The 133012-nt window shown below is 35.1% G+C and overlaps 15 protein-coding genes and 2 long non-coding RNA genes across 28 annotated transcripts; 5 read left to right on the top strand and 12 right to left on the bottom strand.

Annotated features, from left to right (window-relative positions):
• Positions 1-5539: 5539 nt before the first annotated feature.
• On the top strand, positions 5540-8667 carry LOC126686527 (probable polygalacturonase). The gene is made up of 6 exons (XM_050380623.2): positions 5540-5760; positions 5888-6223; positions 6892-7012; positions 7100-7274; positions 7639-7709; positions 7807-8667. Exons 1-6 carry the CDS (start codon positions 5731-5733, stop codon positions 8514-8516), a joined length of 1443 nt encoding a protein of 480 aa, XP_050236580.1. The 5' UTR covers positions 5540-5730; the 3' UTR covers positions 8517-8667.
• A 225-nt stretch (positions 8668-8892) lies between these two features.
• Positions 8893-12491, bottom strand: LOC126686528 (mitogen-activated protein kinase homolog MMK2). The gene is made up of 6 exons (XM_050380624.2): positions 12096-12491; positions 11461-11590; positions 10876-11013; positions 10133-10465; positions 9674-9857; positions 8893-9545 (listed from the first exon to the last, which is right to left on the bottom strand). The coding sequence occupies exons 1-6, from the start codon at positions 12254-12256 to the stop codon at positions 9379-9381; spliced, it is 1113 nt and encodes a 370-aa protein (XP_050236581.1). The 5' UTR covers positions 12257-12491; the 3' UTR covers positions 8893-9378.
• Positions 12492-12748: 257 nt separating this feature from the next.
• LOC126653902 (zinc finger BED domain-containing protein RICESLEEPER 2-like) lies at positions 12749-16412 on the top strand. The gene is made up of 5 exons (XM_050347900.2): positions 12749-13326; positions 13455-13481; positions 13595-13707; positions 13812-16017; positions 16121-16412. The coding sequence occupies exons 4-5, from the start codon at positions 13812-13814 to the stop codon at positions 16132-16134; spliced, it is 2220 nt and encodes a 739-aa protein (XP_050203857.2). The 5' UTR covers positions 12749-13326; positions 13455-13481; positions 13595-13707; the 3' UTR covers positions 16135-16412.
• Positions 16413-18089: 1677 nt separating this feature from the next.
• LOC126686957 (protein BPS1, chloroplastic-like) lies at positions 18090-20413 on the bottom strand. Of its 2 annotated transcripts, none has more exons than XM_050381275.2 (3): positions 20256-20413; positions 19953-20001; positions 18090-19344 (listed from the first exon to the last, which is right to left on the bottom strand). In XM_050381275.2, exon 3 carries the CDS (start codon positions 19330-19332, stop codon positions 18271-18273), a length of 1062 nt encoding a protein of 353 aa, XP_050237232.1. In that variant the 5' UTR covers positions 19333-19344; positions 19953-20001; positions 20256-20413; the 3' UTR covers positions 18090-18270. The 2 variants fall into 2 exon arrangements, with proteins under 2 accessions (XP_050237232.1, XP_050237231.1); XM_050381274.2 differs by having other exon boundaries at positions 20272-20412.
• Positions 20414-25922: 5509 nt separating this feature from the next.
• LOC126687985 (probable serine/threonine-protein kinase At1g01540) lies at positions 25923-28860 on the bottom strand. The gene is made up of 7 exons (XM_050382540.2): positions 28058-28860; positions 27572-27676; positions 27356-27478; positions 27067-27237; positions 26752-26881; positions 26429-26638; positions 25923-26329 (listed from the first exon to the last, which is right to left on the bottom strand). Exons 1-7 carry the CDS (start codon positions 28633-28635, stop codon positions 26165-26167), a joined length of 1482 nt encoding a protein of 493 aa, XP_050238497.1. The 5' UTR covers positions 28636-28860; the 3' UTR covers positions 25923-26164.
• Positions 28861-30844: 1984 nt separating this feature from the next.
• LOC126653577 (CAAX prenyl protease 1 homolog) lies at positions 30845-35952 on the bottom strand. The gene is made up of 14 exons (XM_050347502.2): positions 35805-35952; positions 35015-35162; positions 34825-34909; positions 34644-34739; positions 34501-34566; positions 34225-34323; positions 33930-34043; positions 33723-33833; positions 33333-33395; positions 32866-32958; positions 32111-32224; positions 31865-31936; positions 31716-31781; positions 30845-31251 (listed from the first exon to the last, which is right to left on the bottom strand). The coding sequence occupies exons 1-14, from the start codon at positions 35833-35835 to the stop codon at positions 31135-31137; spliced, it is 1275 nt and encodes a 424-aa protein (XP_050203459.1). The 5' UTR covers positions 35836-35952; the 3' UTR covers positions 30845-31134.
• A 4452-nt stretch (positions 35953-40404) lies between these two features.
• Positions 40405-47430, bottom strand: LOC126686542 (uncharacterized). Of its 3 annotated transcripts, none has more exons than XM_050380647.2 (6): positions 47082-47430; positions 46633-46787; positions 46477-46543; positions 46058-46109; positions 45874-45975; positions 40405-40666 (listed from the first exon to the last, which is right to left on the bottom strand). In XM_050380647.2, exons 1-5 carry the CDS (start codon positions 47428-47430, stop codon positions 45891-45893), a joined length of 708 nt encoding a protein of 235 aa, XP_050236604.1. In that variant the 3' UTR covers positions 40405-40666; positions 45874-45890. The 3 variants fall into 3 exon arrangements, with proteins under 3 accessions (XP_050236604.1, XP_050236603.1, XP_050236602.1); XM_050380646.2 differs by lacking the exon at positions 40405-40666 and adding an exon at positions 44086-44215; XM_050380645.2 differs by lacking the exon at positions 40405-40666 and having other exon boundaries at positions 45744-45975.
• Positions 41169-45627, top strand: LOC126686541 (probable WRKY transcription factor 53). The gene is made up of 3 exons (XM_050380643.2): positions 41169-41758; positions 41843-41971; positions 44800-45627. The coding sequence occupies exons 1-3, from the start codon at positions 41454-41456 to the stop codon at positions 45344-45346; spliced, it is 981 nt and encodes a 326-aa protein (XP_050236600.1). The 5' UTR covers positions 41169-41453; the 3' UTR covers positions 45347-45627.
• A 77-nt stretch (positions 47431-47507) lies between the features above and the next one.
• On the bottom strand, positions 47508-51343 carry LOC126686540 (sphingoid long-chain bases kinase 2, mitochondrial). 2 transcript variants are annotated; one of them, XM_050380641.2, is made up of 12 exons: positions 51069-51343; positions 50899-50975; positions 49892-49945; positions 49741-49800; positions 49419-49496; positions 49230-49276; positions 49087-49127; positions 48866-48950; positions 48663-48777; positions 48403-48525; positions 48218-48318; positions 47508-48099 (listed from the first exon to the last, which is right to left on the bottom strand). In XM_050380641.2, exons 1-12 carry the CDS (start codon positions 51265-51267, stop codon positions 47970-47972), a joined length of 1110 nt encoding a protein of 369 aa, XP_050236598.1. In that variant the 5' UTR covers positions 51268-51343; the 3' UTR covers positions 47508-47969. The 2 variants fall into 2 exon arrangements, with proteins under 2 accessions (XP_050236598.1, XP_050236599.1); XM_050380642.2 differs by having other exon boundaries at positions 49892-49962; positions 51069-51209.
• An 848-nt stretch (positions 51344-52191) lies between these two features.
• On the bottom strand, positions 52192-53888 carry LOC126686272 (uncharacterized). Its single transcript, XR_007643867.2, has 3 exons — positions 53675-53888; positions 52862-52950; positions 52192-52266 (listed from the first exon to the last, which is right to left on the bottom strand). It is a non-coding gene; the product is annotated as an uncharacterized LOC126686272 (long non-coding RNA).
• A 5402-nt stretch (positions 53889-59290) lies between these two features.
• On the bottom strand, positions 59291-60923 carry LOC126686273 (uncharacterized). Its single transcript, XR_007643868.2, has 3 exons — positions 60710-60923; positions 59961-60049; positions 59291-59365 (listed from the first exon to the last, which is right to left on the bottom strand). It is a non-coding gene; the product is annotated as an uncharacterized LOC126686273 (long non-coding RNA).
• Positions 60924-65485: 4562 nt separating this feature from the next.
• On the top strand, positions 65486-74626 carry LOC126686156 (uncharacterized). Of its 2 annotated transcripts, none has more exons than XM_050380190.2 (10): positions 65486-66309; positions 66411-66509; positions 66620-66825; positions 68599-68792; positions 68982-69084; positions 69209-69525; positions 70838-71260; positions 71926-72004; positions 72121-73701; positions 74300-74626. In XM_050380190.2, exons 1-10 carry the CDS (start codon positions 66236-66238, stop codon positions 74455-74457), a joined length of 3234 nt encoding a protein of 1077 aa, XP_050236147.1. In that variant the 5' UTR covers positions 65486-66235; the 3' UTR covers positions 74458-74626. The 2 variants fall into 2 exon arrangements, with proteins under 2 accessions (XP_050236147.1, XP_050236146.1); XM_050380189.2 differs by having other exon boundaries at positions 65487-66309; positions 71923-72004.
• Positions 74627-75671: 1045 nt separating this feature from the next.
• On the bottom strand, positions 75672-78767 carry LOC126685810 (protein REVEILLE 6-like). Of its 4 annotated transcripts, none has more exons than XM_050379771.2 (7): positions 78365-78767; positions 78182-78239; positions 77171-77478; positions 76950-77074; positions 76690-76799; positions 76497-76556; positions 75672-76102 (listed from the first exon to the last, which is right to left on the bottom strand). In XM_050379771.2, exons 1-7 carry the CDS (start codon positions 78634-78636, stop codon positions 76064-76066), a joined length of 972 nt encoding a protein of 323 aa, XP_050235728.1. In that variant the 5' UTR covers positions 78637-78767; the 3' UTR covers positions 75672-76063. The 4 variants fall into 4 exon arrangements, with proteins under 4 accessions (XP_050235728.1, XP_050235726.1, XP_050235727.1 ...); XM_050379769.2 differs by having other exon boundaries at positions 75672-76123; positions 78365-78766; XM_050379770.2 differs by having other exon boundaries at positions 75672-76123; positions 76950-77072; positions 77175-77478; positions 78365-78766.
• A 1422-nt stretch (positions 78768-80189) lies between these two features.
• Positions 80190-85892, bottom strand: LOC126686301 (C-terminal binding protein AN). Of its 4 annotated transcripts, none has more exons than XR_007643885.2 (8): positions 85091-85892; positions 84516-84684; positions 84283-84413; positions 82159-82956; positions 82023-82070; positions 81409-81522; positions 80994-81129; positions 80190-80738 (listed from the first exon to the last, which is right to left on the bottom strand). XR_007643885.2 is itself a non-coding variant. In XM_050380341.2 (7 exons), the coding sequence occupies exons 1-7, from the start codon at positions 85691-85693 to the stop codon at positions 81055-81057; spliced, it is 1938 nt and encodes a 645-aa protein (XP_050236298.1). In that variant the 5' UTR covers positions 85694-85892; the 3' UTR covers positions 80805-81054. The 4 variants fall into 4 exon arrangements, 1 of the variants encoding a protein (XP_050236298.1); XR_007643884.2 differs by having other exon boundaries at positions 80190-80648; XR_007643886.2 differs by lacking the exon at positions 80190-80738 and adding an exon at positions 80805-80852.
• Positions 85893-86464: 572 nt separating this feature from the next.
• LOC126686302 (uncharacterized protein At1g01500) lies at positions 86465-89354 on the bottom strand. The gene is made up of 2 exons (XM_050380342.2): positions 88381-89354; positions 86465-87403 (listed from the first exon to the last, which is right to left on the bottom strand). The coding sequence occupies exons 1-2, from the start codon at positions 89035-89037 to the stop codon at positions 87173-87175; spliced, it is 888 nt and encodes a 295-aa protein (XP_050236299.1). The 5' UTR covers positions 89038-89354; the 3' UTR covers positions 86465-87172.
• Positions 89355-99437: 10083 nt separating this feature from the next.
• LOC126653983 (heavy metal-associated isoprenylated plant protein 39) lies at positions 99438-101528 on the top strand. The gene is made up of 3 exons (XM_050347986.2): positions 99438-99715; positions 100104-100179; positions 100854-101528. The coding sequence occupies exons 1-3, from the start codon at positions 99710-99712 to the stop codon at positions 101288-101290; spliced, it is 519 nt and encodes a 172-aa protein (XP_050203943.1). The 5' UTR covers positions 99438-99709; the 3' UTR covers positions 101291-101528.
• A 13336-nt stretch (positions 101529-114864) lies between these two features.
• On the bottom strand, positions 114865-117972 carry LOC126685888 (1-aminocyclopropane-1-carboxylate synthase-like). The gene is made up of 3 exons (XM_050379873.2): positions 117650-117972; positions 117270-117562; positions 114865-116293 (listed from the first exon to the last, which is right to left on the bottom strand). The coding sequence occupies exons 1-3, from the start codon at positions 117803-117805 to the stop codon at positions 115288-115290; spliced, it is 1455 nt and encodes a 484-aa protein (XP_050235830.1). The 5' UTR covers positions 117806-117972; the 3' UTR covers positions 114865-115287.
• Between the last annotated feature and the right edge of the window lie 15040 nt (positions 117973-133012).

The following is a 133012-nucleotide window of genomic DNA, read 5'->3' as shown; positions in this document are numbered from 1 at the left end:
TAATTATTATAATGTTCAATTTTCAAATATGGAGAAATTTTTTAAGAGAAAATCTATGTCTGAATCATCACCATCTATCCCAAATAAAGAGAGTAATAATTAAGAGCATCAAAAATTGAAAAATAACATGGACGAAGTTGATTTAGCAAATCTTCTATTAGATCATGCGTTGCGAAAGCCGATTGCAGATTATAATCCTAACATATAAGAGGAAGTTCAAAGAAGATATTTACAAAACGGACCTTGTCAACCTCGCGAGCATAATTTCAAACAAACCTTACACGGTAATGTGTTCCGAAGATTTTGTCATACTTGGTTTGATGAACACAATTCATGGTTAGAATATAACAAAGTAAAAGAAGCGGCATTTTGCTTTTGATGTTATCTTTTCAAATTAGAAAGTAAGGATCATGCAGGTAGCGCTGATGCATTTGTTGTGGAAGGTTTTACCAATTGGAAGAAGAAAGAGAAATTATATATACATATTGGAGGACCTAATAGTGCACGCAATCAAGCTGCCAACAAGTGTCTAAATTTAATGAATCAGCGACAACACCTTCAAACAATAGTTAATAAGCAATCAAGCCAATCACGAAGCGATTATCGAATTCATTTGAGTGCTTCAATTAGTTGTGTTCGATATCTTTTAAGGCAAGGTTTTGCTTTCCGTAGTCATGATGAATCAGATGATTCAAATAGACCAGGGAATTTCAAGGCAACTTTGCACCTTATTTGTGATCATAATGAGGATATTAAAAGGGTCGCGATAGATCAATGTCCAAGAAATTTGAAATTGACGTCTCCGGATATTCAAAAGGATATCGCAAATGCTTGTGCAATTGAAACTACCAACTCAATCAATCATGAGTTGGGAAATAACTTGTTCTCTATTCTTGTTGATGAATCTCGTGATGTAGCCTGTAAAGAACAAATGGCACTAGTCATACGCTATGTGAATAAGGAAGGCGAAGTGGTTGAGCGTCTTTTAGATATAGTTCATGTGCAAGACACTAGTGCTTTATCACTAAAGGCGTCAATTGAAGCAATTTTTTCCAAGAACAATTTGATATCTAGATTGCGAGGTCAAAGCTATGATGGTGCGAGCAATATGCAAGGTGCGTTTAATGGTCTTAAAACTCTAATTTTAAAAGAGAATGAAAGTGCTTTTTATGTTCATTACTTTGCACATCAACTTCAACTAGCACTTGTAGGTGTTGCAAAAAATCATATTTCCATAGCTATGCTTTTCAATTTAGCTTCAAGTGCTGTAAATGTTGTTGGAGGCTCTAGTAAGCGCCATGATATGCTTTTAGAGTTTCAAGCCATTAAAGTCTTAAAAGAAATTGAGAGTGGTGAGCTTGAAAGTGGACATGGAAAAAACCAAGTGTGTACTCTTAAACGAGCTGGAAAAACACGATGGGGTTCATATTATTACACTTTATTGAGTTTGATTAATATGTTTTCTTCAATAGTTGATGTTCTTGAATTTGTGATGGAGAATGGAAAGTCGGACCAAAAAATTAAAGCTTGTACTTTGTTTGATTTTTTGCAATCTTTTGAGATTATTTTTTATCTTTATTTGATGAAAAAATGTGTTGGGAATTACGAATGAATTATCGCAGATGTTGCAAAAAAAGGATCAAGATATTGTAAATGCTATGACTTTGGTTAAGATAGCTAAGCAACGTTTGCAACTAATGCGAGATAGTGGATGGCACTCTTTGATGGATGATGTTTCTCTGTTTTGTAATAGCCATGATATCCAAGTTTCCAATATGGAAGATATGTATGTTCCCCGAGGACGAGTCTGACGCAATTTTGAGAAAGTGAAGAACATGCATCATTATAAGGTTGAGTTATTGCCAATGTTATAGATTTGCAATTACAAGAGCTCAATAATCGTTTCAATGAGGTGAACACATAATTACTTTTATGTTTTGCTTGTTTGAATCCTTCTCATTTATTCTCTGCTTATGATAAAGGCAAGTTGCTTCGCGTTGCTCAATTTTATCCAATGGACTTCTCTCACATTCAATCTATTGCTCTTGAAAATCAATTGGAGACATATATTATAGATATGAAGTCAAGTTGTGAGTTTTCTAACATGTCAGGAATTGGTAACCTTACAGAAATGTTAGTGCAAACAAGAAAGGATATTGTATATCCTTTGGTTTATAAACTTCTCACTTTAGCTCTTATTTTACCTGTTGCAACGACTACAGTTGAGATATCATTTTCTGCTATGAAGTTTGTGAAGAGTCGATTAAGGAATTCGATGGGAGATCAATGGATGTCTGATTGCTTAATTACATATGTTGAAAATGATGTATTCAATTCTATTGACGACGAAGTTATTATTCGTCGCTATCAAGGCATGAAGAATCGTAGAGAACAATTGTAATTTTTTTTATGAATAGATGTTTGTAACTTTTGGATATTATTTCAGATACTCAATACGTTTTATGAGTTAATTTTTATTGGAATGTTATAGTTTTTTTTGCCCCTCTTAATTTAAATTCCTGGCTACGCCTCTTTCAGGAGTGTTTCTGTCATTTTTATGTATTCTTACAATTGTAATTGCTTTGAATTTTTAATATAATTCCTTTTGATCTTCAAAAAAAACTAGAGGTTTGTTCTATTTAGTTGAGGAAACAAAAGAGTAAGTTAAAGAGATAATTTGTCTAAAGGCAGGGTACATGATCATTTTATATTACTTTTAAGAGTGTTTATATCATTCATTGGTTCATTTACAATAAGATAATGAGCATTTGCGATAGAGAATTTTTTTAATTATTATTTATTTTTTTAATTATTAAAAATTCTACATGATTAAAATATAATTGGTTTTGTACTTTACATATTCAATTGTAAAAAAAAGATTATTATTAATTCATTTAATTCTATAATAACAAGTTTTTATATGCATAGAGAAAGAATAAAAAATTCTAACAATTAAAATTATAAGATCTAATATAATAAAATTATAAGATATAATAAAAATCGTTTTTTTATTTGGATAGAAATAAGAAAACAATAAAAATAATAAAATTGCACGAATGACATGGTGCAACGGTTTTATTGGATAATTTTTCTTATTTTTAAACATATTTCTCTTAAAAAAACTAAGAAAATGGATTAATAATCCGACAACAACCACCCATTATCATTGGTAAAATTAAAAACCAAAAAAGAAGTGTTAGAATATTAGCGAGAGGAGTTGAAAAGATAAAATAAAAAAAAAATAGTGAGAGATGGAAATGGAAGTGGGTATGAAAGGATGTAGGTGCCAACAATCCAAAGAGTGATCAACCACACAGAAAGTGAATGGCAGAATGAGGCAGTGCTATACATTGAACATCAAAACAAAACAAAACAAAAATGATAAATCATGAGAAAGTGCACCCAACAAAAATTTATGGAATATTTGTCCATATCTCAGTTTTTCAGTGAAAAAGGAGATGGTTTCGATAATGCTCCCGTGACTTCAACACATGATCCTAAACACTCGAGTAAATTAAAGACCAAACTCATATAGAAGCTTTTGTATTTTATAAATTTTTTTTTAGATTCTTATACTTTATTTTTATATTATCTGGTCCTTTTATTTATTTATTTATTTTCTCAGGTTTTTTTTGAGTTTTTTTTTGTCCTTTTATGTGACTGAAAAAAAAATTTATAAACAAAGGGACTGGAGGAAAAATAAATTGTAAGTAAAAAAGCTGAAAAAAAACTCAAAAAGAACCTAAAAATCAATAGGTAAGTAGAAGGACCAGATAATATAAAAATGAAATATAAGGACCTACGAAAAAAAATAAAGTACAGGAACCTTTAGATGGGTTAAGTTTAAATTAAATTAAAATAATTCGCTTTCGTATATCCATTCATATTTTAGTATTGCAATTAATCTTAGGATCTAATTTACGCACTAAAATGTTTATATTATTATAATGATAGAATATTCGGTATCTATAAATATGATTTGATATGTACATATTACAATTAAAAAAAAGGAAAAAAGGTCAAATAAGCCTCTAATATTTAGCATATGGGTAAGTAGGTTTTCAATATTCGAAAAGAGTCAAATAAGCCTTTAATGTTTTTAAATTATATCATCTAAGCCCTTCTTACTAACACCGAGGACCCTAATGTTAAATCTTACCAACAAGGACCTCTATGGAGGCTTTAGATGTTACGATTTAGAAACTTTAGGATTCTTGTTGCACTTTTCCGAACATTGAGGTCTATTTGACCCATAGAATAAATATTAGGAGTTTATTTGATTTTTTTCCTTAAGAAAGGAATAAAATAAAAATAAAAGAATGACTTGGAGAGCAAATGATGGGAAAGGAAGTGTGAAGGTGGGCTCACTATTTCAATAGTCAGTCCGTGAAGTGGGTCGGCAGCACCGGCTAAGATTGAAGAAAGAGAAGCTCACGAGAATTTAGTATTTTGTGATGCCGAAACCAACCAAAACTACACAGGACCCACCAACTACTTTCCAACAGAATTGAGTTATAGATACAAGTACAACAATACAAACACTCTTGTTTAAAAATGAAGTGATTATACTTTTCAAAAAAATAAATGAAGCGGTTAATACATGCAACATCTATATCACATCATTCGTGTAAAAAAATCAATTTGTTTAAGTTTTCTCGTTAATATTGTAAACATCTCATTGATTTATTATACGAATAATTTTGAATAATTATTTCAAAAGATGGCTCTTGTAATACAGTAATTACAATAAAATATATTCATCTATCTCAATTCTAGTCACTCATTTATTCATTAATTACTAGAATACGATTGTTGTATTAACACCCTATACTATAATTTAGTGCAAGGCACTATTTATCATCTTAATGTTTAGTAAATGAGTAAAAGTAGCCGCGGGAAGATGCTAAATTATTGTAATGAATAATGACAAATAGTATGGACAAAATGTGAAGTGGAGTATGGGCATTAAACTACTTATCTTCTTAATCACTTTCTAAAAAAAATTGCCTAATATGTACTTCCCGTTAATCCTAATTACACCCAATATACAAGCAATTTATCAAAACTCTAGATCCGCGCAGTCGAAAGATAAAAACAACGCATAACCGAAGAGAAAGTATAAAGGACGAAAAAACGACAAAGAAAAAAATGAAATGAGACGATTAGAAAAATAATACAGAAAAATTGAAAAAGACAACTAAAATAATTTGTGTGATTGGCATTCAGAAATGTGCGCTTCCACCTTGCCCCTTGTTCTCCCCTTAAATGTATCATCTGAATTCTGCCACTAAATATGTCTGGACGTTCGTGAAAGAAATGTCCTTAATTCTACCCCTAAAAGTACCGTCCGAATTCCACCGCTAAATATGTCAGGACGGTTGTAAAAAAAGATCACTTAATCTATATTGTAGACAATTATAAAGATGAGTCAGCACGGGTTGGCTTATTAATTAGATTTATAATTACTGGAGTAGTATTAACTTACAATATATTTCCAAAAAATGTATGGTCATTCATCATACTCCCTTTAAAAACAGTGGATGGAAGATTTCAGTTAAGATGATGTCAACCCAAATAGTCACAAAATACATAATGTTGCTTTGCTTGTAAGAATCAAACGCAACACTGCTTCAAGCCACACCCTATACTATACCTCCAACTTTTCACTCCTATAAAAATGCACCTTTCCCATTCACAACACCACACAATATTTCCTTCGCTTTTTCTACTATGAAGTTCGTCTCCCGCATCAAAACTCCGGTTAAACCCTAAACTCTATTTTTAATTATCTTCCTTAAATGTCTCTCAAACCAAACAGCCTTTAATAATATTTTTTACATTTTATACGTAGAGACTGACATTTTTTTACTCAACTATGAACTTGCAGGTCGTCTCTGATGTATTATCATTCGCGGTGATCTTGTTATTACTGAGCGTAAAAGAAGCAGAGAGCAGAAAGCGAAGGGTGTTAGAGTCGTTTGAGTACAATGCTATAAATTGCAGGGCGCATACTGCATCATTAACAGATTTTGGAGGTGTCGGAGATGGGAAAACATCCAATACTAAAGCTTTTCAAGATGCGATTACTCACTTGAGTCAGTACGCCGCTGACGGTGGAGCTCAGCTTGTTGTTCCGGCTGGAAAATGGTTGACTGGTAGCTTCAGCCTTACTAGTCATTTCACTCTCTTCCTTCATAAGGATGCTGTTCTTCTTGCTTCTCAGGTTTTGCCTTTTCTCACTTTTATTTATGTTGCTTTTTTTAGGCTAGAAAGCAAATTAAAATTATGTAACGTACCAACGTGTTTTGTAATTTGAATAAACTTTTTTAATTTTTACAATTTGATTTATAACTTTTATTTTATTTATAATTCGAGTCATTGGTTGAAGATCTAGTCCGTCTTTATTGATGTGGAAAGCAAGAAACCAAAATGGAAAGGGGTGGTGACAGGAATTTGACGTCAGCACTGAATGATATATTTTTAATAGCCGATTCAACTCGGGAAAGATAAAAAATTTGTATTAACATTCGAAAACACAAAAATTTAGAAAAAGAATATGTATTTAACCATTTTTTGTTCCAATACATGTTCATTTCGACCTTCTCACTTTGTCAAATGATTAAAATAGATTAGGTTAGTAACTTTTGAAAAGAACACTCAACTCGTTAATTTTAGACTAATTACCACATTAAACTGTCAGATTAGGGCGTAACTGACCCCAAAGTTGACAAAATAAAGAGTTTTTTCTTTATATATAAAACCACAAATTTGAACTCTTTTCATATTTTGGTCATATTAGAAATGAAGCTTTATTTTTTTTATTCATTTCTTTCAGTTTTTAAGTTTATTATAAAATTTCAGAATTTGAAGTTTGATATGGAATTGGTTCAGGATTTGAAAGAATGGCCAACGCTGAAATCTCTGCCATCGTATGGCAGAGGAAGAGATGCTCCAGCAGGAAGATATTCTAGTCTAATTTTTGGAACAAATCTCACAGATGTTATTGTTACAGGTAGGTTACTAAGCAAACAATATTTCAACACCAATTTTAACAGTCAAGTAACTTAGAGTTAGCGAGGTGACATAAATTTGAATGCAGGTGATAATGGCACAATTGATGGCCAGGGTGCATACTGGTGGCAGCAATTCAAGAAAGGCAAGCTTAAATATACCAGACCTTACCTGATTGAGATCATGTACTCTGATACCATTCAGATTTCAAATCTGACGCTCCTCAATTCTCCATCATGGAATGTTCATCCTGTTTATAGCAGGTAAAGAATTGCTACACCACTAGACATGGTCATGAGTACCCGCACAAGCCCGCTCAGTTTCGAGGATTGAACACTTGATTTTAACACTAAATCTGGTCCGAATATGAACCAGCATTAGACCTTATTTACGAGCGGTTTAGACTAGTAGAAATTGAAAACTCACCCTGAATTCGTATAAATTCAATTTATAGATCGGATTTAGATAATATAAAGTAAGCTCAAACCAGACCCAGCCTGAACTTGGGCTTACCCAATTAGATCCGACTCAAACCAACCAGACTCGGCCCACAATCAGATCCAGTCATCACCATCAAACTTTACGCTCTTTCAATAAACTAATTTTCTTAATTCAACGTAATTGCAGCAATATCCTTATACAAGGCATTACCATCATTGCTCCAGTCACTTCTCCCAACACCGATGGCATCAACCCAGGTTGGTTTTTTTGTCTGCTATACATTTATAAATTAAAAAATTTTGCAATCTAATAACTGTTCAGAAAAAATAATTGATCATCTATTTTGATGATCAGATTCGTGTACAAACACGAAAATTGAAGACTGTTATATAGTTTCGGGGGATGATTGTGTTGCTGTCAAGAGCGGTTGGGACGAGTACGGAATTGCCTATGGAATGCCAACAAAGCAACTAATCATTAGAAGGCTGACATGCATTTCACCATACAGTGCAACAATTGCACTAGGCAGTGAAATGTCAGGCGGAATTCAAGATGTGAGAGCAGAGGATATCACAGCCATTCATACAGAATCAGGAATCCGGATCAAAACAGCAGTAGGAAGAGGAGGATATGTGAAAGATATATACGTTAAGAGAATGACAATGCACACAATGAAATGGGTGTTTTGGATGACGGGAAATTATGGGTCGCATGCCGATAAGAATTACGACCCGAATGCCCTGCCGGTGATTCAAGGGATTAACTATAGAGACATGGTTGCAGAAAATGTGTCGATGGCCGCAAGATTGGAGGGGATATCTGGTGACCCTTTTAAGGAAATTTGTATTTCTAATGTCACAATTGGTATGGCAGCCAAAGCTAAGAAGGTACCATGGACATGTACTGACATTGAAGGGATCACCAGTGGGGTGAGTCCTCGACCTTGTGATTTGTTGCCTGATCAAGGGCCGGAAAGAATCTCACAATGTGATTTTCCACCAGAAGGTATACCGATTGATTCGGTACAGGTTAAGAAATGCACTTATAGTATGCATTATATGTGAATCTAGTTTCTAGGGTAAGCAAGTATTTGTAGTATTAGTATCCCTAAGTTGCAACAGCTATCAGTTGAATGTTCTGTCGACATTGAGATCATATAGTTGATCTTCGTATGTACCATATTGCTAAATTAGGTTTTGAAATACTTTATCAAAACATCTTATAGCAACTATAAATCAGTTACAGCTCAGGCTCAAAATCAGCAAAGTGCATGCAGCTAACATCGAGCAGATACGCAACTCACCTGGCTGTCGTTCCTCACTGATTCAGCCCAACACAGCCTCTGACATCCTAACAACACATGAACACCAGATGAATTGTAGATTTCCACAATAATAAACGAGATAATAAACCAAAAACAATATCTCAGCTTTTCTGCGGTTACATGTTAAAAAGGCAACATAAATTTATAAACCTAGCAAATCAAAGAAGTTCTTACATTCAAATCAAGCTTCTAAGAGTAAAAACCAGGAATTAAACTCGATAGTTACCTACATCCAAATTCAAATCAAGCTTCTAAGAGTAAAAACCAGGAATTAAACTCTGAATTAAACTCGGTCATGCAATTTAGGCAGCCCGATAGTTACCTACATCCAAATTCAAATCGGTGTGCCTCTATAACTCTGAATTAAACTCTTACACGGATCAAGGTGAACACAACATATCCTCCATCTCAGGCACTTCAATAACACAAATAACCCAAGATGAATTTTAACAAACTCTTTGTAAGAAGTGAGTGAATCGCAATTCACCCAGTGCATTTGTATCTTCTTTTTGCAAAGGCTATGACGGTTTATGTAACCATGATGATTATTGGATTTATATCCATATTTCACTAAAAGTATACAATACATTTTCACCTAAATATCAGGGATCGGGATTGAATTTTACGGATTCCCTCCAGATAAGCTCCTTGATATTTTCCTCGGTAAACGATGGCTGCTCAAAATCAAAGTTGAAAGGCATTGCGCATATAGGCTCCTCGTTGATATCATGAAGCGGTGCCAAGTAAGGATGGCACAACGCCTCATCAACTGCAACAAAATCGTGCATAAGAGAAAAGCTTCATCAATGACCAAATTGCATTAATTTTTAGCATTTTCTAAAGTGACCGAAACCTCCGAAGTACATTCAATTTGTTATGGAGTATATGAATATTTACCAGTGATGCGCCTGTTAGGATCAAAGAATAGCATCCTCTCTAACAGATCAATAGCACCTGGAGACACGTTAGGAAATCTAGCCGCAAAATTTTGCCTTGGGTACTGTGGAAGCAGCCTCACATATCTTCGAGCATTGTCACTCCGAAGGAAACCGAGGCTATCATCGTCTGGCGAGCCTATGAGCTACAAGATAGAAATTTTACTGCATAAGTTATTTTTCGAAGTCATTTAGACAGTAAATCCAGCTAATAGTTGGGAAATGTAAGGACCTTGGGCAATTCCAGCCAAAAGTTGCATGAGCTGGAATTACACAAGATCCTTGCACCACTAACATACATTAACGGAATAAAAGGGTTTAGGTTTTCCGTCACCAACAAGAAAAAAAATCCTTAAATTTAAGAAACCAGCAGCAAAGGATAGTGCAAGGCAGATATCGCAAGTAATGTCCCAAAACATACCTCTGTTATAAGCCTTAGCTGATGAACATAGTCTTTTCCAGGAAACAATGGTTCCCTGGTCATTATTTCACCTAATATACAACCCACTGACCATATATCAATTGCTGCAGTGTACTCCGAACAATTAAGCAGTAATTCTGGAGCTCGATACCAACGAGTAACAACATACTCGGTCATGAAATCTGTTTCAGATGTTGTCCTTGCAAGACCAAAATCCGCAATCTTAAGGTCACAATTAGCATTCAAGAGCAAATTGCTAGGCTTTAGATCACGATGCAAAACATGTGCTGAATGTACATATTTGAGCCCTCGCAGCAATTGATAGAGAAAATACTGCATGTGTAGCAAACCAACATGATTAGAAAATTACCCTACCTAAGCTAATGACAAAGGCAGTTAAATTTTACTAAAATAATTTCATATAACTACAAAAATTGCCATATGTTAAGCCAAGCATTTGTTCCAAATTCTATTTTCTATTGCTCTTTCAGTCAAGAAAGATGAAAGAGAGTTAAGTGGGAAATATTAATTGCTTTTCAACCCTCGTGAATAAGCAGGCATGGTGCAGCCCACTGTTAGGGGCACTGGGGCAGTATGCAAATTTCTCAACTAAAAAAAGGATTGGCATCAAGTAAGGGGGATCGGAAGGTACATATAAGTAAAGCTTGAATCATAATTCAGAGAGAGAAAAGCATTCCAAATTTCAGACTTCCATAGACACAAGATTTGGTAAAGGTGCTAACCCGACAATGATCATCTGTCAAGGATTGATTAGAACGTATTATGTGATGAAGATCAGTGTCCAGCAATTCATAAACAATGTACACATCATTGAAATTCTCCTTCTGTGGAGGTCGTATGATGTCCTTGATAGCAACAATCTGTGGAAAAAAAATAGGACATATAAGACTATAATTTCACTAATTTGGACAAAAGAAATCTAGCAGAATAACTAATTGTAATGGAACATAATATTTTCACAACTCTCTTGAAAAGACAATTAAGACAATATTTGAGTATCCTTTAAAATATCTTAATCATTTGGGCCATAGTTTGGTTGGGGATTCAGTTCACAAGCTTAAGAAACCTATCAAACAACCAATTGATAGATTACTACATGCAATAGCAGCATACCGACCTACAAAACTTGTTTGCAATTGCATGTAGAAAAGGAAATCTCTATAAAATTACACAAAAACAGATAAGAGAGGAGACAGAAAGTTAGAAAATGGAATGATTAACGTTGCCAATCAAGATTTCAGAACAAAAGAGGCTATAAAATGCAATGTGCCCAAGAAATCATGAACATAAAAGAGCAGGAATCACACATTTTCATGATCCATGTGGCGAAGAAGCTTAATCTCTCGCAAAGTCCTTTTCGCATCTATCCGGTTATCAAAAGCATTGCCAATCTTCTTAATGGCAACTTCCTCTTGCGTCTCCGCGTTTTTAGCAGCACTGAAGTAAATAATTAAAATAATCACATCTCCATTCACATTGTTCGTAAAACAAATCAATCCAGTCAAATTAAAGGAAACCGAAACCACTCTAATCATATCAGGAGCAACTTCTTCCTTAATTACTAACAAAAACAGATTCCGAGACATTACACAGTTTTAAATGGATCTCATATAACTACGAATTTTCTACTTCTTAACAGAAATATCTGAGGTGAAATCAAAGTTACGCTAGTTAAATGTTATAAGCAAAGATAACAATGAAGAATTAGACAGAACGACGTAACTTAATGGAAAAATCGCGATCAAAGTTGAGAAAATCAAGTCAACTGGATAAATGTCCGTACAGTTTGATTAAATTCAAATTAGAGTCAAGCAGCTCAAAACATACGAAATCGTGAGCAAATTCAATTGAATTCTCCATTAAACAAGCGAACTAAACAAACTAAACAGCATATAAGATCAAGAAAACGTAAAAAACAAAGAAAAAATTAGAAGAATCATACCAAACTATACCGTAAGCGCCTCGACCGACAGGACGAATAGGAGGAACATACTTAGTAGAAACTTCAAACAGATTGCCGTAAATATTATACTGTACATAACGTCCGCCGTGCGTCGGTAATCCTCTGACGGAGTGGTTGGTGGAGCCAGAGCTTGACTCCATTTCTGATGCGATTTTCAATTAAGCAGAGTAAATTCTGAAGAAGGGGTGATTTAAGGGCGGGCGGGCGTGTCGGTAGGCGTGTGGAAATTTTACTTCAGTTAGTTTTAATTTTTTTTAATTTTAACTCCACAAATTGGTGGTGGTTGATGGTTATAATAGTGAGCTTTTGAACTGGAAAAGGTGGAGTGACTCCGTGAAGAAATTCATTGGAGTATGAGAAATCAACATGTGGACATGCTTTTCGAATTGTCTTGCTGGTCAATGGTTTACGGGTCAATGGAAACCTTAGGCTCGGCAGCCCAATTTTAATTCAACATTCGTCGTTTTGATTCACTAAAGAAACCTCCTTTATACTGTTCAAAGTCTATGCATATTAGTTTTACTCCATCTACCAGTCAAATTTAGAATTATTTAGAAATTTAAAAATTGTAGTTTTGTTCCTTAAATGATGATACAATTTCATGTCACAAATAGGGGTGAGCAGAAACCGAACCAAACCGACAAACCGAACCGAACCAGATTGAAATTCTTACTTTGGCTCGGTTCTTCGGTCAAATCGGCGTGGTTCGGTGTAAAATGTAGAGAAGTTTGGAGTTTGGTGAACAATTTGGTTTAGGCAATTGGAAAACCGAAAAAACCGAAAAACCGAACCAACCGAATATCCAAAACTACGTCGTTTTAAGTAGGGTTAATACACTCCTTAAAAATATGAAACCGGCGTCGTTCTGCTCCCCTATATATACACTCTTTAAAGAAAAAAAACCCTAACACTCTCATTTTAACACAGCCTCTCACTCTCTCAGCCTCCATCGTTTCCATTCTCTCTAAGACTCTAACTCTCCCCTTTCCCTCGCTTACAAAATTGAAACCCTAGATGATAAAATCTCTCTGATTCTTCAATTTCTCTCTGATTTCTTCAATCTCTCTGTGATTGTTCAATCTCTCTCTGATTCTTCAATCTCTCTCTCTCTGATTCTTCAATCTCTCGTTGATATTATCTTCAAATCCTACACTATTTACTATTTAGGCATAGCAATTTCCCATGGCAATCTCGCGCTGACCCAGTGAATGTGAGTTCTTTGATGTTTATTATTGCTATTTTCTAAACTTTCTGATGCTTTATTTAATTATTACTCCTCCTCAGTTTCTTGTTTGTTTGATATTGCTATTTTTTTTCATTCCATGTTCAAATATGGAGATTTGGTGGAAGCCCTCTTTGGACAAGGTAAAACGATCCCTTTCGTTTTGACTTCCTGTGGTTGTTATTTTGACAGTAGATGTGTTATATTGAATCTGATTATCCTTTTTATTTTTTGAATGGGATGATGGTTTGAAAAGATGATCTTTTAACCGGCTGAATGTTGAGTGAATCATTGGTGGAAGCCCTTCGTTTGACGTATGATCTGTTGATCTGCTGAATCTTTTCTGATCAGTTGCATCCTCTTGTTTAAGTAAGAATCTAAACGTTTCTGTTATATTTGTTTTTTTGATTTTTGTTTTGGGTTTCTATTTTTCTGACTTCTGGTATTTTTTGTTGTTGTTTTCATTTCTGCAGATGGGTGATCATGAACAACAAGCTACTGGTGTTGGTGGTTGTGATGGGCTTGATGACTCTAGTCCTGACTTTGAGTTATCCCTGTCCTCCCAGCACCAGCAAGATGTTGTTGGTGAGGAGCCTGTGGCTGTGGATGTGGGCTCATCTCAGCCCTCTCAACAGCAACAAGCTGATGCAACTACTGCTGCCACTGGAGGTAATCCAGTAGTAGTAGAAAAAAAAAGAAAGCAGATACCGGTAAGATCTAAGGTTTGGGACCATTTTGAGCGCATTGTTGATGAATATGGGAAATTGCTTATGGCTAAATGTATATATTGTGCTAGAGTATATCACTCTGACACTAAATTGAATGGCACTTCCACACTTAGAGCACATAATATGGCATGTCTTAAAAACCCTCATAGTAAAGACACTAGGCAATCTCTGTTAACTTTACAACCTGCTGTGAAATTTGATGAAAATGAAGGGAAGGGTCAGTTGGGAACATGGAAGTTTTCACAGGATGCTGTTAGGGATGCATTGTCTTACATGATTATTGTTGATGAACTACCTTTCAGATTTGTTGAGGGTTTGGGTTTTAAGAAATTCATGCATGCTGCTTGCCCTAGGTTTCATATTCCATCTAGATGGACTATAAATAGAGATTGCTATCAAAAGTATCTGGATGAGAGATTGAAACTAAAAACTGTTTTCAAAAACCAGAGTCAAAGAGTTAGTATAACTACTGATACCTGGACCAGTATTCAGAGAGTCAATTACATGTGTGTTACATGTCACTGGATTGATAGTGAGTGGAAGCTGCATAAAAGAATTATCTCTTTTGTTCCAGTTTGTGGTCATAAGGGTGATTATATTTCTAAAACTTTAGAAAATTGTTTGCTTCAGTGGGGTTTAAAGAATGTTTTTACTGTGACAATGGATAATGCTGGCAGCAATGGCACAGCTATTGCTGCATTTAAGAAAAAGATGATTGTTTGGGGCACTGATGTATCTAAATGCCAGTATTTGCATATGAGGTGCATAGCTCATGTGCTTAATTTAGTTGTTTCTGATGGTTTAAAAGAAATGAACTTGTCAGTTAAGAAGGTTAGGGACTGCATCAGATACATTAGGAACAGTCCTTCTGGGCTTAAAAGATTTAATGACCTTGCTGCTGAAGCTAACCTTGGTACAAAAAAGTCCCTTTGTCTTGATGTCCCTACAAGGTGGAATTCCACCTACTTAATGCTTGATACTGCTTGCTTATTGAAGTCAGTTTTTGATAGTTATGAGGAAGTTGATGAACATTTTAGATCTGATATGGCTGAAAATATTCCTGGTTTTCTTGATTGGCAAATGATTAAGAAGTTTGCTACTTGCTTGTCATATTTCTATACCACAACATTGCGTATTTCTGGATCCTTATATGTGACATCTAACCTGCATTTTCTAGAAATATGTGATTTATCTGTGTTGTTGGATGAAATGATTTCAAGTGAAGATTTTGAAATTAGCCAAATGGGCAAGAGAATGAGGGAAAAGTTCAACAAGTACTGGGGTGACCCTCACAAGATAAACAAATTGATTTTCTTTTCACATATTTTTGATCCCACTTCAAAACTGAATGATCTGTTGTTTTCTTTATCCAATTTGTTTGGTGCTGAGCATGGTCCTCTTCTGTTTGATACTATAAAGTCTGAGCTAACAGTTTTATTTGATGAGTATCAAACTGGCTATGTGAATGGGGGTGCATCTGGAAGCTTTCAGTCTGTTGGCCTTAGTCAGCCTGGTGCTGTTGTTGATTCTGCTCAAATGCCAATCCTGCCACCTCCTGCTAAAAAACATACTTCATTGATGAAGGCAAAATTCAATGAATTTAATAAGGAGAATAATACCATGGGCAGCAAGAAATCTGAGTTGGAAGTCTACCTGAGTGAAGCCCCGGTTGATAATGATGACGGTTTCGATATTTTGAAGTGGTGGAAGCTGAACTCAGGTCGTTTTCCAATCCTTTCGAGGATGGCTCGAGATATACTTGCTGTCCCTATCTCCACTGGTGCCTCTGAATCTGCATTTAGCACATCTGGCAGGGTGCTTGATTGTTTTAGGAGTTCTTTAACTCCAAAGTTGGTGGAAGCGCTGGTGTGTACTCAGGATTGGCTCCGGGCAGAAACAACCCCTCTAGTGATTGAGGAATGCCTTGATGAGCTTGAACCATTTGAAAAAGGTTATGTGCTTTTACTTAAAACTTTTTTCCTCTTTAGTTCTTTATGTTGTTTCTTTTAAAGGCTATCATTAACTGATGATTTTGGTTGTTGTGTTGCACACAGATTTGCCAAACTGATGGAGTCCTTGAAGTTGGATTCTCAGATTTTTGTATTTTGTTGGTGGATGGAAGCAAATGAAATGGCATGTAATGCCTGTTCTGCTCACCCAAAGTTGTGCCTGAATGCCTGTTCTGTTCCTGTGTGAGACTTTGCTTAAGAATTTGAAGCTGCATTCTGAAAACTGAAAGGACTAAAAGGTGGAAGCAAGTAAACCTTTACTGTTTTAAATTTCATTTTGAAGTTTTAAATTGCATTTAAACACTTATATTTCATTTTTAATTTTGCCTATTAAACTTATAAGTGTTAACTGTTTTCTAAATGATTTTTTCATTCATTTTTCATCTGGTTTTGAAACTGCTTTCTGTAACTTGTAACTTGTAAGCTCTATTTGAACTGCTTACTTTTAAAGTCTTTTTAGGTTCAATTTCAATATATTTTTTTATAAGCATTTGTTTGGGCAATGATGAAGCTTCCACCACTTCAAAAACTGACATAATAAGGCCTTCCGATTTGCATGAGATGGCTCTTTTTATTTGTAGCAACCGTGCGAACTGGATCGCCTTATAATGATATGAAAATATTCCATTCTGAGCCCCTGTTTTTCAAACTTTTTAAGCCTTCCTGAATTTTTAAGTTAACTATATTTAAAAATGATTCTTCTTCTATTCATGTTTCTGCTCCATTGTGTTTGTGTACAATCTCCAGGATTATAATCCTGTTTATGCTCCTCCTATTCCTGCTGCTGATTGATGCTGCTGGATGCCTGAAATGGCTTTTGATTGAACTGCTTGAATTTTTGTATTCAGTTCATTATACTTAGTTCATTTTGTAGTCTATTTTTTGGACTTTTGATGATTGGTATTCAGGAACACAAATATTTTTTGGACTTTTGGTGATGTTATTATTGGCTAATTTTGGTTTGTAAATTTGTAATGTTAAGTAATATGATATATGGATATATCATTTAAGTTGTAATTTTATATTTAAGTTTCTGTTATAGTATTAGTGTTATGTAATTTTTCAACTCATTTATAATTTAGACATGAATGTATATATTTATGGGCTTTTTTCTCTTTATCTTTATGAAAAACAATGGGCTTTGTAAAAAGCCCAAACCGATTAAAATATCGGAGACCGAACCGAACCGACCGAAGTTTTTCGGTTAAAAAAACTTCGGTCTTTGGTTAAAAATAGCACGGTTCGGGTTCAGATTTTTACAAACCGAAAACCGAAAAAACCGAAATATTTTGAACCGAACCGAACCGAACCGACCGATGCTCACCCCTAGTCACAAAGTGTGGTGTTTTTGCAAAATATGTTAAGTACTTGTTTATTGTTCTTCTCAAAAAAAATATCACTTGTTTTTTGCTTCTTTATGTTCAAAATTAAGAAATGAGATATTTGAAAGGAAAATTGAAATCTGTAAACTAATTCTATCGCGATCTTATTACAAATTAATTTATACTATTATGTATAAATTTATTAATTTTTATAGTTCTATTATCGATTTAAATATTAGTGAATTTATATTGACGTGGCAACCAGACTCTTCCTGTGCTGCCTCGAATTGGATTTCAAAACAGTGATAAAATTGCTGAAAGATATAAATTAAAATCTGCCAACCAAGCAAATGTGAACTTCCTTGCCCAAAAATATGCGTCAGCTAGTTACTAGACTATATAACAGCTCAATTTCAACAGCTAGAGGCGGCCCGTGAACTGTGGTTCCAAAGCAGAACCGCTGGTTCGTAAACAGGTGGTTCCAAAGCGGAACTAGCGAAGCAGAACTAACCACTAGTTTGTGGTCGTGACCACCTCTATTAACAACCTATTGAGCTGAAAACGAGAAAGGAACTTATTCACCATCTATCAAGTTCAGCATCAAATTACAACAGACGAGGAATATAGAATTATAAAATAAGATATTCAGCAATGGAACGGAATTAGCAGGTTAAACAAGCAGGCAAACGGTGTAAAATAAGATTGCATTTCATAAGACATTCCATAACATATACATGTACAAACCAGTTCCATACTACTACAAAATACTTCACACCATATATTATATGATAAGCCATACAAGATAGTATATTTAAGATAACACCTCACACCTAAACCTTTTGTATACATGAACACATTTAGTTCCAAATGTATTCACCTTACAAGCTGTTCTCCTCCTACGCTAGTCCCTAACATTGGGTCAGTAACTGCACCGGAGGCTCTCAAATTACAAAGTAAAGCGTCGCGCCCACTCAAAACTATCTTGAAAAAGCCATCTACTTGCTTCGCAAGAAGATCCAACCCCTGAGAAAGGCTTTCTGATCCCATTTTCAAGTCTGCAACAGAAGCCTTGAAAGCCTCGACTTCAACAGATCCCAACCCGTCTAGAATCAACGGATACAGCTTCTTCACAGTTGAATCAACTGCAACCAGCTCTTTCAAAACTGTAAGTTCTCCACAGGAAAACTTCTGTCTTATTTCCATATTTACATTAGTCTGCAAATCAGAATATGCTTGCGACCATATGATTGTGTCGGGTACCACCAAATCTGACAAATTCTTTGAAGAATTTGAGAAAGCTGCGGCAAAGACGCTGCAAATAAAAACTGTCTGCACCTTTACTCCGTACATAGCATGCATCAAGACCTTTCCTTTAGCTGAATTCTTAACCTTTGGCAGATTCAAAGATCCCACAAGGCTGTCCAAAATGGAACGACAGTTATGAACTCTTTGATTCTTTGAACCAATATGCTGCCTCCAGTTATCAAGGGAAGAACGGGAGCGTATAAATTGCTCTGGAGTTTTGGACTCCAAGTTATGAAGAACGCACTGAAGCAAGAGGTGACCTTGGCTAAGCCTAGCAAGCTCAGAGCTATAAGCAATGCAGATATCAAGCAACTTCACACTGATATCCAAGTAGACATCAATCCATTTCTCATCCCAGTCAGCAACAGGAAGCTCGAGATCAGTAATCAATGTCTTTATGTCATTATGAGTGTCGCAAAGTGTTTCCATTGCACACTTCATCCATGTTAAGCTAAGAACATCCTCCTTGTTTTTTGGATTAAGATTCCTCAATCTCACTGCCAAGGTTTCCTCAAAAGCATTTAATAATGAGAGAAGCCTCGGAGACAATTGAGAGCCCTTTGGTGATATCATCCGGAAAGGGTTTCCGAATGAAAAGAAAGGGCGGTGTGGTTCTTGTGGTCTGCTCATGTTGAAAATTTACTGCAACAAAATAGCAAACAAAATCATTAAACTAATAAGAGGTGCATCCTTCAAACAAACAGCCTCCTCTAAACATATCGATAGACAAATATAAGAGGTGCATCCTTGGTGCTAGAGTGATGCCAAGCTCCCGAACTTGCAGGACAGAATCCCTCACCCAAGTCAGGTAAAAAATTCCAACAGAAACCATGACCTTTCGGTCACAAAGGAACAACCGCTCACTGTTGCACCAAGGTTCACCAATCTATAACATCAATAGAGCGTAAAACAAATCAGATCTAAAATCTTCTATGAAGAAACTAGAACTTGGATTTGAGATACTTTAACCATAGAGTCCTTACAAGATGCAACCTAAATCTATTCAGTAAAACCAAATATCTTCCAATTTGTTTGTTAAATTCATAGATCCAGGCAATTGACAGAAAGCAAAACAAAATTAAAACTGAACCAAAGCAATAATTCTTTCCTTTCTCATTTATATTTACTCTTACATCTCAAAAACAACAAAATTCAATAGAAATTAACCCACGACCAAATAAAACCTAATAAATTGATCAATAACAATCAGATCTAACGAAACAAATGCAAATTAATAAAGAAAAACTCACCAAAAAGGTAGATCTTCGAGTTAATTAGCAATTACTCCAAACCAAAGCTCTGCAGAAAAGATTTGACCAAACAAAAATCAAAACACAGACGATTTTCCTAGTTCCAACAGCTAGATCTTCGAGTTAATTAGCGATTACAAAGCAAACATGTCTAACCAATCGGCACAACAAATTTGACCAAACTAAAATCAAATTTCTAGTTAATAATAATTATAAAATTAGGTTTAAACTTACAAGAAAAGAACAATCAAAAGATTATACCACAGTTTATGAAAAATTATAAATATCTATAAAGATTTGTACCTGAATCGGTACTCACCTATGCGAAATTTCTGAGAAAGTCTCTGAACGCGTAAACACAAGATTCGCGTGGTTGGAAACTTTCTCTTTATCTTCAATTGTTTAATAGACGTTGATTATTATTATTATTATTTCTTTTATTTTATTTTCCAATCATCAACCACACAAAGACTAAAAAGGCTAGGTGATGATTTATAGACGGAGGGTTTGTTAGAGTTACTGGCTGTGATGAAGCCTTTGTCACGAGTGTTGCACGTGGAAGGAAGTGAATGGGTGATAGTTATGACCGTTGTGGAGATGACTTTTGTGCCGTCGATTTGATTATGCATATCGTTGGGCGGCGGTGTACAGTAACTTTAGTATTTATAAACTGTTGCTGATATTTTTATTTTTTGCTGAGATAAGATTGTGGAGATGAATGTGATCCAACGGATAAAAATAAAGTACTATCGTTCAGATTAAATCTACCAAATACGACACTGTTTTAAGCTGTCCTAATTTGTCTAATTCCCTAACCCTAATCTTCATTTGCGACCAATTAATTGATTAATTGTGTTAAATAAAAATGATTAATAAAAAAATCCTTGTATACATTGTCTTTTTGTTTTTTGTTTTTTTTGGTTAAAGATAGCCTACTTTAATTGTTAGCGGGGGTTAGCGGGAGTTAATGTTATACATTTTTTTAAATAGGCACACTGCCCGTGAGTATTGAGGGTCGAATCCTCAATCTCATACACGTATCATTAGAACTTAGCCAACTGGGCCAAATCTTGAAGTGTTACATTGTCTTTATTATGTAGATATAATTTATAAAATTAAAACATATCATAATATTAATTATTTATATTATTAATATTTAATAATACATTTATAAAAAAGTATTTACTTTATTTATAGGCTTAATCATTCAAAAAACCCTCACTTTTAATTTTTTTTTCAATTTCACCCCGATGTTAAAAATTTGTCAATTTTACCCACTTTTAAATTTTCCGTTTTCAATTGTACTCCAATTTTTTAATTTTTGTTAATTTTTTAACTTAAATGATGAAATCATTCAATTAACTAAGTTTAAATATGAAATTAAATTCTTTTTTATTTAAAAAAGTACAAATAACTCCTTTATTTTTAAAAACTAACTAAAACCCATAATCATATTAACACTAACTTAAATTCTTAATTAATTTAACTAAATTTAAATAAATTTTAAAAACGTACAATTAATATATGCTAGACATGGAGAATGTTTTAAACAAATTTCCAAACGAAAAATACGTTAATTTAATTTTTGAGGGTACAATTGAAACACAAAAATGCAAAATAGGGTAAAATTGACAAATTTTCAACGTCAGTGTATGATTGAAAAGGGTTAAAAAATCGGGGCTTTTTAAGACATTAGACTTTATTTATAAACGTGGTTAGGCTGAGAAAAACTTAGTCAAGTTCAATTAAAATCTTAAAATTAATTAGTTTGATCGGTTCAATTTGATTCGGTTAAAATACATTTAAAAGAATGATATTTTATTTAATTAGATATTTTTAATAGTTTTTTATTATTATCATCGGGTTAACGGAATTAAACAATTAATTTGATCTTTTAAATTTATATTTTTGGTGATAAATATTAATTCGCTCAACCTTTACCCTAAAAATGTGATGGACAGAATTAATACAAATAGTTTACCCATAAAATTACTTATAAAAACATAGATCACTAAATAACGAGATTTTTTTTTTGGTAAGCCCATCCGGTTTCTAAGGTTTCGCCCTGACTAATCCGGATCCGACTCGCGTCGCGCACCTGGCATGGTGGATGAGTCTGCCAGTGGGAATTTTCTGCATTCACAAGAACTCGAACCCGAGACCTTACTTAAGCGATACCAAGCCACTTACCACTTGGGTCATGTTTGGTTCATGGAATAGGTGCGGAATGGAATAATTATTCCATATATAATGACAATTCTTTACTTTGGTTCATGGAATAGGTATTCCAAAAAATTATTATTTCATGATTTTGTGGAATAAACACTTCTCTCAAAAACTAAATAATGGCTATTCCATTTCTTATGGAATTATTATTCTATTTCATACTATTCTATTCCATGAACGAAATATGTTGTACCAACTCCCATTGGTAAACAACGAGATTTATTAAACCTGAGATTATAATAAAATACTAGTGTTTATTGCGCTAGGCTTTCTATATTGTGCCGTTGGAATTTTTCTTGTTGGAATAAATGGCGTTGGAATATTTATGAGCTTTCATTATTGATTATTGGACTTCTTTAACGCTAAATCAAAGTAGCATTCCACGCTAAAAATTGATATTTCTTTCTTTTTAATTTTATACTAACATTTTCCACATTAATTTTGTGCTGTGTGGTGGTACCGCACTAAATTTACATGGTCCTGCAACAAGTATTTATCAGCAACAAGACTATAATTCTTTAAAAATATATCTTCTTCACTAAATTAAAAAGAATTATTACTATATCTTTTTGTGTTTTATCTTTAGTACTGGTAGTAAAATTTAATTTTTATAAATTTTCTTTTAAAATGAATAAAAAGAATCATAAATTTATTTTAAAGTAGAAATAAAATTTATAAAATGAGACATTTCAAAACAAAGGGATGATTTTTAAAATGGGGGAGTAGTATATCATAATTTCATCATTTTATAGATTTCATTCTATTTCATCATTTTATACATATGACATATTATGAAAAAAAAATTATAATTGGGGAGAGGGAGATTTTGTAGGAGGAATCGAACACATGACCTAACAGATTGTTGCTTAGCGCTTATACCATTTGAAGTATAGTTCATTGGTAACATGTTATGAATTATAATTAATTTTTATTTCAAACGAATGTTATCTAAAATATATAATTAAACTCTCTCTTAATACTACATGTATGACACGTGTTGTTCAAATCAGCATGAATAACGTAAAATAAAAATATATTAAAAGAGAGTTCATTTTGTCCCTTATTAATAACCTTAGATACTATTTTGAAACAGAATAATAATTAAGGTTCAAATTAAAAATTGAGTTAAAAATGAGAATCCAAATTGTAAATTTAGCAAAATATGAAGTTTAAGCTCAAATGACTGATGGCAATTGGCAAAGGACATTTTATAAAAGTGAAGTCGTAATATAATTTATGCAAGAAACTTAGAAACATGAATTTATGATAAAGAAATAAAACGATTTGCCAAATTTTCTGGCTTTTCGTATCAACCAAACCAAGCATGTGTTGCGGCTATTACTAACTAAGTCTATATTTAAGAAGAAGATGCATAAAATGCTTACCTAACCATTAAAATTAAAGCTAACTTTTTTTTTCTTTCTGTTTTTCCTTACAAAAATGTACATAAAATTGTCCTGTGAGTATTAAAAGCTTAATTAAGTAGCCTGTAGTGCACAAACACTCTTCCGTATAAAGCAACTCTTTTTCATATTACAAACATGGACAATAGCTTTGTCAACACGAAATGGGATCTTACAATGGTTACTTGTAATACAAGGCATTTCTTTAAACATTTATCGTTGTGTATCACAGCAAAAATTCAACGAAATCAGCAATGGCAAGTTTTTTTATTATCATTGCATCGAGCCATTTTTTAGCAGAACCTTTCGTGGAGAGATCGTAGAGTTTAACCACCAAATTAAGAATAATGAGGATGAATTAGCATGGTTCTTCCATATATAGAACACCAAAAAAGTGATCAAATGACTAGGACTAGCTGGTTGAGTCGTAAACCGGACAGTTGTCTGGTCAAACTAACCCAAGAAAAACTTAAAATCTGATTCAATCGGACTAAATTATAGAAACCAATGGTTGAATTGCTTGAACCGGTAATTGGATTATGAACCATACCAGCTAGGTCCAAATATTTTCACAGTATCACTCAACTCAAAACCAGTTATCGTTTCGTTTTAGCCACCAATTTGATTGTTAAAACACTACATCAATATATCGAATCATAAACAAAAATAGAACAAATTGGCTGGTGATTGTGAGGCTTGATTCTTGACCGGAAGAACACCAAAAGCCTATATGTTCCCGTCCCTTGAATTGATAGAAAGGGAGGAGGACGTGATCTTTAATTTTTTTCATGTTAGTCAAAAAGTTGAACAACAAAATAAATGGGGAAAACTTAATCAAATTGATCGTGTCATGCAAGAATAAGGTTCAAGCATATAAATCTACTAGGATTAGAAATGTAACGAATTAATTTACTTGCAAATTAGTCAAGATCAATTAGAAAAATTCGAGTCTAACTCGAACTGCTTAAATTTAATATCATGCCGAGCTCGAATACATATTAAGGAGGCTCGTAAAGCTTGCAAGCCTAAACATTCTTCCAATTAAATTATTTTTTATACCTTTAAAATTAAATATATATTATCTTAATTGGTTGAATTTTATAGTGAATTTTATTAAAATATATTAAATACAACAATTATTTAATTAATATAATTTAAACTCGAGTCAAGCTCGAGTTCAAGCTTGGATCCAATTCGAGCTCAAACTTGAGAATTAAAGCCAATTCGAGGTCAAGGTCAAACTTATATAACACATTTGAGTTTCGCAGAATTTAGACTTAGCTCGGCTCATTTACTCTAGGATGCCTCAAGTGACACTTTCACTTGCCTATTGTAACGATAAACAGCCCGTTACGTTGTGATTTTGAATTCTCAAAACTTTTGTCATTCTGTAAACCTAATTCCATTCAAGAAAATGCGGGTAATTGATCCTGAAGATCACTGAACTTTCGAATTTTTTCATTTCAGTCACTAAACTATTTTTTTTTTCATTTCGATCACTGAACTTTCATTTTTTTTCATTTTGGTATTTTAGGCCAAAAATGCTTAGGTGGCAGCCGGAAGTTGACATGTAATATCCGGATTTTACAAGTTTTACTTTGAAAATTTATCAAACATACATAATTTCACTTTAAAAATGACTTTTTGGATCAAATAATGCATATATAGCAACTTTTCAGGTTAAAAAAAATTAATTCCGGCTGCCACCTAAGCATTTTTGGCCGGAAAATACCAAAACGAAAAAAAATGAAAGTTCAGTGATCAAAATAAAAAAAAAATAGTTTAGTGACTGAAATGAAAAAACTCGAAAGTTCAGTGATCTTCAGGATTAATTACCCAGAAAATGCCGAAGTACACTTGAGAAAGCTTGAGAGATCAAGTTTCTGTTGCTGGCCTGATCCTACACTGGACAAGACAATTTCAAGAAATGACATAAGACGGCCACCACATGCATTCATAAGCAGATTGCTTTCGAGGGGTATTTTGAGATATGTCAGAGTCGTGCTCAAATGGGCAATAGCATGTTCTGGCTTTGATAGCGAACCTTATAACAGAAAGCTACACCCCATTTCCAGACTATCAATTTGGCTGCTGCCCCAGCTGGGTGGTCCACAGCACAACAAAAATCACAACAAATTGAAGATTAGCAAGTTCGTTTTGTAGCAAAAAGATCGGATGAATACTAGTTTGGCCATATATCGCTAGGCCGCAACCGTCCAATGCGGTTACGGGCCATGATGGTGATAAGTTGTTAGCTAGCCATGCTAAGAAGTGGATATGTTGAAATAACAGAATGAGTGGGACAAACAAATTACAGACAAGAATATTCTAATAATTCTGATTCTGAAAAATTATGTGTTTCTATGAAATAATGAAGGTATGCATCCAATTATACAATTATATCCAATTGAAGTAGGATATAATAAAGATATGAAAGCTAACCACAAAACAAATATGGTTTTCATCAAATCAAGGGTACAACAACATAATCATTTACCTACATGAAAAGAAAAAATGAAAAGGGAGGACCCGGTAACTTAAGAGGATTAAAATTAGTCGATCACCTATAATCCTCCTGCGACGCTATCTCCATCTACTTGGTTGATGAATCTTCCTACCACTATCATCTTCATTTATATCTGAAGTGCCTTCACCAAATTGTTTATCGCCTAATTTTGCAACAGCAGGTTTTTCTTGTTCGTATTCACGATTTGAATGAGTAGAAGATTCTCTCGCAATTCGCCGTTCCTGCAAAATGAGAGGAATGCATAAATGAATGTAAACTAAAATATGGAGGAAGAAATTTCTTTAGATTTAGAAACAATTTAAGAAGTAACAGTGCCATACATCACGAAATAGCAAGTCATCTGCTTCGAGCATGTGGATCACATGCCCCATTTTAGGCCTCTTTGTTGCATCAGGATCTACACATCGAAGAGCAACCAGGAGAACTCGTTTAAGTGCCTTGGAAGGGGGCATCTCAGGCAACTTAGGATCGACTACTTCTTCAGATTTTCTGTTTCCGACCATTGTTTTCAACCAATCCACCAAATTCACCTGCAATAATTAAGGTATTTAGTTATAATTTCAGAAAGAAAGAAAAAAACAGAACAAAAACAAGAGTTCTAAAAGAGAGAATATTTTAGAAATTAACTATAATCAAAGCTAACCTCTCCTTGTGGGCGACTATAATCAACAGGACTTCTCCCAGAAATGACCTCCATGATCAAAATACCAAAGCTATAAACATCACTTTTCTCATTCAGCATTCCAGTGCAAGCATACTCAGGTGCCACATAACTATTGAAAAATGAAAACAACAATATGAAGTTAATTTCATGTATTAAAGTACCAAAATACAAGACAACTAATAATTCACCAAATGATTTTCTTCACACTAAAATACATTGTGATCAATAAAGCTTTACTAGTACAAGGAAAAGAAAAGATAAACATCAAATCTTAAAAGATGGAAATGAACTAACCCAAATGTTCCCATCACCCGTGTTGTAACATAACTCCTTTCGGAACATAAGAGCTTAGCAAGTCCAAAATCAGAGACCTTGGAATTCCATTGCCGATCCAGTAGTATATTACTCGATTTTACATCTCGATGGACAACTTTTGGTTCAAGACCCTCGTGAAGGTACGCCAACCTACAATAGCAATCATAGCACACATATATAGCTCAATTAACAAGTTCAAAAACCAGTATTTGAGTGGCATTTGAAAGCATAAACACGAAACCTAACTCAAAGTAGTGATTATCATTACCCTTTTGCTGTTCCCAAAATAATATTCATCCGACTATCCCAAGTAAGAGGACTAACACTCCCAACATCACCATGAAGCCATTGATCCAGATTGCCGTTATCAACATACTCGTACACAAGCATCCTACAAAAACAACAACTTAAGTACATCTAACATAAAGTCCTCAAGAGAACCCACAAATAGATCAAAAAATAAGAAATTGAATTACACACAGACCTGTAAGCACCCTCAACACAGTATCCAAGCAACCTAACAAGATTCTTGTGCCTCACTCGTCCAATTACTTCCACTTCCACTTTGAATTCCTTCTCTGCTTGACCCCTGATCAAATGTCATATCGATCAAGAACCCGATATTTGCATATTCAAAAATTATCTAATTTACTCAATACCAAAAAGGTTTAGACCAAAAAAAAGCTACATTAACCCCACTCCATTAACCACCCACATCATAAAGCAAGTTTCTTTACAGCACAACACATTCAACCACACGCAAAGAACATAGAAAAATGTTAACACACCAAAAAAAACTCAAAATTTTAGATCAAATTTTATCAAATCGGGATAAGCAAGCTCAAATGATATAAGCGCCGGTCGTGGGTTTGTGGGTTCTATTCCCCCTAGAAGCGCTCTTCCTCCCCAATTATTTTAAAAAATCGGGATAAAAAGATTCGAAATTTGATTAAAAGACCGAAAATTATACCTGTTATTCAACAAATTTTTAACGGCAACTTTAGTACCGTCACCCAAAATCCCACTATAAACAATCCCATAACCACCTTCACCAATCACATTCTCTTCACAGAGTCCATTAGTAGCAGCTTCAAGTTCCCGTAAAGTATACCACCGGCCCCACCCAAGATGCGAAACTTCAGGCCCCACACTCCCACTCCCAAACGACGCCGTTTCACACCCACTCACAGTCCCTCTACTCTCTCCACTAGACGGCCTGTCGGAAAACACCACGCGGTGCTCGATCTTCCCGATCTCAACTTGAATCTCCGGCACCTGATTATGATGGTGGTGGTGGTGATCCTGCGCCGCCGCAGGAAAATGCACGATTTCTTGAATTTCTTTAGATATCGGCGGCGTTAAAGTGTCCGTTTGTTTTGACGATTTCTTGTTTTTCCGGCGAGATGTAATGCACAGAGAGAATAAAAACAGAGCTAAAACTATTAAAGATCCTAATAAGATTCCGATCACCACCCATAATCTTAACCCGAATATTGACGTCGGTTTTGAAAGCTCCGTGTCTACAAATGCAGCGTCGAATATTGACATTGTTCACCGGCGGCAACTTGCCGGGAATTTGAGAAAAAATCCCGGCGAGTAATATTTACAGAGAGAAAGAACGGGTATCAAAACAAACATTAACTATAAATTAATTAATGTAAATAATAGAGAAATAAATAAATAAATAATAAATTAAACAGTGAGTGAAGAAAAAATGTTAGTGAAGAAGAAGAAGAAATAGAAGGAAGAGAGATTGCGTTAACTTTAGAAGCTGAGCTGTCAGTTTGTCTGTGTAGGTGGAGAGAATATGAGTGTGAAATGACGAGTTTATCCTCTATTTCAACTCAGTGGCAGTGGACAGTGAGTAATGGGCCTGGATTCGTTTTTATTGGTTTCTCTATATTTGCGAGTGTGATGTTAATTTTGTGGGACCTATAATTTTGGGTTTATTACAGGGATTTTGGTAATAGAAAAGGTGACCGTTAAAGATGGATTATGATGTTAAAACAACATTGATTAGGTTTCTAGTTTGAGTAAATTTGTGTATTTTATTATCCATCCTTAGATTTAATCATATCAATCTTTTGTATATTAGATACTGTGTTATTATTAGTAATTAATCATCATGTGTTAGCTTTTTATGATTCATGATAAATCATAGAGTAGCTAAATATCTGTAGATTGGACGATAAAAATCTATTGAATCACATAAAGAACCAATAAACATTAAAAACTATTTGAGAGAGTTTTTCGTTGTCTACTAGCTTCACTTCACCGTCGAAATTAACACTTAAAACTCTTTAATAGTTGTTGGTTCTTTTACATAATTTAGTAAAATTTGATAACTAATTATTAGTGTACAATCACATACTAGATCTTTATGTATAAAATTATAAAACAAATAGTAGTTGAACATAAAAACTATTTAAGAATATCCATAGACATTTTGATTCTAATTTTTAAAAATAAAAATTTAAAACTTTTTATTATTTATGCTTGTGATTGACGCATTTCCAAAAAAAATCACTCAGTAACTATAGTAAAAACCAGATCATTAAACATGTCTGATCTTAAAACTTTCACATTCCGTTCTTTTTTCTTTATCAATACACAACATCTAACTATGTGATTATGTATGAAATTGCAAAATAAATAGTAGGTAAACATAACAACTATTTAAGAATAGTGATAGAACATTATAATTAGATTTAAAAGTTTCATATTCAATTCTTCCTCATTATTAATAAGGAACAGAAATACTTAAGAGTAGATTAACAAACAAGGAAGTTAGGTATTATAATAAAAATCTTCTTATTAATATAGATGTTGGGTAAGCAATTATGGGGGTTTAATAGTGAAAGATTAGCCATCTTTTTCTATGATAAGTGATTGATTAAGTTATCATATGTATAAAGACTAATGCCAATGAACCTAAATTAGAGTAGTTAACATGTGAAGTGCGATTAAAGGGAATCCATGTAGGACCCTAATATCAATTATTTTATTCAATTATCTGATTTCTAGTTAGTGATTGGATTATCCTCTGTGCAATAGCATGTTGCAAATTGCCTCTTTAGAATCTTTCTTTAGCATAATTTTATTGAATTCACACAAACTAACAAAAGGAAATGATTGATTATAATAACATCCACAGTGGAATGCCTCCTAAGAATTGAGTAGATACCATGATGAATTCCATGGAATGAATAACAGATTTGTGATTTCTTTTATACTTTTGCTAGCACCCAATTGTTCCTTTTATAATCTTTACTTATCCTACTGATCGGAGTAATAATAATTAAAGAAAAGTGCAGATTAAACATCAGGTTTCTTCAACACTAAACTCAGTTTGGATAACAAATTCAATATAATATAGATTTGAAAATATAAAAATATATAAAATAATTGGTTGAAATTTAGTTCAAACCAAACTGATAAAACTAAATCAAACCGAATAGTTTGATTCCTTATGAAAATCTAACATCCTTATAAATTGGTTAAATTCAATTGTTAAAAAATAAAAATTCCAATTGGATTCAGTTTTGTTTCATAAAATTTGAACCGAATGAACACCCCTGGCTTATATCATAGGCAGATAAAATTTGAGTTTACTTTTATAGATTCAGATAGTTTAATAAAATGATGCAATAGTATCCTAATTGAATTTGCAAATTATCTACAAAATAAAATAAAAAGATGCATTTTTAAAGACCAACCGCACATCCATGCAAACACACACCAACAAGAAGTCAATAGATGAAAAACAAAATTAGAACCACTAACCATTAAGCTCATGCAAACATAAGATACAAAATTATGTAACTTTTTTTTGTTCCTTTTTTCAAACTAATTTTTTTCTAATACCCTTTTTGAAGTGTGAACTGAGACTTGACAGAAGAAAGCGTTACGTAAGTAATGAAATGTAAAGCCTCCAACAAGACTGATAACAGTTATACCACAATGATTTCTGACTATTATAACATACGTCTTAATTTGGAGGGGAATGAATGAAATACGCAGCCGCTGCCTGTCCCAAAGTTGCTCATATCAGTCTGCCTTCTTGTCGGATATGTCCAGTGCAGCCAGCCTCTCCACAAGCGGAGGGTGAGAATAATGATATGCTGAGTACCAAGGATCTGTATTCATTGCTGACAAATTTTCTTCCTGCCAAAAAATATTAATCTGCCATTGAGTAACGTGCGATATACAATGAACAACTCAATCAAGGATTTACTGTACCAATAATGTGTTGCAGTACTTTTATGACATTACCGCTACAGCATATGTTGGGTAAATTCTTTAATGGATACGTAAGATATATTAAATAAGAGTCTAAGACAGGTCTAAATTTGGAATGACAGTGAATTGTCCGGTTTAACTGCCATTCAGATCCTTTGTTTCCACTCCTCATCTATTGAAATGGACACTAATGGACTACTAATTTTTACAAATTTTTCACATATGTTGGCAATTAAACGGAGAACGCCAAAAAATAATGCGAAAAAAGGGAAGTTTCACAATATGAGATCTACCACAAAAAAATATTTCAGGAAGAATACAGTAAAGATAGGCTCATATGCCAAAAAATATAATAGTTACAATTGCGGAAGTGAACATAGAAAACCCACCTGCAGCTTCACAAGGCCGGCACGAAGGGGAGAGGCATAGCCAAGCTTCTTAGCAAAGGCATCAGCCTGTAGTAAACAAATACTAAAGGTGAGACCAAGATTTATGAGCAGCAACTTCTTCCTTCTATATTTAGGCAAGTAAAAATTACCTGAAACTCAAATGAACGGCTCACAAGATTTAGACCAAAGCTAACTAAGTGCTGGAGAGGTATTACAGTATGCTGCAAACATGAGACGAACTTGTTATTCAACCAACGGATCATACAGTTCAAAGAAAAAATCTTCACATGATGGAATAAATTCATCGACATCAGTCCAGAAGCCCCTAACTCCAAACATTTATTTCTTCTTGCTTCAATTCTATTTAAAGAAAATGAAAAAAAAAACGCACTTACCTGAAAAATTATAAGTCCTATGAGTACTGGTTGTGTATCAAACCCAAAACTTCGAAAAAGATCAGTTGAGTTTCTCACAAGAGTATATCCTCCAAATTGCAAAAATGTAAGAATCTGCATGGAAGCAAAATAATATAGAAGAATTAAAATCAGTTACACCACATCTATCTCAAGTCGGAAATCGGAATCCTAAGCTAGTTGACTTTAGCTTTATATCCGATCAAGTCAAGCACCAGATACACATAAAATCTTTCATCTATGAGGTCTCCATAAACCGAAGTACTAAATATCAACCATCCTAATGGCGCAGAGCTTCTAAGATGCAATCCTATCACTTCTGTAAGAGTTTATTAGTTCCTCCTCGGACCCGATTGGTCCTCCAATTCACTCTTCATGTCTTCCTACTCAATCCTGAATCCTACTTTACTGATAATCCTGGCAGAATAAATACTTGCTACCCCAAAAATGGAACAGAGCCTCACAAGATTTAAATGGATGTACTTAAGATGCTAAAATACGTCCTTATGCTCATGAAAGAAAAAAAAATTGAGAACAGTAACCAAAAAAGTGAAGACTTAAAAGACAGGAAAGGTATTCTAAAATTTACAGTGAGCCTCTTATCAACAGTATTTCTTAGGGACATTGGGCCGTTGGTTTTAAAGGAAAGTAATCATTAAAGTCAGCCAATCAGAAATAAGGTTCGTGAGTTTAAAAGCAAAATGCAGTCACTCAGAAAGAAAAGAACTACAGCATACCTGCACGGCAATAAATGAATACATTGTATGGTTAAGCTTCCAATGCCCCAGTTCATGCGCAATAACAGCTACAATTTCCTCATCATTTTTGCACTGCAATGTATCACAATGTAAATACACTTGCATTTTACAAGGAAAATCAAATCTCAACAGTCACATCAAAGAATGTAGTAACCATGATTTTTTTTCTTGACTGCAACTACTCGTACATTTCAGTTTAGAAGTAAAGAAAAAAATCCCAACAATGACTACAGTAATTTCACTCAACTCTAAAGCAAGAATTGTTTTCAATTTTGGACCTACAAGGATGCAAATGAAAACGGGAACAGAAAAAATGTCGCACAACTGAAACATATTGGTTCTTTTATATTAAATGTTAAAAGAATCCATCATAAGTATACAATAAACCATAATCAGTTGCATTCCTGAGAAATAGAAAAATAAATACTCAAATAAAGCCTACTAACCTGCTGAATCAATGTGTCATAAAGTACTATGCGCTTGTTCTTAAAGAAGCCATACATATATGCCTGTGCAATAATCAAAAAAAGCCACAATAACTATCACCAGATAACAGCAAAGCTAAAATTGAAATAATAAAATCCAATAAGGTAATTAGCAATGAGTCTAATGGCCTAACAGCAAAGAATAAGGCATGCAATGGATCAAAAGAGAAACTCATGAAAGCACAACATTCTCTTTAAAATTTAGTTGGTTCCATAATGGCAAGCAGTAAATCTCCTTCCCACTTTACACAAGGAAATAAGCAAACAAAAACGGACACCCTACACAAAGAACCTGTATAATCATGATCCTTCTATTTACATGCACAGCCAATAAAATAGTGAAATCCTCACATTGCTGTGGCTTGACCTTGTAGATCCATCAACAACAAACAACTTCTTTAAAGGAAATTTGAGAGAGGAAGCAAGTGCCTCGATTTTTAACCTTAGCTCTCCTTCTGCAAGCTATTTGACATAACAAACAAAAGACATAAGATCGGTAAAATCAAATGCAACATAGGCAAGAATGCATTAACTTTGGAAATAATTTCAACTACTCACAGGGGTGAACTTATTAAAAAGTGGCGCAATCAAAATTGGATAGATTGTCATCATCACAAGGGAGAGGACAAACATGAATCCCCAAAGATAGATGGCCAAGTAAGGACCTCCTTTCTGCAACCATGCAAATATAAGTACCAATATAGGAGGTAATTCTGCAGTCACAAAAGACATTTCTAATAGATAGGCATGGCTCCAGTACAAATGTTTGAAGTAAAGCAGCACATTACTCTTAACTCTTACTGAATAAAAATGCGCAAATTAAATGTTCGTTAGCACCAATAAATTACAATACCTGCACAATGAAAATGATTGCTGAAACAATCGGTGGTCCAAGTACAATAGCAAGACAAATTCCTTTTATCAAGTCCCTAAAGAATAACCATATAGTTTGCTGTGAAGCAGATGACAGGACAAAATTCCACAAAAAAAAAAAACACATGTTAGAAATGAGATAGATAACTGAATGAAAATCAACGTAAGTACATATAGGACAACAGTCTTTTCTACAAACATAAAGAGTTTATAATGTATTAGAAGGATGTGAAAAGATGAGAGAGTGAATTCATACTTTGTTGAAACCATGACGAGACTCGATAACAAAGGTTGAGTAGAGAGAAAATGGCAAATCAGTGATCTGCTCAGACATTTAAAACAATTTACTAACAGTAGGGTTATCAATCAAGGCAAAGAAAAATCATAGCATATACATACCTGTGACCACAACATAACACCAGCAAGAAAAGCAAGGGTGTGTAGCATTTCATTCTCTGTGTTGAGACCAACCAAAAGAAGAAAGTTTCCTGATTTCTGTTTTATTAAGAGAAGTTAGATAGCATTAGTTCAGCCACAAGACCAGCTTCAGAAAAATCACATAATTAACGAGCCGATTTACCTTCCAAAACCATGGTAATATTCCAAAATATAAAATGGCAGAATCCAACAGTATGGTGAAAAATTCATGAACAAAATTGAAGTGGCTGAAAAGTAAGACAAAAACCAACAAAAGCATCAATCAGAACGAAAATTGGGCAGTCCTAACAAATGACAGCTAAATATCAATGTTTAATAGCCAAGCAACAAACCTTTTATCAAGGCTATAAGCTCTCGACTTTTTAAACTTCTCTTGGCTGATTACTCCTTCCAAAGTTTTAGGGAGAGTTGGGAGTTTCAGTGCACTGTGTTGTCGCAAATCCAAATAAGTTTCAAAGATGTACATCAGTACCATAAAACCTGAAAAATGGAAGTAAAATAAAGCAACATAACAACTTTATTAGTCAAAAGTTATCAAACGCTAACCGAAATCCAGGAGAACATAAAAACAAAAACAGTTAAATCACAACCAGCAACAAATAACAATACGGAAAGACATTTCAAGATTTCTGGAGTCGAGGCAGGATTCATTTAGCTAGTTACAAAGGCGGTGTTTTCTTTTGCAATATTTTACAATCATTTAATTCTTCGTTTTATAATATTTCCTATAGCTAGAGTAAGATTCTATTCATAAAACATAGTCTATAACATAACATTAGGTCACCAAGACACCAACTTTTTACGAATTAAAAAAACTCTAATTTCAAAGGTAAATTCTTTTCTCTAAAAATTATTCAACAAAATGAAGAAATTCGGTGCAAACCTAAAAAATCGAAAATGAAAATCACCTGTACATAAATACAAACCTCCAACAAAAAATCAACAGTTCAAATGAAAATATAAACAAGAAAACAAACATAAACTAAAGAAAATCCAATAAAAACGCATTGTATTACAGATTCAACAAAACTTAATAAAAATAACAAGCAACGGTGTTCATAATAAAGCATCATAAATTTAGTACGTTCAAAACCTCTGTTATGAATAAAAAACGTAGCGTACCTAGAACGGATTCCATGTACGGAAACGCCATGGCGGAATCGGAGAGTTGCAGAGAGCAAAGAGGATGAGTTTTGCAGGTAAAATGTTAAAGAAATAAAAATGGGGTTTTTGCTTCCCTCGAGCTGTGAATAGTTCTTAACTGTTGTTTGTTTGGTGGTGATGATGATTTTATAGAATGCGAAACGGTGCGTTTTACTTGCTGATTTGGATCCATCTTCTGGATCGGTGTTTTTATAGCCCATAATATTTGGCTTCAAATTCATGAGCTGGATAGGAATGGTTGTAAATAGGCTTTGTTTAAATGGGCCGGAGAACCGTACCACTATCAAAAATTGAAGGAACGTTTACAAAAGAATACCTAAGAAAAAAAAACATTTACAGAAAATAACCTCAAAACTATAAAAATAATGGTATTCAGCTTGTTTATATATATATATATATATATATATATATATATATATATATATATATATATATATATATATATATATTCACGAGTTTGTTTAATTGTTTGTGAAACATATTTATTGAGCTTGATTAAGAGTTTGTAAACTAGCTCATATAAAAACTCGATAAAAAAAATTCGAACTAACTCATATAGAAGTTTGATAAAGAGCTTATAAATCAAGTTGCATGAGTTCCATTATAAGTGCTTGAAGGTCTCATGCTTAAACTTGACATAATATATTTATTTTAAATCTAATATGTATATTTTTTATAATTATATTTATATTTATATTTATCTTAATACTATCATAATATTATATAATGTTTAACTAATTTAAATTACGCAATAGAATAGTATTCTTCTTTATTAGTTTATTTAGCTGCTAAATAAGTCAAATTCGTATTCGTTTGTTTAGGTATTCAACGAGTTGGGTTCGAACTTGTTTACAAGTTTGATTTATTTAGCATCTAAACGAACAAATATGAATAGAATACAAATCAAATAAAAAAAAATTATTTTAAATAAATGAAACATAAATATTTTGTTCAAAATTCAAATGAATATGAATTGAAGTTGAACGCTTCATTTACGTAACTAAAACAAACATATGACTGTAGGTCTCACATCATGTATGTAAAAGAAAGGGTCGAAACGGAGTGGAAATTATATGTAAGTTTACACCAATACTTTTCTCAGAAAAATAAATAAATAAATAAATAATTACACGTGGTTTTTCTTTATTTATTTAATTGTTGAGAAAATGTTACTCACCTAACTGAGTAATAAATAAGCTTTGATTTGGTCTAATATGAAAAGCGAAAGGCCACGCGGTTTTCATATCACAAAGAAACAAAAATAAATAGAGGCTGAGATTCTTTGCTGGGTTGATGGTTTGAGGCAATTCCGATGGTAGTTTCATGGAAGTTTTGTCCTTTTTGTGTAAGAAAAAATAGTTTTGATTATTTTGCTTGTCGTGGAAATTATTGTCATGCTGATTGTGATTACTATTCATATTAACAAACAAAAAGTTAGGTCTTATCTTATTAAATTAATTATTTCATCTATGTATTCACTAGCGAGTAAAGAATTAGGACTGAAATTGCTTAAATTTGAGGGGGTCATGTTCACAGTATACACCGTCGTAAAATAAACGGTATAGATTAATTTGATAAAAGTTATATTTTTTCGATATATGTTCATTTTACAATAAACATTGTATATCGTGAATTTGACCCTCTTAATTTCAATGAATTTGAGGAAATCCTAATTTAAAGAATTATTCCAGCTATTTGTGTGTTAAAATTAATTAGCGCACATTTAATTGTTTTAATTAACTAAGAATAAAACTATAAACAATGAGTAATCTATGGATCAAAATAATTTTTTTATCCTTCATTGAAAAAAGTTAGAAGATATTATCATTGATTGACATAAAAATCAAAAGTATATTCATAATTTTTTTTTTTGACAAAGATAGCATACTCTAATTGTTAGTGGGAGTTAGCGAGAATTAATATTAGATATTTTTTAAATAGACACACTGTCCGTGAGTGTTGAGGATCGAACCCTCAATCTCATACACATATCATTAGAATTTGGCCAACTAAGTTAAGCCTTCAAGTATCGTCAAAAAAAAAAAAAAAGTTAAGCCTTCAAGTGTCAGTATATTTATGATTGATTAAAATTTAATTGCGAGTTAATTTATTTAGATGGACAAAATCGAAGTTTTTTATTTTTTTTGGGTAAATTCACCCAAGAAATCAATTGTGCTAATCCAACAGCCAATTACAAGAGTCACAAAACAACATCTAGAAGAATACGACAGCCAAAGATAAAACAAAATAGTATTTAGAAAACATATTATTGTTAGTTCATACTTAGGCTAATAGAAAATTTAAAGCTTAATGGTGTTCAAATTTAAATCTGTTTAACTTTTAAAAAGAGGCTTAATTAGATATCCCATTTCTTTTGATATATTTTTATTTATAACTTCACTTTTCAAAATTTTCAATTTTTATTTATTTTTTAATTTTTATTTTCAACTGTACAATTCGTCCAAATTAGAGTCGAAAAAAATTTAAATATATTATTTCATATTGTTCCGATTTGCACTTTTAACATATTACATTTCAAAAATAAAACAATATGAAAAGTTTATCTGATCATTTTTTTCATTCCAATTTTAATAAATGGTTATAATTAAAAGTGAAAATTGAAAGATGTTAAAATACGAGGCCATAAACGAAAAATATTTCGAAAAGATGGAGTATTTTAAGTGATTAGACCTTAAATATCTATCCAACTTTTTTAAAAAAATTATAAAATTTTCACTAAAAACCTGTCAATTTTTTCAAAATTGATTTAATTATGCCTATAATAGTAGTTCAATGTTTTAAGTTTTTTTAAAATTAAAAAGAAAAAGAGTTGTCGATTAAAATGTCACATGATTCATATAGAATAATTTAAAAAAATATTAAATCGATTTTAAAATATTTAAGTGATTTCCAGCGAATCATCAAACTGAAATAAAATTACAACTTTTAAAAGATTTATATAAAAATTAAAAAAAATGAAAAAGTTTGGCATTTTAGTATCGTCATGCCAAATATTAATATCCATACCAAAAGCATTTCTTATGAATAAAATAAAAATGAAAACTTAACCTCTAGATTAAATTCTCATGTGTTTTATACATAGAGGTGTGAAGGACAACCAGATGCATCAATTAAGAAATAGTAAGAGACTGATATGAGCAAGTTGTGTGGAATTGAAATTGAATAATTCATTAAACCAAATTAATTAATCAATAGTTGAATTAATATGTCAATTATATGAATAGATTCCGTTTATTTCATAAACTAAGATCCACTTTCAATGTCAAAGACCTACCCTAAAATAAACAATTGCTGTCATCAAATAGATCTAATTTCATCCAGTAAGATAAGTTAATTTATAAATTTATAATTTCATTTTAAAATAATTCGAACTTTCATTATTAAATTGATTTTTTTAATTAAGCTTAAATGAGTTGATAAGAATCAAAATGTAAAGTAATGCTTACGGAATGCAACGAGAATATATAAATGTGGAGGTCACATGAGCATAAGCTATGGGGCTAAAGTGACGAAACAATGAAACGTCATCAATTTTTAATTTAATGTAAAACAAGTAATTATCTCTTTAGCTTCCAAAAAATAAAATAAAATAATACTAAATTATTAGTATGATTCAATGAGTGAACAGAGTTGATGATAAGTGTTCGGAAGTCAGAGAGTGAACCCATGCGATTGCGAGATCACCGAGAATTTTCATTCTTCTTTCTTTCCGCGTTCTTACTCCCCACACTTTTTTTTTCTCATTTAATATATTAAATAAAAATCAATAGTTCATCCAAGTCCTTAATCTATAGAACGAATAATTCATATATATCTTGGACCAAAAAAAATTCATATGAATCTTGGAACAAAAAAAATTCATATGAACCAAATTTGGCATATTTTAACAATGTAACTCTTAACTCTTTAAAATAAACTTTATTATATTGGTTTGTATTTTTTTTAAGATCGTGTGGAAGCAGCAGTAAAAATATTAAATATAGATATATTAATTAATTATAAAAAAATATAATTATCATGATATACTAAAATAAATCTTCACATTTACTACTTGTTATGTGCTTTGAAAATAAATAAGAGTAAGTGCAAACGGTCTTATTTTAGAGAGTTATAAATTAAATTAATAAAATAAATAAAGTTTAATCTATAAAGCCAAATATTTTTGATATTTTAAAAATATATCTAAATATTTTAAGACTAAATTTATTTTATTTTGATCAATTTGTTGAAAATCTATCTAATTAATATACGTTTAAAAAAAAATGTTCAAGGCATGTGATGTGACATTTCAATTGGCTATTTTTTTAAAAAAAGAAAAAAGAAAATTACATTCAACTGCTACATAAACATAGTTATTTGAAAAATTAAATAGACTTCCAGCTAATTGATCAAATAAAGATAGATCTACAATTTTTAAAAAAATTCAATAAAATTTTAATTAGTTGAAAATGTTTAACTTTTCAGCACCATCGAACCTTTTTTTTTTTGAATTCATCAAATTTCATTAAATCGAATATGAAACAGTTACATTTGTAAGAAATTCGGGATAATTCGAAAACGAAACCCGACGACCTGACATGGAACAGACAACATGTTGTCTGATTCGCAAATCTTACTTGCGAAAACAAAAATTAATTATCAACTGTTTCGCTAATTAAGTGCAGTTTTCAATCAATCTTCGATCAAACTTCATCCATCACCCATCACACGCAAACTCACATCATCTGGTTCAACCACCACTTGATAACTCCTTCATAAAAAAGAGACAGCAAACCTTCCACAGAGGAAGGACAACAAATCTTTCACAAAGAAAGGACAAAATAAAACATTCAGAAAAAAACAAAACAATGAAAAATAAATAAACCTAATATAGCTCATAAACGATTTCATTTTGTTGTTGATAATTTTCAATTTATCTCCGCTTCTTGATAATTGAATTGCGCTTCGTTGATAAATCTTAATCTATCAAGAAAAAATGAAAAAGAATTGGCTATTTATTATATCTATGAAATTAAATTAACATATGTAAAGCGATGGCTACCGTCAACAGCAAAATTAAACCATTGACGGCTGCCGGAGAAGAAACAACAAAAAAAATCTAGACGGTTAGTATCAAATAATAGTCACAAGATCAAATATAGACTTGAATGACTCATTATAAATCTTTAGTTTATGAATATTTTTAAATGGTTTTGATATGGTGGCCTTTATGTTATGTGCATGTGGAGTTGGATTTTGAAAAGGTCAAAGAAACTTCTATCATCTCTCACCTCTATAATATCCCAATACTAGAAGCTCTTTCTTTATCAAAAATTAAAAATAGCAAAAATCTATCTTTTCTTTGCTTTAAATTTGCCACCTTCCTCACATCTTCCCAACTAAGAAAAAAAGCCCCTCACTTTCTTCTATTCAAATAGCTTAGTCATCTTTCTCAATTAGTTACACATTTTTTTTATATGTTTCCCCACTTGCCCACATCAAAACTTCTCTTTTAAGCTATGAATTCTCCATACTAAACACTTCAAATTTTACACTAATTCTATTTCTATACCAATCTTTTATATTTTCTTACTACATTTTAAGGCTATGGATTGGGAGCAAAAAAGTCTTGTGAATGAGCTTACACAAGGAAAAGAGCTGACAGAAAAATTAAGAAACAATCTAATCAACTCTATTTCATCACCTGAAATGAGACAAATTCTTGTTGATCAGATTCTTTCATCTTATGAAAAAGCTCTTAATTTGCTGAATTTTGACGTTTCCGCTATCGAAACGAAACCAGTAATTCATACATTGGAATCTCCTCATTCTTGTGCTAATAGTAGTCCTAGAAGTGAGGTTTCTGACCAAGATTGCAAGAATCAGTTTAGCAAAAGTGTCTACAAGAAAAGGTAAATTACTGTCCTTAATTGCAAAATTTGTATTATTTACGATTTCTAGTGTATTTTTGGGTTTTAATTTGGATTTGGTTGCAGAAAAACACAAGCAAGATGGACAGAGCAAGTGAAGGTTTGTTCAGGAACAGCAATGGAAGGGCCTCTTGATGATGGCTATAGCTGGAGAAAATATGGCCAAAAAGATATTCTTGGAGCTAATTTTCCAAGGTGAGAATTTTTTTGCTCTTTGGTCCTTCAGATCTTTATAATTTGCTAAGTGGACTACTATTTACCGCCCCAAATTACTACCCACCGCCCCAATCTTGACCAAACTACCCCTACTCCTTTTTCAACTCAAAAAACAAAAAACTCATCCTCTCAACTTCCTCTCAAACCAAAATCCATTACAAAATCTCAAGCAATAATCGAAGCCGATTTATGTCGGAATTGGCGAAAGAAAAAAGACGGGGACCTCCGGTAAGTAATTTAATTTCAGTTTTTAATTTTTTTAATTTTTTTTTTTACGGAAACCGGTCATCGTCCGGCGTTGGCGATGACCGGTTGGACCATCGCCGGCCGATGGCGATGGTCTGCTGGACCATCGCCTGGCGATGGCGATGGTTTGCTGGACCATCGCCGTCGCCAGGCGATGGTCCAGCAGACCATCGCCATCGCCAGGCGATGGTCTGCTGGACCATCGCCAGGCGATGGTCTGCTGGACCATCGCCTGGCGATGGCGATGGTCCAGCAAACCATCGCCAGGCGATGGCGATGGTCTGCTGGACCATCGCCATCGCCCGGCGATGGTCCAGCAGACCATCGCCATCGCCAGGCGATGGTCCAGCCCGTCGCCTGGCGACGGCCAGGCCGTCGCCGGCGATGGTGCAGGCCGTCGCCGGCGATGGCCAGGACCCGCCGGCGATGGCCAGGACCCGCCGGCGATGGCCAGGACCCGCCGGCGACGGCCTGGACCCGCCGGCGTCCGAGGGCCGTAAACCGTTTTAAATTTTGTTTATAATTTAAAAAATTAAAATTAATGGATTTAATAAATAATAAAATAACCTAAAAATTAATTAAAAAAAATTAATTGAAAAATACAATTAAATTTTATTAGTTATAGGTGTAATTAAATTAAATCTGTGTGCGACCCTCTATATCTCTCACCCCGACAACATTTCAAAAGTTTTACCAACCCCCCTTTCTTGTGAGACGAAATAACCAGCTCAAACCCAATCTGTATAGCAATTCCCTTTGCCCAATTTATTGCTTCGGTATCACTTTCAAACCCGTTTTCATAAAAAAACCGTTCACTGTAATCGATACCGTCACTGCCATAATCTTCTAAATGAACCTGCAAAACGAAAATAATTGTAACAATTTTCAGAAAAATAAATTAAAATTACACTAGTGAATACAAAAATTCGCTAACAAAAAAAGTTAAATTTAATCGAAACTCTAATTAAAAACGCTAACAAAAAAAGTTAAATTTAATCGAAACTCTAATTAAAAACACTAACAAATAAATAGTAGTCCACATAAAATTTAATTAAAACACTAAACTTATATTATAACTAATAGAATTTAATTGATCTTTAACTAATAAAAATTAATTAATTTAAAGACATTTAATTATTTATTTCATTAATTAAATTTTTTTTTTATTTATTTAAATTAAAAAAAAAAAGAAAAATATTGTCCCTCAGGGACGGAATCGTCCCTGAGGGACCCATGGCCGCATGGGCCATCGTCCAACGATGGCCCATGGCCGCATGGGCCATCGCCATCTTTGGGCGATGGCCCATATGGTCCATCGCCCACAGTGGGCGATGGACCATATGGTCCATCGCCCACAGATGGCGATGGACCACATGGTCCATCGCCCACAGATGGCGATGGACCATGCGGCCATGGGCCATCGTTGGGCGATGGCCCATATGGTCCATCGCCATCTGTGGGCGATGGACCATTTAAAAAAATTTAAAAAAATTAAAAAAAATTTAAACGAACGTAAAATAGATAAAATACCTCGGCAAATCCGGATACGCTAGTTTCGGATGGTGGATATTCGTTTCCGGACGAATTACGAGCGTTATCCGTCATTTTAATCGAAATAGTAAATGCGGATTACTATCATTTGAGAGAACAAATTTTTTTTTTTGGTTCAGAATTTTTTTTTTTTTTACAATAAGGGTAAAATGATAATTTTTGGGGCGGTGGGCAGTAATTTGGGGCGGCGAATAGTAAACCCCTTTGCTAATGGTACTATAACTTATCCAGTTGCAGCTTTAAACAAAACTTTTTTAATGGGTATGCTACTGGCTCTGATCAAAAGTAGCTCCAACTTTAATGTAATATCAACCCTGGGGCCTGTCAATTTAAATGTCCGTCTTCTTTTATTGTCTCCATATGATAATGATGCAAGAAGCCAAAAAGTGAAAAATATTCTCCCACGAGTTTCACAGACCGATATAGCTGAAAATAAAAAAAAAACTGTTGAAAAAGCTGCTGTTCATATTGAATTTTAGATCCAAGTTCACAACAGTAAAAAAAACTGAATTAATTTTGTATAAATTGTTACACTCGTGTAAATATTGCATGAAAATGGTGAAACAGTAGAGGGAAAAACTATATTTTTTTGTAAAACTAAGTTACAAAAGAATTAAAGTTTAAGTAAAGGTTTATTTTAGATTAAAGCATTTTAAGTTGGGTTGTTTTGGACAAAAACATCCAAATCTTGTCTATTATGAGTTAGTTTACATATCTGACTATTAAAATTTACGTCAGAGTGACATTAAATTAGAGTGTAAACTGACTCAAAATTGACAAACCGTAAGTTATTTGGTCTAAAACAATGAATTAAAACTCTTTTAATTTTGTGTGTGAAGTTAAAAGAGCGAAATGCTAATGGCAGTTTAAAATTTTAGAGTATTTTTTAGAAGGAAAACAGAACTCGAACTCCATAAGTTTTTTATGTGGTAGAAGTACATAATAATGAGTTTTAAAGTAAATTACATATCTAATGGAAATACTAATTAAGATTAATTTTGTTTTTGCAGAGGCTATTATAGATGTACTCATCGTCACTCACAAGGTTGTTTAGCCACAAAACAAGTTCAAAGATCAGATGAAGACGCAACCATTTTCGAGGTGACTTACAGAGGAAGACACACATGTTTTCAATCCTCTCGTTTAGCTAACGACAATTCGAATCAAAACAAAGATAATTTTCAACATCAAGAAAAACCAAAGCCAAAGCCATTACTAAAAGAATTATCTTTCAAAGACGGATTTAAAACCGAGGATTTGGAAAGTCTACGAGACATTTTCCCATCGTTTTCATTTTCTGATATTGGAACTGAAAATGAGGGAAACTATGATATTTTCAAGATTGAAAGTAGTCTATTTGAATCTCCGGCGACATCCGAGTCCAACTATTTGTCATCGGTGTCGGCATGTCACTACAATGAGAGAACACCAGAAACTGAGTCGGTCCCCACTTCGGTTACTAATTCACCAATTCAGGATTGGGATATTTCCATCGAAGATGCAGATTTCGATATCAGTTTCCTTTTAGAAAATCCTGAATCATTTGCTTTCAAGTAATAGTGTATAGGATCAGATCAATTTAGATTGGTCAAATTAGCCAGCACTGAAAGAGAGATTAGAAAAATTAATGATGTTCATATGTCTCCTATGGTTAGCTAGCCACAACCTTGTGCAATTCTTTTTCTATTTCAAAATTGTTTTCCATGTACTTGTGTTCTTTCAAGAGGGACTCTAGCTGAAAATGGAATTACAGAAAAAGTTCCCTTTGTAAAAGTGTTGAGAATCTTGAATTCTGGTAACCAAGTTAAAACTAGAATGATATATTTTTATTTGTTAAACTTGTAATGAAACCGTTAGAAGATTTCTGAAAACATGTTTCAACAGAAGCATGCATATACAGTAATTTTCTTATTGGCCAATATTATACTTTTTATACTCGTAATGCGCATGAATGTGCTAAAAGAGCATCTCATAGTTTAACAAGAACACCTAAGATTTGCTCCTATATACAAGATTTCAGAGTTGAGCTATGACTAAATCAAACAAATACTCAAAAAAATATACAGTCCGAGATTATCTCTTACCGGGGATCTCCTTATATTCAAGAGGCTGTCTTTCTGCGACGGCTGGGTTTCAGGATCTGTTTGAGAAGTGTCATTTTAGGTACATTCCAATGTTCCACATGCCTGAAGTATTTGAAAGCCAAAACCAATTAATCGACATGTTTAAACATACAGCAATAAGAATTTTTATTATGAATACAGTTACCTGCATACTCTTCCCGACTGTTCGTCAAAATAGTATTCTGTATATCCAGTAGCTGCAATTTATATTAACAGAGTCTAATTAAATGTACATTTTGTTTCTTATGCTAATAAAAGATATCAAAATGTTGTTCCTTATTGCAGTTTTAGATTATGGTTCACAAAAACTTGTCCAACCATATGTACCGACGTTTCATTTCCATTTCCAAAAATACTATTAAAACTCCAAACTTTATATTTATAACCTACTCTCATAAACAAAAATACTTCGCAGTTTTCCAATTCAACATCTCTATTTCCGTGCAACATAAGTTCTAAATGTTCACCTCTAAGCAAAGAAATGTTCTCAAAGAAAAGCGTTCACTGCAAGCTGACAAGTTCTATTATGTAAGTAACAGTTTAAAGTAAAATCAAGAGACATACCAGAAAGAATGGGCTTCCATGGAAATGACATGATGCAGCTAAATCTCCAGTGTCCAATTCCCTTATCCTGCAACCAAACAGGTACGATATTATTAGTGTCCAAAAGTTCCCAATACCAGATGAAAATGGAATTTGTGATTATTGTATAAAGCTCACCTCACAATCTTCCCATTTCATAAGCTTCATATTTGATTTTTCGAGAAGTAACCCGAAATTTGTACAGTTCCTTTTGAAACGTCCAAGTCCTTTAAAGGAACCAGCTGGATCAGCAAATTCACAATCCTCTTCATATGCACTGAGTGTGAGATTTCCTACCAGAAAAAAGCATAATTAAGCATAGCACTAGACCTATAGCTATGTTTCGTTCGTGGAATGGAATAACATGGAATGGAATAATTATTCCATACAAAATGGAATAGCTATTTTTTTTTTTAACTTTAGGAGTACTTATTCAACAAAATCTATTCCATGGAATAATTATTTCACAAAGCAAAGCAAAAATACTCGTTCTATAGCTATTTCATTCCGCACTTATTCCATGCTCCAATTTCTAATTCTAATTATCGAAAATGAAGCTAATTTAGAGAGGAGAAGAGAATCAAAACCTGTGACGAAGTATGATCTCTCGAAATCCTCTTTGATGGTTTCCACCAGGGTGGCACGATCAATGGTTGCTGACTCATCAACGGAAAGTTCGATGTCCGTTTGGGAAGGTTCAGTAGTGACTGAGGATGGTGACCGGAAAAATGATGCAGCAATCCCCAGAAGCTCAGAGCTGTACCAAGCTACTTTCAGTAGGGCATTCTCAGGCTCGGATGATTTGTTTGATTTTGGATTCCCTCCGTTGCAACGAACTCTGTTAATTTTTCTATGGTAATTTGAAGAGAAAATTATGGTTTGGTTATGGGAATTCAGCCTGGGGGTAACGGATGCATAAGAGAGGAAGTTGGCCATTTGGTTGATGGAGAAATTTAGCTCCCGCCGTTGTTTCAAATATCTTTATTCCAGAGAAACGGTAGCCACAAAGAAAATGTTAAACGGTGTCGTGTAGTCTGAATAATTTGGACAAAATACAGACATCGCTGACCAGGTTAGAAAACATTACAACTTTACCGAGGAAGTTTAATTTTGCCCACCTACACCAGATTACAACTTATCTAAAGAGAGGCACAAAATGTCAGCACTCGAGCTGCACCAAATGCTATAGTTATTACAAAAACAAAACTGCATCAAGTGGAATGTCCCAATTAATAGACGAGCCAATAACACTTCCAAGCGAATAGCCACGTTTCCTTCGAACAAGTGGTCGTATTTGTCAGATTTCTGAACCACCATTGTTAGAAACACTAGCAAATTAAAATGTCTCGTGCTGTTTCTCCTTAGAGCAACTTTTCCCGCAAATTGCCACCAACTAAGAGAGGATGTTCAAAACTGGCTAGGCAGACGCGTCAACAGAAGCTCAATTGCTGTGATGGATGTTGTCTTAGCTTTCTTCAGCGTATCATATCAATAACAGAAGGTAAGATAGTTAGCTTCCTGGGAAGAAACCCGAGATATTCTCCATCGGACTGAATAAAAATGTTGCCACTGCCAGAAATGTCCTCCACTTCGATAGAATGTACGCTGCAAGAAAACAAAGACTTAAACTAACTGTCCATTCTCAGACTCTAATGAGCTACTTGGCATAGACAATGAGCACATGTATAATTATAGGCACAAACGCATCAATAAAGGACCTTACCTTCTTGAAGATACATTTTTCACTGATAAATGTGTCCCTTTGTAGAGGTGGTGAAGATTAAGAATAAAGTCGTACCATTTGAAGTCCTGAAGAATTACAACCTGCAAGAACCAAGATTACAAATTTAAACACAGTAGCAATATGCTTGAATCTGATACAGATGATTAACATGAAAAGTCTCTGACCTCAAAGTCTCCGCTGCAAGGGTCAGCATTTGGAGTGATTTTCATGCCTCCACCAAAATATTTTGCATTTCCAACGCAAAGAGCTGTCACTTGAGAACACGTTTCCCATTCACCTCCATCAACCTATTATACATATACGATAGAACACCCTGTGATGTTAATATACAGGAATAATGTCACTGTAATAGAAAAACGAGTGTCTTGAGGAATACCGAACTGCATAATACTACAGGAATTTGGGGTTCGAGTTAGATAGAGACCTTGATTCTCAGGTCATGATTACTGTGCCCCATAAAGGCTTGTAAAGACCCAATGACATAGCACAGTTTTCCAAATCTCTTGTATCTTGATGCATAGTAACCAGCCTTTGCACTCCTGTGAAATTCCATTCATAGCGTTAGGACCTTTATGATTGGTGTGCACTACTGCCAAGATGATTCTAACATTAACAAGTTAACCTTACAAATGAATGTCAGCAACATTTATGAAGTAATGAGAATCTTTACTCTCACCGGTAATTAGACCAACATCAATCCGTGATCTCAGCCCTGTGAACAGTTCCGCAAAGACTTAAAAACAGCAAAAAGTAGGAACAAGATAACCACTACTTCAGCAGCACTATATATTAGGTTTAAATTAAGTCCATTTTGTACACAAATGATTATAATAATGAAAGATACTTACCTTTCACAATGCGATCAACAGCTTCATGAGGATCGTTTTTCCTAATAAACAGAAATGACAATATCTGTCACAATCAACAGTGTAATGTATATCAAAGAATAACTCACTCCAAACTAGACCATGTTTTAGTAGAATGAACTAACCAGCCCCAAGTTCTGGAAAAATCTGATCCAGTTCCTAAAGGGATGATCTGCAGAAATATATAAAAGAATCATATCTATCATTAAGAATTCGTACTGTGCTTAACATATCGTAGTAGCATGTAAAAATTTTCAGCAAGGACCAAAGCAAAAATAGTAATTTAAGAGCATCAGCCAATCATAGACACCTACACCTAGAGCAGTAGAATGTGCAGCCTCTCTGCCATGATTGATAACGGGCTTCCCATCCCAAAAGAATCCATTGACAACCTGGTCAGGTTAAACCATGTAAATAAGCAATAATTTCACATACAATACAATGATTGTAACTAGATGTAGCTTCTTCGTATATCTATTCAACAAATGAGCAGTATATATAAAGTTCTAACATCTAACAACTGGCAGTGACTAATTCATAGTTTTGATTCTGTGAAATGATTTATTAACTTGAAGAATAGTTAAAATGAAGCTTAATACATGAGGCTTTTCTGTTAAACGAGAAAGTAAGTTGCACCTCGTGAAGAGTGCCATCACCTCCAACTGCAATCACAGCATCAGCACCGTTTCTTATCGCCTGCGCAGCATCATATTTAGTATATACCATTAACTAATCTTGCAGACAGCCTCAAACAAAGTTCAAGATCAAGAAATATATTAGCCAGTACCTCTCTTGTTGCATCAGTTGCATGATAAGGGCCTGAAGTCAAAGATTCATTAATCTGGCCACGATTGAATACTGAAATATTATCATTAGAGAAAATGCCAAGCCATTCGATATATTAAAAAAAACATATGTAGTTGGAGATGATACATTCTTCATAGTTTAGTTAAATAATTCAATCCATGAGCCTAAGCTACAAAAGATTTTAGATATCGTGATGCATGTGTTTTTAGCTATTAGCCTAGTGGTGACAATGCGCTTCACCTAGCTGCATGGGAATGGTTTGAATTACAGTGACAATGATATAATTATAGTGTCTCTTTGAGAGAACGACCAAATCATACTATAGCTGTGTCTCCTTCAGTAGATCTAGTGCTATAGTGATGGGAAATCAGGCTATATTTGTGTCTCCTCCGCTGAATCCTAGTGGAATAGTAACGGGTTAGGATATCCATCCCAAGGCATCTACAGCTCTCTTGAACATTCCTTAGTAAAGGGAAGCTCATGTAATAACGTCCAGCCAGAGATGATTATCATTGGTCCCCCCTCATCCTTATTTTCATTTAAAAAAAAATGATGCCTAATGAAGCAGAATATGTGACAGAAGTATTTAATGCTCACACATGTTCCTACAATGAATGAATTTGGAAAGCAAACGATCAGGATTCAGGAGGCATACAGAGCCTACATAATAGATTGCATTGAAATATGCCTGCCAGTATGAATTCTAGAATAAGTTGCTGACTCAATTGAATCGGAGAATTAGAGACCGCCTCTTGTTAATTGTCCAACAAAATCCAATCCACATAAGAAAACAAGCTATTTTGTTTTTTTACTAAAAATTATAAACCGTAACAAAAGCCTAATTTTCAAAAATTGTAACAGCACAGCTACTGCACAGGTATAACTTATATTTAGATGAGGATTGTTACAGTAGTATAGCTAAAATACACAAAAATAAGAACGCAAATGAGCATTCATATGATTATACAAAGGAGACATCAATCTCACATTGCAATTTTTGTCGAGGCGAGACCTGAGATAAGGAAGCAGTTTCTTCCATTCCTTGCCAGTTCTACCATTAGCTCCTATATCAAATTCCATATACATTCAGTTGAATCCATTTCCGGCGATTTATCAAACAGAAACTAGAACAAGATAATTAAAGAAAGAGAGGAGACCTTTGGGATTGACGATGAAGACAAGATCGCGAGGTGAAGCGGAGGAACCGTGGGAGGTAGAGAGTTGAAGGGAGAGATCAGACGGCGGATAATGAGAGTGGGCGGTGATAAGCCGGCGAGGTATTTTGGATGAAGGAGATGGTAGAATTGCTCTTCCCAGTGTTATCTGATAGTAACATGATGATGATGACGATGCCATTTCTTCTCTTGAACCGTATTATTCAGGGGTTTAGTTTAGTAGTACTGGTCAGACGGACTACTCGCGGCCTTCGTTTTTATTTCTCTTAATTGAAGTGAACCAATGATCGGTCCCACTATGTCACGACAAGATTAAGTATATGATCCCTAGATGAATTAATTTTTTTAGAGTTTTACTATTTGCCGCTACTTTTTACTGAGCACCGCCCCTGCAAAAGACATTTTCGCCCTTCTAGCAAAACCAAAACTAAAAAATTCTCTCAACTCATTCGAACAAATACGTAAAAGGTTGATTAAAAAGACGGACAACGATTACAATTCGTCGGATAATGATTATCGACGTTCGGAAATAAATTTTTCCAGCTTTTCCGAGAAAAAAATATTTTTTTTTTATTTTTCAAATTACTCCGGGGACGTCCCGGAGGGACATCCCTCCAAAAGGAGGGACGTGGGACGTCCCTCTTGAGGGACGTTGAACGTTTGAAATCCCTCCAAGAGGGACGTTGTCACGACCCAAAATTATTGAGCCGCAACCGGCGCTAGGGAACGGGAGTGGTAGCTCCGGAACCCGTAGCAAGCCTAAAATCACAGTTTATTTTTCGCAAACATAATATAAACAAATAACAACAAACAACGGAAGCAGATATACATATTCATAACATATACCCAAATATATACACTAACTGTTTTAAAACCTCGCGGGCTCTAGTTACCGTACCCAGTACGAACTGGCCTCGCGGTACTATATACATCAGTTAGTGTTTCTAACATCTCACCGGCACCTGGGGCCGTGGATCATATACTAAACACGTAGCCTATCAAAATGCATATAAAACAATAACAGCAGTTAATATATACAATCAAAATGAACTGCTGTCTAGGCTACTATTCTGTTGACACAGGACCACTACTGCAGCACTCACAGAAGTCAGAGTCTAACATATACAGCCGACTTCTGGACTTCAAAATTGTCCTCTAGCTAAGTCCAGAAGCTAAGCACCTGAAAGACATCAAAGGTGAGGGGTCAGTATTTGGGGAAATACTGAGTGAGTTGACATTTACTAACAGTATTAATATAGAAACATAGCATCGCATCTCAAGAAAATGTTAATAATAAACATATAAACATGTATTTGATCCGTACGAAACTAATATCCTAGCATGCGACACAACTCTCAAATAATCATATATCGTTCAATTCAATCGTAAATATCATTTGCGAGTCCAACTCGCTGGTGGCCCAGCCACTAGATACGGGGACTTCCAGGCTACACCGTAGCCGAGTTCACTCTGCGTATCGAAATCATAACCCAATCATAATTTTCATATTCATCAACAGCTCCCGGCTGTGTCAAGTCAATTCATCACTCATATGCAACATACTAGACTGACTCGATACTGGTGATCACACAGCCTATTGACACCCAATAGGTAGCTAGTTTCTTTGGATCGCATACTAGTTCTCGTATATAGAAATTAAGAAAGCATATAACCTTTCAGTCATTTATATAACATGCGATGCGTATAAACAGTATACGTATATATATGAAAATAACTTTTATACTAATAATACGCGAAAGTAAATTGCCACTCACAGTGACCGCTATCCACTCTACAACAAGATCGATGTGGTAATATGCTCGTGCTAGTACACCCCTAGTGCCCTCACCGCTCGGTCGTACGTCTGATACATATTAATTAACGTTTAATAGTTAGACGTAAATCATATGTTTATAAGTATAATACTTTCATAATTTAAGTATTGGTTTCATTCTTAGTAATCAGAAATTCTTAGTCGTATCCACGACTTATCGAATACTATTCCTTGTATTCGAAAATAACATAATTCCCTTAACGTTTTCATCGTCATTACTCGCGTAAAACGTCGAGCTAAATCTCACCTTTTGACTTATCGAGGTCTTATATTAAATTTTAGGGTTTAATATTCACAATTATCGAAATTTGGGTCGAATTAGGTTAAAAATCCATTTCGGTCCCCCGGACCTACTGTGCGGGCGCATAGAGTGACTATGCGCTCGCACAGACCGGCTATGCGGGCGCATAGTGGGGCTATGCGCTCGCATAGCCCTTCCTGGCTATGCGGGCGCATAGCAGGGCTATGCGCTCGCATAGCCCTAGCTATGCGGGCGCATAGCTTGAGCTATGCGCTCGCATAGCATAGCTATGCGGGCGCATAGCTGACCGCTATGCACGGCCCCGGAAACGTCGTTTCCGAGCCGTTTCACCGCACCCCGACCTACTCCATACATCCACCATCTCAAATCCTTCACAACCCGTATTTTGTTTTTCACCAAAACGCTCAAACCGAGCCAAAAACGCTAAACTCATATTCTAACCAAAAACAGCCCACAAAACCCGAGTTTAGCACCAAATTCCGAGATTTTTACCTTGATTTGAAGCTTGGAGATGATAGAGCTTTCAATTTCGAAGAAATCGACGCGAAAACCGCTTGATTCGGACGTCGAACGAAGAAACCGTGAAGAAACGAAGTGATCGGTGGAAAACTTCAAGCTTCTGGATTCTTACCTCTGATACATCCTTCATTCAAAGGTTTTCTCTTATATATACATGGCTAAACGTCTGTTTTAGTCCTTCCTTTCCTTCCTTGCTACAATTTATCTTTCTAACTTTTCTTTCGTACGATTTAGTCCATAACTAAATCGATTAACTCTTCTATTATAACTTATACGTATTATTTATATTCTATAAATAATACAAAGCTTGATTTTAACACTTTCCCGTCAAAATTCCGTATTTCTATTTTCGACACAAAGTGGCTAAATTACCACTTTGGTCCCTGTACTTCATTTTGGACTTTTCTTGACATTTTTCCTTTTTATTCCAATTCTAACTTCAGAATTGAAATATAATATAAATTTTCTCCGAAATTATCTTTTCTAAAACCGACCTGCTAAAACTTATTTATCGGAAAACTTTCCGATAATGCCACTTTGGCGAATCCAAACTGGACACGTGGTCCAAATAAAAAAATTAAAAATTTTGGGGTATTACATTCTTCCCCCCTTATAAAAATTCGTCCTCGAATTTTCATAAATCTTGTTGAGGTCTTAACTTATCCTTATTGTCTCCTTAGTATCCATTAATACATATTAATTGTATCTTGTCTTGTACTTTAACTTTCACTTCCTTTCTCATACTTTTCTGTCTTTGTATAGTTGCTTGCTGTCACCTCGTTGAGAACTCTTTTACAGACACCTTCGCTTTATCTATTATCTTTCTCGAAAAAATATGATCCTTGGACGTATTCTTGATATTGTAGTCCGTGCATCATTACTATCTAGTTGTCACTAATCACAATTTAATGTTTTCTCGTTCTTCATTTCATTCTTAGTAGCTGTAGGTTGCTACTAGTCTTCTTTCTACGGGAATGGTCATGACGCACCATTTTCATCCTTACTGATATACTTACTTTATTCATACTCCCTATGAGTATTTTCTCTTGTAATCATAATTTGCAATTATGATCTTTACTATCGTCTGTAGTTGTCACTTTCCTTTCCTAGCGGGTCCTCGTCATTTCTTACTCCTTTCTATCATTATCTGGCACTTCATTCCTAATCAACCAATCTCTTTCATCTTGCTCCAAGTCTAACACATTCACTTGTTTCTTAACGTAGTTGAGCCTACTACATCTTTTACTATCTTCAATCTCTTTTTCCCTTGCTCTTTTTAAACTATCGTGAACTTCACGTCGTTCTGTTGATCGTGATCCTTCGTCCTTTACCATTGTCTTAAACGTTTCCTTTCACATTACTTTCGGTTATATAGCTTATACAGTTGTCCTTGTTTACTAGTACTACTCGTATTCTTATCCTCTTCACTTCCCTCTAGTTGCTTCTTTGAGGTTCGCCTCGAATCTCTTATTGACTTTTCCGCTTACGATGTTCTTCCTTTAAATCACCTTAATCTCTGACTGATTCAACAGACCTTTAATATTTTATATACTTTTTTACTCAAATTTCTTATTGACTTATCAGTCAAAGCTGTTTTTCCTTTACGTCACAATTCCTTATCCATGATGACCTCATAATAATCTCACACGTTTCTTTAATATTTAAATTTCTTAAGAATCCTTCTTACTGTATAATCAATTTCCTCTTTTATCTTACACTTCAGTTTCTTACTTTCAATTAACTCTACGACTTTACTTTTGCTCGTTAAGATTCTATCTTAATATTGATTATAACCGTTCCTCAGCTTATCTTATTTTGTCCTTCATCTCCTTCTTGAAGTGTTTTCCGACTATTCTTAACATTTTAGATTGCACTTGACTTTGTAACTCCCAAAATTAGGGAATAGTTTCAATTTTGTTGTCCTATATACCTTATGCTTCTTTAGCACTTATAACATGGTTCTAATTGTCTTAAATACCTTGATCTCTCTATACTAATACCACTTCTTGTTCTAATGGCATTGTGGCTCCTTAGATACAGTTCACTCCTTTCTGTCCAATAGCAATGAAGTATCATCTTATTCTTTACTTACTGTATCCGTTACGTCTTTCCTTTATTTATAATTGCTCTGCTACTGCCGTCCTATTCTGATAATCCTTCTGATATATCTCTAGAACTTTCCATTTCTCTATTTATCTTACTGAATCTTAAGGGTATATAAGTTTCCTTCATTATACTTTCTTTCATATTATCCACCATTCTTACATTTACTGACATGTATACCTATACGTGTGCTTTTGTCCTTATACTAGAGTTTCATAACTTAACTCTTCTCTTTTCTGTTAACACAACTTATAACTCTTAATGCTGATATTAGTGACTTCACCTAATATCAGTCAATTAGCATCACTTATCTTTTGATCTATCTAATTTCAAACTTTCACGTCTTACAAGATTATCTTCTTCGTCGTTTCGTATTCCTTCTCCTTCTACTTTTATATCTTCAAACACTGATATTGATAAGGTTATATATCCTTAAAATATCACTTGATGTTCATCATTCATATTATCGTCTTTTATACTTTTAATTTCTCTCCTCCGATATGACTCACGATCGCAGTATTATTTATCTCAACATAATGATATTCATTATATTCTTCATTCTTGCATTTTCGTTGTATTTCTTTCGTTTAATATGACTCTCTGTCATTTCATCCTTTACTTTATCATAAGGATAATTACTATATCCTTAAATATTGCCAGCGCATTGCATCTTGACTGCGTTCGCTCTCCGGCAATAACTCCTCGTTCACATTTCACTGTAGCTCCCTTAACATTATTGCAATTATCATTAACAGGGCTTTATTCTGTTATTGGGATTTGCTTTTAAATTTTATTCTTATTTACTAAGAACATTTTATTGTCTGTCGCAGAGTTTCACATCTGAGTTCACTTACTAATAAAAGATTTCAAAACATCTTTTGGCTGGCCAGCTCTTTTAAATCACTTTTCATAAATCGTTTGAAATCATTAGTACAATTGTAGCTCAGAGTGATGACACCTCTCATCACCAAAGAGTTGCTCAAAATCGCATTTTTCTTTATCATTGTAAAGATATGATGCATGATCTACATTTCGAAAATCATTTTCTTATGTATTCCTATCGTGATTATGCAATGTCATATGCGATGTCTGAGCACAATCGTACTTTGAAAAATCTTAAGAATTCTTCATACTTTTCATAAAACATAAGTTTACTCCAGGTTGTACACTCTGCGACTATTAACGGCTTTCTTTATTATTATTGGGTATATTTCAAACTTTTGTACTGCTGTCATATTTTTGTATTACTGTCATTTTTCTGTCATTTACAGAATGTTCGTCTGTCACTTCACTTCTTTCTCCATATCTGTGATAACTCAATTAAGTTCAAAATTTTCTATTACTGTAATCACCACATCCACTTCTGCAACACTCTAAACTACGTCATATACAGACGCAGATACCGATGTTTCACATCGCCTCCCGGTACACAATTTATTTCTTTCTTCAAATACTAAAACGTAATATAGGAATTACGTTTGCGATAATTATGTTGTGATGTTTATTGTATTATTGTTTTTGTGTGGTATGTTTATATGTTCTCTTATTAAGCGCGTGTTTAACTACAACGCTCCCTATAGGTTCTCGCTTTCCGGGGTATTATCCTAAAGGCAAAACCTATTACTGACATTCTACTATGCAATGCAGCAAATATATAAACACAATAATGCAAACACATAAACACAATTACTCAAAGCATAAAAATTACTAATACCTGGAGGTGCCTGACGCGGAATGTTAGGTTCTCTAATAACTATGCCAGTGTGTTGGCCCCTAACTGTTCTACCTGAGTTTCGTCCACCTCTTTGGACAAAATAAGGGTTAGTTGTAGTTCTGGAGGACGTACTGACGTAATCTGGGTGGTACTCACGTCTAAAGTAATAAGGTCGTATCGGATCACCCGACCATTCATGCTCTGTTTCAATCCTACGGGCCATTGTAGTAAGCGTACTGAAATGTTCGTCCACATGCTCATACAGCTCATCAAACTGAGGTCCTAAACCCCTGACATATCTGCGATTAATGGTTCTATTGCTTTCGTTCAGATTAGGGACTCCCTCTGCCATCCGCAGAAAATCAGTAGAGTACGCTCCTACAGTTAACATCCCTCTAGAAAAAGAACGCATTTGCCTCCTAACCTGATTTAGGGCTATCTGCGCCTGACCATTAGCTATGTCCGCATCTTCCCTCAAATTGCGGTATCTTCGCACACTTGACCAGAAATAGTCACCTCTGTATTCCTCAACGTCTAACTCATCTAACTCTTCTTCTTCATACTCTTCTTCCTGAGGATTTTCCTCTTCTGCTTCTTCTTCTAATTCTTCTTCTAGATCCTCCTCAGGATCTTCTTCAGGATCCTCTTCCTCTTCTTCACTGTACTCTATCTCCGGTGAATGCACTCTAACTCGGTTTCTAGAAGAACTACCTATCTCCGATACAGACATATAGCCATTTTGATATATTTCTGGCGATGCTTCATGATTTGCGTGGAATCCATTCTGATGGACCCCAGATGGTTCGCCCACTTCATTATGAAACCCGTTTTGAAATATAGGAGGCGCTTCCTCCCGTTCTTCCGCAGCATGCGACTGAGCTCCGTTTTGCCCAGACATGCTGAAAAGAAACAATTTCAAACATAAGCGACCATCTGAGTTCCTTTCTACACGCAATTCCAGTATCAACTTATACAATGCTGTAAACATTTAGCATTTAATCCAGCTGCACGTAATTCGCAAATACGTAATCACTGAATACCCCTTACACAAGTAATAGACACTTAGTTGCCGTAGCCGCTCATATACACAGATATTCATCACATCTTCATTTAACCATCTCGGTTCGCGCGCCTTATGGAACTTACTAATAATGCACATATCAAGAAAATGCAGACAACTAAGGTTTGACTCTCTTGCTGCAGTAGTTCCTAGGTTTACTTACTGACAGAGTATTTCAAGTCAAACAGACATTCAGACACAACTGGCAGTGGTAACTAGACCAACTGCTCTCAAACAATTATCAAAACAAACTTGCAGTGGTAACTGGACCAACTGCTCTGATACCACAATTGTCACGACCCAAAATTATTGAGCCGCAACCGGCGCTAGGGAACGGGAGTGGTAGCTCCGGAACCCGTAGCAAGCCTAAAATCACAGTTTATTTTTCGCAAACATAATATAAACAAATAACAACAAACAACGGAAGCAGATATACATATTCATAACATATACCCAAATATATACACTAACTGTTTTAAAACCTCGCGGGCTCTAGTTACCGTACCCAGTACGAACTGGCCTCGCGGTACTATATACATCAGTTAGTGTTTCTAACATCTCACCGGCACCTGGGGCCGTGGATCATATACTAAACACGTAGCCTATCAAAATGCATATAAAACAATAACAGCAGTTAATATATACAATCAAAATGAACTGCTGTCTAGGCTACTATTCTGTTGACACAGGACCACTACTGCAGCACTCACAGAAGTCAGAGTCTAACATATACAGCCGACTTCTGGACTTCAAAATTGTCCTCTAGCTAAGTCCAGAAGCTAAGCACCTGAAAGACATCAAAGGTGAGGGGTCAGTATTTGGGGAAATACTGAGTGAGTTGACATTTACTAACAGTATTAATATAGAAACATAGCATCGCATCTCAAGAAAATGTTAATAATAAACATATAAACATGTATTTGATCCGTACGAAACTAATATCCTAGCATGCGACACAACTCTCAAATAATCATATATCGTTCAATTCAATCGTAAATATCATTTGCGAGTCCAACTCGCTGGTGGCCCAGCCACTAGATACGGGGACTTCCAGGCTACACCGTAGCCGAGTTCACTCTGCGTATCGAAATCATAACCCAATCATAATTTTCATATTCATCAACAGCTCCCGGCTGTGTCAAGTCAATTCATCACTCATATGCAACATACTAGACTGACTCGATACTGGTGATCACACAGCCTATTGACACCCAATAGGTAGCTAGTTTCTTTGGATCGCATACTAGTTCTCGTATATAGAAATTAAGAAAGCATATAACCTTTCAGTCATTTATATAACATGCGATGCGTATAAACAGTATACGTATATATATGAAAATAACTTTTATACTAATAATACGCGAAAGTAAATTGCCACTCACAGTGACCGCTATCCACTCTACAACAAGATCGATGTGGTAATATGCTCGTGCTAGTACACCCCTAGTGCCCTCACCGCTCGGTCGTACGTCTGATACATATTAATTAACGTTTAATAGTTAGACGTAAATCATATGTTTATAAGTATAATACTTTCATAATTTAAGTATTGGTTTCATTCTTAGTAATCAGAAATTCTTAGTCGTATCCACGACTTATCGAATACTATTCCTTGTATTCGAAAATAACATAATTCCCTTAACGTTTTCATCGTCATTACTCGCGTAAAACGTCGAGCTAAATCTCACCTTTTGACTTATCGAGGTCTTATATTAAATTTTAGGGTTTAATATTCACAATTATCGAAATTTGGGTCGAATTAGGTTAAAAATCCATTTCGGTCCCCCGGACCTACTGTGCGGGCGCATAGAGTGACTATGCGCTCGCACAGACCGGCTATGCGGGCGCATAGTGGGGCTATGCGCTCGCATAGCCCTTCCTGGCTATGCGCTCGCATAGCCCTAGCTATGCGGGCGCATAGCTGACCGCTATGCACGGCCCCGGAAACGTCGTTTCCGAGCCGTTTCACCGCACCCCGACCTACTCCATACATCCACCATCTCAAATCCTTCACAACCCGTATTTTGTTTTTCACCAAAACGCTCAAACCGAGCCAAAAACGCTAAACTCATATTCTAACCAAAAACAGCCCACAAAACCCGAGTTTAGCACCAAATTCCGAGATTTTTACCTTGATTTGAAGCTTGGAGATGATAGAGCTTTCAATTTCGAAGAAATCGACGCGAAAACCGCTTGATTCGGACGTCGAACGAAGAAACCGTGAAGAAACGAAGTGATCGGTGGAAAACTTCAAGCTTCTGGATTCTTACCTCTGATACATCCTTCATTCAAAGGTTTTCTCTTATATATACATGGCTAAACGTCTGTTTTAGTCCTTCCTTTCCTTCCTTGCTGCAATTTATCTTTCTAACTTTTCTTTCGTACGATTTAGTCCATAACTAAATCGATTAACTCTTCTATTATAACTTATACGTATTATTTATATTCTATAAATAATACAAAGCTTGATTTTAACACTTTCCCGTCAAAATTCCGTATTTCTATTTTCGACACAAAGTGGCTAAATTACCACTTTGGTCCCTGTACTTCATTTTGGACTTTTCTTGACATTTTTCCTTTTTATTCCAATTCTAACTTCAGAATTGAAATATAATATAAATTTTCTCCGAAATTATCTTTTCTAAAACCGACCTGCTAAAACTTATTTATCGGAAAACTTTCCGATAATGCCACTTTGGCGAATCCAAACTGGACACGTGGTCCAAATAAAAAAATTAAAAATTTTGGGGTATTACAGACGTTATGGAGGGACGTCCCTTCTTGTGGAGGGATGTCCCTCCGGGACATCCCCGGACTAATTTGAAAAAAAAAAACATTTTTTTTCTCAGACTAGCCGAAAAATTTATTTCCGAACGTCGATAATCATTATCCGACGAATTGTAAACGTAATTATTTATGTTGTGCAGGTTCATTTAGAAAATTTGGGCGGTGAGGAAATTGATTACAGCGATCGGTCTTTTTTTGTCACAGATTCTGATTCAGCCGTACGAAAAAATATTAAGCCATACTACTAATATTCAGTAAATATTAAATCGATTAAGTTTCTAAAATAACTAAAATTACAAAAAAAAAATTATTCTATATTTTTTTTAACAAAAAAACCCGGCTGCGACGTTTCCGGTCGCAGCCGGAAATAGTCCCTTGAAGGGGGACAGCCACGTAGAATATGATTTTAGTTTGAATGGATTAAAAAGTTTTAGTTTTATATAAAAATAGGGAAAAGGGCAAAAGGGTAAAGTGTGGGGGCGGTGGGTAGTAAAAAAGGGCGGTATTTAATAATCCAGTTTTTTTATTTTTCCCTCTTTTTTTGGTCAAAAGCCGATTATATATTGAGAAAATATACTGAGACTACCACTTAAATTGTGAATGTAGGTCGTAGATCAAAATTATAAAAAATAAAAATAAATTAAAACACTATAATCGATCTACGAATAAAAATAAAACAACGTTAAAGGGTATATTTAAGTGTTGAGAATATCTTTACATAAATTGGACCCTCATAACTTCAATAGATCTCTTGTTCCGCTGCTAATATATTTCGGACGATGATAAAAAAAACCTTGAACCTTCAAGAATTTGAATCTAAATTTTAAACAAACACCGAAAAGGTTTGAATGATCCAAGAATCTATACACAAACTGCAATTCTAACAAAAACACTATAAAACCACACATATCTCCAATAAATAAAGCAATTTATTCCAAAAACATCACAACCACTGATATAAATGAGTTGATATATGATAATATCCGTCAAAACCTGGAGATTATCGTTTTTTGCGATCGAAATAAAAGAAAAATAGACATTCTTTCTTTATAGCTTTTTTTATCTTTTGAAGGAAAAGAGAAGGCACCGAACCACACTGCTTTTACTTTTTTTTTTCAATTTCATTAAAATCTCACTAAAATTAATCAGAAACATTTATATTGATAGGTTATTGAAAAAGTTTAAAATATAATCTCATTAATCTTATAAAAAAAATGGGCATTTTGCGTTAATAAATGTGTGATCATTTTTTTAGAGGAATAAATGTGTTGTCTGATTCACATATTTATTTACATAAAAAAGTATGACTCAGAACTGTTTTGATAAACTCATCAATTTTCAAACATAACATCACTCTCTTTGAGCTCTGGTTTTTGAGTCTGTAACAATGTTCATGGCATTCGATTTAATAATTTTATTCGACTATTTTTTAGGCCAATTAAAAGCTTTGATAATATCTAAAAGCTCTACCACTCTTGATTCTGAAGCACAATCATTAGCCCCTTATAGTGGACATACGAGCTAACTCGAATGGAGTATGTTGCTCGTGCAAAGTTAGTCCCAATGAGGTGTCCATGCAATATTTTGAGAGCTTGTGCGAAAACTATCTTGCCTTGACAACATGTTAGCTCGTTCTAGGCAAGCACATGATATGTTGGATGGTTTTGATATGTTTTAAGGCAGCTAAATATGTGGTTATACTTTGTAGACATGATTACATGATGAGTGTGCATGTGGTAGACTGAGAGAGAATCTAGCATGTAGTTACTAAACTATTTAATGTTTGAGCCTAAAAATCTGGAGAATTAGGATAAGGGGATGCATATTGTAAACATGACAAAGAGCAGTTGTTTTAGTCTTTCTTGAGAGAGAGTTTTTGAAATGTTGAATCAAGTGCGAGACTTGGTTGCATCGCAAAGGCATAATTTGAGAACAAAAAATTGCCTTCGTGACCACTGGAATCAGAGATCAAAGAAAGGGTGAGGTTGATCGAGTCTCTAGTTGGTTATGTTTATGTGGGCCAGGTGCACAGTTTGCTGGTTGTACGAGTTACGGATTTTTAGACTAATTTGGAAGATTTTCGAAAATCTCTTGTAGATAAATCGTTAAAAATTCGCAAAAAATTTGAGGGTCTGAGTTTTGAACAAGTGGTTCTCTGTCACGTTATTGAAGGTAACAATCGTAGCGATGAAGAAGGTCCCAAACTCCGAGTATTATAACTAAAGGCTTTTTGGGGAACTCGAAGTGCCAAGGAACTCAAATTTTGTATGTGGGATATGCAATAACACATTAGTGCCGCACATGCTGAATTTGACGAAAGTACTAGCAGAGCTCGAGTTGATATGTGAAAAAAGTTGCCAAAAGAAAACGAAGAATCAACTCCATATTTTGGCAAATCAAAAATACTGATTTAAAAAAAGGATTAATGTATAAAAATTCACCAACTTTACACGTTTTCTCATTTTAATAACGGAGTTTAAATTTTCTTATTTTCATGCACGAACTACCACTTTTTTCAAATTCATACACGGTGTTGAGGTGTCACGACTCTATTGGTGTAATTTGCTGAGGTGGAGGCCATTTTACACCAATCAATGAGTGCCACCTCAGCACTGTGCATGAATTTGAGTAAAAGTGGTAGTTCGTGCATAAAAATGAGAAAATTTGAACTGTGTGATTAAAATGAAAAAACGTTTAAAGTTTGTGATTTTTTTTACATTAACCCATAAAAAAATGCTAACGTGGGTATATGCTGTTTCAACAACCACATTAACATTTTTTAACGGGATATAAGTCGGTGTTTTGATTTATTAAAAATGACAATTTTTATTTTATAATTAGAGAGGGGGGGGGTGTGAGGCTCGAACACGAGACCTCTTACCAAGATGCCTGTGGCAATTACCACTGTGCTACAAGAGCACTGACAAATATTTTTAATTGATGGCAGTTGATGGCTAAAAATGACAGTTGATAGCTAATATCTTTTTAAAATTTGCGCTATAATTGCAAAACTTGCTACAATTCCTTATTTTTTTAATAATTAGAACTAGATCATTTTATTTATATAGAATTAAGTGATGTAGTTTGTCTTCTTGATGGATAACATACATAACAAAAGTAGAACGCTAATTGGACGGTAGTCCTTCGATGAGCACTCTGATACTTAAATCACTATTTGACCCTTGTTAATAGTTTAAGAGCCTGTAATAATGTGTATTGTTATGCATCGAAGATGAAAGAAAAGTATTTTACATTTATAAGGAACATGATTCTGACGAGGATGACAAAATTAATACCTTTAACCCCTTATATAGCAGTAAGGATATGGCATTACCTCGAAGTATCTGAATATGATTAGGATTTCTATTTGATTGTTGATATAGTTTGAGTAGGATTCTTCATTATCTTCTATATGGCTTGAAAGTATTCACATACGATTTCAAAATGTTTTAGATTAATAAGGAATTGCATTTAGACAAGGAGTATGTAGTTTGGGTAGGATTCTTTATTATCTTCTAAATGGTTTGAACGTATTCTATACGGTTCCAAAACCTTTTAAATTAAATGATGAATTGCATTCAGACAAGGAGTATGTGTCAGATACTGCTATTTAGTGTACACTCATATCAAACCCTAAGGGATTTGGTCTTGATAGGCGAATCCTATGGAAGTCGTACGTGAGAGGTGAACCAATAGGGACTAGGTCTTCTAATAGGGTTCAAACTCATATGTCCGGCAATAGGTTTCCACCAGTAAATTTATGTGCTCTCAATCAAGTTCTTGTAGAAGCGAATCCACGAATTCGCAATCGAATTCATATACGAATACACTCATTAGTTCATAATCAAGACAACTCTCGCCCTCAAATATAAGCTGTTCATGAATAGAAAAGAGTCGAACATCACTGAATTGTAATTCGGTTCTTTAAAATTACTAAGCATAAATTAGAGTTCGAACGTGTTCATTAACCTAATAAACGAGCTCGAGTTGATTAGACTCACAAACGAGCTCGAGCCGGGCACTTATCGAGCCAAACGGTTACATGCCTAGCCAGGATTAGTAACTAGCTTTCTTTGATGTTTTATTATTAGTAATTTATTACGCCAAACTAAGCGAAGGCGCGTGTGATTTACGTAAGAAAGAATTGCTTTGTCATTGTTTTTGCTCTGGTCAGGTAATGCAAATACGAACAACTTCATTTCTGCAAATTTTTATTTTCCGACCCGCTCTCTCATTTCAATTCCAAACTATATCTCTATCAAATGCACAAATTCTCGGATCCTAGATACCGGTCGAAGATTGGAGATTAGAAACCCTAATTTTCCACTCTCTCTCTCTTAATCACCCCGGTCGGATCCAGGTAGCTCTCTTTTAATACACCGCAACAAAAACCCTAGCGTTTTTTGCTAGATTAGAGCTTAAATCCTAGAATTTGTGCTTCGCGATCTGATTTAATACAATCAGTTGAAAATAATTCGGTAATCTACAGCTTAGATGATGTTGTAAGATTTTTTGATGAAAATATCTAGCAAAATCGTCTGCACATTTATCTTGAAGCTTCGATTTTAGTGAAAAAATGATCGCCTGTTTTAATCGTAGTAATATTAAGAAGAGAGGTTTAAGATTATTGAATCGAGATTTATTGTGGATTATTGCGTTGAAATAGAGGAAATAGAGGAATAGATTTTTAGCTTCATTTTGATTTTTGCTAAGTTGTTGGTTCGTTACAAATGAATGTTGATGGGAAAGCAATATAGCTATGGACTAGAACGGGAGTTGTTCAGCTAATTTTGACGGTGTTTCCGAAACATAGTGATAAAAGAAAATATTGAAAAAAGAGAGTTGAGAGTCAAGTTGTTGTTGAAAAAAAATGAGTTTGGAAAATGAAGACGAGCAGCAGCATGAACTAAACCAGCATGCTGAAGCAGGACGCGGATTGCAAAAGTAATGTGCTTCTGTTTTTATTTTTGCATTTTGAGTTTCTTATTCGACTTGAAATCTGGTTTTCGTTGTTTTACTTAATGATGGTGTATTGATGAATCCAGGAAGTCGGGCATTTCATATACGAGAGAATTTCTTGTATCGTTGAGTGAATTGGAGGTTTGCAAAAAGTTACCTAGTGGATTTGACCAATCTATTCTCAGGTAATTTGCAAGCTATTTATAGGTAAATTAGAGGATAAGGCAGTTTCTGACATTACTTAATAATGGTGGAACTATTACTTTCTTTGTGCTCATTTCTTTTCTTTAACCAGTGAGTTTGAGGATACTCCACAAGATCCATTCAGAGTTTCTGGCGGCGGCTTGCCTTCACAAAGTTATAGACGTAATGAATATGGTTCATCCCAGCCTACTAGAGGGGATGTGAGTACTTATTCTAGGGGCAGTCATGGAAGATGGGATAGTCGTTCATTGGGGAAGAGTGATCGTGAAAGTGACTCGCAATCTGATATGGATTCAGGTTTGGCCTCAGATATGTAGTGTAGAATTGTTCTTTTGTCATGGAAATCACATGTGGAAGAAGGAAATTAAACATTTTGTTAAAAAGGGTGTCCGTGATTCATGCCTATTCATGGTTTGGCTATTTCAACCTCAACATGTTTAGCTTATTGTGCTATATCATATATACCATCTTCTTAATATGAAATATATTTTATATGTCCATGAAGAGCTGGCAGTACAATTTTGAAATCTTTGTTAATTCCTGAGATCATTTTAAAAAGCAACTAGTTTGTATAAAAGAATCAGGTGCAAATGATGCTGGGCTAATCCTTTAAAGTTCTCTTTCTATCTCGATGCCAGCCAATTTTTAGAAGAGAACTCCATAATTAGCCTCATTCTAGAAATCAGAAGTTGATGATGTTATTTAGTGCTGCAAAAAATAAGATTACCTGTCCTTTTGTGTTTGGGTTTGAATACCTTTATACTATCGAACTGCCTATGATTTAGATACAAACTACTTTATGAAATTATGACTTTAGCCCATTCAAGGAATATAAGATTTGAGCTCGGTTGCAATTTGACGATTTAACGATTTTGTTTTATTTGAAAGGTAATTAGGTGTTGGATTATGATTATAATGATTACAGATTTTTTTCCCTTTCCCGAGAAGCTGTGTTGGTTAGCACCAAGATGTTTAAACTTGATAAATCTGAAGTTTCCAGTACCTTCAGAGCTGAGCTATGTTTTCTGTGAGATTTTTTTTGAGATTCTCTTCGAAGTGGAAATTAGAAATTGGATAGCACTAGCAGTAAAGTGATCTAAACAATTCAACCTTTCATTCTGATTTTACTATGCTGAAATGCAGAGCTGCAAGGTGATTAGAGACATAAGTTTGGGAGAGGAAATTATGACTTTAGCCTTTAAGGAATATGAGATTTGAGCTGGGTTGCTATTTGAGGATTTAGCAACTGTTTGAATGGACTATTACCAATTCTAACTTTTCTTTTGGAATTTTCTTCCTTGGAAACAGTGTTGGTTATCACTTATCACCAAGAGATTGAAACTTGATAAATCTAAAGATTCCAGTACCTTCAGAGCTGAGCTATGTTCCTGTGATGTTTTTTTGAGATTTTCTTGGAAGTGGAAATTAGAAATTGGTTAGCACTAGCAGTAAAGTGAGCTAAACAATTCGAGCTTTCTTTCTGATTTAAATATGCTGAAATGCAAAGCTGCTAGGTTTTAAGAGACATAAGTTTGGGCGAGGAATCTAAATCTGAGCATGGTTTCTGTTTAGGATATAATATAAGGAGTATTAAGTTTTCTTAGACTGGAAATTTGGACTTGCTGGAAGTATGATAACTGATTACAGTTCTGCCTAACTTCTATTTTCCAATTCTTCTATCCTGAATATGAGTTGATAAATGTCGAAAGACATAAGCTTGAGAAATTTAATGATTCAAGTGTATCTCAGTTTTAATTTCCTTGCTGATGACATTTGAAGGATCCTCTTTTTCAGTTATGGTATGCATTTCTTGCTTGAAAAGGGTGAATTGGAATTATTATGCCTGATTTATGCAATATTATTAAAAAAATTCCATGTTTACTTTTATTATCTTGTTTAAAAGAAGTGAAACAACCATCCGCTTTAATTCATATGGGAAATGCTAAGATATTTACTGCTCAACTTGGACATATAACTCTATCAAAATGCTGCATTCACTGCAACGTGTTCTGGCTTTGTGCATCTTCCTGATGTGCCATGATCAGCTGTCTGATGCATGTTAATGTGTAGATTCTGGAAGACGTTATGGCAATCAATCTCGGCGACCTGGGCAAGTTCCTGAGCATGATGGACTTCTTGGGAGTGGTTCTTTTCCTAGACCACCTGGCTATTCTGCAGGAGCATCAGCTCCAAAGTTCCGAGCTAATGATCATCACCATCTCAATAAGAGTAATGAGCCATATCACCCACCCCGCCCTTATAAGGTAAGACCTGATATTTTGCTTGTGGAGAAGTATTAAAGTAATATGCATTGTTGGGTCTGGAATTGGTGCTGTGCATGATCTTCAGTTGCCCCATAACCTACAGCAAGCAGCTGAATTTTAATAAGATCTGTCAGAATGTCTGCTAAATCCCTTGAAATAATTGAGTTTAGTTCTTCCCTAACTTTTCAGGTACCTCACTCACGTAGGGATACCGACTCCCTCAACGATGAAACATTTGGTTCTTCTGAGTTCACAAGTGAGGATAGAGCAGAAGAGGAGAAAAATAGAAGAGGTAATGCCTTCTCTCTAACAAGACTTTGTGGTAAAGTAATTGCTTATATTTTGCTACTTGTGCAGTTTTAATTTGGTGTCAGATTAGTGTAAATTTTGGATATGCTGACTTTTGTATTTCTTAGCTGCCTTTGAACTGATGAGGAAGGAACAACAGAAGGTTTTCCAAGAAAAACAGAAGTTGAATCCAGAAAAGGGTAAAGATATCTTCGGTACAAGTAGTGAGTTGTTGGAGGAACCGAAAGATGATAAGAGATCTCTGGGTGTGAAAAAAGAATCCAATGAGCCAGCAACAAAGCCTACTTCATACAATGATTCTGATAAGTCTTCCTTTCCATCACCAGCTCCTGTGTCCAGACCTCTTGTGCCGCCGGGATTTTCAAGTGCTATTGTTGAAAAGAATACTGGAATTAAATCTCAGCCTCAGCCTCAGCTATCAGAGGTCTTGTTCTTCTATTTCATCTGGTTTATTTAGATTGAACACTAGCTGGTTAAAGTCATTTTTTGTTTCAGTGCATGATTCTGAAAAATCAGTTTTATGCTTATTCTGAATACCCTTCAACTATTGATAAGTCTAAGGCTTATTTTAGGCTTGCGTTTGCAACTTGTGAACAATTAACATGATATTATCATGATTATGTGGTTATGTTGCAACATTGGTATATGGTTGTTTTAAATAGATGATTTCCTGCCTCTAACTTTCAGGTGTCTTAAAATCTCATGTGCTTAATTGAATCACACTGGTCCGAGGCATCAGCATTGTCAAATGTCATCTTTGTTTATTATAATATTTTATTCATCGTCTTTTAATATGCTGTTCGCATTTCCTTGATTCTTTTTTCTGATTTGCAGATTCTGGTGCAAATTGTTGTTATAAACTTCTAGACTATTCACATTTAAAGACATTGTTGTAGCCTTATAGCCTAGTAGGAAGTCCATGTAGACAATCTTAATCTCAACCCTAATCTAATCGGGGTTGATTATATAGACCCCCTGTCCTCTAGTCAGTTCAGGTCTAGATTTGAAGAATAAATCTTGAATCTCGAAGATGATTATTGCTACATCTACAGACTTCAGTTTCCATGTTGTCAATTATTGTAGCGAACTCCATACCTGGGTTTCCCCTAGATTGTCTGAATTGGTTGCCATTTTCAGATTGGTCAATTGGCAACATGCTTTCACCTGGCAAGTAATGAGAAATTGCTAGGGAACTTGTATTTGTACCTTAAGGACTTTTTTCCATTTTCAATCAAATGTCATTTGATATCCTATTCTTTCTCATTTATAGCTCCCTGAAACAAGTAACGTTTTCCCAATATGTTGTTTTACTATTTTTGGTCAACAAAGATACTGGCACTTGAAACTTCCTGGCCCAACACCTTTTACTTCATGTGTATACATTAAATTTCTGAGCATGCTTGTGTGTGGAAGGATGAATTCACCTAAACATTATTATGCATGATTAACCCACAGTGTCATTACTTAAAAAATAACATGTGTTTGAAGAAATAGATACTAAACAATATTCGAATTTGATAATTATATCGAGTGAAGAGATGTAAAGTTGAATGGGGTGCATCATGCATGTTCTCATTTAAGACGGATCAAATTTGTACCTTCATTTTATCTCTGCTTTCTTATTTACAAATGCTAGTATGAGTACGTGTTGCTTTATGTGTTGATTGAATCTCATTATTCTTTTTTTCTCTGTACTTGACAATAATACTAAATATCATTTATTTATTGTTCCAAAGATTTGCAATGAACATGATCGTAACACTTTACATGCCAAAGGAAACCGTTTGTTAAGTGGGACTTCTAGTAGTCAAGAGGAGAAACAATCTTTGGAACGATTGGATTCAAGAGAGCAGCAGCCTGGTAGTCTGAGAATTCGTGCATCAATTAATAACCCGATTGAAAATATTCAGTCTTTATCATCAACTTTGGATGTTTCAAGTGAAGCAGTTGGCATGAATAGTCAACATCACAGGACTTCTAAACTTTCAGAAACTTTAGAAGATTCAGACAATAGTGATGTCATAAAACACGATCTCAAGGATATGTCAGGGCATAAAGTCATGGGTGATTCCAGTCCGACTCACTCAACCTCTATCCTAGACAAGCTCTTCTCCAGTGCTTTGACGCTGAATGGTGTTGGCTCCTCAAGCTTTATTGAGGTAACAGTGTTTTTCTAGACGATAATACTGTTAGTACCCTAATAAATTATGTCTCTCTTTCTGACGCACTTCAAGGATTTTATATACTTTCAGAAAAGAAAATCTTGTTGGAGCTTTTAGTATTGGTTCCCATTCATTTTGATATATTGAACACCTGCTGACGCAATGATTATATATCATGTGTAAATAGGAAGCTGGTATCTATTATATGCTTATTCTCTAGTTCTACAATAAAATAAGCTGCGCACCATCTCTACAGTAAAATAAGCTGCACACCATCTTCTTAGGATTTCTGGGTTGGTTTGTGTTGGGCGGTTGTGGGCCTTGTCAATCAGTTTCATTAAGGTGCTCAAAATCTTTAAAACAGGAATCATTTGCTAACTAATGTGATTCTTTTTTTAACAATCATGGATGAACTTAAAATTACTGGCTTCATGTCCTTTGAAGTAAATTTCTAGTTTTGCATAAAATCTAATAATTGAGCAACTACAACAGCTGAAATAAACTAACACATGTAATAAAAAAAAATATAGGTAGGAGGTTTAAGCATCCAAATGAATGTTTATTTCGTAGCTGGTTTAGCATAGATATGTGTTACGGATAATAGTTTTTAGCATTACTTGCCTGAAGTCATTTCTTAAATTTTTTTGTTTCTACTACAGCAGCATGATGTGAAAGCAGATGACATACAAGATTCTCATATCGCTCAATCTTCCAGATTTGCTCAGTGGTTTTTAGAAGAAGGTAATTGATGTTAGTATATTCAGTCAATATTTTTATAATTATTTACTGCTTTCATTTGCTTTTTGTTCAAGCATATAGCTCAATGTCCTACAATATTTTCCATTTTAATATTGCAGAGAAGAAACCAGTTGATGATCTCTTGTCTGGGAGACCCAATAAACCAGTTGAGGATCTCTCACCTAACAGGCCCAGTGATTTAATGTCATTAATTGTTGGTGGTGAAAAAAACGGATCATCATTTGTTGTCAATAATGAAAACAGCGGCTCCCTGGTTTTTGATGATAACGGTACTAAGAAGACTTCATTGAGTTTTCCTGTTCAAGGCTCTGGACTTGCAGATGGGCTCATGACTTCGAAAATAGTGCCTGCTGCTGTTACAAACATTGATAAGCTAGTGGCAGCTCCAGCTGTACTTACATGTGAAGACCTTGAACAGTCAATTTTGTCAGAAGTTACTGAAAGTCGTCAAGGGCTACAGCCGCCTCGTCAAGGCTGCAGTGATGGTGGTTCTGGTGCTAAGATGGAACACCAGAAAATTGACCTTCTCTCTCTGTTACAAAAAGGATCCGACGTCTCCACAAGTTTTGGTATTTTATCTGCTGACAAACTACAGAATAACGAAGCGGGGAATCTTGACACCGCACTCGACAATTCCAGAGGGAGAGCTGCTGAAAACATTACGAATGCACACAGGCCTTTGACTCTTGAAACACTTTTTGGGTCTGCTTTCATGAAGGAGCTGCAGTCAGTAGGACCACCAACTCCTGGGCAAAGAGTTTCAGTTGGAGTAATGCGAGTTGATGATTCAGAGTCTCTGTTTCCTTTTGTGGATAATGATCTCCTTCCTTCTGCCCCGAATATCACTTCCAGCATGCCTAGTCATGGCAGTAATCTTCTAGCACCCAACCAGAGACAACCAGCCAAATTAGAAAGACTTGAAGAGACATCTATGGGCTTTGATCCTCAGAATGATGTAAGTTCATCACAGCTTCGGACAGAAGGACCTCGGCTTGGTGGTGTTGATGGGTCTGTTGACATTAGATTTCCTGAAGAAGATGCATTGATCACAGCCGGCGATCCTCTCAATCTCCAGAACTTTACACCTGCCAGGAACACAGCTAAAGCTGAGTTGTCATCCACTCCAGAAACACAGGTCAATATATCTGAAAAACTTGCTGCCTTGAATTCTGTATACCGGAATGAGAGACCTATTGTAGGAGTCTCGGAGGGTCCAGCCTTTCTTCGTGGTCCTTATGATATGAGGGAACCTGATGTTCAGTACCATAAGTTTCATTCCCCTCAGTTGAATCATCAAGGGTCGATTATACATCCTTTAGATTCTCATCCTGCTAGTAGTAATGCTCAGATGAAATTCAGGGCCTCCGAGAATATTATTCAGCACGATCCTCCTAATCATCAATTTCTTGCAAACTTACTTCATGCTCCATTCCATCATCAAACTACTGGACTATCTGGGTTAGATCGCAGCGCGCACAGTCCTATGTTACAGCAAATGCATTTACCCGGAAATTTTCCTCCAGCGCACCTACTACGTGGTTTCACTAGAGCTGAACATTTACCTCTGCACCCCAACAATCAGGTGACTGGTTTTATGCAAGAAGCGAACATCGGAATGCAAGGATCTCCTTTTGGTCAAAGGCATCCCAACTTTGGTGGTTTTGGAATCCCCCCACAAGGTAAAGTCCTTTTCCTTTTCCTTGTAACTATCGGTACTTCATATACTTTACTAAAGAATTCGGTCTTTTGGCCCTTTTTCTCATTTTTTAATGTGCCCTTTCACACGTCATCAAAGGCTTGAATATAGCTGAAATGCACAAAGGGTCATCGCGGTCCTGAATTTGTGTGTCATGATCAATTAACTAACTATTTTTATCAATTAGAGACACTACTTTCTAAATTTAGATCAATTAACCCTCAAATTGAGTCATTGCTGGCCGTAAACATGTTCATATTGTACACTTTGGGGATTATTTCACCTAAATTAGAGAGTATCATTCCTAATTAATTAAAATGGCCAACTGTGAGTTACTGACCATGACACACAAGTGCAGGGATCGTGATGACCCTTGCTCTATCTGAAATTATGTTAGTTCCTTCGGTGATGGGAATCAACTCGGGAGTTGAGTCCACCAGTTTGAAAAAAAATCCCTGCAGCTATTTCACAAAATCATTCTCTCTATACTCCATCACTACCATAGATTTTGTATTTTAATAGACACAAGACAACACATGTTTTGTATTCTTAGCTTACCATTTTTTTGATGGATGACGCAGCTACTGACGCTGGCGGAACTCATAATCCAGAGGCACTCCAAAGACTTATTGAGATGGAACTCAGGGCAAAATCTAAGCCAAATCACCCTTATTCCGGAGCTGGCCAGACTCAGGGTATGTATGGTCATGAGCTAGACACCGGTTTTGGGTACAGATAATGGATTTCAAATGTGGTTTGTGTATATGGTGATGTATTTGTGATCTGATGCGTATCCCATGCCGCATGAGCAGTAGTTTTAATGTGGCTTCCTCAGGACTGGGAAGGGTTGTTGTAATTATTGGCATTTTACTTGAAATTGGCATTCAGTTGTTGGGACTTTGGAACTTTGTTTCAGCTTCATATTTGAAAACTAACCCCCGAATAGAAGTTTAGAAGAGTCCAGTAGTTTTCCGCCTATCCGATAGGTGAATGAACAAATTAAGAATCTACCACTAGCAGTTACTGCCTTACCTAATTATACCAGATGCTGAGTCATATATCAAATGGGGAACAGTTAACAGTTTCTGGGAATTTCATTGTTAGTTTTTCTCCGAGAATAACATTCTTTGTACTTTATTTGCCTTTTTCTATTTCCTTCTATATTTCAGTGTCTTGGTTTCTCGTGTTTATAGTTGTGTTTTACCATGAGCCAAAATCCTGTCCGAGTTCGAGTCTACATTGTTTCTGAGTATGAAAGCGAAATGATCGGTCTCCAGTAAGGATTTTGTTAATTTTTAATACAGTAGTAAGACTGTTCACTGATTTCCTAATGTACTGTGAAAATCGTTTTTTCTTTTTGCACCTAAATTATTGTTGTAGATTATCACCATTCATCTCCCAAATATTGACAAGCAAACATTGAATAGGCAACACAATACTGAATCATAGGGCTGGAAATGGGATGAGCCGGGCTCGAACAATGCCAAGCTCGAGCTTAAGCTCAAGTATGTTATATAAGATCGAGCCTGAAATTCTATGGGCATTAATTTTTTAGCTCTTGCTTGAGCATGGATGATTCCATAACTGTCAGAGTTTGAACTCGTCTTGCAATCATGAAAGAATAAAATTAAGTATTGAAAATTATCATATTGGATATATTTAATATTTTTTTTTTCACTATAAAATATAAAATTCAAACAATCAAAATAATATATACCTAAATTTGAAGGTATAAAAAGTTTCAAGACTTGTTTAGGTAGCGAGCCTCACGTAGCAACTTTAATTGATTCTCGATAACTCGGGAATACCCTAACTAGTTTACATTCCCGCCGACTTCTGAGCAAGAGGAAAATTTCATTTTCAAGAAGGTATTGAAGATGAGTTGTTTACCATGTCAAGAATTTAATGGCTACACCACAATGAAGGCAGCGTTTAAGATAAGATAAACCAGCATAAAAAAACATTGTTTATGTTTCATATTAACAAGGTTATACATCTAAATAGAGTGGATACTGATAAAAAAAAGTATCCACCCTGTCCTATCCCCACACACAAATCTCTAAAACAACATGTTGCTGAAAACTATGATACATATACAAAGCGCAGAGCATATAAACATATATACAACAAACACTAACAGGCGAAATTTCGCCCTCTCTTATATATACACGAAGGCCTCTCTCTATCACCAGGGGCGTGATTGTATAAGTCCTCTACTCCATCCGCACGAGCAGTGTATTTGTGGGAGGAGAGATGCGGATAATACAGGAAGATTAAACTTTTCGACCTTTCACTTCTTTTGGGGATGAAAGAGCCATTGGAACTCTATCAGCACCATTATTACCCTATGGATCACCAAATGTCGCCTCTTGAGAGTCGATGTCCTGTGAAGCAAGCAACCTTTTCTGTATCAATTCATAGAAAGTTGAACAGATCAGTAACAACAAAAGCTGGGAAATCAACGCCTATCATTCATTTACCAACAAGCACAAGGAACTGCACATGCCAAAGTTAAATACAGACTGCCTATAGCGTTTATAATTCACGTACCACAACATCATTCCGTTAAGCCGTGATGTTTATATAATAATATGATCAGAATAAATTAAATCGAGAGAAATTACTGGAAATTATTAGTTTGTAAACAGACCGAAGTACTATTCTTTTGTGTTATATAAGCACAAATTCAAAAAGCAATGTTCTGCAAGCATTACTCTTGAACAATACACCAGTAAGAAATGTCTCATACAAAGCCTGTAATGTAGTAAAGCCACTTACATGATCCTCAAACATAGGACTTGTCAAGTTAATGGAGAGGTTTGTCATTAACTGCATAACCTGGAAATAGTCAAAAGGAAAAAGATAAAGCACATCACACACCATATTTAATAAATCAAATTTACTAAAACATGTGACAATTTTTATCAAAGGCTTAAAAATAAATAAAAATTACACAGTTTAAATGACATACTGTTTCCATATTTATTGGGTCCATCTGCTTCAATCTTTGCAAGTGTCCACTGGCATTGGGGTCAAAGATACTTCCAACGAAGCTGTATACTTGGGCAAAATCCGGCTTACCTACATGGTAACAAGTATAGTGAGGAATACGAGGAGACGATCAAAGAGAGAATTAAGGATGCAAGTGATGCTGAGCAAAGGCACAAAAGTAAAAGCATCATGCTCCAAAGATGACCAAATATGTGAGGAACAGCATTGCATGATACCGACCTGTTATTGGCTCGCCTTGATTCCCTTGATCGATTATTTCACTAGTATTCCAAGTCCTTTGGCTGCTGTCATTGCTACTACTGTAATTACGTGGACCTGCACGGCCAGCTAAGCCTTCATCATCTAGAAAACAGGTAGCTTCAATGTGAGTTTAGCAGACAGAAGAAGAGTGATAGAACGAGCATTGGCGCGCGTAGAGAGTGCATGAATGAATGATTTCTTTACCTTCAGTTACTGGTGGCATATTGACTTGTGCCACAGCATTACAGGTCCATGATGTTAAATCTCCACCAGTTAATGGATTTCCAAGGACTGATGATGCATCTGGCTGGTATACATATCTCGGATCATGTGCAGCCGATGAGGACACAAACTGGCCGGCCACTTGGGTTGCAAATGGGGCTGCATTTTTAGATGCCTTTTGCGGGTATGGATGAGCTGCTTTCCTCTTCGGCCGAGGTGGAGGTACATGTTCACTTGTCCCATTCTTCTGAACCTTCATAAAGTATTTCTGGGCATGGCTACGTATCTGCCAAGAAAATAGCTCGGATTCAGCATGCAGCATCTGATAATTTGTAGTTCAGTACTAGTATAAATAAGTATGAAAAGAATGCAAACAAATGTGGAAGTTGAAAAGAGAACTAATATACTAGAGAGACCAAATCAGTAATTATTATTTCTGGAGGGGAAAATTACTGTTTTCTAAATATTTTTAAGGATTTATATAAAAAAATAAAATCAAATTTCTTGCCCCTTAGATTCGTCCATGGTATGCCACATATATGAGGCGGAACCACCTTAAGCCTGGGGTAGGCTTTATATCAATATTTGAGTATTTCTCATTAAGCAGTCATCAATATAGAGAAATTACAATGGCTACTCTAACGAACTTGACGGTTAGAGTTAACAGAGTTAATAAACAAACTGTTAATTCAAACGATAATCTAACAAACTCCAAGATATAAAATAACTAACTAACTAACTAATAACCACCTAATAAACTGAATAACTAATTAATTACAAGCTTGAATCTGCAAAGGGATTGATCTTTCTTAAATATTTTAGGGCAGGCTGCCGTTGGAAATGTTTCAGAAGTTTTTAGAAGTAAGATTAAATATATAGAATCTTCTAGACAGGTACATCCTGGTTCAGACTTCTAGACAGTATATCCAAAATGTCAAAATATTTATGTTCACAATCTTAATTGAGGCTTCAGGATTGATTTAAAATACCTGAATAACCGTCTTTGATCCGACAAATGCTTCAATCTTCTTCCAATCGCGATCGAATCTGTAATCATCCGAAACAAAAACACAGTCATTTGAATGAGAACATTAAACCACTTAATTTTAGCTGAAACCAAACATTAAACCATCCAAAAAAAAGATAAGAGTAGGAGTTAATTAAGTTAGTACAATTGAAGAGCTTCTAGAAACTTGTCGTGTTCCTGTTCAGTCCAGTTCTCTCTAGACTTAGTAATAGTATACGGCTTCCTTATCTTCTTACTCATGTCCTCCTGATACGCCGTCGTATTGACATGACTGGTGGTGCTCAGAGCACCAGGAGGAGTAGAAGAAGGAATCTGCTGCGGCGGTAGATAATTAAGACCAGGTAGTCCCATGCTCATACTCATGGCCGGATCATATAAGTAAAACCCCTGAGCCGGGTTCGTATTCACCCACACCATAAGCTAATAAAACTGCAACTTCCGGTCTGGTTGGCGGTTAGTCTTTTTAACGGTTCCGACTTCTGTTTGGTTTTGGGTTTTTTTGTTTTTGTTTTGTTAAGTGAGACAGACAAACTGAACTAAACAGAATTGTGGCGTATATATCAGCTCAATGATAGAGACGAAATCTTATGATTGCGACACGTGGCATGAGCTTGTTGTCCTGATTTGAAAGTTGGGTCGGGAATTGGCAATCTTTAAGTTACCGTTGTTTATTTATTTTTTCCGCGTAAATTTGACAATTTGTTTAACTGGCAGTTTAGGTGAAAAAATTTAAAATTGGTGTAAATGTTAATATTGCAGGGTGTTTTATGTTAGTTGCCAATAAATGAGGCGTGGAATCAAGCCACGTGTGTGGGTGTATAAATGAAAATTAGTGATGCACTTTTCCTAGGAGACGCTGGAAAAGGTTTTGTGAATGAAGAAGGTTCTTGAATTCTAGCATGGTCCAGAGATGTCCGCCCGCCACTACTGTCAATGCCATTAGTACCATCTTTGCGGTTCTGTTAAGGAACAATAAACTAATTTTAAGAGGAAAAGGAAAAAACTTTCCATACTGGATAATCAATCATCATAGGAGCGAAGCAACTTTGACGATATATAATGTCACAGAGTCCAACAAATACGCCAACCACTAACACCCACTATTATCCGAGATAGTTGAGATACAAATGCCGAGGTATGAACTACTCCTGTCTTGTATCTCTGCTATGACAAACACGACTTATTACCCGACGTTCGCATCTATATTACCAGAATACAAATACCAAAGTGTAATTTACCTGTATTTTGTATCCCTGCTCTGATAACATAATTTATATGAAGTTCGTACATTTACTACTGAGATATAAAAAAGTTCACACATTATTTACTTAATGGGGGAAAAGAAAACCACCAAAAACCTTCTATATAAGTCATATATTATGATGAAACCGTAATGTATTTTTTTACTATTCTCTTAATATTACTTCTTCTCTTCTCTCTTGTTTCCCTATAAAAATGTTGATTTGAGTGTCATGAACGCACAAAGACCTCTCCTCCAATGGTTTTTTATCGTTGTTTGTGGCTTTCAAGTGACTTTTCCGGCTTCGACCACTGAATTTAGGACCAGTTATTGTTTGTCTATTAATATTGAATTTCAATCATACCCACCTATTCAAATTAGAGAAAAAAAGCTCAAATACACTTTTTGTATTGCTTCATGATGTTCTAATTTGTCTTTTTATCATAAAAATTTAGAAAAATATATTTAAATTTTTACCCGCCCCAATTTAAATAAATAGTTAATATTGAAATTGAAAATTGAAAAATGTATTAAGAATTAACTATTTTTAAAAATTTGGAAAAAAAAAAACTTTTCCGTGTATAGCCAATATCTTCAATAGAAGTATTCGATTATGGTCCATTTGCTGGTATTTTCACTTCACATGGGTATAGAGTAGGCTTAAAACAATGGAAACCAAATGAAAGTGGTATTTTATATTTTGTTTATAGCTTAACAGTACACGATCAAATATATTGGAGTTTCAGATTGGAACCTTTATTTATTTGCTGTAATAGGAAACACAATTTTCACATGACTGCATTTATAAAGCTTTCTGCTGCATTAGGTTTTAGATTGATGAACGTGCCATAGAAAATGAGTTTGGCATTTGTTGGTCTGCAAAATGATTTACCACATGAGCATGTGCAATGGCTTTTATGGATCTTTCGGCATTGTCTACTAGCTTTCCACGGATCTACCCAAACATGCCAATTCTAGGTGCGCATAGGCACAATTCAAAGTTCACATATTTGACAATATCAAAATAAAGTATACTTAAAACTGACTACAAGGACGAGCAAAGCAGAATTTGTCAAATAGCCTCAACGGTGCCTAGTGTGGTGTCGTGCTGCCTCATGCGATTTTATTCTTCAATTTCAAACCCAAAATTTCCCATTATGTAAAGGTTGAGGGATCACGCGTTCCTATACTGTAACCCGAATTAGCAATGTACATCAGCCACAAACCTTCAACATGCAGGAGAAATACACGAGAATAAACGGTTTCGAGATAACTTTACCTTCAAAACCAATGAAAAACAATCCAATTGGATTTCAGAAGATCCAACCGAAATCTAATAATCTACTTGAAGAAACAATGGGGGATTTTCTTATACATTACAGATAGGGTACATCTATTTGTCAAGAGGTCAAAAACAACAAAATAATTCATCAAACTGAATGCCTAAACTGTAAACACCTTGAAATGAAAAAAATTAATTAGAAGATTATAAAGGTGGAAAGAATGATTTACAAATTGTTTCGGGAATACAAACCTTAGAGGAATAACAAAAATGGCAGGAAATAGTTAGCTATCTTCACTCTTGCTTTCACAATCTAATCTAGCCACCGCGTGACTCCGTCATTTTCCCCTACAGCAGCCAGAATTTCAATGCGTACATCCAAAATAGCCTGCAGTTTTGCAACCAAATAGAGGCATTCAAAAGAGAGAGTAGGCTCATCAGAACTTAATGCCATGCCTTGGCCATCTAAGTGGTTTTACGCATAACTAAGTTTAAGCTCAAGAATTGTTCAGAACAGGAAGCCAAGACAGTTTATACACAAATTTATTTTGGTACAGAGTCGAGATAGTTCATAGAGGGATTATAGATCCCTTCACCATAGTGAAATTTTGGTACAGAGTTGAGATATTATGCTGCACTTATATGGAAAAACAGAAAGTTCACTTACCAAAGGATTTCGACAGTTAACTAGCCTGCATTCCTCCAATGAACCTTCCAACATCCAACTCTCCCACACATCAAAGCTGTGACTAGCAAAAACAAATTCCATTCTTCTATTAATCTGCAGGGTCAAGAAAAAAGGTTGTCATCAATCCCATCCACTTAATTTAGTCAATAATTATTCACAATGTTGTAAGCAAGTCAAGCTTCGTGCTTTAGTCAAGCCAAGAAGTTATCAGACTAAAAATTCTCTTGAAAGGAACTAATTTTTGTCAACTAATGCATTCAGAAATATAATAATCAGGAGGATAAAGCTTATCCTTTCATTCAACAACCTATCCAGAGCTTGATTCGCAGTGTCTAACATCAATAAAAATAGCTCTGTTTTAACTGAATCATCAGTAATATAGAGAGTAAGCATGCTTTAGTAATTTCAACTGTTTGAAATCATTCATGGTGCTCAGGAGAAGTCTCATCCGCAAAAGCAACTGGATTTATTAGCTAGTTGTTTTGCAGTGAATCTCCAAATATTAGCTGCCACTGATAGTAACAAAAAATAGCAGGTGAAGAAGCATTAGAGGTGCACTCTCTAATAGCTTCATCATCTAGGATAATGAATACCTGCAATAACTTTCCACCAGCAGCAAAAGAACGCAATCCAATAGTGTCCTGAGAAATACATCAATACAAAAACATCAATTTATTTGAATTACTTTGTATGAAAATCAGAATAATGATGACTATCTGCCAGGCAAACCTTGCTTCTAAAAACGACAAGGAATTGAGCTGCAGGATCTCTTTTTGTTACATCTGACATGGCATCCAGGAGCCATCCACCACCTTTTACTCTCTGTCTTGAGACATGAAGTGCAAGGCGATCTCTTGTATGTAAAGCAATAACATAACCATCTTTCAGCAGCTCAACAGACTTTCCACTTAGCTTCTTGCTTGAGCTCATAAATTGGTCAGAAGTCGACTCTTGCATTGACTCAGTCGGTGTTTTCCTACTTCTTGAATCTTCAGGAGATGCAAATCGGGAACTGGAACTCAACACTTGATCTGTACCACTCATTGTAGCCTCATCTTCTCGATGTGACGTGCTTTGTTTTTCTAGTTGAGAAGGATCGTCGGGTTTCTGCATAGACTTTTGACGGCCATGTCTTTTCTTTGCCTTCTTACCTGATCTACTGCTCCGTCTTCCTTCAGACCTTGCAGAAGTAGTTTGAGACAAGCCAGAACCCTGAGCCTGGCTAGAAGATTCTGTTGGCTGATTAATACCTTTTTTGCTGGAGCTTTCTGGAGTTGCATGAATATCATCTGTCAAATGCTCACCAACAGAAGTCGGCAGAGAACTTTCCTTGCCTTGTAAGTGAAACTGTTCATTTTCATCACCTATTTCACTTCCTTCCTCATCAGAGATGGCATCCTTTGGTATAACCCCATCAAAGAAGAAGGATTGCAATAAAGAGATGGCCTTATCCCTTACTTCCATCCACACTTCTTCACTGTAATCTGCACTGCGTGGAAGTATCAATACGTTGGGCATTTCTTTTACCTGAAGCAACCATACAAAAGTAAGACTAGCATCATGTACCCTGGTTTTACAACAGAACTAAATTTCTCCTAGTTCCTATTACAAATTGTAGCATAAGGCATAAAAATTAAGAACAAGGGGTCATTTTGTTTGCTTCTAAAAAACATAGCCTGATAAGGCAACACAAGTTAATTATATTCTTAACAAAAAGAAACCATTGATTTACTGCTACAATAACTCTCTTACGTGTGTTATGTAAGCAGAAATTTATACATATTTACCATGCATAATTTCTTATTACTTCTTTTGTTTATAGAGAAGTAACAAATTCTTTGAAGGTACTTCTAAGAAAGCTAACAAGAAGTTAGTCGGAAACAAAAAAGCATTAGAATATCCAAGAGAAAGCAGGTGATTGAAGTTTTTATAAGAAAGCTAACAAGAAGTTAGTCTTCACTAGAGCTTCAATTTTTTACAAGTATCGTAATCCATCTTTTCCTTATTCTAGTCTAGACTTTTTTAGGAGTCCGGATTGTATTATCACGAGATGATTTTGTATACCTTAATCTCTTGAGTCGTAGCCTTAATTGTGCGTAAGCTCTTGAGTTTTAGGTTCTTTATAGCAACTGCTTGTGGTTTTAATATACTTTACATTCATCAAAAAAAAAAAGTATGATATTTGAAGCCGCAATGAGCATAAGCATAAGCATTTAGTTAGAGTTGCACCTCTAATCTCAACAAATTTAATTAGAGTAACACCAGGAAAAAAACTTAAATGGAGGCAAAGTTGCTATTTTTCTCAAATATTAGGAAATTTCCAGGTTTTCCAAGAAGGAAACTACGATGCAAAAAACTGCACATTACACTTTTTTCCTCCTCTCTCCCTATGCACCTAAATGTAGGTACAAACAAAGATGTGCAACAGTGCCAACACAGTCAGGCTGGTCAGAATGTAAGCATACTTTTCTTTACAATTGACACATTTAGCCAAATGATTTGGTGTTAAATCCAGCATAGAATCTCAAACAAACTGCTCTTCTCCAAACAGCAGAAGGATTACAATGGAACAGGTTGAACACAGAATGTCATCTATAGCATAAATTTTATAGTTCACGGCTTCACACCATCTTCACGAGCCCTTAATAATACATATCAGCATAATGTGACTGATAATTACTAATGCATTGGTAGATAGGTAATGCCAGCTAGGCAGCTACGTGCATACCTATAAAATTAATGTGAAGAAATAGCAAGTGCATGCAAAGAGACAAGCAAATAATAAAGATGCAAAAGATACCATTTAATTATAGTCTTAAGAATGATAAATTCACCACTATGAACACAACATACCCATGCTTCCATCCATTGTGGTCCTTCAGCACCATCCAAAGCACAGCCAGCTAAAGTCTCATCTATCAGAAGCTGCTTCAAGGCACAATCATCCAATAGCTGACTACTACCCGTATTCACAAGAAAGGCCCCTTTTAAGAAGATAAATGTTTTTACTCCCATGTAAGTATAAACAAGTTCAACTTAATTTTAGTTATATTTTAAGTGCTGGAAGTAGCATAATGCACTCGTACCTGGTTTTATATGCTGCAAACACTCTGCATTTAAAATCTGAACTGTTTCGTTTGTTAAAGCACAGTGAAGTGAAATTAGGTCACTGGCAGCTAATAAATCATTAAGAGTATCCATCCTCCGGGCTGCAGGTGGAAATCTTAGGGGAGTTCCGCTTACTTTCCCTTTTCTCTGCATACACATAGTCACAAGTTCAGAGAGAGCAAAAGCTAAAAGCTAAGACAGTGCAACCACAATTATAAGGGATTGAATGTGAAGATAGTTCTTATAGAATAGCATTTTTCCGCAACTCATTAAGCTATTTTCTAACAATTGCTGATAGGCATAACACATACAGTAATAGAATCTGATCCATTGTCATTTCCCAGCTAAGCATCAAACACATTCTCAATCAGTCATTCGGTTTCCCCATAACACAGAGCAGTAAGATTCTACAACTATCGCATCATTATCGATTTTATTTGTACCGAATAATGAATTTCGTTATCTTTTACTACTACATTCTAACTCAATTACATTACGTTGCCAACAAACACAAAATTATATGAATAAAATATTCACATTGTAAAACACAAACCTCGTGTACATCAAAATAAAGCACACTCATCTTGAAAGCCAAGCTTCTAGTAGCCAATGACCGAGCCGATGCAGATCTACCAACAATCCCCAAAACCAAGCCTCTACACCTCCTCATTCCTCTACACAGCGGCTGCACTGAGCCAAGCCAACCCGAAGCCGATAGCGTATGTCTAGATAACAAGTGCGTTCTCCGTAACAATCCAAGAAACAGAGCCATCACAGTGTCCGCGATCTCCTCAGCACGCGAGGTATCCACGTGTACAAGCCGGAGACCTAAGTCGGCAGCGAGAGCAGAGTCGACAGCACGGTCAGCTGAGCCGAGGCATAAAATGAGCTGATAAGGACGGAGCCGGCGCTGCGCGGCTCGAGGCAGGTAAACAAGAGAGTGAAGAAGAACAGCAGCAGCTGATTCAATTTTTCCATCGGCTAAACGGCTGAGAGGAACGTGTTCGACGACGGCGACGCCGGATAAGAAGTCCTGCTCGACGGCGCAATCGTCGATGCAGTTAAGAGTAACGACTAACGGGAGCGGTTGCGGAGAGGTGTTCCGGTGAGACATTGTAGTAGAAGATCTGAGATCGTTAGTTGTTGGTGTCGTCATTGTGTCGTGGTGGTTGTTCTATGGTGGTGGTGGTTAGGGTTTAGTGATGTAAATATGGGGCATTTCTATGGGTTTTCTGTAATCCAGCGCATTTCTTTTGTAATTTTGACTGCTTGGCTAATACAATGGCTCCCGTGCTCCGGGAGAAGTTCAAAATGTACCCCTGTTAGATCTTTTATTTTTTCTGATAATGCCCTTTTAATCTTGTGAAATTACAATTATGGGCCTAATTTTTGTCAGTTATGCTATTCGAATATTAATGAGATATATATAGTACAACTACGAGTATATTATGGACCACTAAATTACTCATGAATTGCGTAATCTTAGTTTTCAACGGGCTTCTCTTTTGCCTCTCCTCTAGGCAAGCTAAACAGAACTACATAGATCATAAGTAAAGAATTTGTATATTACTTGGAATAGAACTAGGATTTCAACTTGGGCGGAATTACTCGGTATCATAGTCGCTAACTGGAACAGCCATACTGTTGGGAGGCCGGCAACCATCGTGTGGGAGGTGAACTCCACGTTGTAGCACTGGTCCTGGACGATGATTCCGCCAGTGTTTATATCTTCCCCCACTTTATGAATTTTTTTTAAGTCCCTCAGCATGAACGATTAAATCACCACAAGATTGGGCAGAAGTGAAAATTGGAAATGGTTGCTCTGTTTGATAGCGCTTTGAGCTTTGAACTTTACCTTGCGGCAGAAACCAGCAATTATTAAGATCACGATCACATGTAGTATTATGTACATATATAGATATAGCTCTTAGATAGAAATGGAAAACACTGTCCATTATTCCCACAGGTCTACTTACAGATTCGAACAAATTAATGAAATATAAACATAAACAAACAGCATTATAAGCTTGATTACAGGGGAAACTAAGATTTATTTTCAAGAGAACAGGTTAAGTAAAGAAGAAAAGGGCGAGAAACAGAAAGAAAAGAAAAAACAAAAGAATTTGAAAAACTACCACCCCATTTTCTACAGAACTCGCTCAATGATGACGACGCATATTGTTTGAAGAAGCAAACCGATATACCCCACACAATCTCGTGTTTTGCTGCCGAACATGTATGTATTTCCTCCCTCCTGCTTGCACGCTCCAATCATCCAGATGTTGAAGCAAATCGGGGATGCAACTAACTTCCATGCGAATCAACAAATGCACGATGTAACGTGCAGCTATTGGATTATTACCGGGAACTTTTAGCAAAAGCTCATATGTTCAATGCAGGCTCATCTTATGAAGAAAAGATCGAGACTACCTTACAAAAACACTGTGCACTTTGTTACTCTGACCTACCAAAACTCGTACTTTTAACATATCAGCATTATTGTATAATGTGTTTCTTATTTTCTTTAGCCCCGTGTTGAGATCTTCAGACTTGCTTGAAAATCTGAAAGATTCCATATTCTTTTATGCTGATCCATGACAGCGTATTACTGGATCAAATTTATTCAGCTCATATATCAGAAAAACCTCCTCCTGAAATTCCTTGTAGTTGCTTGATATGAACGCATAAGCAGTCCAACACCTACTCCAATCCCAAGGCACATCCCAAGTCCTATTCCAACACCAACTCTCACGCCAGCATTAAACCATGTAAGTTGGCCATCCTCGCCATAGTACATTTCATCTGGGTAATATCTGTTTCCAATTTTCTCTTCTGAATCATAGTCATCACCTTCTGATTCAACAATCTGCATCAGCACCCAATGAGAATAAGCCAGTCAGCAAACAGTACATAACAGATAGAAAATAATTTGTTCTAGGCAAAAAGGGAGGCATCAGCGAACTCTTCAACTTCGAAAAACATAGCATAACCAAATCAGTTTTAAGTTTAACTAATGCAGTGTGGATCAGCATCTAAATCTACTAATAGCAAGATTAATTTAAATCAGCATGTGAACAAATGGCATTCCAAGATGGGGAATGCAAAAAAAATTCTGAAAAACTTTCCAGATTGTCCACCATATGGGGTTGTTACATGGTTAGGATAATTAAACATGTTTGCTTCACTAAAAAAACACATTTACATGATTTACTAGTTTGCACATGCAGAAGCAACACATTTACATGAATTACTATTGCACAAGCAGAAGCAACCCATTTACACGAATTGCTAGTTTGCACCATCAGAAAGACTGGTACCAAATAGTTAGGCTAAAGAAAACAGCAAAAGCTTTGTTGATTGATGGAATTAAGCAACCAAAAGTCATTAATCATGAGAAAGAAGTGACAATCACTAATCTACATCCTTATATAATCCTAGCCTCCTAGGCTATATTATCCACACACTAGTCTCAGTTTAAGAATATTGAGTTAATTTCTTCTAGTTAGTTCCCCAGCGTCATCGATTAAATATTACTAATTACAAATAGGCTCTCACCCAATACAAAAATAGTTAACTTCCTCTTGCATTATCTCATAACAGACAGCCTACAATTCTTCTTCTTCTAAAAAAAAGAGGCGGGATATATTGTCCAGTAGTACCCTAACCCCTTCCTAATCCATACCCCAGCTTTCAATCAAGACAGAGAAAACCCTGCACTTGCTAGCCCTATACACGAATTTTAGAATTCCAAATCACACATCCAACTAGCAATATATGTAACTGATAACCCACATATAATACAATTCTAATGCAGCAAAAAACCAACCATAATCCTAAATATACCTGAACTTTACGGACTCGAAGTGACGCATCACCATTCTGAACCTTCTCCATCTCATCATCTTCAGGAATAGCATCAAGCATTCTATGCCTCGAGCCTCTCCTTCTAGGACTCACCAATATCGTCTTAGTCAAAATAACCGGCACACCACCGCAACATCCTGCAATATAAACCTCGATCGCCGGCGACGAAACCCCCATCTTCGGTTGAAAAAACACCGAATTACCCTCTCCAACAGACGCCGCCATATAACATTCCATGCTCCAACCTGTTTTCGAATCACTACACCATGTCGGGGACTCAATTCTCTCTAAAGAACCGCATAAGAACAAATCTTTATTATCCTCTACCACCTCGAATTCAACGGCCCCCGTTACCCTAACACTGTCGGTGCTAACGTAGGTAACCTCTGACGATTCTTTATTAAGACGGTCACGGCGCAAGGTAACGGTGGCGGAATCCGCAGCGGGGATTCTTGAGCCGTTGATTTCAAGTGGGGTGCTGATAACCCGCCGTAGATGACGGAGTGTTAGATGATCCGGTACGCTTTCGATCACACACGGTGTGATTCTTACGTAGAACAATCTGATTTCGAACCACGACGATGAATTGGCGATTAGATTGTAGGAATTGGACGATTCTTGCTCTTGAATATCCATCGAATTTGATTAATACAGACTGGGAATTTGTATCGTTGGAATCATATGGGAATTAAGAAAGAATTTTTCTTTGTTTTGGATTGATGTGGAGAAATTAGGGTTTTGGATTAGAAATTTGAGAAAATTTGGTTTGATTAATGTTTGCTGGTGGAGGAGAAGATATTTGGTTAAGTTTAAGGATTTTCTATTAGTGTTGATTTAAGAATGTTAAATATAAAAGTAGCACAGACCAAGTCAAAAGGAGATGCAGGAAATTAGCAGGTACTTAAATAACGGTGATTTAACGTGAATTCATCATCCCACACTAAAATACAAAAAATAATATTCTTTTAATATCTCAAATTCATTTGATGCTTGCTCATTTAATATTTATATATTTTTATAATTTGTTTTATAATTTAATATTAATACTTTTTTTATTGTCAAAAAAAAGTATTAGATTTCTGATATTCTAATAAACATTTATTTTATTAATATTTGGAGGATTTTATAAGAATCAAATTCATATAGAAAAAGGATTTAGCAATATATTAATATTCAATAATTTTTATATTTTATTACAAATTAATGTAGAATAAGTTGACTCCCATCCACTCTCTGCTTTATACTATTAATAATATTTTACTAAAAAATAATTGATCTATTATTTTTAAAATATATTATTACCCGAAAGATTTAGAAAGTAAATAAAAATTAATTAATTAAATAATATAAGTAAGAAATATCTATATCTATTTGGTATATAGTTAATGAAATATGCAACTTTAAAGCAAAAATAAATAGAGAAAATTTTCTTCCCCAATTCTTCAATAACAGTAATATAAAATTTAAGTAGATAGCTGAATAAATTTTAGTTTCATTAAAATATTCTTTTAATATAAAAAAAAGTGTTCTCTATGTTAAAAGAATATTATTGAAAATACTATAAGAATTGTACATATGTGCTGTTGTATAGCTAATTACTTGTAGCTCTCTTAACAAAATATATTCTCTTAACAAACAATATATGTAGCATCTTTATAATAAAAATATTAAATAGTTTGCACGTTAAATCTTGAGCATTCGTGTAATTAAATAAATTGATATGTTTAAAAAACATGAAACATGTTTTTTAATAAAACATGAAAGTTGTTGAATTATATTTTGGGTACTGGACTACTATACTATTAGTCTATATGTGAAGTCTAAAAACAAGTTTTACATATTTATTATAGATGAACTATGTAGTGATTTTTATTATTTAATCTGAAAAAATCAATCAATTAATCACGGTCAACTAAATTAATAGTAATATGTTAAATTTGTGATTAAATTGTTAAAAGCTAGTAATAAAAAATGGCTTAAAAATCAGTAGCGATATAAAATTATACTCCATTATTTATTAAGTAATTTTTTTTCTGTTTTAGGAAAAGAATTATGATTGCTCTATTAGTATTACTGTACGTAAGTGGGTGAGTGGGCGCATGAATGACACGTGGCTGGATCCGTACGTGGCTGGAGCTAACGCCGTCAAGTCTTCGTAATAAACCGACAATTCTCTTGATGGGCCAAACGAGCGCAAAAGCCCATTAATTTTGCCTATATGGGCCAACTCCACTGCGTAAATCTTCCAATTGTGGCACAGATATCATCGATTACTTTAGGGCCCAATATATCACCATTAGCCTTTCTTTCTTTTTAGGGAAAAGTGGCTAATAATCACCGACGGTCCTCGACTTTTACCCTAAACTCCCTATACTTTCAAAAGCTTCCCTAAACCCTCCAAACTTTATGGCGGCGCTCATTCACGGTCCTTATAGCAAAAATACCCTTACAAAAAAAATAAAATTGGCGGCTGGCGGCGCCACGTCATCTTATATATCAGAAAAAATTTAAAAGCCCAAAACACCCTTAAAATAAACCAATCAAAACAAAACCTAACCAAACTAATCAAACCACACTTAATTAAAATCTAACCATTCTCATTTAAACCAACCACGCTCAACCCGGTCAACCACCCGCCGCCGCCCGCCGCCCTCTGTTGCCCGCCGGTCATCTTTCCCAAAATCTGTTCTTGAGAACAGATCTGTTCTCGAGAACAGATTCAAATGGTAGCAAATCGTCATTTGTCCGATCCGCTGCTTCTCTCCTCATTGCTCGCCCTTACTCAATCGACACATTTTTTTTTAAAATAAACATGTACAGATTGTGCTAATTTTATCGCGTTGCACCTTCAAATTATGCATTTGTATAGTTCAGTCAGGTTTAGAGATTTTAATAGCTGAATTTAATTAGTTTTATTGTATCTGCAGAAATGGAATTGCAGTTGTCCCTGACCTTCTTAGAATTATGGAACGAAGGCTATCTGCTATTGAGCATAGGAGTGTTTATCTTACCAATTTCATAAACAAGGTAATTGCATTTTAATTTCCATATTAGTTTACTGTTAGCGGAGTTTTTTACTGGGTCATTTTATTTCTGAGTTCTTTTATAACTTAAAACTTGCCTTCTTGTCTCGGTGCATCTCAGTTCTTACAATTAAAAGTTGACAGTCTGTGAAATTTGCTTTTTTGTGATTATGTAGGAGATAGATGGTTTAAGATCATTGATGAATGAATGTCCAGAAGATAAAGACATGATTGACATGGGTTGAGTTTTATTAAGTGTGGTTGGTTTGAATGAGAATGGTTGGATTAGTTTGGTTAGGTTTTGGTTTGATTGGCTTATTTCAGGGGTATTTTAGGTTTTTAATTTTTTTTGAATTTTTTCTGACATGTCAGATGACGTGGCGCCGCCAGCCGCCAATTTTTTTTTGTAAGGGTATTTTTGTCCATAAGGACCGTGAATGAGCGCCGCCATAAAATTTGGGGGGTTTAGGGAAGCTTTTGAAAGTATAGGGGGTTTAGGGAAATTTAGGGTAAAAGCCGAGGACTGTCGGTGATTATTAGCCGGAAAAAGTTGAAAAATACTTGATTTTGTTAAAATGATCTCAAAAATACTTATGTTCGTTTTTATTTGCGGACAATACTTACAAAAGAAAATAAATTGCACCTAGCACTTGATTTAATAAAATATTAAACCTAACACTTAAAATTTTATTTTTCTAAACCCTAAACCATACTAAACCCTAAACCCTAAATCATGTTAAATCCTAAACCCTAAACCCTAAACTTTAAACCATGCTAAACCTTATATCCTAAATCAGGCTAAACCTTAAACCCTAAACCCTAAATCATGCTAAACCCTATATCCTAAATCTTAAACTCTAAATCTTAAATCATGCTAAACCCTAACCCTAAAATCATAAATTCTAAACCCTAAAATTTTAAAATCTAAATTCTAAATCTTAAAAAAAGAGTTAAATGTTGGATAAATAAAAAAATGGAGTTAAATGTTGAATGAAATAAAAAGGTTGGGTTAAGTGTTGGATGAAATAAAAAGGTGGAATCAAGTGCTGGATGAAATAAAAAGGTGAAATCAAGTGTCAGATGAAATAAAAAGGTGGGATCAAGTGTTGACAGAAAAAAAAAAGATGCTCAGGTATTTTTGGAATTATTTTTGATAATCAAGTGCTGAGTGTAATTTCCTCTTCTTTTTAATTGCTGCAAGTAGGGATGTTCAGCGACCGTACCAAACAGAAATAACCTAATTTGATTTGACATTATTATATAAAATTGTTTATTTGATATTAGATAAAAATAATAAACCTAGCTAAATTAACCGAGCCGAACTAAAATAATTAAGTTCTGTTAAAAAAACTAAAATAATTAAGCAAACGAACTAGCTTAGCTCAAGTTAAAAATTATAAATCCTTATAATTCAATTTGGTTTGATTTTAAAAAATATAATATAATTTGATTCCGTTCAATTTGAAGTAATGTACATCCTTAATTATAAAAACATAATTTATTTTTAAACGCTTTATAATGTCGCATTATCTGTTGTTACATATGATAATGATCCAGGTCTAATATACCTGATTTTTTTAGATAAACTTAATGTAGTCTGGATTTGGTTCGAAATGTGGTATTAGTCCCAAAAAAAATTAATAAATTGAAATTATACGTATTTGGATTGAATCAAACCTACGTATTGCTGACTGCTGCAACTAAAAATAAAAGTCTAAATTTATATGTAAAAAATTAAATTTAATATGTATCTAAAAATATAACATCTTTAATAAAATGGAGTAAAAATAATCAAATCTAAAATAATAAATTTGAATAAAAGGTTTTATTATTAGTCTAAATATGTGGAAATTTGATCTGGATTAACATCTAATCCACCACGCTCTAAAACATCGTAAGTTCGTAACATAATCTCAAATTTAAAAATACATGTAAATCCACATAATTCGTAAAAGATAGTAGAAGGTATGAAAAAACCTTTGATTTTTTTAAAAAGTATAAATTAGCTCATCTCTTTTATTTTTTAAGCATAATTAAGCCCTCATATTTTTAAAATTCAACAATTAAACTCTCATTATTTTAAATTTAAATAAATAAAAAAATTTAGTTTACTTTTGAAACACTCACCTACTCCAATTTTCAGTAAATATTTTAAACGTTACAATTATTTTTGAACTTTTTTCATATATAATTATAAGAGACATGTCAGACATTAACGAGTGTTTCTAATGATATTGGACGAAAAGAGTTATTTATTCTATTTAAAAACAAAGAGGATTTAATTATATCTAAAAAAAATAAAAAAGACTGATTTGTACTTTTATGGAAATTATGAGAGTTTTTTTTGTATATTTTGTCTTTGTAAAACGTCAATCGTGGGCCTCACCCATTTGTCAGTAGGAGATAGGCCGGCTACACTCATATATTTTTAGCTCAACAAGATTGATTGATTCCTTCCTGTGTCATTGTCCCTAACATAACTTTACCAATTCACTCATTTTTCACATCATTTCATCCTACTTGGATGATTTTACACCTGGATAATGGATACATTTTTTACTATAATAAGTTCCTTTTCTTTTTTTCCTCTCATTTAAGTCCTAAGAAATTTTACCAAATAAAACAACATCATTCGTTTTTAGTTGCATCTCTTTGGCATGGCCTCGATGACATTGCCACATATAACATGATAATGGATGATAATTCTTTACCATAAATGAATTAAAAAGTTAATCAGTTGATCACATTCTAACTAATAAATAAATAAAAAATAACTAGTTCCAAAAATTGAACTGCATTTTCAGCTTTTGTATTTTTAAAGAAAAAAATTATGTTGTTAGAATACCTCTTCCAAGCTACAAAAAAGTAAAGCAACTAAGAAAAAAAAGGGAGAAGTTTTTCAAAGATTACATGCCTATACATCGCCCATCCTAACTAAAAATATAGTCAAATCTAGTGCCTTGACCATTTTGCTTTATAAATATAATTAAAATATGCCCCTCAACTTGCAATGTGTTTTAAGTCGTATATGGTGAGGGATTTGTTTAGAAATTAATGCTATGGTGTAAGACTGTGAGTTCCATTAATAGCAATTTAATTGATTCTAAATAGATCTAGAATATGGAGTTTGGGGAGTGAGAACACTATTCTAGGGGGAGGGGGCTTAACAATCTAATTTTACATGTGCATAATAAGTCAAAATTTTGGCTTATTTCTCAACTCTTTTCTATGATAGATGGTTAAAATTTTGGCTTAACGTTTTTTTTTTCAACACAAATATACATAAATAACCTTAGTAGTTAGAAGTTAGATTCTAATTTTAAATTAATTTTAAATCATTGGGTTCACTGAAATCTCTGAATAGTTTTAGCTATTTGGGATAGGTCTCACTGGCAACGATTAATGTTAAATTAAAGTTATAATCAATAGAAGATATTTTAAATTTCAATTTTACTATATTTTACTACTGTAGTAGCACTTATCACTTCAGTAATACTCCCTCTGTTCCATTCTAATTGAGAAAATTTCCATTGCACATTGTTTAAGAAATTTTAGTAACTTTACTTTTATATCCTCGTATTATATTAAATGCTTCACCACTTTTTAGAAAAATGCTTTTGAAATGCATTAATTGATGAGGGTAAAAGAGAAAAGTAGTGTGAAAAAATATTCTATAAATAGAAGTTTTCAATTAAAATGGGAGATCCAAAATAGAAAATTTGGTCAATTAGAATGGGACGGAGGAAGTACATTTTTTTCACTATTCTATTATATTAATTAAAGCTACCATAATTTAAAATCCTATTTAAATTCTTAAAAGAATGTATCATGAATTTCTAATGGTGATGCAATAAATTATTCAAACGGCTAATTCAATTGTTTTATATTTCAAGTCCATTTCATAAGCTTATGAATTTTAATCAATCAAAACATGAAAATCAACATTATAGGTTCAAATATCAATGTTGGAATATGCGGAAATTAATTAGGATCGTTCTTGACATACCTTTTGTCGATTCCACAAATTTGATTGAACTTTATGCACTAAGTCTCAAGTATTTTCACAATGGAAAATACCTATGTTTCACCACCTAATGTACCTATTAACTGTGTATAGTTGATAGAGAATTGAGTTATGATTCATTAGTTAATTATGTATTTTCAATACATGTATATATAAGCAACTAAAAGGTTTCATGAACAAGTATAACTCTTCATGAAGTTACCACTTTTTATAGAGTTGCAACCTTTTATGAAAGGTATTGCACCCTTCTCTTACATATCCATATAGTCAATTGGGTTCGGGTCAATCCGTCATGGGCGACCCGGTCCAAATATCAACACATTATAATAAATTTATAATGGTGAATAAGTAATGATCAAATAGCTAATTTTAGCAAGGATATAAACCAAACTCACTATTAGTTGAGTAAGTTTTACTTTATATTGAACTAATTGATAATGTATGTATTTTCATTTAGTTGGAGCATACATTTAAACACTTTGAAAAATTATTTTTTGTTTTCATCGATCTTTTTTTTAACAGAGATAGGATTTGTAGTGAATTCGGGCTAGAGAATAGTTAAATTCAGAAAATCAGAAACGAATTGAAAATTAAATTTTTGAAAAAAAAATTATGAATTCGCCGTTACATATTTATAAATCAAGAAAACAAGGGCAATAATATTTTATCACAATTTAGCTAATTGTTGATGGGATTCAAAGGTAGGCATAAAACAAAAGGCACAAGGAGGTATTTCCGTTTCGTTTATTGTCTTCTTTGAAAATTTTGGAGGGATTAAAAATATGGCGGGTAAGGCTGCTAAGTGTAACGGTATAGTGATGGGTAGTGCCACGTGTCAATAATGTGATACAACTAATGCTTTCCATTTCTAAAGTTACGGCGGGGAAGAGTAGTGGCGCAGTCATAAATCTCAAGTTTACGCCGCCGTGATTGTAAAAACTCGCACCTGTATTTTGACGCCTCTTTCGCGGGACCCACACTCTGCATCCTGGATTCTTCCTCTTCTCTTTTTACAACCTCAGCTGTGTATACGACACGCGCTTCCTAACCAAAACAGTTGATCTCTGTAAATTAAAGTTTATTTATATTTCTTTTTAATAATCATTGTATTTCCTCTCATTTTATTTTTACATATTCTCACAAAATTCATCAACATAATTTTTTTGAATAATTGAGGATGTAAAACGTTTGTGGAAATATTCGAACTCTTAATCTTCCACATTGCACTTGCACACTCTTTTACAGTTTAATACATATTTTAATTTTTTTTTTTCAATTTTCTCTCCACTAGACCATTTTTTTTTTGAAATTCATCAGATCTCATTAAATTGAATAAGAAATTCGGGATAATTTGAAAACTAAACCCGATGACCTGACATGAAACAGACAACATGCTGCCTGATTCGCAGACCTTACTTACGAAAATAAAAATAAATTACTAACTGTTTCGCGAATTAAGTGCAGTATTCAATCACTCTTCGTTCAAACTTCTCTAAACACCCGCAAACTCACAGCATCCGATTCAATCAACACTTGATATAACTCCTTTTAAAAAAGAGACAACAACTCCTTCTAAAAAGAAGACAACAAACCTTTCACAGAGAAAGGACAACAAACCTTTCATAAAAAAAGAACAAAGTAAAACATTCATAAAAAAGACAAACAATAAAAAATAAATAAAACTAATATAGCTCATATGCGAATCTATTTTGTTACTGAAAGATCTTCAATCTATCGTCGCTTCTTGATAATTGAATTGCTCTTCGTGATAAATTTTAATTTGTCAGAAAAATGAAAAAGAATTGGCTATTTATTATATTCTATGAAATTAAAATAACATAAATAAAAGGGTTGGCTACCGTCAATAGAAAAATTAAGCCATTGACGGCTGCCGAAAAAAAAATAAAAAAAAAGCTCCAGGCGGTTAGGATTTGTTAGAGAGAAAAAAAAAATGATCCACGTTATCTTACCATTTGTCTTGTTAGGTGCTGCTTTTTATGGGATTTTGGCCTTTTTTTCTGTTTACTTTGCTAAGAATTTGGACAAAACTATTCTAATTTTTGACTAGCATAGTAAATAGAAGGCTTAATTCCTTAAAAAACCCTCACCTTGTACTTTTTTTTCGTTTATACCCTGACCTTGTAAAAACACCATTTGTACCCAGTTTTTGGTTTTTATGTTTCATCCCTACCCAAAAGCATTAAATTGTACTCTTTTCATTTGGAAAAGAGTTTAAAACATACTTTTTTCTATTTCAAAAAATACAAATAAATCCTTAAACTAAAAAAATAATCAAATACATCCAAATAATTAATTAATTTTTTTAATTTTATAAAATAAAAAAAAAATTAAAAAAATTTATTATTATTTTTAATTTTTTGTCGGAAATATTTTTAAATACAATTAAAAAAATTTAAAAAAAGTCAAAAATATTTTTTAAAAAAATTATTATTATTTTTAATTTTTGTTTTGAAGATGGTATTTTTGTATTATTAATAACATTAATATCTAATTAGTATATAAGTTAAAAATGAAGGATTGTTTTAAACTCTTTTTCAAATGAAAAGAGTACAATTTAATGCTTTTGGGTAGAGATGAAACATAAAAACTCAAAATTGGGTACAAATGGTGTTTTTACAAGGTCAGGGTATAAACGAAAAAAAAATACAAGGTGGGGTGTTTTTAATGAATTAAGCCTAAATAGAATTCAACCAAATTTTACTAATTATTTTTGTTGGTTTTTTTTTTGTTTTGAAAATAAAATTGCTCATCCATTGTGGTATTTCATGTTGATAGTGTTGCCTTCTAGTTGTCATGTTTTAACTTTGATATCCACTTCATACACTGTTCGGCCATGGAGTAATATATAGATTTCTTTTCTTTTTTTCAATTAAATCGGAAGTTGGAAACGAGTTATCGCACCTGAACATCTTAATTAGATTGCCATTCTCTTAGCGTCGACCTAAATTTGGTTTTACCGTTCCGCCACTGTTGTCACTATAATTAGCTGATAAGCAAAAATAAAGAGCCGAATTCCACCTACATGTACTAAACTAATTAACAGCATACTTGTAAAGTGTATCAGTTACTGTTCTGTTGCCTTCTTGAAGATATGCGAGCACGGAAATGCAGTTGAGAAGTATAATTGAGACATTGCAAATCATTCATACATAATTTGCCAAGGAACCTGATGAGACTTGGTGAAAAGCAAATTAACATCATAATGTGAGTCATATTTAAACCAAAAAAATTGCTTCTCGTTTATGGTTTTCAACCTCTACCAATGCTTGCTCTAGTTGACTATAAAGCAAATCTATGCTACTTCCTTCCATTGCACTCAAAAGATCTTCCTCTGATTCAGGCACTTCGCATAGTTCTAATGCAAGTTCATTGTCATCAATGTCCTGCTCTGTGGCAGAAGCTGAATCTCCAAATTCAGTAGATAATCCTGAAGACTTAAAAAATGAAACAGTTGAAGTATTTTATCATAAGGTGATAAGGGTAAATTTTAAGGATAATATATAATTATAACTTATTTCATAGAAGTTTAAAAGTCAATTTTTTTATATGGTGATTTATACACAATCAATTATTGTTCTTTAAATAAGAATGATGAATAGATTATGAATGTGTTTTAATTTCTAGATACAGTAAACTTATTATTTTATTTTCTGATAGATTTTGAGTTTCATATAAAAATAAATTAAGATTATTTTCAGTAATCTTATAGAGTTGCATTAAAAAGTCAGGTATTTCATTTCATGTTCATTCAGTGAATTGAAAAGGCACCATAATCCAAATCATTTGATGATCAAGTAGTTCTTGTCCACAATTTACATAGTATATTAATTTATGTACATTAAAAATTAATTATTTGTGGTCCAACAACGTGTTGTCCACGCCCCTCTAAGTCGCGTGAACCGTTTACATTTCCGGTGGTTATCGTAGCTGAGAAAGATGGACTTAAATAGAGCCACTTCACTAACACTTAACACATCTTCAACATTCGTGCACTGTTTTTACTTCTCTCTCTACCTTTAAATTTTCTCTTTCCTATTCTGCAATTCTTGTTTTGATTCGGATTTTAGAGGATTATTATTACAGTACAGTTAGGCCCTTCCAGCCCATCTTTTTCATTCCTAGCATTATTCGATTTCGTCTCCGCCTCTCTTTCTTTTTTCTTTTTATCTTTTTGTTCCTCAAATCTCATCTCCTAATTTATTTTTCTCTGGTTTTGATCCTAAAAAAGGCAGCCCAAGAAATGAAGGTTTGATTCCTTAATTTTCTCCGAATTTGATTCTTTACTATTATTTTTCGTGGATTCTGATTCCTGGTGTTTTTATATATATATAGATAAGATTCCGACTGTTAGAGTCTCAATTGTTAGTTGTTAATTGCAGAGGCGGGGTTTAAACTCACAGCCTCGTGCTGTTTATTAGACTGAATCAACACTTTCCTTCAAGTTCTGTTTCAGATTTAATGCATTAGTGGGAGAAGAACAATTCTGATTTATAATTTGAAAATGATTAGACTAATTTTAGAGTAAAAAAGGGGGAAATCAAGTGGGAATTGGTTTGATAATGTTGGTGAATTTGTTTTTTATTCTTTCATTTGAAAACAATATGAACAGATCCGTCTGATTCATTTGATTGCAGAAGTTTATATTGAAATTGGATTTGCATGATGACAAAGCTAAGCAGAAGGCTTTGAAGACAGTTTCTACACTCTCAGGTATCAATTTTTTTCATTAACTTCAGAATTTCATCTCATCATCTTGAACTGAGATTTCTGGCACAAAAGCTATGAAACTAGCAGAAACTTAATAGAAATTGCCAAGAGAAACAGAACAGATCTTGTTTTTTCTTGTTTTTTTCTAATTACTGTTATTAATTGTTTTCTGTTCTTTTGTCTAAATCATATTTTTGGTAAGCTAACAGACAAACAAAGTGAATTTAGGTAATGATTTAAAATTTACCTAACATTCCAAACGACAATAGAAAAATAAGTTTACCTAACATTATTCTTGATTTTCAGGTAAAGATTTATCACTATATGACTATTTACTTTAGTCTGCTGGTGATTAATATAACTCCACCTAATTTATATGCAAAGATATTGATCTTCTATGTAGCACGGAAACGGATACATATACGTAGAATTGGGACAGTTTGATACGGACATGGCAAAATGGTGTTAATTTAAGGTTTTGTATGTTAAAAATGAAGTTCTGTGTTCGACCGCCAAATTTCCAACACATTTCCAAAACGGAACATGTTGATTGAATGAAGTGTTCGTGTTGCTTAGTTCATCTGTTTTACTAATTAAATCAACAATAGAAGTATCTTATTGCAGTGTTGTTTACCAAACTTTGAGAAGTTTCTCATTTTTGTTATAAAATTATGCAGGGATTGATTCAATTGCCATGGATATGAAAGAACAGAAAATGACAGTTATAGGAACAGTTGATCCTATAACTGTAGTGAGCAAGTTGAGAAAATATTGGTCGACGGATATAGTTTCCGTCGGACCGGCGAAGGAGCCCGAGAAGAAAGAGGAACCGAAAAAGGAAGAACCAAAGAAAGAAGAAGAGGCTAAAAAAGAGGAACCAAAGAAAGAAGAAGAAGCAAAAAAAGAAGAGCCAAAGAAAGAGGAAGAAGGTAAAAAAGAGGAAGGTAAAAAGGAGGAAGAAGGTAAAAAAGATGAACCGAAAAAAGAGGCGGCTCCGCCTCCCGACCCGGTTCTTGAGATGGTTAAAGCTTATAAAGCTTATAATCCTCATCTCACAACCTACTACTATGTTCAGAGCATTGAAGAGAATCCAAATGCTTGTGCTATATGCTAAGGTAAAAAAAATGTTTTAGCCTTTTTTTACTACTACTGGTGAAGGTTTTTGATCTCATCAGTACTCAATGTTGTCTTTTAAGAGCTAAAAATTAGCTAAGGAGGAGAGGAAAAACCTTGTATATAGATGGTGATGCCTCATTCATCTTATTCAGATCATAAGTAATGTGTAGAGAGAATAAAGGAAATTTTGAAACTTTGTTTAATATAGTTATTATATCACCCATACTCTTTGTTTATCTCAAATTTTAGCCAATCTATACGGTATATCCAGCATCTATATCGAAAATGTGATCGGATCATTTGTTTGGTTTATTATATAAAGAGCAAATTACTTTAAGGTAATTCACATTTGTCATAATTGACAGTTTGGTACCTCTTGTTTGAAAATCAAACGATTTGCTACCTCAGTTTTGATTTTGTAAACTATAAAGCCTTTTGTTAGTTCCGTTAATAATTTGAAATTTATTTTCAAACGATTTGGTACCTCAGTTTTGATTATATAAACGATTTGGTACCTCGGTTTCAATTATGTAAACGATTAGATACCTCATTTGTAAACTATTTGGTACCTCACATTTTATTCTGTTAACGACTGAGTACCTATATTTAACAGAAGGGTCTTATAGTTTACAAAATAAAAACTGAGGTATCAAATCGTTTGATTTTCAAATAAGGGGTATCAAACTGTGAATTATGACAAATGTGAGGTATCTTAGAGTAATTTGCTCTTATATAAATTACATCAATCATCGATTCAAACCATATTGTCGTATGAGAATCCATCGTATTGAGTCAGATCTTCGGAGTACTACAGATGGTATAAATATTGATGTGAATGCTATATTGTTGAGTCGAGTCTCAAACTCTTTTTTTTAATTATTTTATTAGCAACGAGAGATGCAAACACCTAATTATGGATGGATTGAACCCCGACCTTTATGATGCCTATAAAGAGGGAAATTTGCACTAACCGTCTCTGAATTATCTTCTCTCTCAAAACAGTCTTTAAAACTATTTTTCTATCGTGATCGGTTATGAAAGAGAAATAATTTAAAGATGGCTAGCATAAATTCTCCCCACATTGGCTATCATTTTCTTTGATTGAATAAGCACTAGGTAGACTCAAGGAGATTCGAGGTGGGTCATAACGGAGTAGTGGGTTTGATGTTTTAAGATCTCTCGTCTTCTCCTAAAGAAATGTAGGGTTAGGAATTCATAAAAATTTGTGGGTCTAATCAAACTCTTAGTATATTTTGAGGCATCAGCGGATAAAATTATATGGTCCACCTGCATTGGGTCGGTGGCAGTATGTGATCATGTTGTGAGTGACTCTTTCTCTCTTTAGCATGCCACTGTTTAGTTGGAAAGCAAAATTTAGCCTATGGAGCTTTCTGTTACAAGAATTTCTTGGTTTTATTACAAATATTTTTATTTTCTACTTTTTTATGCATTATTTCTGACTACATCTGTTTTCAATTGCTTTTGAATTCCAAACATGTGTTTTTTTTCTGACTAAATTATAGTGATTGATCACCAAGAGTGACAGTTTAGTTTTTAATTGTACTTCCACCAAGTAATAAAGAATTACTAATACATTATTTATGAGATTATTCTTTGATTACGGTTGTATGGGACTTATTTATTTAGCTTCGTGCAGTTGCCAAGTTGGTGTTGGTAGGGATGAGCAAACGATCGGTCGGTTGAAAAGTGATCGTTTTAATCAAAAATAAATTATTTTATTTTTTTGATTAGACCGAGTGAATTATTAATTTTAATCGAAAAGGATTTGATCAAAATCTAAAAATGCAAAATAAACCAACTAAATTTCTTAATTAATTTGGCAGAATATAAAATAATAATTATTAATATATTCGATAATTTCGGTTTTGGTTTACCGAATCTTTAACATTCTTAATCGTAAGTGAATTACAATTATTTTATTGATCAAACCAAATTAATTTTTTTACCAACCTTATTAAAAATAGATTAAAAAAACAGTTAATTCAATTTATCCGGCCAAATGATAATGAAGTTGCTCAAACTCTCAAGCTCCATTTCATACAAAAAAAAAACAACATATAAGGGTGAAACACAATCAATCCTCTGCCCTCTATTCTCTCAACATAGCCACATGGTGACTACTTAAAATCCTGTTTATACTTGTGATTTAAAATTTTAAAGTACAATTGCATGTTAGGTAGAAAATTCAAGCTGTATAAATAGTACTGTATTGCATGTTACTTATATATATTTTTCATGAATTATGAATGTTGATTTTGGTTCAAATGAATTGTTTAAAATTTTATTTATGAATTAAGATAATTTGATTTGATTTTAATTTTGTGAATTTTATTAAGTACTCCATAAATTAAATTTAAAATTTAGAGTAAAATTAAATGAAATAAATGATAAAAGCTAATAAGACAGTGACGGCTATGGTAGTTCTAACCATAATCCATCCACGTCATTGCATACTCATCGGGCATTGACAATTGTGACATGTAAAGCACCATCTACTTGTTCTAATGACGTAAAATGCCATTTTACATGCATGTAAATTTTGATTTTTCTTTAAAGAGTACTCCGATTTCAATTTAGAACAAATGAAAACGATAAACGTAATTTCAATTTTTCTTTAATCTCAAATATTATTTCACATTTTCAAAAACTGAATTTTTTGGCTCATCAAACAAAAGAAAGGGCAAATGTATGCACATGAAATTTTAAAATTTGAATTTGAATTAAAAGGTTGTCTAATTATTTTATTAATTTAATGTGTCTATTTAATTAAATATTCCAAGTTGTAATTTGATGTTTATATATTACCTAATGCAGCATGCTTAGAAGTAGAATAAGAAGAAAACAGAAAATGCATGTCTCATCATGTGGAACCTTTGGACGATGAACTGTGTTGCCTCTGCATACGTAGTAATGGAGAGGCTCACTTATCTAATACGTGTCGATTCTAGGATGATTTTATAGTCCAGCTCTTAGGTAATTTTTTTTTAATTCTGATGTTTATAAAAATTGGATCAATTCGCATCATTTTTATTTGCAAAAGAATGAGAAATTTAATCTTAAATTTAATACCAGTTTCAATTTTTTTTACAACATAAATAAACTACTATTATTTAAAAAAAATACAATTTGAAGCATATATTTTAACCCACCTCGTTATACTATCTTACATGACATGCTTTTTTATAGTCAATTTCTATCCAAAAATATATGCTTCAATTTCCTCTTTAAATTAATACGTTTGTTTGTTCCGATTATAAAACCTTTAAATGTTTTATATTCAGATTAATTTCCACTCAATCCGGATAGTTCTTTTGCTGGAGGTAAAACTCTGATCCAAATTTTTAAACGGTTGTATATATAAGCACGGTTCAAACTCCCGACCTCCAGAAGACATCTGCGCCTTGGGAGTTACCGGATCCTGAATTGATACTCCTTACACAATTAAAACTCTAATTAACTGCAATTTAGAGCAGTATCTATTTAAGACTCTCAAAATGAAAAAATGAATCAAGCTTAATTTTATGAAGAAAAGGAAAAGGCCTTTTCCTGGAAAGAGGAAAAAGAAAAGGCAGTGGAAAGCATCTTTACTTTAAGATTATCCAAATTGAATCTCATTATTAATGATTTTATGAAAATTAAACTAAATTCATCTTTAGGTGCTAAATTTTTAGAATTTTATTTATTTAGTCATTTCAAACTTTTACCTTTATATAATTTTTATATTTAATTTATTTTAAATTTTTGATTCTCTACAAACTAAAAGAGTCGTCCATTACACTTGTCATGAAACGCGTATACTAAATGTAAGTATTCATGATATATTAGTAAAAAGTGTCACATCATCAAACTTTAAAAATGGCTAAATAAATAAATAACATTTAAATAAAAAAACCTATTGAATATAATTTTTTAAAATGCGATCACATAAAAAAACATTAAACATTTAATTATTTTTAACGTGAAAACTGTTAATTATTTAACTGCGATTAAGCTGCATGCTCATAATTTCTATCCATAAAACATCTACTAAATAAAAAACAAATTATATAGAGACCTACTGAATAACAAAACAATATATTTTGATGATTTAAGCCTTAAAATTTAGATAACAAAATATCATAATGAGTATACGTGCAAGAAATATCCACCAAGAAATTTCCTATCAATTCATATAAAAACCGAAAGTGTAACCATATCGACAAATTGCAGCCAGAAACCTAAAAAACCGACCCATCATCTTTATTCTTATACCTGAGGCTGAGCTGAGTTTTGCTGGTCCTTTCTTCTTTTTTCTCACTAAAATAAATAGCTACTTAATCATAAATTAAAGGGTCACCACACCTTTTTGATGGCCAAGAAGAGACGTGTAAATTAACACCTTATACTCATTAATCATGTCTAATACAAATCCTTAATTCTTCTGTATACATTTGCTGTATTTATGCTGTTATTACACGTATCATAATTTCTTTTTAGTGTATTGTATTTATATTGTTATTAGCTATTACACGTATATATCAGCTTTTGGAAGCTAGCTAGTAGCAGTTTGTGTGTATAAGTTGGTATAAATTTTGATTAAAGATGATAATCATTGATTAGTGCTGTGTTTAAGCTAGAAATATACACCTAATAAATTTTATTTATTTGTAAAATAAATACTAAATTTGAGTCACTATAGCACAAACACATATGTCACTAGTCATGGATTAAGTCCAAAATTCTTTTGTTTGCTTGTATTAGAATTCTTCCTGCTTCTATTTTTATTTATGAGATTTCTGTAATCGTATACATTTTATCTATGTTGGTATTTATTTTGTGAAAAAAAAATCAATTTTTTTAACTTCAAATTTAGTAATTTATCCAAAAAACTAAAAAGTAAAAACTTATTACTTGGAATATAAATTATATTGGTAAATCTAAAAAAATTCAGACATCATAATATATAATTTATATATATATAAATTAAATAGTTATAGATCATTCCTTGCGACAAGAATGTCCCTGTTGCTGATGTACATCTTTGCCTTTAATTGATATTATTATATACTCCTTAAACATGAAAATCCCTTATCTAATTAGGATGAAGTAGGTATAGAAATCCATTTTATATTTAGCTCTATAATTTAAATCAATTAAAAATGACGTAACTATTTGATTTGTAATTACTATAGTATTTTTTTTGTATTCACTGAATTTGTCACTTTCAAGACCTAAATAATTGAATTATTATATTTTAAAGTATACATTTGGTCACTGAAAAATCTTCATAAAAAGCCAGAAACAAGCTTATAGATAACTCAATTAATTGAATGCGATTAATATTTTTTCAAAACCATTATTCTTTTTTCCACTTGTAGAGCAATCAGCTAATACTTCAAGATAAAATAAAGTTGAAAACAAAATGAAATTGTCAGCAAGTGTAAACACGTATGAATAATGTGAAGCTAACGAAATTAAATTGCATGGTGCTGCCGTTGAAATTAATGGGGCAGTAGACAAGAGAAGCACACGCAATTCCATTTTTCTGGACATGGCGAAAGATACAGAAGAAATTAACTTCTTATAGACTTATCATGCCTTGTCAATATTTATTATTATGTTTGGTCGGTTTTGGTGACATCACAAGGATTTGGCTGCCCAAACCGACAAATAAAATTGACATTTTAACATTAATTATATGTTCTATCCGACTCATCTTCAGTCTTGCCTGATCACACCACCTGAAAATACATAAACACACAACTGTATATATATATATGTATACAATGTGTATAGGGGTATATGCACTATTTGGTATAAACTATTTAACGGACCGAATTAAATTGATTCGGCTTTTAATATTTAATTTGATTTGGTTTGATAATCAAATCGGCCAATGCATATCCATACGTTTTTGTGTGTGAGTGTACATATGATTTCCAGTGGCATCAGAAATCACGGCTGAATTGGAATGTAAATGAAGACAAGAATTCCAAATTTTTTCATACCGTCGCTTCAGTTCATTCCAGGAATAACTTCATCTCCGAGATTGTGGTGAACAATGTTCGTTACTCTACTCTAGCTTCTATCGAGCTCAATGTCCAGCTCTTCTATAAGCATTTGTTCAGACCTCACCATCCAGTTAACTTCTGCTTAGACTCATTGCCTGCTCGGCAACTTTCTGCGGCTCAAGTTGCCGATCTTTCCAGCTCCTTTTCAGAGGAGGAAATTTTCCTAACTTTGCTGGGTTGTGATGATAACAAAGTTCCAGGTCCGGATGGATTTAATTTCTTTTTCTATAAGAAAGCTTGGAAGACTCTGAAGCATGATATTTTGGACTTATTCTTTGAATTCCATCGAACGGGTCAATTCCCTCCTGGTCTGAATACGGCTTTCTTAATCCTTATTCCGAAATTGAAGGATGCTACAGATGTCAAAGACTTCAGACCCATTAGCTTGATTAATGGAATTTTTAAACTCCTCTCAAAGCATCTGGCTAATAGGTTATCTCCTATTCTGCCTTTTCTTGTCTCGGATAACCAATTTGGGTTTATTAAGGGAAGGAGTACTCACGATTGTCATATGATAGCAACTGAGCTAATTCATCTAGCTAATAAGCGGAGGGAACAAGTTTTTCTTATTAAGCTTGACTTCAAGAAGGCTTTCGATTCTATCTCTTGGGATTTTATTCTCAAAATGCTAGTTAGAATGAATTTTGATGCTACTTGGATTAATTGGATTTCTTCTTTTTTTCCATTCTTCCCAAGTATCAGTGCTTATCAATGGTAGCCCGAGTAAGAATTTCAACATGGGTAGAGGAGTCAGACAAGGTGATCCTTTATCTCCAATGCTCTTTATCTTGGCGGCGGAATGCCTAAAGGCTCTTTTTTCAAAAGCTTGTGATCTGGGCTTGCTTGACGGTATACATGTGGATGGTTTGGCTGATCCTATTTCTATCCGCAAAACACTTTGTTGTTTGTGCCGAACGACTTAGAGATGATACGGAATCTTTTGCAGATTCTTCGCTGTTTTGAATTGATTTCTGGATTGGAAATTAACTTTCAAAAATCTTCTATTTCTGAAATTAATGTGGATGATGTTACTCTTGCTGAAGCTTCTTCCATTCTAAACTGTAAGATTGAAGCGTTGCCTCTTACCTACCTTGGGTTACCGCTGTCCTTCAACCCAATAAAAGCTAGGCAATGGGATCCGATTATTTGTAATTTTTCATCGCAGTTGGCATGTTGGAAAGGTAACCTACTCTCTCCGGCGGGTAGATTGATCCTTATCAAATCAGTTCTTTGCAGCCTTCCTCTCTACTATCCCTGCTCCTTCAAAGTTCCTAGCTCTGTGGTTCTATCTTTGGAGCAAGCTATGTTGCGATTTCTCTGGACTGGCTCAGTCACTAATCCTGGTTTTAGTAAAGTCTCTTGGGAGGTAGTCTGTTCTACGTTTTTAGACGGAGGTCTTAATATTTCTCCTTTGAAAATTAAGAACCAATGTTTACTCTTAAAATGGATCTGGAAACTTATTTCAGCGGATAAGTCTTCTCTTTTGTTTATGATAAGAGTATTTTACTCCTATCTAGAGTGTCGTTTTCGCATGCTTTATTAATGTTTTATCACGGTTTTATGGTATTTCGAATGCCTTATTACGTGTTTTAGTATTTCAGGTACTTAGGAACATTGCGAAAGCATTTTGGTGCAAAAGTTGGAAAAGACGACAATAGCGATGCGGAAGCTCATTTGCAAATCTGAAAAGCTGACCCCTGTGCACTATTTGACCAATTTGGACCAGCTAGAAGCCTCAAATGAACTCGTGATCTTCACGAAAGTTAAAGTAGACGTCCTAAGATTTCCAACGGTTCAAGAATCGACTCAATCGGACATTTCTACACCGAGTTACGAAGGTTTGAAGATCGAGATCCGTAGCAAAAAATGGTTGCTCGAATCGAGCTCCTCATTTAGCCCAAGGAGCTCTATTCGAACTTGGGATTTCTGGAAAGGGGAAATCTGATTTCAAAATGCAACAAGGCTTTATTAATTTGCTATTTTGGGCCCAACACATGTGTAAATGAATGTTTGTCTTTTTCCTTCTTTTGTAAGTACTATAAAAGGAACCTTACCTCTATTTTAGGTCAAGAAGATTTCCCTAGACTTTATTCTATTGTGTGTACTTTTGAATCTTCTCCTAATTTAGAAATCCCTAGGTTTTAGTCTTCTTCTTCAATAGAATTTCCAGCTTTTTATATTTCCTCCATTGTTGGAGCTTAATGCAAGTTTTATTTTGCTTTATGAGAACAAGATCTTCATTGTTATTACAAGCTACTTAGTGTGAATCTTCATTATCTTTATGGTTGTTTGTTCTACTTATTTAATCAAGATAATTCTTCTTACTTTAATGTTCTACTTTTCTTATTTCTTAATTGTTTGTGTTAATCTAATATGAGTAGCTAAATCTCCCTTGCTAGGGGGTTAGTATGATAACTTAGGGGTTTGATTGATTGGTTGGTTCTTAGTGTTGTATGCTTATGTTTCTTCCCTATTACTCATTGCTTGATTAGGATTAGCTACCTTAATCAATGTTTATAGTTTGATTGATACACCGAGAGGTGGTTGATTAGATCGACTCTTAGGTTAGAAAACCTAGATTTTAGAGCACCACGAGAGTGGACTTGAACCTAGGTGACCTTGGAGCGGATTGATTAATCGTTTGATAATGGTTTAGTTTGCCTTGTAACACGAGAGTGAGCTTGGTGTGATTGATTGATTAGATAGCAGTTTTGGCATTCCTTGAGGCTCGAGAGAGCGGGAATGACGTTTTAGGCCTCGCTCGGTCCTTAGTAGCTTACACTTTGACCAATCATGATTGCATAACCTAGGTTGGATTACTAACTCTTTGACTTTTCCCTTTTATTGAATTAGATTCTTGTTATTTAATTCTCTTTACTTGTTAATTGCAAGTTCATGTTTAGTTTATTTCTAAAGTAGTAATCGGATACTTGAAACTTCAACTATTTGTGCTTCGCTAAACGAATTGAATCATAATTGAAATTCATTCTCATCAATTGCTCCTAATTCACTCCTTGTGGGTTCGATTTCGTATTTACCGAGTATTACGAGTTGGGTTTTATCTCAACAGTTTACTGTAACTTCATGCAGCTCCAGTTTAAATAATTGGTTTGATATCGAAACGATTGAAACTCGGCGTCTTTCTCATCTTTGGCGAGGTGTTAGATCTGCTTGTGTTCTAAATATTAATGTTTGGGACTGTTTTAAATCCAACATGTCAATTTATGTGGGTTCAGGAAATTATGTTCGGTTTTGGTTGGATAATTGGGCTTCATCGACCTCATTTTCTACTTTGTATCCAGATTTGTTTCTTCTCTCCAGGAACAAATTAAGCTTCGTCGCAGACCTGTATGCTCCTGAACAACAGGCGAGCTCCTTCTCTTGGCAACGGCGTCTTCGTCTAAACGAACAGTCTCAGTTTCAGGCTTTGTTGACCACTGTTTCAGCTGTGCAGCTAAGTTCAGACAGGCCAGACTCCTTTTCGTGGAACAGGAAACCGTACACTTCAGCTGCTATGATGATCAAGCTTCATTCTTCAACTCATGCTCCTTCAATTTATGGCAGATTCTGGAAATATAAAATCCCTCCTCGTATCCTCTTCTTTATGTGGTTGTTGGCAAGGGATAGGATTTCTTCAAATGCCTTGTTGGTTAGAAGAGGTGTTCTTCCTCCTTATGGTTCGACTTGCCTTTTTTGTTCAGAGGAGGAAACGAGTATCCATATTGTCCTCCACTGTCGATTCGCTTGGCTGACTTGGAATAAGCTTCTGTATTCTTGCAATGTGATTTGGGTAGCTCCGGCAAATATCAATCAGTTTTTTGATTATTGGAGTAATCTCTCAGGCTTCCGCTATCGTAATCTTTGGCAAACTCTTTGGTTCTTTTTCGTGTGGGAACTTTGGAAAGTGCGGAATAGGAGAGTTTTCAGTCACGAGGAGGTCGATATAAACTCTTTGGTCTACTTGACGGTTTGCAGAGCAGTTATTTTCTACAAGGATACACATCCTTCATTTATGTATTCGGCTAATAATGTTTTTCGGAATTTATTGCTTTTCTTGTAATCATTTGTATCCGTTGTCTTTCTCGTAAAGACTTTTGCCTCACACTTCTTTGTGGTTGAACTAATCCACTATCATTTATCTAAGAAAAAACTTAATTCTTGAATTTTATAATTTTAATATAGTTACCAATCAGATCTATCTAAAATTCAGAATTGTAGAAATTATATTTTCAATTTGCTTTAATTCAGAAAATTCAATGATCAATTTATATTTTTTCAATTTTATGAACTTTTTGTCGATTTTTAGTTTGACTTTGAAAATTTTCAAAATCCATATACTGCCTAAAATCTAATATAATTTTGTTTCAAAAAAAAATCAGGCATTTTTAGACGTTAGTGCTATACACAATATGCTGATTTATGAACAAAAATATTTACATATAATAAAAAAATACATTTAAATAGGTAGATAGTTACTAACCAAGTTAAGGTATATAATAATTGACTAATTGAATAAAATTTCGAAAGCATCCATATATATATGCATTTAGCCTAATTTTTTTAAAGTTTATTGCCTTTTTTCTGGGCTGCAAAATGTTATATGTTGAGGCCCATGTGTTAAGAAACCTATTTATCATCATCTTCTGATTTAATACTCCATTCTTCTTAAAAGAATTGAAAAAAAGAGAAATTTGCACAAAATACTTTTTTTAAAAAAATATTTACAAAAATACTCCATTTTTTAAAAAATTATTTTTTTACCTTTTTTTTGAAAATTTATTTTTTTACTCTGAAATTTATTTTTTTACTCTGAAAAAATTTGTAAAAATACTCCGTTTGTTTTTTAATCGTTTGAAACTGTATTATAAACGGTTTCAAATATGTCTACTTTAAAAAAATTTGAAACCTTTTGAAATTGTAATTGAAACTGTTTTTTAAAACGGTTTCAAATTATTTTTTTTAAAAAGGTTATAAACCGTTTGAGACCCAATTAAAAACCATCTTTGAAACGGTTTATAAATGTTTCAAATTTTATTTTATTTTCTGAAACCGTTTGAAACTGTATATGAAAAGTTTTGTAAAATAGTTTCAATTTATTTTTTAAAAAACAGTTATAAACCGTTTGAAATCCAATTAGAAACTGTCTTTGAAACTTTATTTGAAACTGTATTTGAAACGTTTTGTAAAACAGTTTCAAATTGTGTTTTTTGAAACTGTTTGCAACTGCGGAGTAAAAAAATAAACTGCGGAATAAAAAAATAAATATTTAAATTTTTTAGGTATGTTAATAAATTTTCAAATTTTGAGGTATTTTTGACAAATATTTATAATTTTTGAGGTATTTTTATGAATCACCTGAAAAAGAACACCTTTACAAAAACTAAAAAAATACTTTCTTCATTCTGTTTTGTTTGTCGCATTTTAATTTCCAAACAAATTTAAAAAAAAAATAGTATTATATATACTCTTTTATATCTCTCATTCTTGCTTTGAAAATAATACAGTCAACTACATTATTAATTTTATTTAATAATTTATATATCAAAATAATTAATGTCAAGGATAAGAAAAACAATCTGTGTTAAAAATATAAAAATAATTTTTATTTTGAGACATTAAAAAGTACAAAGAAAGAATAAATAAAGTGGAACAAAAATAGTACTAATATTAAATAACTTTATGTATTGTAAAAACTATGTAATTTAATATAGATGTCGTATATGAATGTGTTCTATGAAGGCTTAAAAAATCACGACCTTTCATCCCCTTTTTAATTCTATTCTGACGTTGAAAATTTGTCAGTTTTATCCCATTTTGTATTTTTTTCATTTCAATTGTACCCTAAAACATAAAATTGACTTTTATTTATTTGATCAAAAATTCAAAAAAAAATCTTCAAAAATGGTCAATTTAATATAAAAAGTTAATCTAATGCAAAAAGGATCAATTTAGAGAATTTTTACAAATAAAAGAAGGTCAATTTTATGCTTTACGTCAGGGTAGAATTGAAAAGAGAATGAAAGCTCAGGGTTTTCTAAGACATTATTCCTTCTATGAATGAATCGAATATTCTGTGAAAAACAGATACCGAAAGTTTCTCAAGGTAGACTCGTTCATGGGCCGGTTTCAAGTCGGGCCAGGTCCGCCGGACTTTTAATTTTTTTATGCAAGACCCGAGCCCTGTTTGGATTTTATATTTACTACCCAAATTCGGCCCGAACACTATATTTTTGCGGACTCGGTCGTGTTTATATAAAAAATTTAAAAAATAAAAAAATGAGTTTATAAAATAATGGGCTTTTTTCAGGTTCGAGCTCGGTCTCGGCTTGGAACCAAAAATCGTTTTCCAAGCCCGGTCACCCAAGCCTATAAACATGTCTAGCTAAAGGGAAATTTTGGACTTTGGTCCCCAAGTTTGTTCTCATGTTTAAATTAGTAGAGTATTAAATAAGGATAATAAATGTACGTAATGTAGACAAAGGATTGAGACTATTTCTCCTTCTGGTCCATAATATTTATCGCATTTGATTTTTTTTTTGTCCATAATATTTGTCATTTTGGAGTTTCAAGAAAGCATTTATTGCTATTTTTTCAAATATATCCCTAATACTCCCTCTGTCACAAGAGAGTTGTCCACTTTGATAACTTTTTTGTCCCAAAACTCTTGTGCACTTTCAAAAAGTAATTAAATTTTACACTCAATTTTCCTATATTACCCCTATTTAAAATGCACTAATGAGTAAATTGCAAATAAATTGCAAGTGGACTCTATATTAAATAGGGGTATGTCAAAAAAAATAAGAAAAAATTGACAAAATTCATAATCAATAATTGTGTTTCTTAAACTGTGTGATAAAGACAAATTGGACAATTCTATAGGGACGAAGGGAGTAATAAATAACATAGTAAGGTTAAAAAGGCAAATAAAATATAAAAATGATAGTAATTAATATGGACAATTTAGTAAAAATATCTATAAATTAAGATATATTTATTATTTTTTTAATTTATGTGACATGACCAAATGCGACAAATATTATAGATTGGAGGGAGTACAATTTTGTTGGATTAGTAATAGATTTTGAAAATACAATATAATTAGAAATGACAGATGTGGAAAATAATTTATAAAATAACTGAATTTTGTTTGTGATTAAATAAATTAAAAACAGAATATGAAATATTTGACTTAATTTATTAGAAAAATATAAAAAGTTATCAATTTGATAATTTATTGATAGTATACGGCTAAGTTGTCCTTTATCCAGGAGGTGAGTGCAAGCTTCTATCTATGTGTGAAAGTTGAAGTGACCAAAACATCATAATTTAGGGGAATAAAAATACGCTCGACCTTTATTATATGCCAATTGCCATGTCTTATTTTCTCCAGACCAGCACAAAGATATGTGTATATCATCTATCGTCTATTAATTTTCTTTTACTTAGTTTACAATTGATTGGTACAAATCAAGGATAAACAACCCCCAACTAACACACAATATTAAAAATTATTTTTATAGGAATAATTTGAAATTATCATTACATACTTTATTGCTTTGTGTTACATTGTATACATTGTTAATGTAAAAATACACACATGTCTAGTTTTTTTTTCATACAAATTACAATAGGAGAGTGATGTAATCTGGACTTACATTAACTTCTTGCCCTAAATTCTCACTCTCCCATTACCTAATGTCACCTAATTAATCTTAATTAGGTATATAAATAATTACACACATAAAAAATATTCCCAAAAAAAGCTGGCAGCTTCCAAATCAGTGGGAAATACAAAAATAAAATAATAATTCAGTGATGGTTACCCTAATAAAATTAAAAAATCTTGGAAATAATTAACCTTATTCCATCCAAGAAATCAATAGATTAGAAATTACCATTACTATTACCATTTGGTAAATGCTTTTTACTGTGCTCGAACAAGCGGTGACTGAGGAATCGGCGAGTGAGGCGACGGCATCACATGCGGCGACGTAGCTCCATCGTCAAATCTCCGACCAGAGAAACTCAACCGTAGATTCTTTTGCCACGATGATCTTTTGATCATTGGTTTTTCTTGATGATCTTTTTTTCCTTTCCCCACAAATGCCCTAATCCTCTTCAATGCGACTGATACAGTTTCATCATCCATATTAGCAAAACAAACCCTAAACCAACCAGGTTCCGCGCAGTGAAACGAAGAACCCGGCGAAACATTCAGCTTCACTTCATTAATGATCACCTTCCATAACTCCATTTCTCCTGCAAATGTTTCTTCTTTAAGAAGGTGACGTAAGTTCATCCAAACAAAAAGACCAGCATTACTTTTCAGACAAGTAATTCCGACTTGTTCGAGACCTTTGGTGAACAATACGTGCCGTTTCTTTAACCTTCTCGAGCTTTCTCGAAGAAAATAATCCACGAACGCGTCATCAGAAAGCATCGAAGCGAGCAGAAGCTGAGTTTGCGCGGAAACTAATCCGAAACTCGACATTTTACGAGCGCAGTTCACAACCGCGTCGTTGTACGAGTAAATAATTCCGACTCGGAATCCAGGGAGGCCCATGTCCTTTGATAAGCTATAAATAAGATGGATTAAATCGTAGTTACAATCCATTTCTTGAATTATTTCGGAGATGCTGATGAAATTCGGGGAGTTAAAGATTGTAGCAGCGTAAATTTCGTCGATGACCAAATGAATGTTTCGTTCATTGATGAAATTTACTAGGTTTTTCAATGTGTCACGGTCTAAAATGGTGCCAAGTGGATTAGATGGATTGGCTAAGATGAGACCTTTGACGTTGATGCCAGAGTTTTGAGCTTTATCATATGCTATTTCTAGGGCTTCTTTTGTAATTCGGAAATTGTTCGAGCTGTAGCAATCAACTGGAATAATCTGGACACCAGTTCTCCATGTTAGGTCACGGTCAAATCTGCATGCACATGAAGAAATAAAAACATATTAGGAATGTGACAAATTTGCTTGGAAATATGTTTAATTATAACATATTAAAGGAAAAAAAATGTATGGTAAAGTATTTAATTTGGTCGGGCCTAATAAGCATACGGGAAAATGATTGTGCATGGTTGGAAATTAAGATGGAATTTGAGTGGAGAAATTGTCAAAGTAATTATCTAGCTGTATTCCTTAGAGTGGTGTGAACTTTGAACAATATGGAATTCTATTAATGGAGAAGTCTACTCATTGAATTTAATTGGATATGATTTTGTTATTTAATTGATTTGCAGCAAATTAATCTCCACTTAGGTTTAAATAAGTAAAACAAAACGAGTATGCGCTTTTGCATAGCATAACCTGAAATAAATAATGCAAGTGCACATATAATATTATTATTAATCTCTTAGTTATAACTTTATGAGGTTATTGAATTATACTCTGTCTTTTATATTTTAATGACTATATATTTATTTCTATATGAACGAGTGATTATTATAGCAATTCAGGAAAAAATTGCTTGTGTGCAACAAATATATTTTTGTTGTTGCTACATGAACAAACTTTGACATAAATTATTATAATAATTGTTCCGTAAAAAAATATTGATTAACCCACTGAAAATTCTAGTTTGACGCAACTTAAGACACTCAAACCCTAGTTTTGAATTTGTTTTTGACGCTACAACATGATCACTGAAAATTCCAGAAATGGATGCTTAGTCAAATTGACCTACTCCTCCACAGTAATTACTTTTTACTTATTAGTTGACTATTAAATGTTCAACTCTTTGCTGTTTAAAGTTCAAAAGTCAAGATCATATAAAATTAAAATTGCAATTTTATATTACCTTTTAAAAAGAAAATTATTGTTTGACAGAACATTCAATGTTGTTCGAACAAAACATACTAATGCAAGAATTTAACTCAATAAAAATACATAATACTACTTACGCAGGATAATACGGAGAAGGAACAAGAAAAGCATCGCCAGGATCAGCCAAACAGAATATAATCGCCTCATTTGCTCCGGTAGCACCTCCGCCCATAACTATACGATCCGGATCAAATTTTATCCTATTCCCTCTAACCTTCTCCATGAATTTCGCAATCGCTTGTCTGAACTCCGGCAAGCCATGATAATCCTGAAAGTTAGCTATATCCTTAAACTTATCAACTCCCTCAGGAGTACAAATGGAAGCTTCAGGATTTCTCTTAATCCAGTCTCGTATCAAATCGAAACAAAGCTGCAAACAAAAACCAAAACCAACAATATTATCATCAAGTAGAAAGCTCCGAAAACACTAAAATTTTCGTTAACTAACTAAATTTACCTGATTTTCCGCAAGCCCCATTTGGATAACACCGTCAGGATTATCCGTAGAATGAAAAGGATTCATATCGTAAGCCTTCCATCCGTCGAAATACGGAGAGTTTTCGCCATGTCCTTCGTTAGTCGCAATTCTAGACAAAAGCTGACCGCTTACCATTGTCAAGGGCTACAAGTTTTTAGCGAGAAAAAATGTGTACAGTGATAAATAACGGTACAGGTTTTCAATGAGAGAAACTATATGGAGTAATAAATATCGATCAGTATATGAAGTTTGTTTGTTTTTTATTTTTTTGAAAATGAATAAGTAAGAATTGTTAGATATGAAATAAAAAGATGAGTATGGAAGTATTTATAGGCAGTGGAGATTAAAGATTTAATTAGAAATTAGAGGTAGAATTAAAATGGGAGACAGAAAAGTAAAATATAAATTCAAAGTTCAAATGTTTGGAATGAAAGTAAGTAAATATAACAGAATTTTAATGTTTTAATTTTCATCGTCAGTCAAGCGTAACGGCTTGCGTGTTCATAATGAGATCAGGCAGAGAACAAGCACGTGTAAAAGAATAAAAAGACAAAGAAAGAGACCTTTTCTGGTGGGATTCTTAATTATGTATTAACGATATTCATATTTTTAATTAATGTAATTAACTAATTATGATTGTAATACAATCAACCGTTGGATAATTAAACAAGATTATTTGTTTTTTTTTTTTTGAGAATAACAAGATTATTTGTATTAATTTGTGAGTATACAGCATCTTCAAAGGTCTCATTAAAAGTATCAAAAAAATTAATTGAAAAAGTTTATTAAATAATAAAAGTTCAATAAGTTTTTTATAATTTAAATTTAAAACAAAAAGCGTGTTTGACGCTTTACATTTAAAGACTTAAACTCACTCTATTTCATATATTATTAATAAAATTTAAATTTCCTAATGATTTTAATTTTTTTTCTTAAAGATAATAACAATATCCTTTTCAATGTAAAAGATCAATAAAAAAATAAACTCAAAACCAAAAAAAATTAATAAGTATTTAGTTTTTATAAAATAAAATTAAATAAAGAGTTATAAATTGGTGATTTTATTGGACTTAAATAAAAGACTTAATCTCTATTATCACATAAATTTAGGTATACACTATTGTTCCTCCCCTCAATTTTAAAAATTATTACTTTAATTTTTTGATATATTTAAACCCCTTAGAAAAGGTAGATTTTAATTTAACAGAATAATTAATAAAATGTGAAGAGAAAAATAGTAATTAGTTAAAATTTATGGGAGAGATGACACTTTAAATTTAAATTCGTAAAAATAATAGTAATTAACTCATTAAAAAATTTACTCATTAATTTTTGGATGTATTCATCTTTATTAAAAAAGAAATTGTAAAGAATGTCATCCGACATGCTCTAAGAATCTACTTTAATTTTTATTTTTAGTTTAAAAAAGGAAATTCTTATGGTATAACCATAAGTTCTTTTGCAATTTAAGAAAGAAAACATATAAAGTCTTATCGTATAAGTAAGTGTATTTTTTTCCTTAATGTACCGAAAGGCAGAAAATACCCTTTGTATATTATGAGTAGGATAGATCAATACCCTAGATTATCAAAATAAAGATTTAGCAAAAGATTAGGAATTGGTGAGATTTAAAATTTAGCGAAAGATGTTGTGAATCTTAAGTTTAACTATTTTTGAATGAAGAAGTTGAATTGATTGTTAAAAGATAAACGAATGTTATAATTAACCTCTATGTTAAGAAAATTTGATGCTAGTGACAAATTGCATAAAAGTTAAAACTTCTTTTTATCAATTTAACGTAACCAAACACTAACTTTGAATCAAATTACTAAACTGATTTCGACATGCCGGACTCAGGACTTGTATTATAGCAATGCATACGATTGGAATGGTAGCACTTGGAAATTCTTACATAAAGTATGTGCCATTCGTGGGTAGACTCAAAAGGATCAGTAGTATAATATTAATTATATAAAAATTTAAAAACAAAACATATTTATCTACTAATAACTAGTACTCTCTCCATTCTAATAGAGTTCTGCACTTTAAAAAAAAAAATTGTCCCATAACTGTTGTCCACTTTCAAAAAGTAATTAACTTTTACACTCAATTTTTATATATTACCCCTATTTAAAATCCACTAATGAATAAATTGCAAGTGAATTTTATATTAAATAGGAGTATGATAAGAAAAGCAAGATTTTTTTTACAAAATCTATAAATAATGATTTTTTCTCTTAAACTGTGTGATAAAGGCAAAGTGTACAAACTATATTAGGACGGAGGGAGTATATGCTATGAGATTTAAACTTTGCTAGTTTGATACTCCTTTCGTCCCGTTTAAGAAGTCTCATATTCCATTTTGACATGTCCCATTTACAAAGTCCCATTATTATTTTTAAAATACTTTTTCATTAAATACCTTATTTTATCTTTTTTTAGTCACCTTAAAAGAACTATCTGAAAAATTCTACTTTAATAAGGACAAAACATAAAAAAATATGAAAAGATAAAAATAATAAATATTATCTTAATTTGTGTGTACATGCAAATGAAAATTAGTAAGTGGAATGGAGGGAGTATTTCTTTTTGAATTTTGCTAAATATTACCATAACTCATTTGAAATTGACATGTCATAATATTATATGCCGAAAATATAATAAATAGTGCTCACATAGTTGTTCTACATCAAATGAGTCGTGCCCTAAACGAGGCATGAATATTACAGGTGATCATGAGTCGGGTTGAATCGTGAACTGGCCCGGTCAAATCCGGCTTGAAACCGGTCAAACTCTAAACCGTCTTTAAACCAGCTCGATTCCGTTGAAAAGTCGGATTCAGGCCGGTTCAACATTTTCTAGAACTGGTACCGTGGGTTCCGGTTCCGGATAGTATATCTTTTATTTAATATATACTTTAAATTATTTATAATGTGCGTATAAATCGCACAACATTAGCATCAAATGAGTCATAGATATATTTGTTAAAGATTGAAAAAATTATTGACCAAACTAGTAACATTTTAGATTATGGTATATTTAACAAATGAACTAAAATTATGGATCGATAAATTTATTTTAACTAAAATATATACGTATATCAAACATGATGTAATTGTGATAAATAAACTCATTCTTCCAAATTTTATTTAATCATGTATTCCTCTAAATTTTAGTATAATAAATTAAATAGTTTATAAATGGATAATTGGTTGGAGTTGGAATTTGCTTAATGCACTTATATACAGGAGTTTTTCCTAAAACGAATAAGAACATGAGACACATGTAAAAGCTATATATTTTGGTCGGTTCTTGGACATACTCAGCAACAAGATTCACAAAAAATCACACTTTACAGTAGTTTCCTCCATGAATTAATGGTGACTTCCCTGTGTTTTGAAAGAGTGTATTAGGTTATATAATTTCAGGTTCACACTTTAATTAATTTTTCCCATTTTGTACCAAACCTTTTATTCCAATACTTTATTTTGTCCCTATAATAAAAATCTATGCTCAAATTAAATTTGAACCACAGATTGAGCTTAAAATTTAAACAAAAATTGCATGTGAAAATTTGGATCACATTGCTGCAGCCGCTTATTTTATCTTCTTCTGTCATATTTATCTATTCGTTTGCTTGTCCCTAAACGAAAAATTTCCATGTTTTTGACATTTAGATTTTAAGCTAATTGTTAATTATTTAGTTTGGCATAATTCCAATTAGCTTAAACCATTCTTTTTTAGGTATCATTTTCCTAATGTAAGATTTTTATGATTGAAAAATATACAGCTCTCCTTTGGGTTAAACGACAATAAAAAGAGAATGATATTGAACAAGTAATTATATATGATATACAAAAGTCTATGTAAATCAAAAGCAAAATATTTTTGTAGATGACTAATTTTAATTTATCACTTGAAAATCTTTTAATGATATTGCTATATCACTGTTCGCCTGGAAATATTCCGGACTCGAATCTTTGAATTTATAATCGGGATCGGTTTGAGGTTTGATACTTTAACGAACCTATGCAGATATTCACAGGGCTTGTTTGGTTAAAGACACTTAACCACGTGATCTAAAAGATAATAATCTGGGAGTCACGGACTCAGGCGAGATTAATACCGAAAACTACTCCTAAATTAAAACAATCCGGAGATTGCGGGATAAAAAGCACTGGGCTTGGTTTTTGATTAATTGATTTGTTGTTACAAAAATAATAAAGCTCTGAGCTATTTATAGCTCCTCATAACTAAGACTCCTAATTTAACTAGGACTAAAACTCTGAAAGCAAATTACTCCTATCGAGCTACAAACTCCTAATAAAATAGAAAAAGCAATAATAAAAAGGCTTTCCGTTGGGCCTTAATCCCTGATAAGCCCACATGAAGCTCGGTCCGGTAATTATTTGGGCCGGTGTAAACAATGCCCCCAACAAGTCTGAAATGTTTATCTTTTGGGCTTGTTCTCCCTTCTCAGCGCTTCCAAGCCCACTACTGAGGCCCAAGTCATTCGAAAAAACTTAAAGGGGTGCGCATCTATTGACCTTTCGGTACCCCCTTTAAGCCACGTCGTCTCCAGCTGTTCTCCACGATGCCACATTTTGGCCCCACGACCTTTCGGCTTCCTCTGATTTTGTCATTTAACAAAAATACCATCTCATTTTTTCACTCACCTATTCTCTCTGCATTTATCAAGCTTTCTCTCTCCTCAGCAACCTCGAGCAATTCACCAAGTCTCCTCTGGTAAGTTTTCGCCCTAGCTTCTTTCATCTCTGATTCGCCTCTTTTAATCATTCGCCCAACTGAGAAGTCTTTATTTACAGTTATCATGGCTGCCCCCAACGATACCATCGCCTCCCAAGTGACCGATAAGATTACTGAGATCCGTACTGCAGCTCCGAATACCGACTTTCAGGTAATAATAAAAACTAGTGACAATCAAGAATGCGTCGGTCCAATTCTTGTCTCGCCCAGCCATCTGTGCGACATTGCTACCCCGTTCCATGAAGAAGTACCACCTCGCTTTTCACTCCCTCATCAATCATCTATCTGGGTAAACACCATGTTCCGAAACTGGCCGACCGAACACAAGGGATACCAAGAATGGGTCACCAGACTAAAACCCCACTTCGGCCATCTATGGAAGGACATAGGTCTTTACGACATGATCAACCTCTGCAAGGCAAGCAGGCCGATAGCGAAGCACTACATTATGGGCGCTTCTCTCTTCTGGTCAACCGCCGTTCATTGCTTTTGTTTCAAGTTCGGCATGATGACGGTCACTTTGTTGGACATGGCGGCCATTCTCAACGTTCCAATCATCGGCGAGCGTATATCGCCCAATCTTGACGCTGAACTGCCCCCATTCAAACTGACAAAGGCTCAACGAAGCTACGGCCCCTTCATCAAACTGTTCATGGGCGAAGAACATTACAAGCCCGAGGTGAAGGAACACATTGCCTTCCTCGCCTTCTTCATAGCCAAGTTCGTCCTCTGTACCTCCTCCTTCAGAGTGACCACAGACTGCTTCACCCTGGCCGCTGCTCTTGCTGAAGGGCGAAAATGCAACATTGGGGAGTTCATGCTTGCCCATCTGTACCGAAGCCTGAATGAAATCGCCCCTCACGGCGAAAAGAGAACCTTTCAATGCCCAAGTGGGCCCCTGTGGGTGTTGCAGTTGTGGCTGGCCTTATACTTCCCTGAGCTCTTCGAAGTCGGCCCTCAGATCAAAGCCGAACTTTGCGGCTACCAATTAATCGCCGCTGGTACTCGCCTGCCTCACGTGTTGGATGTGTTGGAAGTTTTTACCAACTCTGTCAGGGCTTCGGCGTTGTTCTGCCCACTCCTCAACTTGAAGTATCTCCCTTCATGGTTCTTCGTCGCCTGGGATTGTGAAAATACAGATGAAGCCAAAGCCGATCCATGGGTGAAACTAGGGGGACAATACTGGGGCAGTTCTCTAAAGTCACGAAACCTTATCGCCGGTTTGGAATATAACCGTAGCAGCATTGAAGCCTATTGCCCCAACTATGTCGCCCGCCAATTCGGCTATTGCCAAGGAATTCCCTGTCCTTTGTTGATCTCCGTCAACAACCGCGGGACCTATAAACCATCAATCGAAGATTACCCTGACCTTCAGTTTATTCTTCGCCTTAATCGTGCTTATCTTCCCCAAATTTCTGAAATTTCTCGCCCTTCTATTTCCCCTTCCTGTACCTTAGAATATGAAAGCTGGTGGGCTTCAGTTATCGAGTCTTTCTTCGACCTCTCGCCCAAAGAAATACTAATTTTCAATTACCTCCTTTATCTCGAAACCCTACTCATGCCGATCTGTTTCTTTTGCAGGCACCAAAACGCCCCCAATTCGAAGGTAATCTCTTTCATCTCTATGAAATAGCTAAATTCGAACGCTTTTACAAATTTAAATACGACCCCCTAGATCGCCCTGGTATGAACCTTAGGATGCAGCGCCATAGGCGAATGACTAGGCAGAAATATGACGAAAAAATGAAAAAGGTCTGGAAAGAACATTATGAAGTCAAATATCCCTACGATTTTTACCTTGCCCATATTCGCCCAAAATTTAAATATAAGAGTCCACCAGTACCTAAAGTTAACATGTCTACACCCAACCCCATAAAACTTCCAAAGAAAAGGGTAAAAAAACGAAAACCCGAAATAACAAGTGAAGGTGTAACATATACCGGCATCAGATGCCCATCTGATGCTGAGGCGATAAATGAACTTGTCCGAACTGGTTATGATAGAATACCAGGTAAACAGGCCTTTTTATTCGAATTCCCCTACCGGTTTCGGCCATTATTCGCGTTCTAATTTTGTTTTCTTTCAGTTGGCGTGCCTCGATGGAACAAAGGGGACGTCTTTGACACTGATGGCGAAGGGGAAGTTGAAGCGAAGAAGGCGAGACAAAAACGCCCGGCGAAAAAGCCATCCAAGAAAGAGCCGAAGGCAAAGAGGACGAAGAAAGACACAACGGGGTCACGTATGTTTGACCCTGTTCCTAAGGAAGCCCCGTCTCAACCCAGCGCCCACTCTTCTTCCAGGGGCGACACAGAGACGGCCGATGATCAAACCGGAGATGAAGGTCGTTCAATTCAACGGTCTTTATCCCAAAAGGCCCCTTCAGACGCCACCCCTTCTGAGACAACCCCTACAGTATCTCAGATGCTGGCTTTCTCACCGCGGCCGACGCTGCTATCGCCGCTGAGTTCGTCTCTGGCCAATTTACCAGCGCGCCTTGATGCCCAAAAGACTAAGGTAGCCCTTATCGATTATTTGTCTTTATGATAGTAAATCCGCAGCTGATATTTTATTGTGGCAAAACTTGGCAGATCCCTGATGACACACCCGCTGATCAGGACGATGTGGCAGCTAAGGCGGCGGCGTTCCTGGATTCTGATAGTGACGAAGACGATTCGCCCCTCCCAGAAAGTGAGATGCGCGAAGTGACCAGCAGTTCCACCGAGAACTGGGGCGATCATCTGGACGTCATTGCAGAACTGAAGTCCCAAGGAACTACTCTTTTCAAATCGCCCAAGGATCTCGAGCGGCTTCAGAAGTCGGCAACTGCTTTGGCCGATGCTCCTCCAGAAGTTCTCAGTGAGAAAGCTCGAGGTGCAATGGTCAAGCTCTCTGCGTCGCTCCCAGCTTTCCGGGCGATCTATGCTGAATCGACCACTATACAATCCAACTATGATGAGTTGATCGCCCAGGAGAACGCTGCCAAGGAAAAGCTGGAAGGGTTGAAGGTGAACGTGAAATCGGCTGTCTCAACCCTTAAATCTCGCCGCGATAACGCCAAGGATTTGAAGGCCAAAGTCGCCGCCTTAAAGCTGGAGCTGGAAAACGAGGAAAAAGCCATCGCCGAGCTCGAAGTGTTGATGGACAAGGACCTTCTTGAAGGTGTTGGTGTAAAGAAGAATCGAAGTGAGCTGAAGCAGGGCCTTGCCAACCTGAAGCCTAAGGTAGCTGAAGCTCGTACCCAATTCAACACCCTTCGCAGCGAGCTGGGCGACATATTCAGCCATTTTTGAAGTTTTATAAGTTCAGAACAATTTACATCGTTTTATTTCTGTAATAGTTTTGAATCTTAATACTTTTTGATCGGCCTTGTGGCCGTATCTTGTTACAACTTGACAATGTTTCGGTTTTGTATTTTAATCGGCCAGGTAGCCGAAAGTTTCACTTTCTGTTTGCATTTTAATCGGCCTGGGGGCCGTATCTTGCTTTTGCTGCAATTTTAAAGTTTATTCGGCCACAGAGCCGAAAGTTTAATCTTATATTCGCATCTTGTTTGATTATTTTCATTATCGGCCTATAGTTAGTCCGATTCGAAATAATGTTTATATTTAAAAATAATTACATGTTGAGAAAAACGGAGAACCCGTTGAAAAAACTCAATCAGTGCGAACACGCCGAATTCCTAAGTGGTATGATCAAATAATCGGCGATTAACAATAATTGTAACATTCCAAGATGCTTGCAAGTTTACAAACAGCACTACTCTTCGTCGGCTCCAAATAACCGACGGTCTACGCCCTCCCAACAGCTAGGAACGTATTTTTTTAGGAACTGACCGTTGATCGCCCTGTCGTGTTCTTCCCCATCAATATCTGCCAACAAGTAAGCACCGCCTGTTAACTTGTTGACCACGACAAAGGGTCCTTCCCAGTTCGGGCTCCATTTGCCAAGCCGAGTGTCTTTGTGGCCGATAGGCAAGACTGCTTTCCACACTATATCGCCCACGAAAAAAGCTTTTCGTTTTACCCGTTTGTTGTAAGCTCTCTCGACCCTTCTTTTCTGAGCTTCTAGGTGATCTAACGCCGTTAAACGTTCTTCGTCAAGGTCCAGAGAATCTATCACCATTTTGTCAAAGTACTCTTCTTTGGACAACTCGCTTTGGTATCTGCGGCGAGTTGACGTGACAGTTAGCTCCATTGGCAACATCGCATCGTAGCCGTAAACCAGTCTGAAGGGTGAAGTTCCGGTAGCCGACTTCTGGCTGGTTCTATTCGCCCAAACAGCTTCTGACAGGAGCACATGCCATTGCCTTGGGTTTTCTTCAATCATCTTTTGAACTATGAGCTTGATAGCTTTGTTCGTGGCTTCGGCCTGTCCGTTGGCCTGGGCGTAGTACGGTGTTGAGTGTAACAATTTTATCCCCATTTGGGAGGCCCACCAACTTATATCGCTCCCCGTGAACATCGTCCCTTGATCTGTGGTTATAGACTCGGGCAGGCCATGTCGGTGGACGATGTATTCTTTGAAAAACTTGATCACCGCTTCTTGTGTCGGCGACTTCAAAGGTTTAGCCTCGACCCACTTGGTGAAGTAACAAGTGGCGATAATCACAAAAGTATGACCGTCAGACGAGCCGGGGTATACTTTCCCTATCAGGTCGACCGCCCATCCTCTAAATGGCCAAGGCTTGATGATGGAGTGCAGGTCTTCGGCCGGGACGTGTTGTATTGGGCCGAATTTCTGACAGGCTTCGCATCCTTTGGCATATCTTATGCAATCTTGTTCCATTTTCGGCCAATAAAAGCCGTATTTATGGATGAGCCACCTCATTCTGGGGCCCGCCTGGTGGGCGCCTGCTATACCTTCGTGTACTTCGGCCATGGCGAGCATCGCCTCTTTCGGACCGATGCATCTGAATAGTAGCCCTTCAAAGCCCTTCTTATATAACTCGTCGGCTAAGACCACGTAATTAAGGGCTAAAGTCCTCAACCTCCTATTTGTGGCGTCTGGTTTTTCGAACCACTTCAGGAGCTCGTCCCTCCAATCTTGGGTGACGTCCAGCTGGTAAACTGAGAACTGTCTTTCGTCGATCGTGATGCCCCCGGTGTGGAGGTTCGGTGTTTCCCTCTCTATGGCATCGAATTCTCGGTTTACCTTGTAACCGCTACCGTGCTGAGCTAGGTCGTTTGCAACGCCGTTGTCGGCTCTCTCCGTGTATTCTATTCTCATGTCTTGGAATCCTTCGATCAGGTGTTTCGCCTTGTTGCAATACCTTACCAATAGCTCGGACTCGCATTTAAATTCTCCTGTCACTTGTTTAATGACTAGCAAAGAATCTCCTTTCACGCTGATCGCCCGTGCCCCTAGCTCGGCCAAAATCTCAAAACCGAATATGAGGGCCTCATATTCTGCTTGATTGTTGGTGCATTCGAACTGGAGTCTGAATGATAGCTGGTAGGATCCCCCCAAGGGTGTGACGATGTGTACTCCCGCGCCTGCCCCCTGGCTTGTCCTGGATCCGTCGAACCACATTTCCCACACGGCGATGTCGAAGGACGTGATGTCTACTTGACCAGGTGTCTCTTCCTTGAGGGTAATACCAGGGTGATCGGCCAAGAAGTCTGCCAATACTTGTCCTTTTACTGCTCTTTGAGAAACGTACACCAATGTGAATTCGGACATTGCAATCGCCCATTTTCCAATCCGATTCCTCAGGTATGGCTTTGATAAGATATACTTAATGATGTCGGTCTGGGATAATACATACACTACGACCGGCAACATATAGTATCGCAGCTTGCAGCATGTGAAGTACAGGCATAGACACATTTTTTCTATGTCGGTATAGCGAATCTCTGTGTCCGTCAATCCTCGGCTTAAGTAGTAGACTGCTCTCTCAACCCCATCGTCCTCTTGGGCGAGCATACATCCTAGGGATTCGTGTGCAGCCGATAGGTATAGCAACAACGGCTTATTCGGCTTTGGAGGGGTCATTACCGGAGGTTTCGCCAAGTATCCTTTCAAATCATCGAACACCCTCTGTTGCTCGTTCGTCCATATCCACTCATCGGTCTCTCTTCCCCTCAGCAAAACACTCCAGCTGCGAAGTCGGCCTGCTGTGTTTGCTATGAATCTTCTTAAAAAATTGATTTGGCCGATGAGCCTCTGGAGCTGCTTCTTGGTTTTGGGTGGTTCAGCATTGATGATCGCCTTGGCTTTGTTCTTATCTATTTCTACTCCCCGCTGGTGAACCAAGAAACCCAAGAAGTTTCCAGCCGAAACGCCGAAAGCGCATTTCAGAGGATTCATTTTTAACCCATTACGTCGTATACGCTCGAAACCTTTCCGGAGGTCGGCCAAATGATTTTCGCCGGTGTTTGATTTGATTACGACGTCGTCGATGTAGACCTCAAGGCATTCAAGGCCTCTGAACATCTTGTTCATCGCCCTCTGATATGTTGCCCCTGCGTTTTTCAAGCCAAAGGGCATCACGACCCACTCGTACGCCCCGATCGGCCCGGGACATCTAAAAGCCGTTTTGGAGATGTCCTCTTTGCTGATTGGAACTTGGTTGTACCCAGAGTGAGCGTCGAGGAAACTGAGTATTGTGTGTCCGGCTGCCCTATCAATCAGCATATCGGCCACGGGCATTGGGTATTCGTCCTTGGGCGTGGCCAGGTTTAGGTTCCGAAAATCAACGCATACTCGTAGCTTCCCGTTTTTCTTCATTACTGGTACGATGTTAGAGAGCCATTCGGTGTATTGGGCTTCCCGAATAAACTTGGCATCTTCCAGCCGCTTAATCTCTTCTTGTATGAGAGTATCCACTTCCCTGGACATTCGCCGGGGAGGTTGCCGAAATGGCCGAAATCCGTTCTTTAATGGAAGCTTATGTTCGGCGATATCAGGATCAAGGCCCGGCATTTCTTCGTACGACCAGGCAAAACAATCGCGGAACTCAATGAGTAAGTCGATCAGTTGCTCTCTGAATCCTTCGTCCAGTCCTGCGTTGATGTATATGGGTTTGGGCGATTCATCTGTCCCCAGATTGATTTCGAGGAGATCGTCCTGTACTTGGGCGGGATCATCTTCTAACTTCCCGGTTGCCAATCGTATGTCCCCGATCCGTAGCGATCCTGTTGGGTCCTGCTCCTGGTCCTCGTAGATGCATTCGGCCGAAACAATATCATACAGCGAGGTTAACTGTCTAATCTTCTCCCTCAATTCTTTATGGCGTGCTATCATTTTGAATCTTTGAGGATGGTGGATCGGCCTTTGCCCCCGAGGGTCACTGATACCGGCCGATCCGAGTTAACAAGCAAGCGAGGAACGCTCGTTTCCCCTTTCGAACTAAGGGATTGTATGTTGCGCACCTCTTCATCGTACAAACGTGCTTCGAGCACGTTGTGGTCCTCGCCGAAGGGGTTGGGGTCACCCTGCACAACTTCGGCCTCGCCGTCATCTCGCCATATGAAGAGCATCTGATGCATAGTTGAGGGTATACACATGTTGGAGTGTATCCAATCGCGGCCGAGCAAAATGTTGTAGTTGCTCCGGGCGTTGACCACGAAAAACCCTTCTTCGGTTTCTACTCGCCCTACCTTGATTCTGAGGGTAATGTACCCCTCGGCCGGCGTCTCGCCCCCTGCGAAGTCAGTCATGTAAACGTCGGTTGGGTCAAGCTGATCCCGAGTTATGCCCAATTTCTTGAGCATTTTCGCCGGTAGTATGTTGACACCAGCCCCGTTGTCGATGAGGACTCTGTTAATCGACACCACGTTTAGATCGGCCTTGATGTACAGCGGCCGAATATGCCTTGTCATCCTTGTTGGAGGTTTACTGAGGGATACTACCGCGGTATCATCGGCGCTATCTCCTTCTGGTACGATTACATCACCTTCCAACGTTGCCTTCTGCCCTGGTTTACTTCTGTACGAGTTGGGAAGCGTAACCACTTTCACTCCGTATTCGTCCCTTACCACCGGGACCCAGGCTTTCAACATGCCTTTCTTGTGCGAAACGACGACCTCGCGGTCTCTGGGCAATCTTGCTTTAAGCTGGCCATCGTGGTGCGATACCAGTACGTCCTTGTAGGACGATCGGCCGTTGGAATTTTCATCATCCTTGTGAACTGCTGCCGCAGCAGACACATCGGCCGCTTGTTTTTCGATCTTCGGTATCCATACCTTCCTTACCTTGGCATTTCGCCTATCAGGTGATTTGGTGTCCGCGTAGGCCTGGTTCCTTGCCCCCAGTCTCTCGGTTATTGGCCTACTCCCGTGCTGCTCCCTGGGAACCGAATCTGCCCCGTGATTCGCCCGCGACTCTTGTCGCAGCCTTTGCATTCGCCTCTTCTGGGTTTTCGTCATACGAGGGGTCTCCTCCGTTGGCCGAAATATCCTCTTGAATACATTAGTGGCAGGCCTCCGTTGTGGCTCATGCCTCTGCCACTGTTCTGTGGGCGATTTTGGTTTAAAGGTCTTGGGATGCTTCCTCGTGTTATCGCTTCCCTTGACTTTAAAACACGTACTGCATGATGGGCACGTCATGTCCGCAGTAGGCGAGTTATATCGCTTCCTCTTCTGTTGTTGAGGTTGCCTTTTTTCTCCTCGCCACTTAGAACCATCGGTCTCTACTCTCGGCTTGGGTCTTCTTGGATTCCACTTGCTCCGTATCTGCCCTTGCTCCAGGTAGCTATCAAAGTGAGGCCGAACTGTGTTAATAGACACGTATTTGGCATCGGCCTCTTTCTTTGTTGGGAACAAAAGTTTCCCTTCGTTAATCGCCTTCTGAACCACGTTTCTGAAGTTTACGCAGTTGTTCGTACTGTGCCTCCAGGAATTATGGTACTTGCAATAATCCTTACCGACTAGCTCTTCCGACGGTGGAATCGTATGTCCTTCGCTTAGGGCAATCTGCCCATCCTTCAACAGGGCATCGAATATGTCGTCGGCCTTAGTCAAGTCGAATGAATACTCTTTTTGTACCACCGCGGTCTTATTCCTTTTAACAAAGCCAGGCTTTCGCAAGGCCGAACATTCCAGGGGTTTCGTTCCCAAAAATTCGGCCATGTTGACTTCATCCTCGGAACCACTATCCTCGCTATCGGACACCAAGGCCACGTCAAGCTGGTCTTTGTAATAGGTCCCTTTAGATGCGCCTCTCCTCTGTTCTTTTTCCTGGAGGAGTCTTTCGTAGCTCGTCACCCTGTTCGTTAGCTCGAACAAGTCACGAAACCTGTGGCCCTCGAAGTGTTCCCTCATGGCGAAACTCATCCCTCTTACCACCATAGGTACGCAATCGGCCTCTGACATTTTGGTGGAGCACCTAGTCCTGAGATTTCTAAATCGGCCGATATACTTTTCTGCCGACTCACTCGGTAGCTGGGAGATTCGGGCGAGGTCAGCTAGGGTGACATCAGGTGGTGCTCTGTAAAACTCCTCATGGAAGAGGATCTCGAGATCCTTCCATGTGTCCACCGAATTGGGCGACAATCTAGAGTACCACGTGAACGCCATTTTCGTCAAAGAGCTGGCGAAAAGCCGGAGCTTCCAGAAATCGTGAGCGGCTGCTTCGCCGCACTGGGCTGAAAATCGGGCGACATGTTCAACCGTCGATTGGCCCTTCTCCTCGCCTGAAAACAAGCTGAACTCTGGCACTTTATACCCCCTTGGGAAAGGATATAACTTGTCGATCCAGTCTGGATACGGTTTCATGTACGATGGGCGAGGCATAGGTCGAAGGTCCACCCCGAGCCTTTCTAGCATGTCCACGAGTTGCCCTTGATTGTATATACTTGGATCGCCCCCCTCGGAGTACGATCGTTCGCCCGTGTTGGGCTCCTGGGTGTTGGCTCCAGTAGCTTCCCCTTGTGGTCTAGCCTCGCCTTGTGGGTTGGACGAGCTTGCTCCCGGATGATCGGCCCTTCCTGAGAACTCGGCCTCGTTCCTTGTTAAGAGCTTAACAGAACCATATGTATACCCCATCTTGTTGGGTTGTTGTTCGGCCGAACCACCTGGTTGACCAAAACGGCTCGGTGTTTGGTTCTGTTCGGCCCTTCTGTACCCTTGATCGGCCGCGGATTGCCCAGAGAATAATCGCCCTAGGTTCTCCATTGCCTTGTTGAGGCCATCTAAGTTCCCTTGGATCTGCCTCTGGACCGACGTTTGGTCGGCCATGATGTTCCTCATTACTTCGGACATCTGATGCATAGCACCGTCGAACATTTGCTTGTTCTCTTGCGCTATTTCGCCCCTCATGGCCGAGAAGTCGGCCTGTGATAAAGAAGGGCGAGAGGGAGGAAGCTGGCGTGAGTAGTCTATCATGTCATCGGTCGCGTCGTCGACCTTGTCCTTAGGTAGGCTCCCCTCGGCGTCCGTTGTATTCGGCGCCTTGCTTGATTGGTTCACCTGTTTGTCCTTGGCCATGGTTTCTGCTCTATCCGAATCTGATTCGTCTACTGTGTCACCTTCCTTCCGTTGTTGTCGGCGTATAGACCGAGCGTGCCTGGAATCGTCTTTAAAGTCCGTTTTTGTGCTAACCATAAACTGTTTCCCAGTGGAGTCGCCAAAAGATGTT

This window comes from Mercurialis annua, linkage group LG6 (assembly GCF_937616625.2).
Source record: "Mercurialis annua linkage group LG6, ddMerAnnu1.2, whole genome shotgun sequence".
Classification (NCBI taxonomy): domain Eukaryota; kingdom Viridiplantae; phylum Streptophyta; class Magnoliopsida; order Malpighiales; family Euphorbiaceae; genus Mercurialis; species Mercurialis annua.
Note: the sequence above shows the minus strand (reverse complement) of the source record. Positions and strands in the feature narration are given on the sequence as shown.

Coding starts and splice junctions, on each gene's coding strand:
- LOC126686527 (XM_050380623.2), top strand. CDS start 5,731: ATGAAGTTCGTCTCCCGCATCAAAACTCCG. Junction 6,224..6,891: donor CTGTTCTTCTTGCTTCTCAG/GTTTTGCCTTTT, acceptor GAATTGGTTCAG/GATTTGAAAGAATGGCCAAC. Junction 7,275..7,638: donor GTTCATCCTGTTTATAGCAG/GTAAAGAATTGC, acceptor ACGTAATTGCAG/CAATATCCTTATACAAGGCA.
- LOC126686528 (XM_050380624.2), bottom strand. CDS start 12,256: ATGGAGTCAAGCTCTGGCTCCACCAACCACTCCGTCAGAGGATTACCG. Junction 11,591..12,095: donor GGCGCTTACGGTATAGTTTG/GTATGATTCTTC, acceptor TATTTACTTCAG/TGCTGCTAAAAACGCGGAGA. Junction 9,858..10,132: donor AGCTAAGGCTTATAACAGAG/GTATGTTTTGGG, acceptor TCTATCTTGTAG/CTCATAGGCTCGCCAGACGA.
- LOC126653902 (XM_050347900.2), top strand. CDS start 13,812: ATGGGTGATCATGAACAACAAGCTACTGGTGTTGGTGGTTGTGATGGG.
- LOC126686957 (XM_050381275.2), bottom strand. CDS start 19,332: ATGAGCAGACCACAAGAACCACACCGCCCTTTCTTTTCATTCGGAAAC.
- LOC126687985 (XM_050382540.2), bottom strand. CDS start 28,635: ATGTCAATATTCGACGCTGCATTTGTAGACACGGAGCTTTCAAAACCG. Junction 27,238..27,355: donor ATTTTGGGAACAGCAAAAGG/GTAATGATAATC, acceptor TTGCTATTGTAG/GTTGGCGTACCTTCACGAGG. Junction 26,330..26,428: donor ATGACTTGCTATTTCGTGAT/GTATGGCACTGT, acceptor CTCATTTTGCAG/GAACGGCGAATTGCGAGAGA.
- LOC126653577 (XM_050347502.2), bottom strand. CDS start 35,835: ATGGCGTTTCCGTACATGGAATCCGTTCTAG. Junction 34,910..35,014: donor GCTTATAGCCTTGATAAAAG/GTTTGTTGCTTG, acceptor CTTACTTTTCAG/CCACTTCAATTTTGTTCATG. Junction 32,959..33,332: donor ATGACACATTGATTCAGCAG/GTTAGTAGGCTT, acceptor GATACATTGCAG/TGCAAAAATGATGAGGAAAT.
- LOC126686541 (XM_050380643.2), top strand. CDS start 41,454: ATGGATTGGGAGCAAAAAAGTCTTGTGAATGAGCTTACACAAGGAAAA. Junction 41,759..41,842: donor AAAAGTGTCTACAAGAAAAG/GTAAATTACTGT, acceptor ATTTGGTTGCAG/AAAAACACAAGCAAGATGGA. Junction 41,972..44,799: donor CTTGGAGCTAATTTTCCAAG/GTGAGAATTTTT, acceptor TTGTTTTTGCAG/AGGCTATTATAGATGTACTC.
- LOC126686542 (XM_050380647.2), bottom strand. CDS start 47,430: ATGGCCAACTTCCTCTCTTATGCATCCGTTACCCCCAGGCTGAATTCC. Junction 46,544..46,632: donor TGAAATGGGAAGATTGTGAG/GTGAGCTTTATA, acceptor GTTTGGTTGCAG/GATAAGGGAATTGGACACTG. Junction 45,976..46,057: donor CAGTCGGGAAGAGTATGCAG/GTAACTGTATTC, acceptor CAAATACTTCAG/GCATGTGGAACATTGGAATG.
- LOC126686540 (XM_050380641.2), bottom strand. CDS start 51,267: ATGGCATCGTCATCATCATCATGTTACTATCAGATAACACTGGGAAGA. Junction 50,976..51,068: donor CTTCATCGTCAATCCCAAAG/GTCTCCTCTCTT, acceptor AATTTGATATAG/GAGCTAATGGTAGAACTGGC. Junction 49,801..49,891: donor CAACTGATGCAACAAGAGAG/GTACTGGCTAAT, acceptor GATGCTGCGCAG/GCGATAAGAAACGGTGCTGA.
- LOC126686156 (XM_050380189.2), top strand. CDS start 66,236: ATGAGTTTGGAAAATGAAGACGAGCAGCAGCATGAACTAAACCAGCAT. Junction 66,310..66,410: donor GCAGGACGCGGATTGCAAAA/GTAATGTGCTTC, acceptor TGATGAATCCAG/GAAGTCGGGCATTTCATATA. Junction 66,826..68,598: donor GCAATCTGATATGGATTCAG/GTTTGGCCTCAG, acceptor GTTAATGTGTAG/ATTCTGGAAGACGTTATGGC.
- LOC126685810 (XM_050379769.2), bottom strand. CDS start 78,636: ATGGTGTGGGTGAATACGAACCCGGCTCAGGGGTTTTACTTATATGAT. Junction 77,479..78,181: donor GATCAAAGACGGTTATTCAG/GTATTTTAAATC, acceptor TTTTCTTGGCAG/ATACGTAGCCATGCCCAGAA. Junction 76,800..76,949: donor TCAAGGCGAGCCAATAACAG/GTCGGTATCATG, acceptor GTTACCATGTAG/GTAAGCCGGATTTTGCCCAA.
- LOC126686301 (XM_050380341.2), bottom strand. CDS start 85,693: ATGACGACACCAACAACTAACGATCTCAGATCTTCTACTACAATGTCT. Junction 82,071..82,158: donor TTGTCGTTTTTAGAAGCAAG/GTTTGCCTGGCA, acceptor TGTATTTCTCAG/GACACTATTGGATTGCGTTC. Junction 81,130..81,408: donor TTAACTGTCGAAATCCTTTG/GTAAGTGAACTT, acceptor GCAAAACTGCAG/GCTATTTTGGATGTACGCAT.
- LOC126686302 (XM_050380342.2), bottom strand. CDS start 89,037: ATGGATATTCAAGAGCAAGAATCGTCCAATTCCTACAATCTAATCGCC. Junction 87,404..88,380: donor TTCGAGTCCGTAAAGTTCAG/GTATATTTAGGA, acceptor GTGCTGATGCAG/ATTGTTGAATCAGAAGGTGA.
- LOC126653983 (XM_050347986.2), top strand. Junction 100,180..100,853: donor GACAGTTTCTACACTCTCAG/GTATCAATTTTT, acceptor AAAATTATGCAG/GGATTGATTCAATTGCCATG.
- LOC126685888 (XM_050379873.2), bottom strand. CDS start 117,805: ATGGTAAGCGGTCAGCTTTTGTCTAGAATTGCGACTAACGAAGGACAT. Junction 117,563..117,649: donor TGGGGCTTGCGGAAAATCAG/GTAAATTTAGTT, acceptor TTTTGTTTGCAG/CTTTGTTTCGATTTGATACG. Junction 116,294..117,269: donor CCTTCTCCGTATTATCCTGC/GTAAGTAGTATT, acceptor ATGTGCATGCAG/ATTTGACCGTGACCTAACAT.